This window comes from Manis pentadactyla, chromosome 14, assembly GCF_030020395.1.
Source record: "Manis pentadactyla isolate mManPen7 chromosome 14, mManPen7.hap1, whole genome shotgun sequence".
Taxonomy (NCBI): Eukaryota; Metazoa; Chordata; class Mammalia; order Pholidota; family Manidae; genus Manis; species Manis pentadactyla.
This window is the reverse complement of record NC_080032.1, coordinates 31,149,683-31,267,268: the sequence shown is the minus strand read 5'-3', so window position 1 is coordinate 31,267,268 and position 117,586 is coordinate 31,149,683. Positions and strand designations below refer to the sequence as shown.

General features: G+C 47.4%; 1 protein-coding gene across 3 annotated transcripts; it reads right to left on the bottom strand.

The window, feature by feature from the left end:
- Positions 1-25,685: 25,685 nt before the first annotated feature.
- SCN10A (sodium voltage-gated channel alpha subunit 10) lies at positions 25,686-109,952 on the bottom strand. 3 transcript variants are annotated; one of them, XM_036921660.2, is made up of 27 exons: positions 109,686-109,952; positions 108,156-108,274; positions 105,182-105,262; positions 85,077-85,205; positions 84,464-84,555; positions 82,243-82,438; positions 81,760-81,849; positions 78,709-78,850; positions 78,384-78,578; positions 77,547-77,717; positions 74,183-74,473; positions 72,533-72,644; positions 65,314-65,552; positions 62,596-62,769; positions 53,246-53,605; positions 51,361-51,807; positions 49,878-50,018; positions 48,188-48,308; positions 47,087-47,241; positions 44,093-44,266; positions 40,029-40,151; positions 38,537-38,821; positions 37,755-37,808; positions 36,791-36,928; positions 34,792-34,896; positions 29,610-29,880; positions 25,686-26,946 (listed from the first exon to the last, which is right to left on the bottom strand). In XM_036921660.2, the coding sequence occupies exons 1-27, from the start codon at positions 109,950-109,952 to the stop codon at positions 25,742-25,744; spliced, it is 5,877 nt and encodes a 1,958-aa protein (XP_036777555.2). In that variant the 3' UTR covers positions 25,686-25,741. The 3 variants fall into 3 exon arrangements, with proteins under 3 accessions (XP_036777555.2, XP_036777556.2, XP_036777557.2); XM_036921661.2 differs by having other exon boundaries at positions 49,878-50,015; XM_036921662.2 differs by lacking the exon at positions 74,183-74,473.
- Between the last annotated feature and the right edge of the window lie 7,634 nt (positions 109,953-117,586).

Here is a 117,586-nt window from a genome sequence, read left to right as displayed (position 1 = left end):
GGTCACCCCATTAAACCACACAACCTATGCCTTCACACATGGAGACACAAGCTGACACAAAGACAGAAAGACACTATCTGTCAGACACAGACAGACCCGAAGGCTGACACACACAATCTCTCACACACCCAGGAAGCATGCCCAGGAACATGCCTCCTTGTTTAAGCAAAACAGGCCACCAGATTTTCCCCACAGGACAGGGGCATAATCGTAAGGGACAGTATGCTTTACCCTGTGTGGTGGCCACTGCCCAGAGCAGGCTTGGGAGCACACACACACAGGCACACACAGACTTGGTCTTCTTTCCCACCAGTTTTTTACTTTCCTGACACATTTTTAAGTCTCCTAGAAGGAAGAATTGTTCTTAGAGGGCAAAACGGGTGCTAGGGTTGCCAGAAGGTGCCAAAGTGCTGGGTTGGGGAGCTCAGAGGCCGTGACCTGCCCTGCCATTGGGACCTTGAAGTCACCAGGGGCATCATCCCTCTGGGGCGGATGTGGGCTCCAGGGGTCACTGGGTGTCTTCCATGTATACTGAGGAGCTCCCGGTACCGGCAGAAGGGGCCTGGAGAGCCAGCCTGGGTGGCGCAATCAGTGAGAAAGCGGGTCCACAAGAAAGCTCAGGGCACAGGACCCTTCCTTGCCCCTGGTCAGGCTGTTGACCATGGCCGGTTTCCAGCCCCCTATGCTCCTCAGGTGGGCCAGCACCTCCCACTAGTGGCCAGAGCAGGGAGTGCAGGCAGTGTCACCTCTCCAGCCCTGGTGTGACCACCTTCCCTGAGCTCAAGCCTCCTAGGAGAGGCAGCAGAATGGGGTCCTCCCCAAAGCTTTCCACCACCAGCTTCTGGGCCCCCAAATGGAGATCCAAACTTGCAGACGGAAACGGGGCCACGCAGAAGACTGAGTCAGAATGCGGGCTGCTGGGGGCGGGCACTACAGAGCCCCCTGCTTTAGCTGTATACTTCAGCACATCTCTCAGAGGTGGGGTTTTCACGCCCTCCTTAGCTCTGGGCACTTGAATGTTGCCAGCTGGAGAGGTGAGCTAAGCCCCATGAATCTGCATGTGCCCCAGATTTAGATGAGGGGAGATGAGACCCTGGGGAGGAGAAACAAGAACTGTGTCCTGTGGAGATTCAGCTAAGGTGTCTGGTAGTCTAAGTGGGCAGGAAAGGACAATGGGCCTGAGATGGGGTACCTCCCACAATGAGCCCTGGCCAAGATCTTGGCGCCCCCTTCTCTAACCCAGACTCCATCTAATTAAAGTGGGAAGTTGTAGCCAGCAGTCAGAGAATAACCAAAGGGTTTCAAAGCCAGTGTTTCCTTTATTGCACCCTGGCCCACCTCAGGTTCAAAGCTGGTTGAGCATGCTGCTGTTGTGAGTGGGCTGGACTCCTCTCCTGCATTGCTCCTTCCTTTTATTTTCCCTTTGCAACCACCACCTCGCTGCCCCACATGGGCTCTCTCTCTACCAGAAAAAGCAGGCCTTTAAATGAGTACATGTGGTTGTAAAATTCGTAGCATCATTTGTGCCTTAGAGGACACAAGTGTGTTTTCTGTTTTTACTGCCCAAGGCTCTTCTCTTTGTATTTTACTTCTATTGAACTATAACCAACATATGAAGAAGTCCACAAACCCTACATGTGCAGCTCAAGGGTAGCCACTGGTTGGAAACGTCCATACAGCCAGCATGCAGATCAGGAAGTCAAACATTCCCAGTACCCCAAAGTTCCCTTCATGCCCTTTTCTTGTTGCTACCACATCTGCCCCAGTGTAGATGATGATACTTGTATACCCACAATCAATTCCCCACATCAGTTTGGGCTAGCGTTGATATTTATTTAAACAGAATCACGTAGCACAAACTCTGGTGTCTGGCTCCCTTTGATCAGCTTTAGGTTTGCAAGGTTCATGCATCTTGCTGTTTGCAGTGACCGTTGGTTTGTTCTCTTTGCTGTATGGAATTCCACTGGGTTTGTTTCTTCGTTCTACTGCTGCTGGGGGTTTGATAGTTCCTTGTTTGGGTTATCATGAATCGCACTGCACAGACATTCTGGCACATGAATTTTGGCGAACATGTACATTTCTGTCAGGTACGTACCAGGAGTAGACTTGCTGGGATATGGGAGAGAGTGTTTTCACTTTCAGCACACACTGCCAAAATGGTTTTCCAAAGTGGTTCTACCATATGCACTCCATCAGCAGTGAAGGTATGAGAATTCTGGTTTGTCTGCACCCTCCATACTTGGTATTTTTATCTTTACATTTTAGCCACTTGAGTGGGTGTGCAGAGGTTCACATTGTGGTTTTAACTGGCATTTCCCTGGTGATTAATGAAACTGAGCACTTTTTCATGGTTTATTGGCCATATGTGTGCATGTGCTTTCCATTCATATAAATGGGTATTATTCTAAGTTCATTCTTTTACTTATGTTTCCCCTATAATACTCTGCTTTTGAAAAAGCTCTCTCGGGGTGTGGTGTGGGCAGTGAGTTCTTTGCCCCTGATAGTTGCAGATTTCTATGTTAGTCACACTTCATCCATTCATTCCCCTAGAGGTGGATGGTAGGTAGGATTGAAGATGGCAAGTGGATGGAAGAGTAGTAACTGGTTTGTGCTTCTGTTTTCTTCACTTTGCTAATGCTGGAGGTGGGGGCAGGGAAGATGCAAGCTGTCTCAGGCTCAGACCCTGTAAACACACAGGACTAGGCATCCCAGGAGGTGGAGTTGCAAGGCCCTGGAGAAAAGCTCACACAAAGGCCAGTAGCCCCAGAGATACCTGTCCCTGCCTTCCCAGCCAGAGGCTGGTACTCTGCCATCGGACTTTGAGAGGGGTGCCTGGCAGGAGTAAGGGCTGAGAATAAGGGGATCTAGTGAGACCCCTAGTTCCCTACCTCTGGTAGGTGCCAGAACTCTAGCAAAGGCCTCAGGAATTCTCCACTGAGAAAATGACCAGTCTAAGAGAAAGAGCTCTGATCCTGGGCACACATCCAGCCATCCCACTGGGAAGCCCACCTGCTGGGGGCTCCCCTCGCTTCACATTCCTTGCCACCCTCTTTGTCTCTCCGGTGAAGGCTATACAAGCTAAAGATTTGCCTCTCCAGTTTTCCCTGTACCCAGGGCTGCCGCGTGACTTGATAATGGTTGCGAGTCATCAGCAAAGCTTTGCCGGGGGAAGGGGCGGCCGTTTCTGGGAAAGCACTGGCTTTCCTGGTAAAAGAGGACAGGAGCAGCTAGCTGAGTGAGCACTCTCCCCTCTTCCCCTCGTCCTGCCTTGAACGAGGGCACGGTGCTCAGGGCTGGCCAAGTCATCTCTCAGCGGTGAAGGTGAGGCTAGGAGATGTGTAGACAGTGGCTTGGATGACCGTGGACCACAGAGCCCATACCTTTGTCCTCTCACTCTGAACAACTGAGACTGGATTCTCTGTTGTTTGCAGCCAGATTGCGTTGGGCAGGGAGGGGTCTGGAAGCTCACGTGCTCGCAGTACAAACTGTGTACCCAGGCCTGAGCCCTGATGGTCAGAGTTTGGGTAGGGTGTCCCTAGCTTTTGTTTACAACCCCCACCCAACCAGTGCAGAGCCCTGAGTTCAGCCCTCCCCACTCTGCTAAGTCAGTTACTGCTCACACTTTCAAATAGTTGTGGTCACATCTGCTATGATCCTTCTTCCCTGCTTTTTTGTCCTTATAAGGTTTATCCTTTTAAAATTATTTTGCTGTCATTTCAGTGAAATTTCAAAAGATATCTTCAATCCACTCTGTTCTCCATTTCAGTTTCTACCTCAGGTAGTTTTAACAAATAATCAGACTTTACTCTTGTGGATTGTCAGTGTTCTGCTCAGAAGAGACTTTGCTTTATTTTGAATGCTTGAGCAGTTGAGACCCTCTGTCTCAGGAGGGGCAGAGAAAAAGGGAAATGTATTCCTGGTCAAGAGCAAGGGCATGACCTGCTTCCAAAGGGATGGCAACCGGAACCGCCTTTATGCCTAGATGGTGAGCAGGCTAAAGCTCTTATTTGAGGGGCCCTCTCTGGTGTGGGGTGTGTGTGTGTGTGTGTGTGTGTGTGTGTGTGTGTGTGTGTGTGTGTGTGTGTGTGTGTGTGTGTGTGTGTGTGTGTGTGTGTGTGTGTGTGTGTGTGTGTGTGTGTGTGTGTGTGCGCGCGCGCACGCCTCAGTCCTTATCAGCTCCCTCCCCTCTGCTGGCTTCCACCGGTGTGAGGAGCTGCCCATTCCTCAGACACTCGACTGCCATCTGCTGGAGAGTTGGGAGAAAATGGACGTAAATCTGATGATCAGGGATGCGCGTCGTGCCCTAAGATGGTGTGAATCACGCTGTACGTGGTAGCAGGCCCCCTGCCTCCACCAATCCCGTGTCCTCCCTATAGAATGCTGCCCACCGTCCATCAGCTCTGGCATCCTTGTGAACTACAGAGCTGGCTTAGAGGGTTGGACACTTAGGTGGGATTTATCAGTGTTGCCCGCGTGGCCTTGGAGCAAATACCTACCCCTCTCTGGATTTTCCTGTAGTCATATGTAAAATGTGGGGGCGCTATACCCCCTGGTGAGTTGTTTGAGAGGGTCAAATGAAATAACATCTGGAATGCGTTTGAGAAACGGAATAAATATTTTACAGACTGAACTTGACTTTCGTACTAAAACCTATTCACCCTATGCCTTCAGTTAGGCTCCCTAGAAACAGATTCAAGAGATGGAGGCTGGCCTGCACGGGGCTTTGGGGGTGCCCTTGGCAGCAGTGTCTGTAAGGGCGTGAGGGAAGAGGGCTGGGCAGGGAGAAGCGGGTCCCAGTGCAGTTGTAACAAAGGCCTCCGCCAAGCCCACAGGAAGCTCTGGAGTTGGACGACCCTTGGAGTTGTGCCAGACTGAGGGCAGACCAGCATGAGCAAGACTTTCCCCCTGTACCTCCACATCTCCAAACCCTGGGCAAAGCAGCTCCCCCGAGGCACGGGCAATGCTCAGAAAGGGCACACTGTGAGCTTCAGCAGCCACACGCCTGGCAGCTGGAGGGACAACAGCACCATGAGCTTAAGAGGGGCTCTGGGCAGCTTGTCGCAGTGTCCCCGCCCCTTCATTGTGTGTGCGGAGAGTGTATTGTTCTTGGCACATGTGACATGGCAGGCATAAGAAAAGAGCCCACTGATGGGTTCGGAAGACTGCCTGGGTATTGCAGAGGAAGAAGCTCAGACTGCCGTGGCTGGGGAAGGAGACGGGGGTCTCCTGGTTTGATCCTTTCTGCTCAGCTGGCCTTTCTGACAGCTTTGCCTGTACAAAGGGTATTTCCTACAATCACCCCAAGTCCACAGAGGGCAACCTACTTCCCCATGCTCCATCACATTCCATGTGGGCATGTGTTCACCCTCAGTCCTGCCACCTTCAGAACAGTGACACGGTTGCCCTGTGTCCCTGTTCACACCAGTCACACGCCCACACACTCACACATTCCTGAAGGAAGTACCACTTCTGTTCAAAAAGGGTAAAAATGCCTTCTTTTTTATTTAAAAATGTTGTATTTATATTTTAGTTTGCATTCAGGCAAATTCATCCTTCTGGGGTGCAGTTCTATGAGCTTTGACGACTGGGGAGTCATGTAACAACTGCCCCATCAAGACACAGAGCACCTCCACAAACAGTCCCCTCCATCATGCCGCCCCTTCGTGGTCAAACCCACGCCTCCCTCCCGCCCAACCCGTTCCCTTCCTTTAATCTTGCCCTCCCTGCAGTGTCACATAAATGGACTTATATGGTATAGGTGACCTTATGGGGCTGGCTTCCATCACCCAGAGCACATCTGAGACTCACCCACATTATGTTTATCAATAACAATGCTCCTTGGGATATAAAAATAAAACCCTGGTGGAAACCCAGTACTCAAGCACAAGGTCCACCTGGAGGGTCCCCCAGCTCCGAGTGTGGCTCACCAGCTAGCTCTGTATAACCACCAGCATCCTGCCACCAACTTTCCCTACTTCTGCCTCTGACCCACTTGCCCATCACAGCAGGCAGCCCACCCAGAACGTGGAATTCTCACCACATCACAGTTCACACCAGTGCAGTGCTGGAGTGGAGGAAGGGGGTCAGTATGAGAGATTCAGAGGCTGCAGACCAGAGTCCAGGCACCTGGTGTACTTTTTTGGGGCTGGGGGCTGGGGGGTGGGGATGGGGGATGGCCAGTGTGTCACATAGTTTGTAACCCTGTGACTGTCTTCAGCTGTGACATGCTCTTCCCAGGTCTCTTTGGTCCCCACCCTTCCTTGCTATGAACATTACCTGTGTGGCTCTGCATGCATTTGAGTTTTTCTGTCCTGGATGAGGGCCAAGCAGCCTTGGCAGGACTCTGGAGCACCAAGTGTGGTCATGTGACCTTGGACCAGAAGTAAGTGGGTGCCGTTGGGAGGGCTGGGAATTCCACGTTCTGGGCAGGCTGCCTGCTGTGATGGGCAAGTGGGTCAGAGGCAGAAGTAGGGAAAGTTGGTGGCAGGATGCTGGTGGTTATACAGAGCTAGCTGGTGAGCCACACTCGGAGCTGGGGGACCCTCCAGGTGGACCTTGTGCTTGAGTACTGGGTTTCCACCAGGGTTTTATTTTTATATCCCAAGGAGCATTGTTATTGATAAACATAATGTGGGTGAGTCTCAGATGTGCTCTGGGTGATGGAAGCCAGCCCCATAAGGTCACCTATACCATATAAGTCCATTTATGTGACACTGCAGGGAGGGCAAGATTAAAGGAAGGGAACGGGTTGGGCGGGAGGGAGGCGTGGGTTTGACCACGAAGGGGCGGCATGATGGAGGGGACTGTTTGTGGAGGTGCTCTGTGTCTTGATGGGGCAGTTGTAACATGACTCCCCAGTCGTCAAAGCTCATAGAACTGCACCCCAGAAGGATGAATTTGCCTGAATGCAAACTAAAATATAAATACAACATTTTTAAATAAAAAAGAAGGCATTTTTACCCTTTTTGAACAGAAGTGGTACTTCCTTCAGGAATGTGTGAGTGTGTGGGCATGTGAGTGGCAGAGAAGAAGCAGGTATATGTGGTTCTTGAAGAGACGGTGGTCAGAGCTGCTGTTCTGAGCCCCAAAGCCTGGACCAGGCCCTGGACTTCAGGTGTTCAGTCTCCTCTGCTCTGTACACGAACTTGGCCGAGAGGCTCTGGTTGCCCAGAAACAGTGGTCGTGGACTTTGAAACGAAAGACTGTTTTTTGAAAGGGTTTCTTTATGGTTCTGTTCTGTTTGTTTTGTTCAGTTTTTTTTTTTTTTGTCAGACATTTCCTCCCCATTTGGTTAGAGAAGGGGGAAGCAGCCAGGGGACGGCTCCCAGCCCACATCAGGGGAACCGCTGAGTCTCCTCAGCTCCTGCCCTCCCCAGCATCCATGCCCCCCCCAAAATAAAAGCATCAGGGATGCAGAAAGGAAGGTGGGGTCAGCAGATCTAGTCACCTCAAGCCCTAGTGCTGTGCAGACTCCTCTGGGCCTCAGTTTCCCCATTTCTAATAGAAAAGCCTTGGACCAAGAAGTCTTGCTCTATCACTCAGCAGGAAATTCGCGGTAGAGCAGGCAGGAAGCCCACACTCCACAGGCACCGAGGGGGACTGCCCAGCTCCACGTCCCTCTTCTGGGCCCCCAAACACTGATACAAGTCCTGGGTGGTCCCGGCTGGCAAGCCGCCGACCCTGCACTGCCTGCATTCTCCCAAGAGAAGCAGATGAGCAAGAGTGCCAGGCCCCACAGGAGAGTTCGGAAGACTTTGTGGGGAAATTGCTTTTCTCCACAGAAGCCAATGCTTCAGGCTGGAAAACGTTCAGAACTGGCAGCAACTGACCAAAGCTGCCTCTTTCTGCGAGTGCATCAGCCTCTGAAGAGGTCAGAGGCAGGGGCTAGAGTGCAGGCTCCTGCGGGGACGCTGGAGCAGGGGAGTGGCCTCCCATTCCCCGGCTCCAGCATCGGCCCCTCCCTGCGCTCATGGTGGACACAGGTCCCAGACAGGGAGGGACAGGACATGGTAGTGGCTGTTGTTGGGGCCCTGTGGCAGGGTATGGGGACCCGGCACGCAGAGTGTGCGCTGCAGGAGTGTGGAGCAGCTCTGGACTCTTCCACTGAGAGGGGCAGCCCCCTACTTTCTGAGACCAGGAACCCTGTGGGCCATGACAGTCCTCACCTCCCAGGGCATGGGCTGCAGCTTGCGCCAACACCAGGGCCGCTCTTATTAGTGGGTCTTGTGGGGGGAAGATAAGTGTGGGCACTGGCCTGGCTGTCATTCTTTCAAAAGTCCCTACTGAATAGCTGTCACCCGCCCAGGTCCAGACTCAGCTGTCATCCCCTCGTCTGTCAGCCCAGGCCCTTCCCAGGCAGGTAAACACAGTTAGGTGCCTTTTCCTGGGCTGTCAGTCCCCTGGGAGGGGACAGCAGGGAGCCACCTGCTACTGCCTCCCGGCTCACAGGTCTGGCCCGCAGCTGTTGGGCCACTAAGTAGCAAACAGAGGTTTGGGTGCTTCTGATACAGCCAGTGATGTGGGGGCCATCCATCTGCCGAGATGGGCACAGCAGGAAGGCACTCAGCCCCCATGGCAACCCCCTTCTAGGGCTGCTTTCTGTACCCAAACCAGACACTTAGTGACTGGATCCCCCAGATTCTTTGTGGGTAGAGCTCTGGGTCCGAATTCAAACTTCACCAGTTAGGGGTGTTAGCTAAAGAAGTGAATGGCAGAAACCATCTTCCTAGCATTTTTCCTTTTACCACTTAAAGCATGGATGAGGCTTTTCTATGCCGTATTCCAGTGACCTGACAGATTATGGGCATAAAGGGGGCAATAGGCAGCTGCTGCAGCAGCTCCCTGATTGGCACAGGTTAAAATGGCTGTAAATCTTTGTGGAACCCGTCAAGAGATAGGGTACATTTCATGTCCTCTGAAATACAGGCCACCCTGTGACTTGCTCTGACAGACAGGATTTAGCAGAAGTGGCACTGTGTAACATCTGAGGCTGCACCTTTAGAGGGATGCCTCTCCTGCCTTCCCTTTTGGGAACATTCTCTTGCAGGCCCGACACCACGAAAAGCCTGAGCACCGTGCTGTGAAGAAGCCCAAGACTACCAGCTGGAGATACAGTCCACACAAAATAGCATGGAGATGCCACATGTGAGTGGAGCCTTGGACCTTGCACCCCATCCCAACCACCTGCTGAATGGAGCTGGGTGCATGACCCAGGCCAGTGGCACATGAACCAAAGAACCACCCAGCTAAGCCCTGACAAGATTCCTGATCTGCACAATTAAGAGCCTGTTAAATGGAAATTGTTTAAAGTCCATTAAGTTTTGGGGTAGGTTATTACATACTGATTGACAACCAAAACACTGAGCCTTGCATCACAAACTGTGATTTCTCTTTTTTAAATTGAGATGCAATTTATAGAGAGTAAAACTTACAGAGTACAATTTGATAAGTCTTGAGGGATGTAGACATCCATGAAAGTAGTCCACAATCAAGATGCTGAACATATCCTCTCCCTTCAAAAGCTTCTTTGTGTCCCTCTGCAATCCTTCCTTCTTGTCCCTCCCTACACCACCCCACCCACCATCACCAGGGAGCCACTGATCTGTTGCTTTTTGCCACTACACATTAGTTTGCCTTTTTCTAGGGTTTTATAAAAATGGGGTCATGCCATACTCTTTTTTGGTCTGGCTCCTTTCAGCATAATTATTTTGAGTTTCATCTGTGTTGTTGTGTGCATCAATAGTTGATTCATTTTTATTGCTGAGTAGTGGTCCGCTCCATGGTTGCACCACAGTTTCTTTATCCATCGACCTGTTGATGGACATTTGGTTTGTTTCTAGTCTTTATCTTTCATGAATAAAGCTTCTATGAACATTTGGTGTCCAAAACTTTGTATGAACATATGCTTTCTTTTCTCTTGGGTAAATGTCTAGGAGTGAAATGGCTGGGTCATATGGTTGATGTATACTTAACTTTTTAAGAAATTGTCAAGCTGTTATTCAAAGTTGCATCATTTTACATTCCCAGCAGTAGTATATATTATAGTTCTACTTCCTCTACATCCCCCCAATACTTGGTCTGGTTAACCTTTACAAATTTTAGCTCAGTGTGTAATGGTATATCATTGTAGTTTTAATTTCATTTCCTTCATAACTAATGATGTTGAGTATCTTTTTGCATGCTTATTTTCTTTCCTTATATTTTCCTTGGTGAATGTTCAAACCTTTTGCCCATTTTTTAAATTAGGTTGTTACTTCCTTATTATTGAGTTTTGAGAGTTCTTTGTATATTCTGGACCCAAGTCCTTTATCCGATTTGTGGTTTGCAGATGTTTTCTTCTGGTCTGTGGCTCGTCTTTTCATTTTCTTAATGGAGCCTTCTTCAGAACAAGAGCTTTAAATTTCAATGATATATATTTAACTTTTTAAAAATATTTTGATGGATATTGCTTTTTGTATTCTATCTAAGAAATCTTGGCCTAGTCTAAGGTAAAAAATATTTTCTCTAATATTTTCTTCCAGGGTTTACATTTAGGTATATGGTCCATTTTGAGTTAATCTTTACATATGATGCAAGATATGGATTGAGGTGGTGGTGTGTTTTTTTTGCATAGGATGTCCAATTGTTTCTCACCATTTGTTGAGAAGACCATTCTCTCTCCATTGAGTTGCCTTTGTCAAAAATAAATTCACTCTACATGTGTAGGTCTCTTTTTCAACTCTCCATTCCGCTTCATTAACCTGCATGTGTCTCTATCATCAACACTGCTCTCTGGATTATTAAAGAATGACACTAAATAAATCAGGTAATGAGAGTTCTCCAGCTTTTCTCTTTTTTTAAAGCATTGTCTTGGCTATTCTAGTTTTTTTGCCTCTTCATATACAGTTTAGAATCAGCTTGTCATTTTCTATAAAAAATTATGCTGGGATTTTGATTGAGAATGTATTGAGTCTACAGATAAATTTGGGGGAGAATTAGCACCTTACCAATATTGAGTCTTGTCATCCATGAACTTCCCAATTCAGTTAATGAATATGAACATTTATGCATATCTTTTTTGACTTCTTACATTGTGTTTTTGTAGTTTTCAACATATATCTCCTGTACATATTTTGTTATATTTGTACTAAGTATTTAATGTTGGTGCTATCGATTTTTTTGTAAAAATTTCAGCTTGTATTTCACTTTGGAGAGAATATCTCAACATGTTCCAGATCTGTTGGAAACGTCACTGAGGTTACATGCCCTTGCATTTTAGTGGAGTTTGTCTGCCATCCTCTGATTCACATCTGTCCTACTAAGGCAACTAAAGAACTTGCTACTTCCAGCTCATCTGATCCAATCAGCATAACAAGAACAAAGTGCTCCTAACAGTGTGCTGTTATATAGAATGTCAGTATGAAGCAAAATCTGCAGACTATATAATTGCAGAGAACAAGCCAGTTTACACAGCTCTGTGGCAAAAATATGCAGGCGTGTTGTTAGCCAAGTCAGGTAAAAGCAAGCTGCTTCTGGTGATCTTTGCAAATTGATATGGAGGAAAAAGCATTTGCAAGGTCAGTAACTGCATACAGGTGCCAGGGGCTATGTCCCTTTGTTCCAGTAAAGATACTACATCTGCCACAGCAGCTGCAATTAGAGTCACTACCTGATGAGGTTTACAATAATCCACCCAGATCCTGCCTCCCATACAGGCTGAAACTAGTGAGTTAGATGGGATGTGAGAGAGGTGATCACCTTGCATCTTGAAAGTCTTTGTTGGTGGCATTAATCTTTGAAATTCCCCCACGGGTGTGATATTGCTTTGGTTTACCCGCCTGATAAAGCGAACAGGTTCAAGGGTCTCCACTTGGCCCTTCCCACAATACTAGCCCTTATACCATGTGTCCAAGAGCCCATGTGGGGCTGCTTCGATTGCCAAGTATGCCATTCCAAATGTCAGAGGGAGGTCAGATACTAAAGAGGTTTTGTAGGCTTTGGAGGCTAGACAGTTGTTTCCTCCTCTCCCTCCTTCTTCTCAACCATTTAAAGAGGTAGAAACCATTCTTCTCTTGCAGGATATACAAAAAAAGAAATAAAGGCAAAAGGCTATAAGCCATAGTTTACCAACCTCTGGCCTAGACCAGTGCTGTCTAATAAAACTTTTGGTGATAATGGAAATTGAAATTTAAACAGCCATATATGGCTAGTAGGCCATATTGGCCTACACAGATCTAGACCCAGTAACCAGAAGGTGGGTCAGTGGGCCTACTGGGTCTACTCTGATTTGAATTTGGGCCATAGTTCCATCTACCACCTGATCCTCATATGCCCCCACTTTGGTGAACCACAGTGGCATTTGTGTCCCCAGAAATTAGTGTCAATTCAGAGTCAGTGTTTTGTAATTTTGGAAAGGTCTGGGTGTTTCCCTTTCCCATGCACTGTCACTATGGTAAATGGCTGTAGGTCCCTTTGGGGGAAGATGATGGAAGACTCACAGTAGGTACTAGGGAAGTTCTGCAGTATCACTTTTCAAGAAGATTTGTACCCCTTTCAAACAAGAGGATCTCAGGCTATGAACTGGGTTTGAAAACTGAATGAGAGGGCGTGACTCTTAATTGAAGTGTCTCAAGTTACGTGTCTTTCCTTTTAAATAGATTAGATACATTTTAGTAGGCTTCCCATCTATTTCATTCTAGGGCACTGTGATCAATTAGCCATCTTCAAAGATAACTGTTGTCCTTCACTATCCATTCTCCTGTTTTCAGAGTAATAGAATTTGTAGTTGGGCACAGGGCCACTGTATCAGTCAAGGTCCTGGTAGGTGACAGAAACCATACTAGTTGCTCACACAAGGAATATACAATGTAAAGTTGTAATCTAGTAGGAAGTGGTTAACCACTAAAACGGGTAAAGAGAACTCTAATGGATCCAGAAGTAGCACATGTGACAAACAGCCACCAAAGGACAGAGGGACAGTGGACAAAATAAACATTACAAGGAGCACCCCACCCCCAAGGCTGTTTGATGATGGTGTTGCTGCCACAGGAACACACAACCTACTGGTCATGGGGAAATCTGCCAGAGAGTGTGGGCTGCAGCTACAGCTAGTCTTCATAATTGGGGCGCTGTTGGTGGAAGTGTGTGTAGGCCAGGCCTGGTCTGTGGAAGCAACTCTCCATGTGTGCCACTGTCTGAGTGTGCAGCCAGAGCTGGTCTCCCATTATGAATAGTTATAATGAGAAACAGAGGGAATGTATTCTTGTTAGACTTTAGTCATGTGGCAACAACTAGCTGTGAGGTGGGCAGTGAGAGAACAATGTGGGCAACTTCCAATCATGTCATTGAAAGAGAGAATGTGCCCTCTCCTTTCCCACTTCCTGCTGGCTGGATTGTGGATGTGACAGTGGGAGTCAGAGCAGCCCTCTCAGACCATGAGGTGAAAGCTTAGTGGTGAAGATGTCAGAGCAACATGATAGAAGGAGCCTTGGTTCCTGATGATTCCAGAGCCGCCTTTCCAGTCCTGGACTTCTCATCTGGACTTTCATGGGACTGAGCAACCAGCCTCTAACTAAGCCTCTATTGGTTCTGCTACAGTGGCCAAGGCTGTATCCTGACCAACATAGACCTAAACCTTATATACCAAAGAACAAAATTACAGGTGAACTAAAGACCAAAATTGAAAAACAAGGCCATGAAAATTTAAACCTCCAGAATAATAATGGAAGAATATCTTTATATTCTCCATTGTATAAGGAATGATTCCTTAGGAAAATCATAAAAAGGAAAAAGATTGACAAATATGACTATATTTAGACTAAAATTGTTTTTTCACAAAAATCATCAAAAATAAAGAAATAGTAAGCAATATGGTGAGACATGATTCTTTGCAAGTGACTCCAACAATTGTGTATCAATGGTCAAAACAAGGCACTAAGGTCTGTGCTATTACTGTCTGCATGTTGCCAAACAGGTGAGGGAGCACAGAGAGGTCAGGTAATTTGCCTGAGGTCACAGCCCTAGTAAATAGTAGGAGTGAGCCATCATGAAGCAGAGGCCACATACTACACTATGCTGCCCTTGATTGATTTCTAAATAAACTAGAAAGAGGGAAGATAGGCTGGGAGAAGACATTTGTAATGTATAAAGCAGATAATGGATTTTTATCTGGAATATGTAAGGAGCTCATAAATTAAAGAGAAAGACAATGCAATAGGCAAGTGGACAAAAAAAAAATACAAGCAGGCAGTTATAGAAGGGGAAATCCAGATTCCAAATGGTGGAAATTTTTTTAAAAAGGGATCATATTTACCTGTCTTCCAGAAAATAGAAGTGGAGAGAACACTTCCCAACTTGTTTTATGAAGCCAGTATGACTCTGATACCCAAACCATTGACTGTACAAAAAAGGAAAAAAAGACCAATATCTCTTATGAGCTTAGACACAAAATTCCTCAACAAAATAGCAATAGATTTAACACAACAATGTGTAAACATTTTTATACACCCTAACTAAGTGTGAATTATTCCAGGTATTCAAGGCTGGTTGGAAAATAATTTCAATCTCTGAAAACCAATTAATCTGATCACCACTAACAGGCTAAGAAAGAAAAATGATACATCAACAGATGCAGAAGAGAGTTTTACAGTGAAGGTGTGCAGGGAAATGGGGGAGGTTTTACCAGACGTGTAGGATGCAGGGACAAGGTGGCAAAAGAGAGACCAGGACATCAAAATGGGTAAGAAGAGAATAGGAGTGATGGAGTCAAAGGATGGAAGACCTACAGTATTTGGAGAATTATTTGAGTGGAGGTAATAAGGTAAGTGACAAGGTTCAGGACACAACTACCCAAGGGGAAGTGAGCATAAGGTGGAGAGTATGATCATTGGATCTGAGAAACCAGTTTGACTCCTTATTTCCTGGTGTGTAGGAGAGAGCCTTTGTTGCTCATTGACTTCTTTTATGGGGTGGACAGTAAAGGGGGAACCAGGGAGTTTCTCCCACAGTCCTCTACTGCTCTGTGTGGCACAAGCCAAGCTACCCATTAACTGAGGCCACTGAGCATAATGCTGGGTGCCAGATAAAGGTGCCACGGCAACTTCTGGGTGAAGTCTCAATGTGGACAGTCTTGTCACAAACTGCGGAATGTCAAAGTAGCCCAATAACCTGGTGGAAAGGGTGCTGAGGGGGTTGTGGACCTGTCAAGAATCTTGTCAGTTACAAGATGTAGGAAGAAGGGGAACTCCAGCTTGTAAGTAACCTTTCACTCATCCTAGAACAGTTTTGAAAGGGAGGCAAGGCTCCACTAGGTCCCTAGGCGGTGGCCACCAAAACCAAGTCTCCAACAGTGCCTTGAGTGGCTGGGAGACGCCTCACCTGCCTCATCAATCAGAAGCAGGTGGGTGACTGGTGGAGAGCTAGGAGGGGGACATGAAAATAGTGGGAGTGGAGACAAGGATATTTCAGAGGTGGTTCCAGGAGACAGAAGTCAAGAAGCAGGTAGAGTTAGGTAGGGAAGGGAGAAGCAAGAAAGCTGGTCAGTGCTGTGGGCAACTGGGTAAGGGCAGGGGGTAAGTTGAGCTGAGAGTCTCCTTGGAGACAAACGCTAAGGAGGCATGCACTCTCAGGTTTGTGAAAAACTGACCCTACAACAAGGGCTCAGACTTCCTAGGGATTTTCTGAGACCCTTGACTCAGAATCGTCCCTCTAAGGCTTGGAGGGCTAGGGTATTTATTTAACTCCCAACTCTTGTCCTCATTGGTTGAAGGTCATCCTCAAGGATGTTACCATCTCCCCTTCCTTCTGCACTTCTGGCCTGTGTGGAGAAAATCCCAGTGGCTTTGGAGGAAGCCTCAAGACAGAAAAACTGCACAGCTAGGTTTGAAGTCAGAGAAGGCAAGGAACGTGGTGTGTGGTACCAACGGTACTGCGACGGGGTCAAAATAGTTTGACCCAAGCGTGACCTTCCAGAGTGGGTTTTGGAGGCACCACCCACTGCCCTGACTGTGAGTCAACAGGCTGTGCATGCCCTGGGCTGGACCCTGCGTGCAGTCAGGTGCTGCTTTGCACGCAAAGCAATTTAGTCACCCACCACCTCTGTACTCAGTGCAGGAGGGGCTGTGCATGTGTGAGGCCCCCCAGGCCGTGTGACAGGGTGGGTTCTCTAAGCTTCTCCCCTGTCAACTTTCCACTTTCTTCAGACAGAGCATCTTTATCTCCTCCTTGGTGGATGTGAAGGCACAGGAGTCTTTATTCTCACTGTACAGACAAGAGAAGCTGTTCACGCAAGTTGTGCCATGTGAATGGCAGAAGGCCTGGAATCCAACTGGAACCTTCTTCCTGCTCATCCAGTGCTTGGCCCTGAGCCCTGCACTGCTTACCCGATGACTGGGTGTTTCTGTGCGGATCATTTGCAGACATCTTCAGTGACCCGTCAGTTCAGAGGCTCCCCATTCGAGCTACGAAAAGCGTCATCACTCAGCAGGCACACACACATGCCTTTATATTGCTTTATAATATGATTAAATCTGTAAGCAGGAGCAGCCACATTTCTAATAATAATTAACTTAGTTCTGGTCAGGAAAAAAATGAGTCCTCTTCATGCACACCCTTTAGAATTTATCTCCGCACAATAAGTCATATCAACCAAGTCTGTTATTGTCAGTTCTCTTGTCAGAGCCGGTGTTTTAATGAGTCAACAGTTGACATGAACTTTCTCGGTCCAGCTGTGATGCCCATAGGCAGATCCTGTCTTTCTCTGCCTGAACTCACTTGGAGGATGATTCATCTGGGGCTCCTGAAGAGAATACATTTCAAATGCTTGTCCACCACAGGGACTGGACTGTAGGAGTGATTTTCCAGGGACAGAGTGTATTGCTAATGTTTGGGTCCTGCTGAGCATTATTTTAAGAAGAAGGACGTTGAACTTTTACCAGAGATGAAGACAAGAGCTATCACTCTAGTCCTGTGTTGTCAAGGTCCCATCTGAGCAGACTTAGTGACTGTAATAAATTGATTTGGAAGATTCAAAATCCATAGTTCAGTTCCCCATTTGGCCTCCTACGCTCTCTGCACCTAACTTTGGCTTCAACATAATTCATCACTGTGGCCAGAGGGACCTTCGTGAGACAAAAGCCCAACCCCTAACTTGATGCTGCCCAGCCACTTCTTCCTTCGGGTCACAGTGCCTCAACTTTTCCAGGGTGTGAGGTGGGAAGAGGTAGTTGACTGTAGTCTTGTTGGAGCTATCAGTCAAAATGTCCTTCCATTCCCTCTCTGGAACTGGGCCAATCAGGTGCTTTCTTCTTGGGATTTGAATCCCAACTGGACACCTTCAGGAAAAAAGGCTGGAACTAATTGGTCCTGGCCCCTGACTGTCTATCAGTGCCCACTGCCCAGAAACCTACCAGCCTTGACTGCTGTCCTTACTGGTTGTTGGGCATTTACTTCATTCTGGGCTTCCCCATAGCCTTCCAGCGATTTCATTTTACATGGAATTGGTGTCTGTTGCTTGCAACAAAATAACTCTGACATAGAATTGATACCTGGAGATCCGCATTACTGCTGACAGACCTTCAAGTGTGGCATTGGCCAAGCTGGGATGGGATGGGACACTGAGACTCTGCCATCCCCAGATCTGAACCCGGAAATTCCTGTTATACTTTTAGCTGTGGCCTGTTGTAGCTGGAGACTCAGACCACCTGCCCCTTGTAGAAGAAGTTTAAGGGCCTTGGTAGAAAATCTCTGGGATTTGGAAAGGTGTGGGCTCCTTCTTGCAGCTTAGTGAAGGCATACAAAGAAAAACAAGCTACCTAAAGTGGCCCATATGAAAGCAGAGAGGAAGGTCTTTTCTGTCTATGGCCAGAAACCCACGATCTTACAGTCTTATACCTTAGAGAATGAAAAAAAGAAACTTCTGTCCCAAGCTAATATTGGTGGAGAAAGGTTGGGGAGGTTGGGGTGGGGGTTGACTCAAGTCAGCTTTGCACACCTCTTCCAAGTTCTGCCTTCAGAGTCAGCACACTGGTAGCTTGACATGGGCCATGGTGGGAGCTTTATACCAAATAAATAAGAAAACACTACAAATCAGGGTGTTTTTTTTTCCTCCTGAAGAGCTCATTATTAAGGGTTTACCAGCATACCACTGATTGGAAACACAGAGATGGAGGTAACAGTGGGAGCTGGGAGAAGCTCTCCCCACTTACCCCAAGGATCCTGTCCCTGCACTCCCCGTGGGGTAAAGGAAACATGACTCCAGTTTGAAGAGCTGTCTAGGGGGATACAGACTGGGACAGGGGCCTGAGCTGCTCCTCAACTCCCAACAATGTCTGTGTGCCTTGGCTGGCTGAGGCCAGGATGCAGGCCGTCCAGCCAGGGCTGGGGTGGTGAGGGCAGGATGTGTACTAAAAGGCAGTAATAGCCAGCCCCAGGCCTACAGTGAAGGTATGGTCCCTCAGTCTATGGGTACGACCCAACAGGACCTCCGGAGCTGGTAAATGAAAGAGGTAGAAATCATAGAAGCGTTTTAAGGGAGTTGTATTGCCAGAGAAACTTCAGTCTAGGCAAATGATGGCTCATGACTGTTCAAACCTGAAGACAACTTCCAGGGCCCACTGATGCCAACAGGAAGTGCAATAAGCTGTCCATTCCTCAGAAAGAATCTCTCCCCCATGCTCCTGCTCGTGAGGGAGGGGGACGGTGGATGAGGAATTCTCCCGGAAGCCAGACCACCAAATCCCTCTGCTGTCAGGGCAAGGAGTACATACTTGGGGGTGTACTGGAGATTGCTACTTCTGGATTGGTTTCTCCTGTTCTAAACAGGGGTTCTTATTGAAGCTAATATGCTCCTCCTACATTATTGTGTATCAGATGGCTAACCTTTGGGTACTGTGCCATGAGGAGGCAGCTCCGGACTGATCAAGCAGAAAGCATTTCATACATCTGACAAATATTGTGAATTTACTTTGACCCTGTTCCAGGTCCGGGGGACTTGTCTGTGAGTAAAGTAGGTAGAGGTCTTGCCCTCACAGAGTTTATGTCATAGATGGGAAAACAGACAGCGAGCAAGTACAGATATGACATCTCAGAGGGTGATGAGTTCTGTGGATGTGGCTGGTGATTGGACAGGTTGGTCAGGGAAGAACTGAAGAATGTGCACTGGGGCAAGAGCGTGCCTGGTGTGTTTAGGGAACAGCCGGAGGGACAATGTGGCTGAAGCAAAGAAAGCAGGTGGCGATGAGGTCAGAGAGGACTGAGGACTGGATTGTGTAAAAGCATTATAATGACAGCTACCCCAAGTTCATAGGAGCTATGGATGGATTTTGAGCTCTGGAAGCTCTTTGAGGAGAATGGATGTTAGGGACAAGAATAGAAATGGAGGACCAGTTGGAAAGCTATTGAAGCAATACTTGTGAAAGATGATGGTTATTTGGGTAAAGCTGATAGTAGTTAAGGTGGTAAGAAGTGGTCAAACTCTGGATGTATTCTGAGTAGAGTTGACAGAATTTGTGGGTCTGCTATTCACATATTCTTGACTTGCAGCTGGATGCAACAATTGGACAAGGCTCTGGATGTTTTCTTTGGAAAGAGGGGAATGTGGTTTTATGTGGATTGCTACATTGTGTTAGGAAGGTATCTGAGATTGCACAGGAACGTGTGTTGGTATTTGGGGTAGATAGGTAAGGGGTAGACTGTGTGGGTGCCCATTGTTTTAGCCTGTTCACCACCCAGTCCGTCTTCTTATGATAACAGGACTTTTCTACTTGGGAACTGTGCTCAGTTCAGCTTGTGGCTCCCAGGGAGCACATGACCCAGGAATGGCTACAATGTTTGCTTAGGGAAAGGGAATATGGTATATGATCTGGGCCAATGGCATGCCTTTCTGGGCACTTTTGATGGAATCACTGAGAAAGAGCCAAGTTTCCCTTCAGATCACAGATATGAAGGACTTACAGAGTAATCTTGCCACCACATGGAGAGAGCTGCTTGAGAATGGAGTCAGTGCAGAGGAAAGCCGAACCAGGAGGCAGAGAGGTGATATCCTGATGGCATCATTTAGGCTTCCGAATCCAGCTAAGTTTGATCCAGCTGCATCTCCAGGCTTTCTGTTTAGTAGACAAAAATATTTTCTTTCCTTTTCCCCATAGATTAACTTGGGTTGGATTTCTATCATTTGCAACCTGGGCTGAGATTTAGTCAGTATTCACTTTGTGTTCACAGGTACAACAAAATATTTCTGTTCTGATGGGTAAATAGCTGCTACCTCAAGTGCTTCCCCTCCCCTGCCCCAGCTCTCCTGGTCCCGCCTTTGGGACCTCCTGCTAGACCTCCCCATGATCCAACACCTGGAGGGTTAGTACTAGTATAGCAGGTGCCCCCCAAACTCCAGAAGTTTGTGGTAGCCATACAGTCAGTCCTGGTGTATGCCCTGTGCCAGGCAGGTTATTAACATTTTAACATCACCCATGATACCATCCAAGAGAATTGAGAGGGACCCAAAGCTTGTCCCCTTTGAGATGTCCTGCCTACACCCTACTCCTCTGCCAAGCTCGCTTCACAAAAGTGTGGGTCCATTTCCTCAAACTCTTCGCCGGCTTACATGTGTCCTTTGTCTTCTGCAGGTGCTGTTCGTTTTCTATTACCCACTGGCGAACCTCTCCTGCTCCTCTTATAACTCAGCTCTGATAATCCAAGTCCAAGCTAGAAATGCCTGGATTCAGAAGTTCAGACAGTGACTACTTCTGTGAAGGGGATGGAGAATCTAATCTGAGCCACAAAAAAAGTTCTAATTGTGGGATATAACACACGCAGAAAAGCGCATTAGACATGTTTGTGTAGTTATAAAGGCAACGCTACTACTGAGTAATTAGAACACTGCCAAAGATCCAGCCACAAACACTGCCTCCTGCTGTCCTGCTGGTGGTAACCTCTACCCCAACTTTTATGGGACCTCGTGTGTCTCTGAGCAGTGTAAAATTAAAAAACATTTAATTTTATGTGTTTTGGGACTTTATACAATCCTATAGTATGGAGAGTCTTGCATCTGGCTTCTTTCATTCAATATGATCCCTCTAAGAATCATCTGTAGACTTGTATAAGGCTGTATCTCATCCATTCTCATTACTGCATCAATTTATGCTTAAAAAAATACACCATAATTTATTAATTTATTCTACTGCTGATGGACATTAGGTTGTTTCTCACTGGGCTCCATTATGGACAGTGTTGTAGGAAATCTTCTTGTCCATGTCTCCCTGAGCATGGATGGGTACATGGGTTTCTCTAGGTTTCATACCCAAGAAAAGAAAACCTGAGTCGTGGGTATATGCGTTTTCAACTTTCCTTGTAAAGTTAAACTCTCCTCCAAAATTGTGCCAATTTAGACTCCTCAGCAGTGTAGTTACCATTGCTCTACATCTTTGCCAACACTTGATATTTATTAAACTCTAAATATCTAAAGCTTTGCAGATCTCATAGATGTGTAGAGGTATTTCACTGTAGTTTTAATTTGCATTTCCCAGATTGCTAATTAGGCTGTGCACCCTTTCAGGTGTCTACTGGTTACCGGTTTCTTCTTTCGGGAAGTGTCTCTGCAGATCACTTGCCACTTTTTTGTCCTGTGTTTGTCCACTTTGTATTGATTTGTAGAAGTTAGTAAAAATCTCTGAATATTAGACTTTTGTTGGATGTAAGTGCTTTAAATATCTTCGTCCACTCCATAGGTTGTCTTTTCATCCTTTACGTGTTTGAACAGACAGACGTTCTACATTTTAATGTAGTCAAATTTGTAAGTATTTCTTTATTCCATGGTCATATAGACATGTTCCTCTATTACCTTCTAAAAGCTTTACAGATTTGCCTTTCCCATGTAGGTACACCTGAAACTGATTTTTAAGTACATTTTTAGGTAGAGGTCCAATTTTTGTTTCTCTCTTACAAGGACACAATTATCCTAGCACCGTCTATAGGAAGATAATCTTTCCTCACTGCTATGCAATGACATCTTTGTCATATGTTAAGTGTCCATATATGATTTTCTGTTTCCTTTTGGTATTGATTCTCAGCTAAGTCATATGATGGTCTGAAAACATGCCATGTTCTTTGAATCCCTTGGAAACTTTTTGAATCTTATTCTGTGGTCATTAGAATTAATGGACTATTTTTGTAAATGTTCCCTAAGTTCTCGAAAAGAACATGTATTTTGCAGCTGTTTGATTAATATTTACCTGGTATCTCTTTCTCTCCTTCCATTTTTACCCTTTTGGTAAACTTAGGTTTTAGATGTGTCTCTGTATAACATCATATATTTGAATTTGCTTTATTCTGCCTAACAATCTTTGTTTGTTTTTTGGAGTATTTAGTCTATTTACATTTAATGTATTATTGATATATTTGTGTTCAAATATACTACATTACTTTGTCTTTTCTACATATTCTGTATTTCTTTTTTATCCCCTTTCTTAACTTACTTTTTTGATTATCTAATTATTTCTTAGAATATTCCCCCTGTCCTCTTTTGGAAATTATGTACTCTGTTTCTGGTGGGTTAATGACAATTCTTGTAATTAAGTCATGCATTCTTAACTTGCCAAAGTACATTAAAAATAAAAACTTTTACTTTCTTCACAGGTAAAAACAAAATTTTAGAGCCCTTACCCTATTTACATCCTTCCAACTTACATATTATTGCTGTTGGATATTCATCTAGCATTTCTACTGTTTTCAATGGCAGGTGTGATTCAAATAACCTAGCTTGTCACTACTGAAAATTTTGGAATTGCTTTCTTTTTCTTTAACCTTCATCCAGTGTTTAGCTCCAGGATGAAGCTGTCTTCTTGATTTTCCATCACATCACTAGCACTTGGGAAACTGACACCATTTTTGTCTTAAGGCAATTACTTTAGCACACCAAGGCTCAGTCTACATCTTCCCATCTGTGCTGGTTGAATGTCCCTGAAAGTTCTTGGCCATCTATGTCTGTGTGTTACACCGTTTAATGGATAAAAAGTCAGGGTAGTGTTTATGGTGGAGGTATATGTTAAAGAACTTGCAGGTTTCAGGTATTTACACCATCAACACCAGTGTTCTGTCTCTTCTCTCCCTTTGGTGCTAAGGTACACTCACATATTCTGGGCCATAGAGTCCACTGCCACCTCCTGTGGGTGAGGTTGAGAAGGCAGCTCTGGCTCTCCATCTGACATGGACCACTCAGATTTGTGCCTCTACAAGTCTAGTTCCTGCCTTGTAATTGGACCATCAGGTGGACTTTGGAACTAGATCTAGTGAAATTTTCAAGGGCTCACCGAGCGTTGTATTGGAGACATTTCTGAAAACGCTGTGTAATACAAGATGCATATAATACATCGCTTTTCCAATGGTTCCCATTATAATTTGGGAAATGCATCTGTGTGGGGAAAGATGTGGGATATGTTAGCTTCCTGGGGCTGCTGCAAAAAAATACCACAAACTGGGTGGCTTAAAGTAACAGAAATTCATTTTCTAACAGTTCTGCAGGCCAGAGTTATGACATCAGTGCTGGTGGTCACCAGCAGTCCTTGGCTTGAAGCTGCACTAGTCCAGTTTCTGCTCTGCCTTCACACAGCTGTCTTCGATCTCTCTCTCTTTCTCTCTCCCTGTGTGTCTCTTTTTTTGCTCATATTTTAAAGACAACAGACATTGAATTAGGGCCCACTTTAATCCAATATGATTACATCTTAATTTGATCACATCTGCAAAGACCCTATATCCAAATAAGGTCACACCCACAGGTACCACAGGTTAGGACCTCAACCTATCTTTTGAGGGGAGCCAATTCAGCTCACAACCTGGGGCAAAAAAAAAAATGTAACAAGAGTATCTTTGAGAAAAATATCACCTCCTTAATAAAACTAGTCTGACAGTTGGGTACATTGAATTTGTCCACACGTAAAATTAAACCAGCCCCTGAGCTCTCTGTTCACCCAGCTGTTGTGTAAATGCTTTGGGGTAGCATCCTCTCAGGTGGCATTTCATCAGCTGCATGAGATTTAGATGCTTCAGAAGTGGCAGTCAACGTGTGTACTCCTGATTCATCGGTACTAGGGAAGAAAAGCCTTTTTTGCTAACCTCATCTTTTAGATACAAACCAGACATCTGGAGGACATCTGACATGTACCGATACACAGAGACTGTGCCTTCAGTTATCCCATCGCTGTCTTGTTAACCTCCATCTGTGGGTGCTGGCAAACCCCACCAAACAGCTGGAAAGCCTCTTTGGCCTATGATGGGCTAACAGTGACAGAGAAAGGAGAACATGGCCCCAGGAAGTCTGCATCCATGAGACACATGAGGTGGACCAGCCTCTAGGCGTTGTAATTATATAAATGGTAAATCTCAGGAAGTGATTGAATATATGCCAGTGAATTGACCTGATTCTTGTCACTGAGGCCAGGAATGTTCCAAGATCCAATAGAAGATCATGGCTGTCCTTCAGATCCTGTTTTACGATGACACACGAATTTTTTGCTTTCCTTCATCTAAAGACCTGCCACATGCCTTTGGCCTGAATATTGTCCTCTGACAACCTTTACTCCCTTCACTACAAAAATCCAATGACTATTTTAGGGCTCAACTCCCATTATCTTTTGTGCTTAGAGCACTTCCTGTCATGTAGTAGATACTTAATGACATTTGTAGAATAAATTAAAGAAAATACTGACCGTACCTTTTATCTCCAAGATTATCTTTCTCAAAATGTTTGTTTTGTTTTCTTTTCTTTGGATCATGAAGACCTGGCCCAGGGGAATATGACAGCCTTCCTCCTTGGAGTCTGACTGTGAGATGTGATCAGGCCCTGGAATGTATCGGAGGCTGCCTCTTAAGCTACACAGCAGAAAGATCTGCCCATTGCAGCTTCAGAAGAGAGTGTCTTTCTCATCTGAATTGGGACAGGGCACCACTGGGTTCTACAAGAGATGTAAGGGCTAGAGAGAGTGTCCATTCTGTCCCCCACCTCCCACCAGTTTTACAAGTGGGAAAAACGAGGTTCAGAGGGGAAAGAGATTGGCCCAGGTCAGCTGTGCAATCAGTGAAGGATTTAGGATTCGAATGAGCTCCCAGGACAGGGCTTCTTCCTGCCCCACTCAGCCTCGGGCTCCAACTGCAAAAATGTCAGGAACCCTGAAAGTGAAGAAGTGACTTATGACACATGTCAGTATCAGATAATTTAAAAGATATAACATTGGTCTTGATATATCTTTAAAAATATTAATTTTAATGGATATCTCAAAGGCTTTTCATGACACAGATCACAGGTATTTCCCTGGGCCAGAGCAATTGTCTGGCAGCTCTCAACATGCAGTCATGCAAAATCCTAAATAATATTGCCAATCTCTATGTGGCATTTCACAGAGGGCTACCTTGGACCTTCAGCACTTGCCCTATATCTTTGGAAGTTCTGGTCCTGAGGAGTCTGTCTCAATAAATGTAAGCGCTGGTCACAATCAAGGACCATGGACATTTTCTGGGAAATAAAGGAGCCTATCACCTGATACTGGAACTCTAAAGGGAAGTCCTGGTGGAGATGCTCTTGACTCCTGGCTCCTGTTGGTATGTGGGGGCTTCTCCAAAGGTGGGCACCAACTACATTCCCTGCCCAGTTCTGACACTGTGACCAAGCATGGGTATGCATTGATGCGGTGGTAGCTGGGTGCCACCTATAGTGGGAAAGAGTTATCACAGAGCAGGAGGTCACATCAGAACTGGTGTGTGCATGCTGGCATGTCCCCTAGGGCCCAGGGGCAGTTGCTTCCTTTCTGGTAGCTTCATCTTCATTCTGCATTGGGTTACATATACTCATGTTGACTTGATCACTAAGGCCTCTAGTGACACTGTCATAGGATGGTGGGAAAGATGTGACAGAGGCAGTTTCGGGTTTGTCTGGGAGCACATCTGCCATGAATGCAACAAAGTCTTCATCTGGCTGTGACACAGCCTCCTCCTCAGCCCTGGGCACAGCTGGGGGGTTGGCGATTGTCTCGGAGCGGTGCAGCACATAGTTCCGATAGGCCTTCTGGATGACAGTGGCTGAAATGTCTTCTTGCTTCCACCGGAGGGTGGTTGCTATTGGTTCATAAGATGCTTTTGAAAGATTGGTTGCCATAAACTTCTCTTCAATATTCGCCTTCAGAGAATCCAACTCCCCAGATTCTCCCAGAACATTCTTGGTGAAGGCAAAAAGGATGTCCAGACAGTGGATCTTATCTCCAGGGACCAAGGGCAGGTCCATCTGGATTAATATATTCTGATTGGGTTTTGGGATTCTCAGGGGGCCAGAGAGGGTGTCAGCAAAGTCTGGGAGGGCAGAAAAGGCAATGAACTGGGTGGCCTCCGGGTCGAACTTCTCCCAGGTCTCGTAGAACATGTCGAAGTCGTCCTCACTCAGGGGCTCGGTGCTCTCCTCTGTGGCCACGCTGAAGTTCTCCAGAATCACTGCGATGTACATGTTGACCACGATGAGGAAGGAGATGATGATGTAGGTGGTGAAGAAGAGGATGCCCACAGCCGGGCTCCCACAGTCCCCACGGGAGCCGTTGCTGTTGGGCAGGTTGGGGTCGCAGTAGGGTGGCCCGGTGTTGAGGATGGGGCTGAGGAGACCATCCCAGCCCGCCGAAGTGGTGATCTGGAAGAGGCACAGCATGCTGTTGGCGAAGGTCTGGAAGTTGAACATGTCGTCGATGCCAGCTTCCCACTTGACGTAAGCGAAGCTGGCCATGCCAAAGATGGAGTAGATGAACATGACCAGGAAGAGCAGCAAGCCAATGTTGAAGAGGGCCGGCAGGGACATCATGAGGGCGAAGAGCAGCGTGCGGATCCCCTTAGCCCCTCGGATCAGCCGGAGGATGCGGCCGATGCGGGCCAGGCGGATGACTCGGAAGAGCGTTGGGGAGAAGAACTTTTCAAGTGATGTAAGAATTGCGGAAAACACCAGGCCTTAAAGGGGGGAAATGGTCTAATTAGTACTTGTAGCCATGCACCCTGACAAAGCTGGCTGAGCTCACACTCCCCGATCTCTGCTCTGTAGAGACCTCTGCATGAGCATGTGTATTCAGGGGCACTGGGTGCTCTGAGCCTGGCACACAGCTGGCACATTTTAAGGGCTCAGGAAGTATTCACCGCATAAATCCCTTCTCTCACAAGTCTGACCCTGCCTACCTTGTCCTTATCTTTCCCTCCACCCAGAATATCTTCTTCCTTAATGTCGTTGGCTGAAACTCTATCTCTGCAGCCTAGTTCAGCTGGGAGTGATTGCACCATAGTCCACATGCACACAGACCCCGTTCTTCCCAAGAATTCAGGCTGCGGGTTGTGTCTTCCCCTCCCCCAGTCCTGTGCTGTGTGAAGGCCAGGACCCCCTACGATTCATCCCCCTGTCCCCTACTGGGAAGACTGACTCAGTTCCTGACACATGGTCCTGTGGATAATTGTACAGAGCCTGATATTAATTATAATGGGGCCTGAGGAGTTGGGCAACTTGCTGACAGCTACAGCAGAATGCCTTTGAATGGCCAGCTGTCTGCAGAATGGCTTTTATTTGTTTCTTCCACTTCCTGCTGTGTCTGAGCTCCATGCTAGGGCCGGAGATGGGCTTTATAGGGTCAGTTATGGCTTCCCACCCCAACTACGAACCAAGGTGGAAAGAGGAAGAATGAATGTCTATGTGATAACTAACTTGAAGATTTGTGAAGCTTGATCTTGGGGACCTGTGGGATCCCTTTGGGACTGCCAGAGATTGGGCAAGGTCCTTGGGTCAGACGGGATTCAGAGCCTCTCAGGACAAATGGCGAGGGGTGTGGTGGCCAGTCTCCCTCCCTGCTGGGGTTTCCTTGACCCTCTTCCCCTGCTTGCCTGTGGTCATCTGAAGGTGAGTGTTCGCAGTATTGTGTAGGAAAGAGGAAGGAAGTGGGAAGAGACTTGGGAAAGAAATATAATTTTGGATTTTAAAATCTTTATGAAAGCCCCTCTTTTAAAGTCTGGTTTAACTGGGACATTTTTCATAGTATGAGGTACTTATGCATCTATACAGTCTACTAAGATTCAGTCAGCCAACTGGTCTACTTCCTCTTCATGGTGGAATCAGTCTTCAGACTTGTAATGATTACTCGGTACATGTCTTGCTGGTGGGAAGGAGGACGGGTGGGGGAAACAGAAGGACGGCTAGGCAGGTCCTTCCACTTGCCTCCCGGCTGTCTCTGCAAGTGCTCTCTGCCCTGTGGTTGGTGTTCCTGTGGGTCATGGGAATTGTGGTTAAAGTGTCCCCATCACACATGGAAAACTTTGAGTGTGTTTCATTTCTACAGTACTGATATGGGAAGTCACATCAGCAAGCTCCTTTCCCTAATCTAAAATTCAATGGTCTTTAGAGTCTCTCACTTGAGAAAGGCAAACGAGCAAACAAAACAGACCTCTCACAAAAAACAGCAGCAATAGGAAAATGAAACAAAGCAAAAGCAGAAATAAATTTAAAATCCCCCCGCCCCACCCCGCAAACAAATAAACACAACCCAAGGCTGTTTCAGCACCAGAGCAGGGAGATTGATTAAATGCTGCCAAGTTGTATTTAGATGCTATTAGCTCTTGACGGTAGATCAATGGAAAATTAAATCTATAGCTAAGCCTTGACCTGAAAAGCATGCAGGCCATGACATAACAGATCGAGATGTATTTATAATGGAAAGTAAAGCTGGTGTGCTGGGATTTGGACTTTATAAGGCCTAACTTCAGCTAACCCACAGAAGGCCAGAGAGAGTCTCTTGGTTGTTGGTGGGAGGCAGCTAGTTTATTAGAAGAATATGAACAAGGTCTAAATTTGGCTCCGCCCATTGCAAATGGTGTGACCTTGCATAACTTTCTTAATCTCTGAGGCTCAATTTTGAATGTATAAAATGAGGTTTTAAATGTATAAAGTGTATAACACTCCTTTGCAGGGCTGCTGGGAAGATCTGTGGAGCTCGGCCCAGTGCTCAGAGCTCTGCGAGCACTCAGGTGTGGCGGCTCCATTCCCCGCTTGAGCCTCTGATGGTCAGTGTTCTCTGAACACCACTGACCCTGAACACTGGGCCTGCCATTCCCAACACCCAGACTAGGCCATAATAGCATCAATCTCCTGGCTTTCCTACCCCTCCTATTCCCTAAGTGGACAGTCACATAGAGATTTAATTCCACCCTTGACTCAAGAGTGTCCTTTGAGCACTCTCCTCCCAGTCTTGCCTCCCTCTCTGGCAACCGCCTCCCTTTCCAGAAAGTATTCATGACTCATCTCACATCACAGCCCTCACTCTTTGCTTTGAAGAACGGAAAGATAAGGCCCACTGGAAACTCTGCCATCTTATGCTCTTGGGAGGAGTTCAGCCCCCAAAGTTCTTTCTGGCAATGGGCTGTGCACATAGTAGGGGCCTGGAACACTCCATGACAGCATTTCACTGAAAGGCCCACAGGCATTTTAAATCTGCTCTTGGTGGCCAGCAAATACTAGGCTCCTCTAACATATAACATGTGTCAACAAAGTTTCTTGGTTGCCCCCTTGGTTTTGAAGGAGCAGCCAAAGCGCCCCGAGCAGAGGCCGGGCTTCCCCGCCACGCGCGACGCTCACTTACTCCCGATGGAGAGGGCCACCACGATGAAGTCAAACACGTTCCAGCCGCTGGTGAAGTAGTAATGCCGCAGGGCGAACATCTTCATGACACACTCGCCCGTGAAGACAGCCACAAAGAACTGGTTGATTGCGCTGAGGATTCTTGCCTTCTCTTCGCCCTGCTCGTCCGTCTCCACCATCATGGTGACCATGTTGAGGCAGATGAGGACCGTGATGCTGATGTCAAAAGCCCGTCTGGTCACAATGTCAAACACGAAGCCCTGGTACTTGTTCTGAGAAAACAACAGATGGTCCCTCAGGGCTTTAAATTGAGGCATCTGGAGAGGCTGTGTTCTCCACAGATGGCTTTTTAAAGTTGGTTTGTTTTGTCTCCCTCACACTCCACATCCAAGTAGAACCCCTGTCCTGCCCTTATTCCTCCCACAATCTTTCTCTGCTCTGATTCTACATTGTTGCCGCAGCTCGAGACCCCATGGCCTTTCCGGGCTCCTCAAAGTCACCCGGGGGTTTGTCCTTGGCCACACCCTTCCCTCCATGCACAGAGCCCTGCCAGCCTTGAGTGATCCGGCTTTCTCGAGCCCACTTCCTCTGGGCAGTTCCCCTTAACCACATCACACAACATTGCTCCACCTCCCTTTTGGGTTCCCACAGCCCCTACAGCTCTAGCATTTCACCTACGTCCCTCTTCTTCTCTACTAGACAATGAGCGATTTGAGGATGGGGCTGTGTCTTACTTTGTGTTCCTGAAGGCCATGTGCACAACAAGAGTTCAAGAAGTGCAAATTTACTGACTTGAGGGTAAAGTCAAGTGCAGTGCAACTTATTCCTGAAAGTGTCTCTCCATGCCTGGGCTGTGCAGGTGGCCAAGCAGATGTGGGTGCAGTGCATGGGGTCAGGTCTTGGTCGTTGGCATTCTTGGAGGGAGCAGAATTGCCTGGACAACCAAGAGATTGTTTCTACTTGGATATTTTCATGGTGTTTTGACAAGTCCCTAGCAAGCCCTCCAGTCTTGCCCATGGTGTTAACCTCTTACTGGTCTGGCGTCCTTTATCTCCACCCCACTGTCTCTCCTCACCTTCTCCCACACTCTTCTCTCGAGCTCTGTGGAGCTTACCTGCCTGGGTCTATAAACATCTCCTCCTATGCAATGGCTACTCTTTCTCCTGGACCCTGCATACCCTGGGTTAGTGGGCAGCTGTGAGGCCTTCTCATTCCCTACTGTCACCTCCAGTCCTTTTCACCTCCTGTGTCTTGCAAAACCATTCCTCCTTTGAAGCTTGTGTCATCCAGTTAAGCCCACCTTCAGCCCTTCATCACTGCTGCCACTTACCAATATCCTAGTCCCTCTGCTTCATTACTGATGAGTGAGGTTCTCAACCACACTTGGCTACTCTTGGCTATTATCTCTCAGTGCCTTACAAAATTCCTAATGACCTAATTTTTCTTAACTTAAAGAAAAATCCTGAACTCGCATCTCCCTCCAGCTACCACCTTACGTCTGTCCCTACTTCCACAGGTAAATTTTCTGAGTTGTGTGCAATCACTGTTTCCCACTTAGCCCTCAACTGTCTCCAACATAGCCTTTGTCCCCATCCTGCCTCTGAAGTGGTTCTTGTTAAGATCACTAATGACCTCCAAGGTGCTAAACCCAAGGGCATGTGTTGGCATTGCTTGCCACCCTTCCCCTGGGCCTCTCCTGTCTTGGCTCCCATCAGTTCCACTTCCCTGATTCTCCTGCCTTTCTGGCTGCTCTTTTTTTGAGTCTTCTCTACTCAGCCTACAGCTGTTAGAATTCCTCAAGCCTCAGTCCCAGATACCTGTGCTTTTCCCCCAACCCAGTCTTTCTAGGCACCCTCACCAGCCTGTGAATTGACAGCTGTGGGATTTTGCTAACTATTTTCCTGTGTCACTGGACTGTGACCTGTGTTCAGGCATGAACTGCAATCTGGCTCACTACTCCATCCCCAGTGTCTCCATAGTGCCTGGCATGCAGCAGATGCTCAATTAATTGGTGAATGAATGGATGGCAGAATGGACAGCTCTGAATCACCCACACCTCAAATAAGGTAATAAGGCCACTCTCCTAGGCCTGATTACATTTAATTGTGTAGAGCAGTGCTTACTCAGTGTGACCACATGCAGGGCTCGCATGAGTGGTTGTGAAGAAGAGAGGAACCTGTCAAGAGTCTTGCCAGGGAGCTCCCAGGAATTGCAAGCAGGCAGAGGGGAGTGGGGCTGTGCAGAGGCCGGCTCCTGCTTTCTGCTTCATGGTGAGGATGGGTAGCTATGCTGTGGGGTTAGACAAAGAATCAGACCCAAGTGGGCCTGGCTCCGGGCAGAACTGCTGGCTTGGAGGGGATTGCTGGGCCACTAAGAGTTTCCACTGTATCACTGAAAGTGGTGGAAAAAAAAGAGGTCCATTCTTGGCCACATGACTTATAATTAAACAGTGGCAATATTACTAAGTTCTGGGCATGGAGTTTGCCCTGGGTATTCAGATGCTGGGGAGGGGAGCAGATTGATGGCGGCTCTTGGCTTAGCCTGCAGGCAGGCATCACTCCTTTGTAGCCCTCAGTGTCCTCAGGTGATAAAGTTGGTGGCTGATGATGTGGTATTCCAGAGCCATAATATTACGTGCCTATGAAGTAAAGTATGTGAAACCTGCTATTAGTGATTTTTCTATAGCAGGGGATGTTATAGAATAAAATTTCCCAGTCTGTGGAAGCCTTAGTCTATGCATGGGCATAAGACGTGGAATGTGGGCTTCACCAGCAGTGAGGAGCAGTAAGCATGGGGAGTGCTGGAGGGTCCCCTGTCATGCAGGATGGCCCTCCATGAAATGGCACCTATGCACCTTCGGGCAGAACTGCTGTGCTGACGCTCAGCTTATCTGTTGGGTTCAACCTGTTGGGACTCCTAAGGGGGGAAGCTGGGCATTCCTATGCCGAGAATCTGGTGCAAAGGAAGCTGGACCCAGCAAGGGGAGTCTTAGGTGGGAGTGGGAATTTCTCTTTTTGCATGGGTTTCTTTCTTGGCTCTGGACTTTCTGGAAGGCAAAGAAGCAGGCCTGTCCCTTGCCAAGATGTTGCCTTCCATGTGGATGCTGGCTGAGAGCTAGGATGGGCGGTGGCTTATAGGCCCTGGAGGACAGCCATATCCAGTTGCCATTTGGGCCCTGCTCTTCTAGCTTCCCTTTTAGCACCCCAAACCTCTTGTTTAAATGTTCCAGCCTTGCCTCAGCTAGGAAAGAATGTGTTCTATGCTTGGACCAGAATATTAAAGAGAGAGCCATGTTCCCCCACTAAGGCTACCATAGTGCTGGTAGTTAATTAGTAATATACCCCTGTCCCATCCAAAGGGGTGGTGAGTCTCAGGAACACAGCTGGGCTGTGAGGTCTCACATCCTTATCCATGCAGAGGACTTCCCCAGTGCCAGCCTTGGAGGGTCTTGGTTGTGGCTTAATTAAGAGAAATGGTGGTTTTAGTGTAGGTCTTCTTGCCCAGCCATTGACTTTTACTCCTACTGTGTGCCTGGAATTCCCACATTAGGTTCCTAGCTTTGTATTAAGATAGAGTCCTCTCCAGGGTCCCTTTTGACAGGCAGTTCGCCCTGTTCCAGAGAAATTGTCTTCCTTGAGAGGAGGAAGCTCTGGGGGCCTGTGGGGTTGGCTGAGGAGAGGGGCGAAGCTGAGTGGTTATGGAGAGAGCAAACAGCATGCTGGGAAAGGCACCAAAATCTGTCATGATTGTGCCAAGAGTTGCCTAGCACCGAACAACTTGGTGTCTGGTTCAAATGTGGATTCAACATCCATCCAGCCACTAGTAAAGGCCACAGAGACTCAGCAGGTTGGTCCTCAGAGAGGAAGAGCTTCCTTTTCCTATAGCTCCTGACTTGACTCTGATTGGCTGGCTCAGCGGCTCACCTACAGCTTTTAGTCTTGAGTCTATTTCTGCGCCGTGGGCTGGTTGACAGAGGGACACTCCCTGAGGCTTAAGGACTTTTTCTCAGACTCACTTGACTTCAGTTATCTTGATATTATGGGCAGTTTGGAAGGAAACCTCTGTCCCTCCAGAAGTCTGGACATCCTTCACTCCCCATTGTAATGCTTTTGATCAGAACTGAGACTAGTAATACATTTATGATCACCATTTCCACATAAAGTTCATCACAGGTCATAACATTTTTTTTTATCCTGTAAATGGTTTCAAGACTCTGTGCTCATGAAGTTTTTAGTAACTTACACAAACCCCATGACTTGATTTAGAAATCCTAATGCCTTGGCCAACAGAACCTATGTTTACTTCTTCTTGAGAAAGGTTGTTTCTTTGTTGAAGGTCCTCTTTGTGTGGGGAACTCTACCTGTAGTCTTGCCATGATGCTTCATCTCAACCACAGACAGGTCATGTACAGGGATGCAGTCTGAAGTGGCTCAGCTGTCCGTTTCCAAAAGAGCTATGCTCCTGCTTGCAAACCTGCTCATCCACTCCCAGGAGGGACCAACCTGGGACTGATGTTTTCCATTTCCCAGCAGAGGGCTGAGAAGAACGTAGGTGATATCATGTACTGTTCGGTTGCTGCATTTAACGGGGGGGGATAAAAGGGCATGTCTCTTGGGGCCTTTGTGAATAAAGGAATCAAAGTGGAGCATGGCTCTAGAAGCATGGCATTCTCAGTTTGGGGCAAGAGAGTGGCAATTTTAGGTTCTTATTATGCTATCTGATCATGACCATGACTGGGCCCAGGGTCCCAGAGGGGTCAGGTCTGGGCTGTTTCCTCTCTACCTGTGGGCATGGGGTGGAATGCAGGGTGAGGGTGGAGATCCATTAAAGCCCGATCATGATGCACAGCCACACAGATGTTTCATCTCAGGGCTCTAACCACCTTACTGTCATTTAGCCCAGTGTGCCCACAGTCCTGGGCTTGAGCCCTCACCCTGCTGGGGAACTCAGCAGCTCCCTAAACATGTCTTTCTGGAGTGCGTGTAGGAAACACGGTCACTCCAAAGACCAGAGCTGCTTCTTCTAGACTTCTTATTCCCTGGGCTGGGAACTTTCATTACCTCATCCCCAAACCCAGCCTAGATGCCCTCCTCCACAGAGCACTGGCCGGACCCCACCCAGCACAGGACAGGCTGGCAGCATGGATTTCCAGACATGCTGGGCTAGAGGAAGTGCTGGCTCACCAGGGGCCGCGGGATGGGCTTCTGCGGCTTCTTGGAGCCCAGCTTCTTCATGGCGTTGTAGTACTTTTTCTGCTCTTCTGTCATGAAGATATCCTGGCCCCCTAAGTGCAGAGGGACAATATATGCACCACCATCATTAAAGTGACAGCAAACCCCAGGGATGTGGAAATCAGAGAATCTCAGCCCTCTCCCCTCTCTGCAGAGCAACATGCCAAGGCCGGGAGCAAGAAGTGTCCTGCACACCTGTGACACAGGAGGGACTGAGCCCAGCTCTGACTCCCAGCCTGGTCTCAGGAACAAAGCCTGTTTCTCTGCCTCAGGAACCGGGAGATGCTGCCTGACAGCGGGCAGGGAGGGTGTGAGAGCAGAACCCAAGGAGAAGATATGTATCAGTTCAATTCTGGGCTTTGAATCCAGCCCACTTGTTCCAGGCCAAATTTATTAGGCTTCTAGAATCCCTGATTCTGCCAGGAGCAAGAGCTTCCCTCAGAGCTCTCTGGAGCAAAGCCCTGGACCCAGCACCCACACTCCACTCAGCAGAGGAAGAGCTAAGGGCAGTCACTGCCTTACGTGAGGTCTGCAGAGGACTGTGACTGCCTCCCTAAATGCCTTGACAGTTGGACCACCCTTTGCTGCTCTGCTCAGTGCCAGGACCCCACTGAGGGAACGTTCCTCTCTGAGCCTTGGGCTGTCTTTAAGGACCTTCTGGATCACCTTCTCTCAAGTCCTCACATCTTGCTTCCTGACATAAGGGGAAAGCCTCACATTTCATTAGCATGCGTGTGTGAATCTGTCACTGCCAATGCTGGGGAAATAGGGTGAGATCTGTGGGCTTTGATAGGAGATTTCAGGACATTTGTGGACATAGAGGGCTTCCTGGGAGAAACATCTTGTGGGGATGGAGGCAGGGGCAGAAGGCTGGCAGGCAGTAAGTGGGGTCACACTGTAAAGTCTGGCCAAGGGGGGGCAGCAGAGACAGCTTCTTGCCCCTGCATGATCACTGGCTTATCTCACTGTCACTTAACACGGCAGCTCCCTATCTAGGCCTCAGTGTCCCCATCTGTAAAATGGGAGAAGGGATTGCTTAGATGGTTTCAAAGTCCTCTAGGGCACCTGTGACGCTGCTCAGCACTTCACAGGTGTCTCTGTCGGGCAGAGAAGGGCTGCCCACTTCTCACACCCAGGGCTCTGGCCAACAGTTTCCTGCTGGTGGGACACCTGTGCCATTGGACACATACCCTAAGTGGTAATAGTAACACTGTTGTTCCAGGGCTTACTGTGTGCCCCACCTAAACCAGGGGCTTCCTCTGCAGGGTTTTACCTGCCTCTCATCAGAATCTGGGAGTAGGATTATCAGCCCCACTGAATGGATGAGAAAACTGAGGCTCAGAGAGGTTTAGCAAATGGCCAGCATGAGCCATCCAGCAGGTGGTTGAGTGGGGAATGCGAGCCCAGACTCCTATGATGCCAAAACCACGCTGTGCTCTCACTGCCATGTTATGGCTTACCCATATGACTCCTTTTCTCCCAGGGCTCAAACGGGGTCCTATCTACCTCCAAAAGTCAGCCCTGTGGAGGCAAGGGTCTTTCCCCCATCCCAAGGAAGGCTGGGGTTCTGTCAACACTGGGGCTCTGGCCCTTCTGGAGGGTCCTGACTCAGGGCTTGGGGTCAGGGCCCCACACAGAGGCAGCAAGTGGTGGAGACCTTTATTTTCCTGCTGATTTTTCTCAAGGGTCACCTGGGGCACAGCCAAAACACCGGGCTCCAGCTGGAAACACCACATAGCTATGGGTGGGGGTGGGAGCCCAGGCAGGGCTCCGGACCCCAGATGGGAGGGAGGGCTGCCGTCAGGGGGCAAAGGTCCGTGTTGATGTTAAAGGCCAAAACTGGGCTCCGGGTCAGGCCTGAGGGCTGCAAGGAGTGCTGGCTGTGGTCATGAGGCCGGGATGGAAAGTCTAAGATTCATCACTGTTGCAGGAACACCTGAGCCCCACTTATCTTTCTTTTCTGTTGATTGAAGTTGTCAATTATGACCCCGACGAAGAGATTGAGTGTGAAGAAGCCGCCGAAAATGATGAAGATGACAAAGTACAAGTACATGTACAAGTTCTCCTCCCACTTGGGCTGCAAGTTCACCTGTGAAGGCAAGGTGACCAGGGGGTGTCTCTGTGTGCGTTCACCCCAGAGGGATCCCGAGACAAGGCCCTGGGAGCAGGTGGTTTATTTGGGAGGTGATCCCAGGAAGCAGGAATGAGGGTCGGTGGGGAGGCCAGGATGGGGTGCCGCGAGGCAGGCCATCACTGTGGGCTGCTGGAGCTCCATCCACTGGACCCTGTAACGAGCCATGTGGCACCTCAGAACTGTTCCTCCAGGGGACTGTGAGGTGGTGCATTGATCTACAGGCTCCCAGAAGTGATCTATGAGGGCTGCCCTGGGGACCTTCACCCCCCACCATTGGGAGGGGCTGCCAGCAGGCTGGGGGGCATAGAGGAGAGTCAAACGCTAGAGAGACAATCGGAGAGCAGTTCCTACAGACTCAGAGGTGGGCTGAGGGCATGGCGGCAAGGGCATTGGCAGTGTGTCCACCATGGGAGGCACCCATCTGCCCCACTTGGCTGCCAGGGTGGCACCTGAATTGCCCTGTCCTGCCATCGGATGCTCCTTTGTCCTAGCTCCCATCCTGCCTGCCTCTGCCCAGGGTGCCCTCCCACAGGTCTGAGGATATCTGATTTTTCCTCACTGATGAGCAGAGGAATTGGTTAAAAAGCCTGGGGAGTGTGCGTGGAAGAGGGATGGGTGAGGCTGGCTTAAATGTCCAGCAGAGGCCCAGCTGGGTGCTGCTCCAGGGAGGGACATGCCAGGAAGCTGGGCGAATGACCTTTCTGGGGCCAAGGCCACACAGCCACTTCAGGTGGCCTGGCAGATCTCAGGTGAAGGCAGCAGGCCCAGTGGGCAGACTCACATCTCGGGAATCCACCGCCGCATACATGATGTCCATCCAGCCTTTAAAGGTTGCCTGGAAAGAAGCAGAGGCCACTCGGTGTCTGCCCTCTGCCTACTCTGGGCTCTGTACTGATTCACTTATTTGTCTGCTTTTCCCACAGACCCTGGGCCCCCTGAAGCCAGTTCTCAGTATTCCTCAGGGCTGAACACAGTGCCTGGTATTCCACGGCTACTCAAGGACTATTGGATGAACATATGGTGGAATGCAGGGCTTGGGTAACTGTGTGTGACAATTGTACAAGCAACTGCATCAACAGTTGAATGAATGGAGGATGAATGAATAAGTGGATGACAAAAGGGATGAATGAATGAGTGAATAAAGTGTCAAAGTGCTTGATGTCATGTCACCAGCATTGTTGATCATTACAGTGGCTCTGGAACATGGTCCTTACCCTCTAGGAGGTGATTAGGTGATTTACAGCAGAAGACTGAACATGTGGCTAAACCGTGTCTATTCTAGACAAGCAGAGAATTCTAAGTCATCATCTGACACATCCCTGTAGCTGGCCCACCCTTTGCTCTGCTCCGCTGGTCCACACTTGTCTCCTTGCACCGCTGTGAGAACACACCCACCAGAAGGCCCCCCAGCTTCATGCCGTAGTCTACAGGAATAGGGAATGTCTGCAGCTCACATTGAGTGCTACCCCTTGCAAAGTGTCTACATAGTGTCTTCTGGGAGACTCCAGATCATCCAAATTGTCAAGCAGCCCAAGGAAGAGACACGCTGATCTCAGGACTCACCACCTGCAGAAGTGCGAGGTAACCCATTGCAACGTTGTCAAAGTTGACCTTCACGTTGACCCAGAAGAAGCTGCCAGTGTAGTTTTGATTTTCGCACTCAGTCTTGTTATTCACAACAGATGAAGGCAAAAGAGAAAATCCTCCCTCGGTGTGGTTGATGCACCTCCCAAACCTCCCCGCGAAGAGGTTCACACCCATGATGCTGAAGATGAGCCAGAAGATGAGGCAGACGAGGAGGACGTTCATGATGGACGGGATGGCGCCCACCAGGGCGTCCACCACCACCTGGGGGGACACAAAGGCACCTGGGACCCCTCCAACGCCCACCCTCCTTGATGGATTCCTCTTTTTCCTATACTCTCTCTGGCTGCTTCTTGAGCCAGCGGCCTTCAGAAGCCCCCAGAAAAGTGGGTTAACTGGTGCACTAATCCAGTCTTGGGAGGCGAGACACTGGGCAGCAGAAGAGGAGTTTAGACCTTTTCCCTGAATTTCATTCAGGGCAGGTCTGAGTGTCTTTCTTCAGAGTGAGGAGATGATGAGTTCACAAGTGCACACATGCTCATGCAGGGGTGGGAGTGTGTGTTGTGCATGCAGACCTCTAGAGCGTGGCTTTGTTCTCTTTAAATACCACCCACAAGATACAGCTTAAAGTATGCTTGGGTCAATAATCAGCCGAAACCTAAATCCATATGCACTATTCATGACCTTGCTTTTTCTGTAAGTCAGCAACTCAGAGATAAAATAAATCTCAAACTATTTCCATTGTAAGCTCCTAGCGTTTGTAAAGGAACAGGTTAATTTTTAAAGTCCGCTTTGTGTTTGCAGATTTGACGTCTTTTTTGAGTCACTGGTGGGAGAAAGCCAAGACTCACTTTCTGTACCAGGAGACTTTTGTAATTATGAGGAAGGGGGTTAGCAGTCCCTTTTCTCTCATAATTCAAGAGCTGGGCTTGAGAGCACTCCATCCTGAGGAAGACAGCAAGGACAGGTGGAGGCTGTAGTGGTGGATGCAGAAAGGGAGGGATGAAAGAGAAAAGTGGGCAGGACCCCATGGCAGTGTGAGGTCAGAGACAGACGTGTTCTGGGTGGGGGGCTGGGGGCTGAGCTGATGCTGTCACTGCACCTAAGTGGAGGGTCCGAGGAGAGGCTCCCTTATCATGGAAGGATGAAGAACTTGGGAAGTTCAGAGGTTTTGACAGTAAGAACAGAGACAGGGTGGGGAGATGGAGCTAAGATTTGTGTGAAGCCTGAAGCAGGACCACCGCATGAGAGCAGGACAGAGCGAGGTCTGAGTCCTGGTGGACATGAGGTTTGAGGGGAGCCGGGAGCGGGCTCACAGAGGGACCTGAAGGAGAACTGGAAGGGTCAGGGCACGGCAGCATGCTAAGTCCCAGCAGGGAGTGGGGAGCAGGGACCCACCTGTAGGGTGGCCTGGAGGACACACAGGGAGGGGACAAGGCTGCAGACAGAGCAGTTTGCAGACAGGTCTCACCCGCATGCCTTCAAATCGAGACAGAGCCCGCAGTGGCCGCAGGGCGCGGAGGGTCCGAAGGGCTTTGATGGACGCCACATCAGAATACTGCAGGGTCTTCGCTATGAGGCTTGTCAGCGAGATCTGAGTGCAGGCAGACAGCAAGAGTGTCCTGTGGGCTCCAAAAAGGCTGTCCTGGTGGGAGGAGACAGGAAATCCCTCCCACTCCCTCCTCTGTCTAAGCCACTGTCCTGGCTCCCACCTTTCTCTGGACTCCAGTGGGGGGTCGAGAGAGTCCAATACCTTGTCTTTTGTTACAATGTCTTTCATTAACTATCTGAGCCTGTGGGCTAGATAAACTCAGTCTCCCACATTGCCTGCCCCTAGAATGCAGGCAGTCCAGCTCCCACTGTATTAAATCAACCATCCCTTTCCCCTGTAGGGGCACCAGTCAAAATTTCAAATGACCTTCAGAGATGTGGAGAGAAGATGACCTTTGTAAAAAAGTGCTTGGAGGATTATCAATGGAGACCCAATAGCATCTGCTCAGAAAAGGGGGGTGGAAGAGCCCCAGTCTGGGTGAGAGCTGTCTAGTTCCCTTCTGACCCCTATTTTTGTGACCTTGGGTTAGTCCAGGTCATTCTTCCACCCTTTATAAAATGTGGAAGTCAGGCTAAGAGGACTCTGAGGTCCGAGGCTCTGCAGTTCTTGGGGAAGAGCGCTTGGCTGGGTCCGTGAGATCAGTCCTGACGGATGGCTGAGACGTGATGACAGCATCATGAGCCTCTGTTGTCTGCCACTATTTCACTTTTTAAACTGTTGAACTAAGGACTGGAAAGGCCACAAACAGACAAGGAAAAATGGTCACACACCCCCAGAAAATTTGAAGGTGCCAGGAAGATACCAGACGCACGGTCTTGCATCCTGGGAGACCCCAGAAGCACCATGCCTGGTGGGCTGAATTCTGGCTTAGCTTGTCCTGGCAGCTAGGTGGGGATAGCATGTACACCAACTTCAGAAAGGGTGGGCTTACATTTGGGGGCTACAGCCTCAAACTATGCCTGTTCTCTGAATGGGGAGCCCCTTCCTTCATCCATGTTGGCTCCAGACATCAGCAGGTGGCACCCGGTGGCCTGGCTGACTGAGGCAGGGAGGTTGGGACCAGTTATGTGCTGGACTCTGCCCAGTCTTGCTGGACCCCTGGGCAGGTTGCCTCATGTACTAGCTCTGCACTTGGGGCAAGCAGAGCTGGGCCCCTCCACCAAAGGCCTCCCACCCAAGCCCACCTCCACTTGCCCTCCTCAGGCCATTGGCCTCTCAACTGGTCTCTAGGCCCCAATACTGCATCCATCCCACCCATTCTCCACTACAAATTCGATGGTGATCACATCCCTTACTCCCAACCTTCACTGGGGCTTTATCACCCTCAGGATAAGTTCTCCTTTGCCTGTATTATATGGCAACAGCCTACTTTTCTAGTCGTATTCTACCGTTACACTCTACCCAAATCAAATCACTCCCTAATGTACCTGTGTCTATGCCTTTGCTCAGGGTCATCCTTTAATTACAATTGCACCCCCCAGTCCTTCTTGTACCTCATTGTTCTTGTTCATCTTAAGCCCTAATGCCACCTCCTGTGTGAAGCCTTCCCAACCACCCTGCCAACAGAGTGGAAGCAGGCTCAGGTCTCTGTGCCCCTCAGACTCTAGTTATTTCCAGCAATGATTACCACATCCTTTCTTATAGTATATGTATTTCTGTCTGTGTGTCTTATTTTCTGGAAGATTAAAGTTTAAACTCCAAATATAGGGAGTTTTATTTCTTGGCTTCTTAGGGAGAAATGTTTCTTATTTCTCAACAATCCTATGCTCAGTAGTTATTGATAAACATGTGATAAATTGAATAAAGGTAGAAGCATGTTGGGATGAATGAATGGAAAGAAAGAAGAAAAAACATTTGGATGGAAGGTCGAAGGATGTTGGACAGAAGAATGGACTAAAGGATACAGATGGATGGGATAGAGAGTTGAAAGGAAAGATGAAAGGGAGCAAGCAAAGGAAGGATAAAATATTGATGCATAGAATAGTGGACAGATGGGATGGACAGATGAACAGATGGGGTATAATGGCTTTCTGGGTAAAATGACTAATGGATGGATGGATGGATGGATGGATGGATGGATGGATGGATGATGGGTGGATGGTTGGATTGGTGGATGGATGGAGGGGTGGATGACTGGTTGCTTGGATGGATTATGGATGGATGGATGGATGGAGGGATAGACAGTTGGATTGGTGGATATATGGATGGGAGGTTGAATGGATGGAGAGATGATGGGTGGGTGGGTGAATGGATGAATGGATTATGGGTGGATGAATGGGGAGTGGATGGATGGATGGGTTGCTGGATGGATGGAAGGCAAAGGGATGAATGGACAGAAGGGTAAAGGGAAAGAAGGATAGATGGATGGGTTAAAGGGAGAATAGAAAGATGGAAGAATGAGTGGGCAGAAGAAGGCTTAGATGGAATGCATGTGAATGAGTGAATAGATTAGATGACTAGACACTTAGAAAGATGACTCAAAAGACAGAGAAAGAGAAAGGCAAAGAAATGAGTGATGGATGGATGGAAGGGAGGTTAGGAAAAACAAACGGGTGGAGGGACAAGTGTGAGAATGGAGGAAGACAGGGAGGGAGATGACTTTGGAGAGGCCAGTGGAAGGAGAAAAGATGAGTGGATGCTTGGAAGGAGAGCAAAATGAAGGGTGGAGGGCTGGTATGGATGGAGGAAGGATGCATGGAAGGAGGAGGGAGGGTCAGAAGGAAGGATTAGCTGGAGGATGGATGGCGTGAGCAGGTGGCCACCTAAGGAGATCAGAGCTGAAACTAGTGAGACCTGCCAGGTAGCAGTGAGTGTGCCCCTACAGGAGTGGGTAGTCAGAATAAAACATTCTCCTTTCATCTATGGATAATTACTTCATAGACACAAAAGGATCACCTGACTCACATTTCAGGGCTCACAGCCAATCCCTGTGGCACACCCTGATGCTGCCCATACACTGGTGTTGGGAGAGAGAGCCGAGTGCATAGGGGACTGAACAGGATGCCCCGCGCTGGGCACCGAGCTTCCCAGATTTGGGAGGCAGCCTCACGCACAGACACATATCCTGCCACCTCTGATGTGCAGGCCTGAGTGCTGGGCTGCTGGAATATGGGAGGCAAAGGCAAGCTCAGCACATGACACCTGCCACCCTGATCCACCCCTGCATGTAGGGACCCTTGGTTGCATGGTCATGAGTCCAGGAGGCAGCCATCCTGCTAAGCCAAGAGGGCCAAGGCCTGGACAGAGAGGGCAGATGGTGGTGGTTAGGAAGAGGGACAGATCCTGGCTTGGGGGCCAGGAAGGCTCTCAGGAGGTCTGCTGAGGAATCACAGGTCCAATGTGGGGAGGCACTGGTTGAATCCCCTGGTGACTGGGCCAGTGCGGGTCTGGACACGTGTACTCCGGGTTGTCACCTCCCCAGCCCATTTCGTGCCCCTGGGGAGAAGCTAGTGGTTCTCACACTGGACATGCCCGGGAGCTTTTACAAGGTACCGATGCCTGGACTCCCCCCAGGACCAGGCGGACCCGAGTCTCTGGAATAGTAGCGTTTGCTCATTGCATTCTAAAGAGCTCCCCAGGTGATTGTAAAGTGAGGACCACGGAGTCAGCAGCGGGCAGAGTCTCTGTGCTGCCCTCGGCCAGAAGCCCCATCAGGGAATCAAGGCCATAAGACCCTGAGAGCTTCGGTGTCAGCTTGCTTTGGGTGTGAAGTACAGGGGGCAGTAAGGGGTCTTTCGGATGGAAGCCTAGAAGCCGCAGGCGCACCTGAGGGTCCACTGGACCAGAATCACGGACCATGTGGCCTTCCTGTCACATCCCATTCACATGTGCAGGGCTATCTCAGATTCTCAGACCCTTGTTGAGTGCTCGAGATGCTTCTTTGCAGTCGCCCTTGAGGCCAGGCCTCCAAGCTTCCTTTCTCTAGGGGCAGCCAGCAGTCAGAGGTGACCCCAAGCCCCACGTGTGCCCACCGAGCCACTCACGTTCACGATGAGGAAGTCCAGCCAGCACCAGGCGTTGGTGAAGTAATTTGTGAAGCCGTAGGCCACCCACTTGAGCAGCATCTCCAGCACGAAGATGAACGTGAACACCCTGTCGGTGTACTCGAGCAAGGCCTGCACCGTGGGCTTCTGGTCAAGGTAGTAGTCTTCGAAGGCCTGGGAAGAGGAAGAGACGGCCGGTGCCTGGACCCATGGCCTGGGGGCCCAGGGGCAGGGAGGGGCCCAGCAGCTCTGCCTCGGTCCTGGGTGAGCTCGAGTGGCCAGCCCGCCCGTATGGTTTTGTGTTTTTTGTTCTGGGGAGGTAAGGTTGGGTGGCGCAGGAGCTTGTGGGGTTCCAAGCAGGACGACCTTGGAGCCAGGGGGACACACAGCCCTGCTTGTACTTTGCAGGGGAGCTGAAAGCAAGTGGGGAAGGAAACTTTCTCCAATAGGGTTTGGAAGTGAACCAGAGGGATCTAACAGAGACTTGGTTTAACAATAAAAGCATCAAAGTATGTTCACAAAAGCGGAAGTAAGAATCAGCAGAGGACTCTGACAGGAATGGTCCTTCTCACCGGTAATCAAGGAAATTCAAATGGAAAGAAGATGCCATTTCCTGTTATCAGATGGTGAAGATGAAAATGATGGGTGGGGGTGCCCAGGGTTGCTGAGGCTGTGGGGGGTGCTGCTTTTGTCCTTGGTTGGGTGGGGGGAGGGAAAACCAGTTCAGGCTTTCTGGAAGCCAAGGTGGTGATATGATCAAAGGTTTTAGGAACCCAGCAATTGTGCTTTTGAAAATATATCCCCAAGACACTAGATGCTCTGGGTGCCCCACCCAGACCATGTTGAAGGGGCCAGCATGCCTGTGCTGGGCTGCTGGGGTGTTCGCCCATCCACGAGCCTCCTGGGGCTGCAGGGGACTGCCTCGCCTGCAGATGTTGGTGTGCTGCTCAGAGGCAGCCTGCCGCCCAGACTGCCTGTCCCAGGGCCCTCTGCCTCAGGATGGGGCCACTCTGTGAGCCCTTTAGGCTTTAGAGATCCCATGGGGTCCAGCTGTGGGGATGTCCTTTCCCAGTGCCTTCCCATTCTGTCCTGCCTCTCATGAGACTGGCAGGGCAAGCACCCTGCTTCCCTTCTGCTTCCAGCCTGAGGAGGGGAGATGAGCCAGACTCCACAGAGAACACAGAGGGAGGGCAGCGGCCACCACAAGTAAACACAGGGATTGCTTTAGCGAATTAGGGCACATTCCTGTGATAAGATGCCCTGCCACCCTTCATGAGGTAGGAGGAGCGTGCTTGCTGAGGGGCTGCAGAATGCGTAGTGTGGCTGCAGCACTGTAATATTTATGTATTATACGCTTAAGGAAGGTGGGAAGAACACACGCCAAAATGTTTCAAAGCGAGATTCTCTTTGAGTGATAAGAAAATGCATAATGTTTTTTTCTTTGCATTTCCCATAATTTCCAAATCTTTTTTTTTTGCACTTTGTCAGATGAAAACTCATTTTATCTTTTAAAAGTATGCAGAGTAAAAGCGTGAGGAAGGCTAAACATGGTGCCTGCCTGTTCAATCCCTTGGGGAAGGAGAGGGAGGTGAGGGGCCAGCAGCTGGTGCAGGATCTAAGCTCCCTGTCGGGAGGAGGGGCGGGCAGAGGGGAGAAGTCCACCGGGGAGACCCAAGCCAGAGAGGCGAGCAGGAAGCACCGGGTCACAGCCAATGTGGGCACTGTTCTTGTCAAGCAGGACAGGAGGGAGGGAAGGCTGGGGATGGAGAAAGCAGGGCCCAGCCCCCAACTCCCTGTGCAGGGGCCTCTGCACCCAGCCCTGCTCTGGCACTGCTGCCCCAGGTGGACAGTCACCACCCTGAGTCGGCAATGGGCACCTTCAGACTCCTCTCACCAAGCCACTGGCCAGCCCCGCTCCCTGATGCTCTCCTCACCCTCGGCTGGGTGCCACTGCTGGCTGAGTTTTCCTCCCCTCCCACTGATCTTGCCTTCTCACCTGCCTCTGCTCCTCATCAAGGCTGGGGCCGCACCCTGAGCACCGTGGGCACACCCCCACCCAGGAAATCTGGCATTCAAGTGGGTGCCCAGATAGTGCACTGTTTTCTGGGAGTAAAATGACACATGAGCAGGGCAGGTGAAAACACTTGGAGCCATGAGTCAGGAGGGTGGGGCTCTAGCCCTCCCGTAACGGGTTAGCTGGGAGCCTGGGCAAGGCCTGTCGTGTGCTCGGGCTGTGACTTCCTCATCCATAAACTGCACACAGCTGGGATGCTTGGTCCCCTGGGAACATGGATTGAGAGCATGTGGCAAGCCTGAGATGTGGTACAGAGGGCAGTGTCCTTCCTGGCCCCACAAAGCCAGCACAGGACAGAAGGGTCTCCTGGCTCAGGATCTCTGCGCAAGGCAAGGCCTTGTTATTCAAGCTGTGTTCTCTTGACTGACAACATCAGGATCACTGGGGAGCCTGCTGGAAAGGCGAGTTCTGCTGAACCAAAACCTGTACTTTGACAAGCTCCCTACATGAATACATTTTGAGAAGTGCCTGTAACGACTGCTGAGTTTGAGCAAGCAATAGTATTTGCAAGCAGCTTGATATGGTGAGGAAGGATGGACCTCGGTACTAGGCCTTCAGAGAAGACCAGTATGCTTGAGAGGCCAGCAGGTGGAAAGTGATGGGGCTTTGGGATCAGAGGGCAAAGTCTGATTTACTGACACACTGGGTAGCCTTGGACAAATCCCTGAATGCCCTTTGAGTGTCATCTGCAGAGTGGATGCATGCAGCTACTGTTTGGAATGCTTGCAGCCGGGCTCTGCAGGCCACAACAGGGACCTCAGGGGCCACTGTGCCTGCTGCCAAGAGGAGCTGCCGAGCTGCCGCTCTCCTCCCCACACAGATGGGGACCTTCTGCTGGGGCCCAGGGCAATGTGCTGCTGCAGCCCCAGCCCGTGGGCTTGGGAGACCCCCGTGGCGACCGTGGGCACCGGGGCCCCTACCAGAGACCCGCTGCTGAGCAGGATCATGAAGATGATGAAGCTCTCGAACCAGCTGTGCTCCACGATGCGGTGGCAGGTCTTGCGCAGCTGCCAGCCCACGGCCCACGGAAACTCGGTGGTGGTCACTGTGCAGCAGGGACAGTGGCGGATGCAGCCTGTGGGGAGTGTGGCTGAAGTGACTGATGTCCCCCTGGGAAAGGGGCAGCATTTCTGCTGCAGTCTTGCAGGGAAGGCCCCCTACTAGGAAGGAGGCCTCTCCTGGGGGGTGAGGGGAGCTGGCTCCTCTCGGCACCCTGGCCTCCACTGTTCCTCTCACCTCCCCAGCCATCTTCCATCCGACATGATGCCCATGGCTACCCTGAGGCCCACCCATCTCTGGAAGCCTTACAAGCCACAGGGTCCCAGCCTGGTGGTGTCTGAGGGGCTGAGCCCAGAATCTGTGCTCAACTGAGGGGCCACCCCATGGCTGGGAGGAGCCCGGGTCCAGCCCAGCTGGGTCACATGGAACTAGAAACTCAATGTAAGTGTTTTGTGTTTGCCTTTTAAAAAACTTTTACTTTTCTGTCACTAAGGCCAGAATTAGTTTCATAGTGCAAACTGTATGTATAACCATTTATTGCCCAAATATCTATTGAGGGTATAAGGTGCCTCTCCATCCAAACTTTGAGGACAAACAAGAATAAGAGGCAGCCTCTGCCTTTAAGGGTTACACAAAAGACTGAGGGACACAGACTCATCCTGGCCCCACTCTGGGTCCTTTGTGTCCCCAGCTAAGAGGGTTTATGGTAGTGACCACCTTTTCCCTTTTCAACCTCAGATGAGCTGGTTTATAATCCAGGGTGGTATTTTCTGGGCCATGAGTCAGGCGCCATGTCCGTTTGCTGTCTGGGGGACGTAAGGTGCAGGTCCCGCTGCTGTGAGTGGTGGCATCTGTGTGATGCTGGTCCCATGAGCCTGGAGTGAGGCCTTGGGGGGGCCCTGTTTATCTGTCTCCTGTGGGCCCCAGGCCAGGACCCTGGACACAGAGGCCCCTGGGCACTTGCTGAACTGGATCCTGTCCTTAAGTAACATCCTCGGGAGGGGGGCCATGCTGTCCTTTACCTGCTGTGAAGCAGTCATCCGGTACTTCGAGGTCATCCACCAGCTCAGAGAGCTTCCTCAGGGCCTCAGGATCCAGGCAGTCCACCGTGCTGCCTTCTGAGGAGCTTGTGCTGTCCACTCCCTGCAGGGCAGGGGCCCAGGCAGTGAGCTCAGCTCTCCAAGGGGCCTAGCGAGTCCCCCTATGGTGAGATGCAGGGCTGCACGCCCCATGGCAGCCCAGCGGAGGCCCAGCGATGCCCTCTTCAGAGTCCCAGAGGATCAGCCATGTGAGGCTTTAAACCTCTGGGCCCCTGATGGAGTGCTGGCGACGGCCTGAGACACTGTAATTACACCCATAAAAGCTCTCAGCGCTCACTGGACTTGAATATTTCATCACGGAGCAACGCTGGGTGGGGGCTGCCGTCCTCCTGGCAGCTCCAGACTTATAATGTCTCCAGATGGATTCAATTAGGAATTGAGGCTGCTCTCTTATTAGTAAACCTGATAGCTTGGCTAATGGACCAGAATGGTGGGTGGGTCCCCATCTGTCACTCCTGGGCCCCGCCCTGGCCAGGGTCATGGACAAACCCAAAACAAAACCCAAAACAAAGCAAACAGCCTGCAGCTGCGTCCCAAAAACATCCAGTAGAGAAAACTAGCCCACGGAGTCCTAGGAATGCTCAGCTGGAAACTGTCCACGTGCAGAAGGTGGCCTCCCTCACCCAGCTGGAACCAAGAGCTGGTGCTCACCGGGGGCCCCCAAATCCCATCTCAGCACGCCCTCTTATCTCCCCCTGCTGTGGTCGGCCTTGCCCAGGGGCACACAGCCAGCAGCTGACATTCCTCCAGCTGAAGGGCTTGATAACTTTGGGCACGAATGATGCCGATGCCACCCTTATCTTTGCCCAGCCCAGAGCTCAGCCCTTAGTGGCTAGGTGTCAGGTTAAATTCCTGAATTTAATACAGTGCTATTAAAGACGCTAAATCTTTATAGACGCTTCTCCTCCTGTAGCCTGTTTTCTTTAAAGATTTGTCATGAAAGCACCGAGTTTATTTTTACCCCCATGAGACATTCCTGAACCCCGATTTTTCTTCCTGCTCAGTCTGTGGAAGGCTGTCAGGGACTCTCACTGTAGACGGCCTCTCCAGAGAGCCCGGCTGTTTCTGGATGGAGAGGATGGTGTGGACAAAAGAGAGCGGGGGCGGAAGTCACAGGGAAGACTTCCTCACTCACAAGCAGCTCTGATTTTTATCTGCTGGCTCAGAAAGATCCTTCAGTTTCTCTGAGCACTGCCTTTTGTATCCTTTTCTCTTGGCTGTCATTTTCTGGGCACTTATTCCATTTCAGGCAGGAGCTAAACACTTGACAAGCAGCATCTCATTTAAGCCTCAAAAGAACCCCACCAAGTAGGCATTACCACTCAGTGTCATAGATGAAGACACCAAGCTCAGAGAAGTGGAGCGACTGGGCCTCTGTCCCCGCCTGTAGAACCTACTCTTCCTGCTGAAATCATGCCCATTAGCCCAGAATTTGTGTAGGGGGGAGTTCAAACAACCCCAGGATGAGACAGGAGATTATGCAGTCAGCTGCCGTCTGGAGTCACCCCCTGATTCTCCAACCCCATGGCAGGCCCCCACCCTCTGGCCCCACTAGCCCAGTGGCTGGTGTCTGGGAGGCTGTTCATCCTCTCCAGGAAGCTCACATACCTACCTCTGCAGGGGCCTCGGCAGCAGCCTGGTCTTTCCACTCCTCACTCAGGTATGGAGCCAGATCCTGGGAGGATGTTCCAGAGCCTGGGCTTCTGGGTGCCAGGGGGTCCTGGTGCCCCCTGACATGCTGCAGCTGCTCCTGCTAGTGAGAGAGGGTCCCAGCTGGGTAACTGTGTCCACCCTCGGCTGACCACCTCTAAATTTGAAGAGATCTTGCACCTTGTAGTCTGTCAGAGTGGAGGACCTAATATATGCCACTAACATGTATACATACCCTGTGGGAAGTAAGCACAGAGACTCTACAGACAGGTAGATCTGTTTAACTCTTGGTTTCATTACTTACAAGCTGTGTGACCTAAGGCAAGTTAGTTAACCTCTCTGGTCTTCAGTTTTCCCATCTGTAAAATTGAGAAGGCAAGATCTGTTTCATTTAGTTCTTTTGATGACTATGTATATTAGTGTTTGTAAAACACTTTGCTCAAAGTGCTTGGCTCAGTAGATGTTAGCCATGACTTTTATTACTTGTCCAGAGGTAGAGTGACAGTGCACTTGGCCATCTGGAATCCCACAGGAATCCCAAAGTAACTGAAAATGCCTCTGAGTGGAGACAGCCATCACAGAGTTCATGTCCTTTACTCTGGGGATGGTGTTGCCCTGCCCTCGGCTGTCACCCAGACAAAGGCATGTAAAATATGGTAGCTGATAACAGCAGCTGCTGGAACACCAGAGAAATGGCAACTGCAGGAGAAGAAGGCTCTGGAAGGGCTACAGACTCAAAGCACAACTGTCTGAGGACACTTAGTGGCCTGGCCAAAGCCCTGACTTCCCCAGTCCTGCAGGCGTCCCAGTCTGCCACACTGGGCACAAGTGCATGCCCCCAGTCACTGAAGGCTAATGAGTGCTGATGCGTCAACTTAAGAAGGGGGGCCGTGCAATATGTATTACCAAAAGGCTTCGATGTGCTTCAAATGCTGTAATGCCAAAAGGAATAAGCGTCCTTTCCCTGTGTCATCCCTTGTTTTGAAAAGCTGGACAAGTGAGTCACACAGTGATCAGGACTCCCCAGGCTCCTGGGGGCCAGCAGGCAGCCTTGCTCGTGGATGGCTCTCTGATCCTGGAGGAACGTCATTAACATCTCAGGCACAAAGCCCAGGCTGGGTGGAGCGAACGGGGCAGCTATGTGACAGACAATCCCGAGCACCTCTAAGTGGTGGCCTGAGCCCAGGCATGGCCCCATTCCCCGCTTGCCTGGGGGAATTCTGCCTTTTTCTTCTGGGCCCTGCTCCAACGCCACCTCCTCCAGAAAGCTTAGCCTGGCTTGTGCTTCCCTACATCAAGGGCTCCTATGCCCGGCTTGCCCAGGGCTCTTCAAGGTTGTGCCAGCCCTGATGTTGGAAAACCTTGTTGTCATAATTTCCCTCAGCCCAGCCCAGCAGCCTGAGGTCCCTCCCTGCTTCCTGTGGCTGTTGCATGGGAACGCTCACCTGTCCTGGGGGGATGCTTTCCTGACTGGAGCTCCCAGCCTCCTCTTCCCCATCATCCTCCTGGGCATCAAGGTCAGGCTCACCCTCGGCAATGGGCACAGAGACCCATATGTTTGGGTTGGTGATGAAGTCACTGTTGTCACTGGTAGCGTCCCTGGGAACTGGGGGCCTTTTGGGGCTGCCCCCAGCTGTGCTGGCAGCACCAGTGTTCTCAGCTTTGGAGCTGGACAATGGGAGTTTCACCACCAGCTGGGGCTCTGCCTTGGGCCATGGCAGCAGGCGGGGCCAGCCAATGGTGCTTTGAAGGGCCTTCCGCCGGCAACGACCAAGCGCCCGGATCCGAGCCAGGGCCACATGCAGGTTGTGCATCTCCCCATCATCCTCTGGGGCTGTGAGGCTGTCAGCGCTGAAAGAGTTCAGCAGCAGAGCGATGAACAGGTTGAGCACCTGCGGAGGGGCGGGAGGGAAGGCCACTCAGCTCCACGCTGAAACCCTCCCTGGCCCACTGGGAGGCAGCTAGCGGGCAGGCCAGCCACACCTGGGCCCCTTGCCACCCACCCAGGGGGCCTTCCCCTGTGGGGGAGTGGGCTTTCAGAGAGCAACTGAGGGGAGACTTGGGAGTGCCCCAGGTGACATGCCTCATGTGGACAAGGCACACTGTCTACCAAAGGAGGGTTACCTCTGCTGAGCCAAGGACACTTAGGGACAACAGAGGAGCAGGCACAGACCTGCTCTGGGACCACCCTCATCTGCCCAAGCCCTGGGTTCCACTCCCCACTCTGAAATCCTGGGCATATCTCACAGCCCCCCACTTTGCATTCTTCCCCTGTGAGCAGGGAGTCGGGGCTCCCTCCCTTTGACCCTAGAGATATGAGTGCTCAGAGAGGTGGGCTTCCTGCCTGAGGGCCAGAGGCCCCTGTGGCTCTGCAGGGATGGTGAGCTCTGCCAGCAAGAAAGAAAGGACTTTTGGCTATCCCCTACCCAGGAATAAGGGCAGGGGGCACCCTGGGCTTGGGGACCTGGATGGGAAAGACTTTGAAGAATCTGGATTTGTTGTCTCATCTCCTCTCTTGGTTTAGCATCCTCTTGTCCATAAAATTCTTATGGGAAAAGAACCCAAGTTGGTTGATTCCAGGGCCACAAGAAAGGGGCCCCTGAAAGTCCACATTCCCCTACAGCTAGCCAGGTCTGGGAAAGCAGCATGCCCAGATCTACAGTGGGCGAGGGAAGGGTGCTGGGCCAGGTGGCAGGGAGGTCTCCAGAGGGGTCCCCCCAACCTGGGAGAGGATTTTGTTTTTGTCACTGTGTGTTGGATGTTGCCCACGACCTAGCCCCCTTCTTGTCTTGTCCCATTGTGCCCACCCCACTGCTCACAGTTGGGACCTGTGGCTTGGAGAGAGCATCAGCTTGTACTGCCCCGAAGAGAAGTATCTTCTGAGACCCCTCAACTCCAGAGTGGGGAAGGAAGTTTTTCCTTCAACAGCTTAGAGCTAACATTTATGAGTTTCTGCCAGGGCCCAGACACTGACTAGGCAATTTGCATACATCTCGTCTCCCATACCTTAATTCTCCCAGTAAGGCCATGAGTAAGCACTATTTTCTTGTTTTAAGGAAATGAAAGCTCAGAAAGATTGTTTTGCGCTCAGATCACCCAGCCTCACTAGTGGTAGATTTTCCTTCTCTTTAGCATGTGCCCATCCCAGCAAGCCAGGCTGCCTCCCAAGGGACTGTCCTGGTGTCTCCCATGTGACTGTGGGGAGTTTGAAGACTTTCCAGTCAGGGAGCTGCCATGTGGACATGAAATGTGCCAAGTCCTTGCTTTTTAGGGTAACCTGGAAGTGTCTGCCCTGCCCATGAGACGGTTCCTCAGGGGTTCAGCCCTCACCACCAGGTTCCCCAGCACCAGCACGGTCAGGAAGAGGATGAGGCATATGGACTTCTGGCCGACCTCCATGCAGGCCCACATGTTCTCAATCCACTCCCCGCAGAGGATCCGGAAGACAATGAGGAAGGAGTGAAAGAAGTCTATCATGTGCCAGCGCGGCCACTCCTCTCCGGGTGCGGAGATGTTGCGCCGGAAGTCGCGGTAGTTATCCCCAAGGATCTGCTTGCCAACCAGCGCAAAGACGAAGACGATGATGGCCAGGATGATGGTGAGGTTCCCCAGCGCCCCCACTGAGTTTCCGATGATCTTGATGAGCGTGTTCAAGGTTGGCCAGGACTTGGCCAGCTTGAAGACCCTCAGCTGCAGAGGGACAGAGACGGTTAGGTCCTGGCTGCATAGTCATCACCTTTCATCTCAGTCTCGGCCAGAAACAGAGAGCGAGGGCCCGGGAAAAGCACAGGCAGCTCAGGGCATTAACTCAGGAGCTCCTGGGGAGCTGCATTCAGAGGCCTTTCTTCCTATGTCAGTTATACAAAAACGCGACCAGCCTTCTACGGTACCCACGTACCAATGTGCGTCACTGACTGCGGCAAAGTCAGGAGCCTTATGCTGGGATGGCAGTCCTGTCACATGTATGTTGTTCTGTAGCCTCAGGCTTCCTGTGTGGGGGCCTGGCCTACGAGTGAAGTGGGTATGGGAGTGGGTATGGAGCAGCAACACTGAGCAAGAGCAGCTGCTTCTGACCCGAAGAGAGGTCAGCCTCCTGCAGGTAGGGTATGACCCACCTCATTCAGGAGGCACTGGCCAGCTATCTCTTAGGGCATTTCTCATCTTGGGGCTGTGGACAACATCTGTGGCTCCCATACCAGCTCTGAAATGGCAAGTATTTATGATTTAATGGGCCCAGAATTCATGTTCATTTAATTGACCAACCAAACTACTCATCGTAATGGACATCGGCCACGCATGTGCATGGCACTGGGCTAGCCTTGAGGGATGTGGGAGGAGGTAGGTGGGCTCCTGCCCTGGTGGAACTAATGATTTAGTTACAGACACAGGCAGGACACCAAGTCTTCATTGTAAACCCAAACATGCTAAGTCCCCCAAGAGAGCAGAGGTGCCATGCATAAAAAAAACATTAAAAAATCTCCAACTTGTTAGAAAAAGACTTCTGGACTCAGCTATCAGGGGTGTCATGGAGCACCTATTATGAGCCAGGCTGTGCCTTTGGTGCTAGGATGCAGAAGGGCAGCAGCAGTTTTATCACCGCACAGCAGCGAGCAGTCCCAAGGGAGGGGGCTTAATGCTCTTATACAGGAAGTGCCATATCCACTTCTCTATGTGAGGAGGGTTCACCTGCGACCTAATCTGGAGTCATTCTCCTTATACTAGAAGAAAGCTTAAAACACCTGTTCTGTGTACTGGACATAGAGGCAGCTAGCAAGTAAAAGCTGAGTGCTAGCCACTAGATGGGGTCCTCTAGTGGAGGGTATTTGGCGCATGCAGTTTCTTTAGCAGCATGACTGATAAAAGTTGCCATTCTCACAGTAAACTCTGGGCAAGTGCAAAGGTAGACGCTAGAGAACGGCCCAGTGGGAATGGGGCCACCCACTGCACCACAGAGACTTGAGCGGCATGACTGGGGATGGTAAGAGACAAACAGGACACAGAGGCATGCTCAGGGCCATCTGAGCAAAAGCGCCAGGTGTTGACTCTTGCCTCAATAGCATCTGGCCACCTGTTTCCACTGGTCCCTCAGTTAATTGGGGTGAGGGGTGGAGAGTTCAGAAATTAGTGTAAGCATCTCTTTAGATAGCACTTTCTTGTCCATAATTCAGCTTAGGCTAAGCAGTAAGCAAATTGTGTCTAATTCTCATTATCTTGCATGAAGCAAGTCCTCTATTATGAAGCAAGAAAACAGAATCCCTCTACTTACTGTTCCAGAGATAGCTGGTCTGGGGTCCCCTCCTATAAGCTGGCCAGCAAGCATAGATTTACAGAGCACCTGATGCTGGGCTACCAGATAGAGCCTGCGTGGTCCAAGACAGCAGCTCCTCCCGGGCCATGCTCCCTGTGACCCCTGCCTCCACCCCATCCAATTGCTTGCTGTAGTCTTTGCCAGCTTAGCATTACATCAAAAGAATTTCTCCATATTACCATGTAATATTTACAACTATTCCTTCACATTTAATTAGCTTTTCTCTAGTTAATCTCATAATCAACATAAGAACTTCCATTTAAGAGAGAAAAAGACTGGAAAGAAATAAACTAAGTTGGTAAATGGTTGTATCTGTATAGGAATATATCCAAATATTTCTACTCTTAGAGTTAAACTTTTCTATATTTTTCACTTACTGTAATGAGGATGCTTCACTTTTAGAATAGAGGGAAAGGTAAATCTAATATCTGCCCAAGTGGGGAGGTCACCACTTAGTGATGAAATTGGCTTTACACTTATGAAAAATATCACAAGACAGGGTAATATGGTAGACTATGCTGGGTCCCCCTTAGGTTTCCCTTTCCCTCAGAATATTACTAAAATTGCTGGGCAATAAAATCTTAAGTGTACTGATGATCTGTCAACAAAGTAATTAGAATCTCTAGCCAAAAAATTAAATAAGTATGATAGTTCAGAAATATAAATGGATTACTGAAGTCAACATTTTCTCAAAAGACATTTGCAAAACTGGAAGAATCTGAGCATAGGTTTTCATGGTCTCATCAGGCATGGGGAGCATGAAACACATCCAGAGCCTGCTGAAGGTAGAGAGTCTAACAGGAATTTCTCTCCCAAGTAAGACTAGATTCCAAAGAGCTATATCATATAGAAAAAACAGAACCCAGGAAAATGCAAGGAAAATTAAATGTCTGGTGCCAGATACCAGGTAGAGGGGAAAATTGACACTGAGAATTTAGAGCCCCAAAGTGGTGTTTATGCAGGATTTTAGATGGAATTCACAATCTCTAGGTAGTTCAAGTGAGAATTTAATTTAGAGCAACCTTACAAGGGGCCCTGCAGAAGTAAATGCAAATGTTCTCTGACAGCCTGCATCCCAGTCTCGAGGCATTCCACACCAGAGTATCTAAGAGTTCCAGTAACAGACAATCAAAACCAGAAATAAGGAGGCATCATGAGTGACTGAGATCCAAGAGAAACCACATATGTGGAATGGCCATTCAGTTTCTTCAGGTGATAAAATTATTAGCCAGAGATGATAGCATAATTAAATATGCTATGCTTAAAGAAATAAAATACAAACTTGAAGGTATGTGCAGAGAATAAGAAATTCCAAGTAATCAAAAGTTTTTAAAATTAACTAAATGGAACTTACAGAAATGAAAAATATAACATACAACATTAGAACCCTATGGAAGAGTTTCACATCAGATTTGATACAGCTAAAGAGAGAGTTAATGAATTGAAGATATATCAGAGGAAATTATCCAGAATGCAGCTGAGAAAGACATACAATGGAAAAATATCTAAATGATGTAGAGATACGGGTACAAAGTCTATGAACAAAGTCCAGAAATAGAAGAAACAGAATGAAGCAGAGGCTGTATTTGTTTAGATGATGTCTTGGAACTTCCCAGAACTGAAGAAAATCACAAATCTACAGATCCAAGAAGCCACTGAGTCCTAATGATTATAAATAAAAAGAAAACCATACTAAGACACATAATAATGAAATTATAGAACAAAGACAGTGATTTCAAAGCATCCAGAAGGAATGGAGCAACTGTTAAATTGAAAGCCTGACTGCTCATCAGCAACAACAGAGGCCAGACAACAAGGAAATGGATATAAAAGGACTTAGAAAATATGGATCTGTGTTGCAGTAGCAAAACTACTGTCTGAAATACTTCTGGGGCAGATCAGGATCCTCATGAGCCAGCAACCAGAGGGGAAGAGCTTATGAAACAGAGCCTTAGTACTGTGCATCAGGTGTGAGTGGTTACACTTACGAAGATGTTACAACAAAGAGATGAGCTCAGAGAATATTTGTCTGATTAATAAGAAATAGAAGGAAATAGAATCCAGAAGTTTAGAACCTTGAAGATTTAGGAAAGTACACTGCTTAGATCCCCCAAAATAAGCAATGGGATTAAGTCTTAAGTGTTGAAGAATGGTTAAATTTTTCAATGAAATGAAGCACATCTTAGCAAAGATTATATTAATGGTGTAGCTACCATTTGAGAAACAACAGTTGAAAAAGGCATGGGGATAAGAAAGAGAAAGCAGAATCGAGAATTTTGTCAGAGAAAGCACTGTAGATGTGTAGGTCACTGAGGTATGAAGCCAACTAAGTTCTGAAGGGATTGTGTTGCACAGAAGCCATGAGTCCTGAACTGAAAAGCCTTTGAGTGTTTAAAGCTTAAAACAAGCTTGGCCATCTTTCCACAATAAACTTCAAAGCATTAAAATCACACAGGATACATTCTCTGATTATTATACAACTGAGCTAGAACTCAACAGCATACAGATAACTAGGAATACCACATATGTTTCAAAATTAAGAACCACGCTTCTAATTAACCTTTGAATCAAAGAATAAATCAAATTTGAAATCAGGAAATATTTAGAACCAAACAATAAGGAAAAATCCTACTTTTAAAGCAGTTCTTAGAAGGAAATTGAAGTCTTAAATTAATGTGTTGGAAAAGAAAATAGGCTGAAAATTCCATCTTAAGAAGTTAGAAAGGAATAAAATATATAGAATAGAGGATATAATTAAGATAAGATGTGGGATTAACTGAAATAAAAAACACCAATGTAGTAGAGGGGACCAACTGGCTAAAAGTTGGTTCTTTGAAAAGGCTAATAAGTTGACGATCTCTGGGAAGACTAATGAAAATGATGACAGAGAGCACACATCACTATTTTGAAAGAAAGAGAAGTGTAACATAAGCACAGGGGATGTGGACCCTTCAAAGACAATGGTAGAGTGTACACAACTTTATGTCAATCAACTTGAATATTTAGACAAGAAGGAAACATTTTTAGAGAAATACCTTACCAAAACCAATTTGAGAACTAGAAAACCTAACCCATTCTGTAGCTGGTAAGAAAATTAAATCGGTAATGAAAGATCTTGACCTCCAGATGGCTTCATTAGCAAATTCTACCAAGCCTGTAAGGGATGAGTAATACCCAAAGATTGGGTGTAGAAGAGAAAAGTTTCTCATCTCTTTTTATGGAAACATGCATAACCTTGGACACTAAAGGACATCTAGTCCTGGCAAAAATGATGCAAGTGAGGAAAACTGTAGGCCAGATATTACCCATGTCAATATGGATGCAAAAATTTTAAGCAAAATATTAGCAAACTGAATCTTCCAGTGTATAAAAAAGTCTATCACGATCAAGTGGGTTTACCCCAGGAAGGCAAAGTCGATTTAACACTAGAAAATTGATTAATATAGTTCACTTTAACAGGTTAAAGGAGAAAATCACGCGATTATCTTAATACATGTAGAACAATTGTCTGATAAAATTAAACACCCATTCATGGTAAATATTAACATAAGAGAACTTCCTAAACTGATGGGGTTTTTTTTTATCTTAGAAAAACAAAAAACAAACCTATAATGACCATCTGACTTGGTAAAATACTGAAAGCATTGAGATGAGGAAAACAGCAAGAATGTCTTCTGTGTGTACTTCATTTCAAGTGTCTGCTGGACATCCTTAGCAGTGCAATAAGGAAATTAAAAGAACGAAATGGCATGAAGATTAGAAAAGAAGACACAGAATTCATAATTTGTGTATGATAGGATTGTGCTCAAAACTTTCAAAGATCGTAAAGAAAAATCATTAGAATTAGTAGAAGATTTTGGATACAAAAATATTAAAGAGCAAAATGCTAGCAAGAAAACAAAAACCAAAAAGGCAGAAAAGGACATTTAAAAAGTTTTGTTTAGAATAGCATAATGAACTAGGGAATATCTAGGAATAAATCTAACAAAAGATATGGAGAAAATTAAAAAACTTTTGAAAGATTGCTATAAATGGAGAGAATGCTATTTTATAGGTCAGATGACTACATAATGTAAAGGTCACATTTCTCCCTAAATTGATCTATAATATTGCAGTCTGAATGGAAAAAAAAACAACAGCTTTATATGTGTGTGGGTATGTAACTTAGCAAGTTGATTCGGAAATGGATATTCTTGAAGACATGAAAACAAGGTGGTGTCTTGCTGTACAGACCCAGACGTATACAAGGCAAATGCAGGAATTAAGACGTGTGGTGTTGGCTCAGCGACAGACTGATGGATTGATGGAGCAAGGCTGCAAAGGATGGGAAGAGAAGCCAGGTGAAGCCTTTTGAGAAGTAGGAAAAAGCAAGACTGAAGACACAGAATTCTCATTTCTTCTTCCTTTCTTCTTTCAGCAGGTGTTTGTTGAGTTCCTGCTATGTGCTGGACCTTAGGCCAGGTCCTTGGGATAGAATGGTAAACAAGAAAACTCTGGTACTTGTCTCATGGAATACCAGGATGATTGTAAACTGTGACAGGCAGGTGAATTTGATGAGAGACTCCAATGTTAGAGAATGTGGTTGGAAAAGATCTCTCCGAGGAGGTGGTGTGTGAGCTAAGCCAGGAAAAACGAGAATGAACGTGCAGAGTAGGGACCAGGGGAAAAACATTCCAGGCAGAGGGAATGCATGTGCAAAGTTCCAGAGGCAGGAAAGAGAAAGGAGGCCTCCCTGGAGCCAAGTGGGCAGGAGGAGATTGTTGGGAGAGGCAGGCAGGCCCTGAGTATGCAGAACTGTGTAGACCATGGCAGAGGCTCTGGATTTTATTCTTGGAGCAATGGGAAACCACTCAAGAGGTCCTCGTAAAAAATGCACAGCCTGGATGTAAGATAACATCTTACATCTTACAACAGAAAGGTGTGTATGTGCGTGGGGTACCACAGTGTGGATGCTTGCTCCCCAAGTGTTTGAGCATGGGTATCTGTCTTACATGGGGGTTTCATGTGGTGTCTTACATTGACCGTTAGCTTAGGTGCCTGCCTCTTCTAGATACTTAGGGAAATCTGTCCTTCTGAAAGCGTGATTTAATTCTGATCTCATGTTTTGGATTGTGGATAAAGAACCCTTCAGGCTCACTCTGCCTTCTCCTCCACAGACTGATGAGAGGCAGATGTCATCATCAGTGGTACATGGCACAAACGTGTCCCAGGACACACTTTGGTCTTTAGAGTGTCTTTTTTTAACAAAACTGGATTAGGATCCAATATTGGAGATTTTCACATAGCAATCTGGATTTCTGGGTTCTCATGAAAAATTGGATACTAGGACAATCATGGGTAGAGCCACCTCCTTGGTCTAAGTCACACTGATGGCTGTCTAAATGCCCCTCCCTGGATTTGAGCTCTATGTTGGGTCTGTCTGGCAAGACTGGGACAAATGTCCAGGGCCACATCTCTTCCTTGGCCAGCTTTATTTCATCTCCAGCCTGTCCCTCTAGGTGTCTGAGCTTGCCACCCTGATGCGGGCACACTGCGTCCAGCTCAGTGCTGTTTCACTGGCTCCCACGGTCAGACCCCAAGCAGGCTTCCTGGCCTAGAAGTGGGCTTGGTGAGATGGTGGGGCACTTTCTCCTCTCTCATCACCTCTCTCCAAAGCTGGACTCTGGGCCCCAGTGGGCTGAGAGAATACTGAGCAAGGGGCCAACGTTAACAAGCCACGCCATCTCCTCAGGCCCTGCCTACTCCCTGGAGCCAGCAAGGTGCCACGTGTTCTCCAGATGGGGCCTTGGGAGATGCTAGTGACCCCAGACTCCCTTCTGGAAATTTGACAAATGTGACAGATGTGGCTTTTGTGAGAGTGAGTGGTCCATGGGCAATGGGGCACCAGCCACTTGAATGGGGGAACTCCTCCCATGGAGCATGTCCTGGAGCTGAGTTTCCAGAGGAGCTGGGCTGTGAGGCTAGCAGGAGGCAGTTTTTGAGGGGCAAGAGACATTGGGGCTATGACTGGGGGCACTAGACTCTCAGGTGGGAGGAGCTGGGGCTCTGGAGCAGGCAACCTGGCTTGGAGATGGGGGTCTGTGCTCTCTTGGCACTGGGAGATGTTGGGTCTCAGTTTTTCCTCATTGATCCAATGGAATGTTAGAAACAACTGTCTCTCGGGGTTGTTTAAGCATAAAATGAGGTGTGTTATGTTAAGGGGTTAGCATGGTGCCTGACACACTGGTAATGCTCAAGAAACAGTAGCCAATCTGAACAGATATTTTTCTGAAGACATACAGATGCCAACAGGCACATGAAAAGATGCTCCACTTTTGGGAAATGCAAATAAAAACCTCACACCAGTAAGAATGGCCATTATCTAAAAGACAAGAAATTACAAGCATTTGTGAAGATGTGGAAAAAAGGGAACCCTCCTATATTGTTGGTGGGAATGTAAATGGGTGCAGCCACTATGGAAAGCAATATGGAGGTTCCTCAAAAAAACTAAAAAATAGAAATACCATATGAGTCAACAATTTTGGGAATTTATCTAAAGAAAACAAAATCACTAATCTGAAAAGATACATGCACCCCTACAGTTATCACAGCATTGTTTACAATAACCAAGATGCGGAAGCAACCTTGGTACCCATCAAAAGATGAGTGGGTAAAGAAGATGTGGTACATATACACAATGGAATATTATTCAGCCATTAAAAGAATGAAATCCTGCCATTTGTAACAACATGGATGGACCTAGAAGGCATATGCTAAGTGAAATAAGTCAGACAGAGAAAGACAAATACCATATGATTTCACTTACATGTAGAATCTAAAACTGAAACAAACAAATGAACAAATAAACAAAACAGAAATAAACTCATAGACACAGAGAAAAGACAAGAGGTTTTCATAGGGGAGGGGTGGGGGGATGGGTAAGACAGGTGAGGGGGAGAAAAAAATTAGTGAGGAGGTCTGGCATCTCTATCTGGGTGAAGGTTGCATGAGTATACATACATGTCAAAATTCACAGAGCTGTACAGTAAGAGTCATGCATTTTATTGTATGTGCCCCAGTATAAAAAATTTAAGAATGTATAAAAACAGTAGCTGTTATGATTATTGTTGGCATGGTTATTTGATAAGAGAGCAGGAGGATGCTGGGAAGTCCCCTCTTGGTGCTGATGAGCAGACCCAAGCCTGGAGAGGAGAAGGCCTCCACCGTTAGGAGAAGGGGAAAGCACCAAGTCCAGCTCCAGAGCCCATGCCCTGTCCTTCCCCAGGGACAGGAGAGGAAGAGGCAGCTGGCTGGCAGGGCCCCGAAGGACGGCGTGAGCCCAGAGGCTGGCTGCCTGGGTGGGGGTCTCTCCAAGTCAACAGGAATGCCTTACCAAGCGGAAGGTCCGCAGCACCGAGAGGCTTCCCTTCTTGGCCGCGCCCAGCTCTATCAGGCTCACGGTGACGATGATGCAGTCGAAGATATTCCACCTTTTCTGGAAGTAATAGTAGGGGTCAAAGGCAATGATTTTGAAGACCATTTCAGCAGTGAAAAACATGGTGAAGACCTGCAGACAGAAACGAGATCTAGTTCAGCGGGGGGCCGTGGGACCAGGGGCAGTGAAATGCCTGGTTTACTAAATAGCAAATACGTTTGCCTTGTTTGTACTCATTTTCTAAACTATCAGCGGGCTCCTTTCTGTGTTACTGGGGTTGGGAGCACTCAATGCGGCCGCAGAGGGAAACCTCCCGACCAGCGCTCGGCGGATGCGCATCACAGCCCCGCTTCCACGTGAGAGGTGGTAGATGGAGTAAGTGCGTAACCACTGGGATAGTAATTATTGTATGATCATGTAGACAAGAAGTCAACCCAGTTCAGTACTTTAAAAGCATGGATTGGGGGACAACGCAGACCCAGATAAAATCCCACCTCAGTCACTTCCTAGCTATGTAAACTTGGACAAGGAAGCATCTTCCCCACCTCAATTTGCTCATAAGGGGCATAAAATGAGATAATGTGCATACGGTTTTTAGCGAAGGCCCTGGCAGATAGCAATTCAGTAGTAAATAACAGCGATTAGTAAGAATGATAGTAATACACCATGTGCAGGATTCTTTCAGCTCTGAGAGTCTTTGTCTTTACAGGATAGAGTGCTGACGCTGAGAGAGGTCAGGACCCGGTTCAGGTGATGCACCAGCAGCGCAGGCGGACAGGTGGGAGGGAAGCCAAGGCCAGGGTCAGTGCCTTTCTCTCATTTGCTCTCAGCAAAGCCTTGGCCAGCCTGGGAAACGGGTGACTGATCCCCTTCACAGAGAAGGGAAGACTGAGAGCTTAAGCAACTTGCCTGATGCCATGGGCTGGCCCTGGCTCTGCCTTCACCAGCTGTGCCCCCGGGAGGGGTTGTAACCTCTGAGCCTTGGGGCTCTCTGTGGTGACCACCCTGCAGGCTGCGATGCGGCCTGACCTGCTGTAGGCACCGAACAACGCCTGCCTGTCCCTTTCCTTTGAGAAATGGCACTGTGCTCTATCACAGCAGCAAAGGCCTTTTGTCTTTGTGCCTCAAGTTCCCCAACAGTGAGAGGAGGGCGTGAGTCAGGGGGTTTCTTCCATATGGCCCGCTGTGGCCTGTGCCGACACCTTAGAAATAACCTCCCCCTTCTATTTCCATTTCCCCGTTTCATACCAACTTTAAATCAAAAGGGACCTCTGCCTAGGTGGCCCCCAAGAGTAAGGCATGCTGGTTCCACAGTGTTCCAGAACCTACTGGAATCCTTTTCATGTCCCTGGATTCTGGGGAGGGAGGAGATTTCTAGAGAAGAGTAGTTGCATTTCCTCTGGGACCCTCCTTCTCCCCAAGTCTGCAGGCTACACAGTTAGAGACGCTGGACGGCTCTGGCAGACATGGCAGACCACTCTAGTGGGGCCCTTTCTGGGGTGGGCATGCAGGAGGGACCCTAACCTCCCTAGCTCCCATTGTCATGTGTGCGCCCCCTGCCCTTTGCTCTCAGGGACCTTCTCATACATTCACACATGCACACATGCAGATTCACGTGTCATGCGGACAGGTCCTGTGAGGAGGTTCAGCTCAGGAGCCCAGACGGGTGAGCTCTGGAGCCTGGGTTCAAGTCTTGAAGCTGCCACTTACTCAGTTCTATGACTTTGGGCAAAGTATTTAACCTCCTTCCTGTGCCTCATTTTTTCCTTCTGTGAAGGGGATGATAACAGTGCCTACTATATTGGGTTGTCCTGGAAACAAGCCAAGATAGTCTCCGAGAAGCGTCTGAGGCCAGGCTGGCATGCAGTGTTGCAGCATTCACATGAAGTTGGCTATCACTGCTCGGGAGGGCACAGGCTGAGGACAGGCACTCTCCCTCTGAGTCAGATACTTTACTCAGCAGGCAGTGAAACCCAGTAAGGATTTTGTCTTGTTAAAAGCAAGAATACTAACCAGTAATGGAGGAAAACATTAAGTAGCATCATGTCTTCCCCAGATACAGTAGAAAAGTTCTGGCTCCCGAGGCTTCTGTCACAGCAGCGGCCATGCCTCGGTGTTCCCTCCCTCTCGCTGCAGCGCTCCCCTCCCGGCTCTTCCTGCCCTTAGATGACAGCATTGGGAAACTACAGCTACTGTGTTTTGTGGTCATAAAACAGAGTGCACCAGGAAACTGCGGGGCTGGCAGCTTTATTCTTCTAATGAAGCTGGAACGAAGCTTGCCAGTCCATAGTTTGTTCTTAGATAGAAAAGTGACATTTATCCTCATTTCAAGGTAGAGGCAGCTGAGATCCAGAGAATTCAAGTGGCTGCCTTAACTTCTGCAAGGGAGCAGCCAGCTGCCCCCAGGCCAGGGCTCTCAGTCCACTCCCTGGGCTCCTTTGTCCCAAAGCAGCTGTCACCAGCTCGGCCTGGTCTGGGCCTTGACTTCTGGCACTCAGAGTCCAGAAGTGCTCCTATCTACTAGTGACCATACTGCAGCGACTGAGCACTCACTGCCACCCTGCCCAAAGCCCTCTGTGACAGCCCAGCCGGCAGCCAGCGAACTCACAGTGTTGCCTACCTGGAGCACGGCTAAGCCCCCCGTGACAGCCCAGCCGTGGCTGCCAGCACACTCACGATGTTGCCTATCTGAAGCATGGTTTCAAAGGCGAGGCTCATGCCGTGGTGCTCCATGGCCATGAAGATGGTGTTCACCACGATGCACAGGGTGATAGTGAGCTCCGAAAAGGGGTCTGTCACAGCCTTAAAGAGGAGTGTCTTGAGTTTTATCCATGTGGGGCAGCACTCCCAGATCAGATACTTCTGTGCCAACCTGGTGAAGCAGGGTGGGCACCTCTGCTCAGACTCCTCGAGTTCTGCATCACAGGTGGGGCAAGAGAGCTGTTAGGCATGCACCCATCACCTCAGACCCCCATCCCTGGCCATCCACTGGTAACTACCACTCTGGCCTCCACTTCAGCAGTGCCCTCTGGTGACCATTTCCCATTTTTTGAGCCCCTTGTGACAGCAACTGCCATCCAGTCTCTGTCCCCATTTGGTCCTCCAAACCATGGAACCTATGCTTATTAACTGCCCATAGCTTACATCATGTCCTTCTCAAGTACCCAGCTTAGATTTCATGTCCACCCTCTGTGTGGTCCCTTGCAGATACCCTCAGTTCCCTGCCCCCCTTTTCCTCTGTCGTTTGGCAAAACCCCAACCCTGAATAACCCAACCTGCAGCCGCTCTGTGTCAGCACACAACCCCCTGCTGCAGAACCTGGTTGGTGGAATGCACAGCTGAGCTACCTGGTGCCCCTGGGCAGCCACAGTCCCTGCTCCTCACTCCAGAAGTCCTGCCACGTTTCTCTGTTGCCATCCACTCCCTCGGTCTTCAGACAGCCCAGCCTACAACCCCCAGCCCTCACTGTCAGGAATGAGCTCCTTTGCTTTCCCTCAGATATAGCCATGCTCACAAAAACACTTCCTTTTCTTTGCACCCTGGACTAGTGTAGCCAAGGAATTTGTGGCCTGGTAGCTCCTGGTCCCCCGCCCAGTGCATTGCCTCACCCCTCTCCTCCCTCCTGGGCGCTGGTCCCACCTGCATGTGAACCTGCTGTGCTGACCTCTCCACTCTGGAAGGTCTCCCAACACCCCGTGCTGTCCTTCATCTACTCTCTCCTTAGCAAACACCCCTCTCCACTTCCTCATGTCCTGTTTCCTCCTCAAGCCGGGAACCTGGCTTTTACCTTTCAAATCCAACCCCCTTTCCAGTCCTTACCTTGCTCTGTCTCCCACCGCATGCACAGGGTTTCTATTGCTCTCCTGGAAACCCTTCACCTACCTGGCTTCTCCCAGGTCACTGACTGCTCCTTTGTGCTTCTGCTTCCTGTCTTGCGCTAAGGGTTGGGGAACCCAGGCACTGAGTGCTGGGTCTCTATCTCTCCCTCTATATCTTATTGAGCCCCATGGCGTTCAAGCACCATCTCTATGCTGATTCCCCCCTAGTTATGTGCCCTGTTTCTGATCTCTTCTTTAAGCATCATGCTCATCTCTACCTGCTTCTATTAAATGTCTGCTTGAATGTGCAACTGGGGCCACCGCACAGAAGGCATTGCACCACTGGAGGTCTACCTATGAAGCCCACTGCAGAACGCGCAACCTGCGCATGCGGCACAGAGAAATGATGCCCACTGTTTATAATAATTTTTAAAAGGGAAACAACTGGTAAAGTACATTATGAAAAAGGAGGTGGCAGATTTATTTATGGAGATATAAAACTTGATTTATATATGTGATGTGTGTGTGCTTATATATGCATAGACTACTGTGTGAAGGGTACAAGAGAAATGGGGTTTGGGGAGTGCACTGAAAGACTTGGGGACAGGGAATATTGTCTGTGGGATGGAGACACAGTTTTCAGCATATACACAGTTGTAATATTTGAAATTTTTAACTATATGCATTTTTTAAGAGAAATGAGTTTAGAGAAATAAATGTATGCTCTCAAATTTTGCTGTTTCTTTTTTTCACAGGTAATTAAAAAGTTCATATGTAAGCAGACTAACCAGTTTTGTTCTTTGCGTTTTCTTGCCTTCATACTTTTCTCACTGCAAGATTTGAAAAAGACCTATCAGTGTCTTCCTCTACTTTTGTAGTTTCAAGGTTTTCACTCAAAATTTTGGTGCATCTGGAGTTTATTTTGAATAAGGAGTAAGACAGTGATCCACTTATTTTTTCCAATCTCTGGTTATTTATAGCAACACTATTTAAGGTCTAATAACTCATTTTCCAAAGGATTTGAAATTTCATTTGGTCATAAGTTGTGGCCTTATTTGTCTATATATTTTTGTACACACGTCCATTTCTCTTCTGTAAGCCAGACTACTTATTTTCACTATCACACCATTTCCATGACTTACTGGGGATTTATAAACTTTAAAACATTTGGTCAAAAAAAGCAAGAAGATAACTAAGAGAAATAACCATAGCTCATATCACAGACCAAATGCTGATTTTACTAACATATAAGAACTCTCAAAAATCAATGAGGAAAAGACTAACCCAGTAGAAAAAAATGATCAGTTTCTGAAAAGAAAATTCAAATGGTTTGTAAATATTTGAAAAAATGGCCAAAAATACACAAAATAGAAGAAATGCAGAATAAAATTGTACTAAGATAGTATTTTCACTAATCAAATTTGCAAAGATAAAACAGTTTGATAATCGTGTTCAGGAGAGTGTGACTTGAAAGGCAGTGTCATCCATCAGGCTGATGAAAGTTAGCACATCTATGGAGAGCATCCATCATCTTTCAAAATTAAAAACGCATGTCTCCTTTGACAAAGAAATTTCACTTCAATTCCCAAGCAAATTCCCATCAAGAGGGGAATGGCTAAAAAAATTATGGTCCATCCATATCATGTAATACCAACAGTTACTAGAAATCATAAGGGTCTTACCTAGAATGATTTTCAAAATATAGTAATTGAACAACTTGTGGAACAGAATGGTGTATGTTATATGCTATAAGTTGCAAAGAAGAAAAAAGATTATACATTTTTGATTGCACATACATAGAATATTTTTGGGAGGAAACACAAAAACGACTGGTTTGCATATTGTTTCTAGGGAGGGGAACTGAGTGGACAGAGGGATATGTCCCTTTTTTCATATGTCCTTTTGTATCTTTTAAAATCTGTCTAATGTATTGCTTACTTAAACAAAAATGTTCTACATAAAAATGTGATATAGAGATTCTATTTAAAATAATGGAGTAAAGAATGTGCTGCTCTTTCTGCTTCCAGAAATCATCAAAGGCATCAATCAAGGCTACTGAGAAATACAAATGCAAACTCTTGGAAATGATTTTTAGATTTGACACCAAAAGTAAAAGCCACAAAAGCAAAAGTAAGCAAGTGGGATGACATCAAAAAAGAGTTTCTGCACAGCAATGGAAACCATTAACAAAATGAAAAGGCAGCCCACTGAATGGAACAAAATTTTTACAGATCATATATTTGATAAGGGCTTAGTATCCAAAATATATAAACTCATGTAACTCAATAGCATAAACAAAAACAAAAACAAAAAAAACAACAAATAATCTGATTTTTAAAATGGACAGAGGACCTGAACAGACATTATTTTCAGAGATGACATGCAGGTGGCCAGCAGGTACATGAAAATATGCTCCACATCACTAATCATCAGGGAAATGCAAATCAAACCATGATGAGACACAACCTCACCCCTGGTAGAATGGCTATTATCAGAAGACAAGAGGTGCCAAGTGTTGGCGAGGATGTGGAGAAAGGGAATCCTTGTGCACTGCTGGTGGGAATGTGAACCAGTAGAGCCACTATGGAAAACAGCACGGAGGTTCCCCCCAAAATTAAAAAACAGAGCTACCATATGACATAGCCATCCTACTTCTGGGTATTTATCCAAAGGAAATGAAATCAGGATCTCAAAGAAACACCTGCACCCCTACAGTCACTGCCACATTTTCCGTCCTCCCCACTGCCCGGGCCCTGAGTCCAGCTCTGCCACCTCCCACCCGGCTTCCACCTCCCTGGTCTCCCTGCCAACACTCTCCCCACTTAATTCTGTTCTCTATACAAATTCAGAAAGAGCAAAGGCAGCTTCCCAGCCTCCAATCCTTCAAAGGCACCTCACTGCTTTTAGGATGATGTCCAGATTCCTTCCGTGCTGCCAGAATTTCTGCAGGCAGGCCCAGCCCGCTCGGCCTTGTTTGGGGCCCTTCTCCTCCTCACGCTCTTCTGCTTCAGGACCCCTGTCCTTTCTGCCACTAGTTCCTTAGCCCCAGGATTGACTTACCATATTTCCCTCAGCACCCTGCACTCTCAGCACTCTAAGGCCCTCAGCATCGGGTAAGGACTTGCCCGTGTGCTTCTCCCTGGCTCAGCATGAGGGCGGAGGCTGGTTGTGTCCACTGTGGTCCTCCGGCTTCAGGTCTCCTGTTCGCACTGCTGTCAAGTCTTAGCTTGCACACCCAGCACAGGGGTTCCCACGCCCTGAGCAGGGAACTGCCAAGTTCTCCCTCAGGCACAGTCACTCTCAGAGAGGCGGCCTTTGGAAATCCTATCACGACTGACAGCATCAGCACCCCTTGTGCGCTCCATGGCATAGTGGGTATAATGTCCACCTGGACTCTACCACACATCTTCTGCCCCACACTCAGAAACTCTGACCTTCTCCCTAACCTGAGGTTGTCTTTACCAAATTCTCTAAAGAATGTCAATGTTTCTCCTGCCTTTCCCTCCTGGAGGGATAGTCTGTCCTGCTTCAAGATATCTCACTGCTCTTTAGTGTCCACCCGTTCAGGTCATCATGACTAGCAGCAGCCGAAATATCCCCCTTGTGCATCACATTCATTCACCATTCATTGGACAACAGTTTGTTGAGTGCCTACTATATGCCATGCGCTGCTCTTCAGCTGTGAGCAATAGACATACCTCTGCCCTCATGGTGTTTGCACCTGGAGAGTGAGAGCAATGGAGTGCCGCCCGTGGATCTAAATGACACGTGTAGGCTGCCTCATCTAATCCTCACAAAACATTGCAAGCACATTTTCACCATCTACAGCAGAGAAAACTGAGGCACATAGCAGTTCATGGAGCTCTAAGGGTGTCCTGCTTACCCTACGTGGAAGAGCCAGCAGCCCAGGCAATTTGGGGGTCCGGGTCCTAGGTTACTGACCTCTCACTTCTCATCTATCCCAAGGCCTCCTTTGTTCTTACCTCAGTTGGGAGGTGTTTAGGACATTCGTGTTGTTCATCCCTGTCTCCTGCCTGCAGAATGCATTGGAGACCAGAATCTGAATGAGAACCTGGGGGTCGGGGTAGAGGCCAGGTTCTCATTCAGATTCCGGTCTCTGTAAAGAGAATGGCTTTCTGCAACTACCTTAGGTAAAATAGACCCTTCTGCAGCCCCCTATTCACCGTCTCCTTCCCTGCTTAATTTTTTCACTTACTTTTTATCACTACCTAGGTATCTATTTGTGTTTATCTGTATACACCGGGGCCCAGGCTATAGATTCCATGAGTGCAGGCTTCTGTCTGGATCCCTAGCACCTGGGACAATGCCAGACACAGAGTGGGTGCTCAACAAATGTTTGTCAACCAGTGAATACATGAAAAAAGGAGAGAACCAGGAAGCCTGATAGTTCTGGGGAATAAATGAAAAAACAAGATTTAATATTTACTGTCTGAGGGCTGATAGAACAAAAAAATCCAAGCAACCCACTTGGCCAGAAAAATCATGGGTGTAGCACATGGTGGAATTCTACAGACCATGCGAAATGCTAGGCCATGCAGACACTATTACAATGAGAGTGATTATTAAATAATTACCAATGAGGAAAAACAGTATAAGAGAATAGATACACATTGTTGTTACTGGAATGTGCACCTTTCTCAAAACACAAACTCAGGTATGTAAGGAATGCGACTTCAGGGTTTTTTTCTCCCCCATAATTGAGTTCAGTTTACTCCCAGCCCCCAGCCTGGGGGCTTTGTTTTGGTTAATTCTGTGTCTGCTACTCCTTCATTGTCTGAAGCTGTGTCTGAGGTCTGGGGGCTCAGGGCTGGCTGGCGGAGGGTTGGGCTGGCCCTTAGCCACTGCAGGGTATATTGCACAAGTCATCACGGTGTCTGTCTGATCTTTGGGGGGCGAGCCATGGGGACATGGAACCCTCTTTGCCCTCCAGGTTCCCTCTCTGGCCCTGAAGGGTCTCCTCCTTCAGTGTTGGTGAGCTCACCCTCCAGCTCGTCCCCTGGCGAGCCAGGGCTTCAGGGCATGCTCTGAGGCTGCCTCACACCTCTACCCTGTGCCAGCCTGTCCTACTCAACAGTTTCTGTGCCATGCCGGGTAGGTGTGTCTCTTCCTAAGGCCTGCCACCTCAGGCTTCACCTATAAAGTAAGTCACAGATTGGCTTTGTTTTTAAATCCATGAGCCCTTTTTGTTCCTATTGCCCACCACATCCTGCCCCCCAGTTAGGGTTCAGCCCAGGGCTGGGAGGAGAGCACACGGGGCCTTCTCAGGAACACACCAACATCCAAGCTCCCTCCTCCGTCTTCCAGCCCAGGACATTTGAAATCTGCCCAGGGACTGTAAGTAACTGGAAATGACCAACACCATGTTTTCCATACCCCGAGGCAAACTAAAGGCTGGATAAGAAGACAGGCCTTACATGGGGGCGAGGAGGATGCAGCCATGCTCTGTGGGAGCTTGAATGTCAGTGGCCAGGACCTAAGCCATTCTCTTCCTCCACTCTTGGCCTGGTGTAAGCAACTGGGACTTAGAGGCATCCGTCAGGTGACTGAGTGGCCTCCCACTTGACTGATGGAACCCTGAGTTAACAGGCTTTAAATTGGCTGATTAATTTACTTACATTGTCTTCCAATGCTCAGCATAATGAGGGCTTGAGACAGAAATTAGATTGTAACTATAAAAGTTACAGCCATGAAAAAGGTCAGAATAATTTTGCCGTGCTTAAAAATTGAAGACCGCAAAGTTTCTTGTATACCCAAGTGGTAACTTAAAATTCTCTGGTGCCTGCCTGATCCCATTTAAGATCTAGTTTTGTGAATACAGATGAAGCAGATGTTAATTTGAACAAGAGGTGAACTAGGGCATTTTGTTCATTGGATTCGACTGTTTTTGAAAAATTATCCACATAAAAAACCACATTGATAAAGGGTATGGGACCAAGGGCATGAAAACGGGGAGCAGTCAGGCCCCCAGGAGACAGAGATGGATGCCTTTTGACCCCTCTGCCAGTCACATGGGACTCACCGCAGCCAGAGGGCACATTCCAATGAGCAGGACTCACCCTCGAGGACAGAAGTCATGATGCTGACAACACTCATTGCCCTTTGGGCGCGGAAAGGTTCATTCAAGTATTCTGCCGATAAGAAAGCCGCCTTCTGTCCTGCATCCGCCTGCTGGGACACAAACAGTCAGGACGCTGCCTTAGTTGAAGTCCTCAGGGACAAATGGCCTGCTCAGCCTCCGACAGAGCTGGAGCACAGCCAGGGCCTGGGTTTGTAGCTAACAGAGTGACTTGAGTTCACCCAAAGCTCTGCAAGCTCCTGCCCCAGGGCAGGTACCTGGGCACCAGGGTGGGCACGGGCTGCCTCCAGGACCTGGAAGTGTCTACCATAGGTGGGTTGGAGCTGCAGGAGCAGTGGGCCAGGTAGTCATGAGACCCCCTCTGGGCTGTGCACAGGATGTGTACAGAGTCCCCACTCCACTGTAGGCTCTCTTGACCTCCCTTCCATCGGGCCAATATCCCTCCTTGACCTACCACCCAGTTACGATTCCATGGTCTCTCTCTCTGAAAAATATTTGTATGTCTTGATCATCCATTTGTAAATTGCCTTACAATCCTTTGGACCCTTCCCTCTGGGCCGTCCCTGAAAGCTCTGTCTGGGTTCTGTGCTAGGCCCCCACTTCTAGTCATGCCTGCCCTGCAAGTGGGAGGCCCCAGGCCCACCACATCTGACTGAGCGCTGCACAAGCCATCCAGAGTCCAGACTCAATAAGAATTTATTGAGCACCTGTCACAGGTGATACTCAGAGGTACAGAGTAAGAGCTTAGTGCAAATAAAGATAGTTTAGAATGTTCCAAGCATGAGGACTCAACCTGGAGCCTAGCAGCTGCTGTTATTATCTGCCAGACATGTACATGTCAATGTGGGCACCTTATGGTTCCATCGGACCCTCCAGCTATCTGGAAACCTCCTTATAAGGGGGGACATGGAGGCTTGAAGAATTTAAGGGACTTGCTAAAAGTTACTCAGTTGGTAAGTAGCCCAGCTGTGGTGGAAACGCAGGTCCAAGTGACACAGGAGGGCTTCGAGAGTTCACCTTGACTAGCCAAATAATTTAGCTAAAATGAACACCACCACAGGGGGCGCTTGTGTTAAAGCCGAGCTCCCAGCCCAGTGAGGGGCCCGGGCCTGCCACTGCAGTCTGTGATGGTTCCAGGAAGAGTGCTGGCCAGTTAGTCATGTTGCCTAACTTGTGTGTTTTGGTGAGTTACTGCTTCTCTGAGAAAAGCAGGGGGACTTTGTTCTGTTAAGATCTTCCCAGGGCACCCTCAGGGTTTCTCTGGGTCCCCATTAGCTCAGAACAGTTTTCACAGAGCTACAGGCAGGAAGACGAGAACTTTCCATTTTTCTCATACTCATCCAGGAAGCACACAAGCCTAAAGCAGTGATAGTGAGTGGGCACAGAGAAATGCTGAAAAAAAAATACGGGATCCCCTGAAAAATAATCTGTGTCGCTGTGTTGCAGAGAAAACAAGAAGACCCATATGAGCACAGGAAAACCCAATCTCTCTCTCTGGGTCTCACCTGCCCTGTCTGTAAGATGGGTGTAGCTGGCAGGCGTTGGCAGAGCGCTGTCTGAAGGGCCCTCCAGGGGCACACTCAGGGCTGTGGAGGCAGCCCAAGAGAGTCAGGAGCATTCTCAAACTCACCGAGACATCAGCGACTCCAGGGCCAAGCTCACCGGTGGGCAATGCGGGCTGTCCTTCTCCGTGCACTGAGCCAGGGGTGGAGGGCTGGGGTAGTGGGCTCCCAGGGAGGGGGCCTTGCTGGTCAGCGCCTCCACCCAGCAGCAGGGAGCCCCGATGGCTTCCACTGTCTCCAAGAAAGACTTCATCATCTGTGGCCCCCTCAGGGAGTGAGATGTCTTGACCAGGGGCCCGGAAACGGAACACACTGCCATGGCTAGCCCGGCGTCTCCCAGAGGCACTGCCTAGGAAAGACTGGGCCTGGCCAAAGGAGCAGGGAAGGAGGTGGGCTGGAAGTTCATCCTGTAGGCAGACCTGGACCTCAACACCTTCCCCCACGCACTCCCAATTTCCCTGCCGTATTCTCATGACCGCCCAGTTGAAAATTAAAGACACAGACCTAAGGGGTATTCTAGGTGAACATGGGGAGAGAATGGGGAAAGATAATATTCTTACTACAGCCTGGGAGAAGACCAGGAGAGATGAGTGATTACTGGTGCTTAAGATCAGCAAATAGGTCACCATGGCCAACGACATATCAGAGGACAGCCTTGTCACCGGGGTGGGTCAGCTGCTTACCAGCCTTTGGCCGTAGGGCTGGACAAAGCTGTCTTAAGTTCTTGCTCCACATGCAAGTTGTGACCTAAGAGGTGAGCGCGTGCCAGCCCTGGAACAAGCGTGCTCACGGCTGCCGGGTGAGTGAGTGCGCTCATTGTCAGAAAATTAGGTTCTGCAATTTAGCAGATCGGCCCCTCCAGGCAGAGAGTGTGTGGAGCAAAGGAGACAGGAGCTCTGTAATGTAGTGAGCTTCCAGGGTCCCCTGAGGCTGACTTTGAACAGTCAACAATGGGGAGATTAGGGGAGAGCTGCAGCTTAATTTCCTGGAAGGATAATGCCATTCCTCCAAATCAATAACCATTTCCCATCAGACTCTTCCTCTGAGGGGACCATGTGGCTTCCAGCTGCAGAGGGGAAGGGCTGATTTATAGGCCAGAGCCCCGGGGAGTTAGCGTGCGGGCTGGGCCAGTTCCCACGGCCACCATGGGAACCTGGCCATAGCAGGTGGTCAGTTCTGTCTCAGGTCAGATAAAGTACTTCTGAAAACATTGGCTTCTTACCAAACTCTAAGCACGCTGCTGAACCCCCCTCCTTTAATCCCTCTTATTATTGAACTACCAACATTGGGACATCTTGTCCATCAAGAGTCCCCCTCACTTACCCCCTACCTTACAGAGCCACAGTTTCCTTTGGTGGTGATTGGAAGCCCAGTCCTACCCAGCAAGCATCATTGCTATTCTGCTATTGTAAACAGAGCACTCTGCCTAGAACATATGTCTGAGGACCATGGAGTTCACAAAAATCCACAAATCCTTTCCACTTTTGAAGCAAAGCAGTAGAGCTAGCAAATCCATGTTAAAGACTGGACAACTGAGTTATTTGCACTTGTGTGCTAAGTAAACCAGTGAAGAAACTAAGGAGAAAATTTGGGTCCCATTTTGGACAGGCAGTGCCTCCCTGGCTACCTACCAATTAATGTTTCAGACTTACCCTATTTGACAAATGGTGGGCAATGACCTGTGAATCTAAGTATTAGACTTCCCTTAAAGTGCATCATCCTAGAGGGCCACTGGGTTCCCATGGGTTCCCTGAAACCCCTGCTGTGTCTCTCCTAAACTCTCCTCGCTGCTGGCTGGAAAAGGGTTTTGTATAAAAACTGCCCATGGTCTATTCACCACACAGACGGACCTGGGCAGACAGGAGGAGGTGCCTTCTTAAAGGGACTGAGCTCAATCAGTCAGCACTGAAGAAGTGCCCAAAGAGGGCTCCCTTCCTTCTGCCTGGAATGTACACCTCCCCAAATCCTCCCAGCCCTCAATTGCTGGAGGAACCCCACCCACCCATGTACTAGTCACTTCAGTTTTCAGTTTTTCCCTCCTCCATGAAGCTTTTCCTGATATACTCCATAGGAGTGGAGGTTTCCTCTTCTATTCCCAAAGCACTGTGTCTGTGTCCTGAATAAAGTATTTAACACATAGATGTTTTTTGTCTGCCTCCCCCAACCAAATGGGAGTCCTCGGGAAGCAGGCCACGGTTCAGCCATCTCCTGTACCAGGCACCTAGTACTGCTGAATTAACCCACACTGCACCTCCTTTTTCCCTTTGAAGGTGAGCCTCACTGGAGAGACAAACACACACGTGCCGGATAGTTACTGGCCATGCAGGGGCTACCTGTGTGGGGCTACTGCAAGTGGGGAAGTAAAGCCTGATTTACAGTGACATAACATTTCTGCGGAAGCTGTGAGTCATCCTGCTCTGTGACGGTCAGAGCCTCGTCAAACCCCCTCTGAAATGTCTTCTGAACTGGGCCCGGAGTACACCAGGTGATGCTCAAAAGAGGCAGAACAAGGAAGGGGAGGCCACAGACCCTGAGAAATGCTCCAGCATGGTGTCCCTGGGGCCAGTGCACTGTGAGCATGCATGCCATAAGTGCACACACAAGCCTGGGTTATAGAGATGGGATTTACAAAGCACCCTTCAGATGAGCACAGAGCACGAGCCTGAGGGAAAGTGGGGGTGGGGAGGCCTGATGGATGGCCGGGCTGGTGCCCTGTCCCGCACGATGAGTGTGGGAATCGCTGCTCCACAAAGGGGCTATGACCTCTTTGGCCTGTGGAAAGGGCATATTTGGGGTACACAGGACTCCCAGGGGAGAGGGAGGTGGTGGTAGAAAGCTCAGGGTGTTCAGGGAGTCTTGGAGTGGCAGGGAGAAGGTCAGGGTGGCAGGCAGAGCTGCCACAGCGTTTGAGGTCATCCCCCCCTGGGCGTGTCACGATGGGCCCGCAACAGGGAGAGCTGCCGAGGCGGACGGTCAGAAAGAAGCTTGTGGATGCCAGCAGCAAAGGCAAGGCTCCCCACCTGCTCCAGAACCTCAGATTTGAGGTCAGAGGGAAGCCGACCCCTGATGGCCACAGGTGCACAGACACCTCAGCGGTTCCCATGCGGGCTCGACCTTCCCTACAAACCTGGCTCTGCCTCCAGTGCTCCTGAGTCCTGGGGAGTGCCTTTGAACTCCTCTCTCCTTCCACCCTGAGTCCTAGTCTTGTTGAGCCTCCCATGAAATCTGCCCCTTGACCATTCATAAGGTCCCTGTCCTAGTTCAGGCCACCATGGCAGGGGGTGGGTTGGGAGAGAGCCTGGATTGCTAAAACACCCTCTGAATCTCTATGCCCCAGTTATCTCCCTGCTACATGCCTCTTCCCACCCCAACCCACTGTGCATGGCAGCTGCAAAGGTGGGCAGTCTTTAGGGTACAGACCTGAGCCCTTACCTTTGTGTGCTGGGTGTAAGGGTCAGATTGGGGTGACCTGTTGTTGTCTATGGAGCCCTCTGACACCCTTGGCTTCGTTCTGTGCTTTTGCTCGCTGGCATTTTTGGAGCCTAAAGGTGACCCATTGTGGGAGTGGAGAGAGGCCGTGTCAATCCCCAGGGCTGCCAGCACCTGAGGAGAGAGCACAGCCACTGAGGCAAAGGTATCTGGTTGAGCTTAGCATAAATGTGTCCCCCAGACATGGGGTGTCATGGTGATGGCCCCTGAAACAGAAGACGTCGGGATTAGGAGCTGGGGGACTGAAACATGGCAGGAAGAGTGACGTCTGGGTCACGTCTCCCAGGCTCACCCTGCAGTAGACTCTGCCCACATTCCTTTCACCAGATCAGGAGGCTCCTCTCCAGCTGCGTGAGCGGTAGGTGCTCAGGACCATAGCTGCAGCATTCTGCAGAGATTTCCTGACTGTACGATTGGCTGGGGCAGCGGAGGGGCCCAGAGGCTGGCCCTCTTGCCTCAACGCAGGGCTAACTCTGGAACAGTCACACCCTAGAGTGCCCCTGGCCATCGGACGTCAGGTAGTCCAGCTGAGGCCACTTTCCCATTTAATTCTTCCCTCCCATCCTGCATCCCTCACCCCTCCTGAGGGCACCCCTTAACAAACTGCTTGCACGAGGGCTTCACTTAGGTTCTCCTTGATAAAACCTGACCTAGGATGGTCTCAGATACTCTCCCTGCAGTTCCCTAGGATGACAGCCTTGGTCTAAGAGGCTGGTCCAGACCTCCATCAAGAACACACAGCCTGCAACAGACCTCACCAAGCTCCCACCCTTCACAGACCTCCTGCTCCTTCCGGATCATCTCGAGGGTCTCCAGGAACTTCTCCTTGGCTTCAATTTCATCAATGGTTGCCTGGTTCTGCTCCTCATAGGCCATGGTGACCACAGCCAAGATCAAGTTGACCAGGTAGAAAGACCCCAGGAATATGACAAGCACGAAGAAGATCATGTACATTTTCCCAGAAGCCCTCAGGGTCTGCAGATTCAAGAGAAAGAAGAAAGATCTGTACCCCTGACCTCATCAGGCTCCTGTGGGAAAAATGGAGCCATGCAGCTGACCCCCCAGGCTCCAACCCAAGTCCATGTGGAGACATGCAGATCGACACCTGCTGGTAGAGGCGTTCCCAGGAATCCTGTGTCATGAGGCGGAACAGGGAGAGGAAAGCCCAAGCGAAGGAGTCAAAGCTGGTGTAGTTAAAATCCGGGTTGTCAGATGTTTTAAGGCACAAATAACCGGTAGGGCAGCGGCTGCAGCAAGAACACAGAAGGTCATCAATTGCACTGTCCCCTGCTTTTGGGGGGCCCCTTCCTTCCCTGCAGCATTGGGAGTCAAAGAATGGAAGACTTCCTCTTTGCTGGATGACCTTCGACTGTCCCTTTAGGTTTCAGCTTCTCTTGCCATTAAATGTGGATAATAATACTTCCACTTCTGAGTTTCATGCAGAGGGGAGTGGCCTGGGGAGGGCCAGACGACTGCCCAGACGTGGCGTCCCAAGCTCTTTGCATGTTCACATGAGGGGAAGAGATTCAGGGTGAATAAAACCTGAGCCAGCTGCATCCCCTGCAGAACTGTCTATCAGAGGACAGCTCACATGAGCCAGGCTCACCGACCAATTTTACAGAACGATGAGAACCTTTCCCTTTCTTGAGCACTTACTGGGTGCATCTTTCTCTCCTAAGAGTTTCACAAACACCATGATTCAATCATCTCAACAACCCCTTTTTACAGATGTGGAAGGTGGGGTTCTGAGAGAGGAAGTCCCTTGCCTAAAACCACACAGATACCAAGATATTTATTTAGAAGGTGAAATATAACTGTCCAGTAGCCTGTGAAGACTGAGTTTTGCAGGAAGGCCAAATGGAAGGTGACTGCTTGGTGGCGTTTGGGGTGGGGAGGGCTGGGCTCCTCTCTCATGTAAGCAGGTAAGCTGATGTTGAGATAAGCTCACGGCGGCATGCGGGTTGCTCTCACCCACCCAACCCAGAAGGACAGCCCGGTTGAGGACATGGTAATGCTGAGTTCAGAATTCTATGATTCCAGGATTCCTCCAGTAACACCAACCCCTGGGCATCTCCTTATTCCAGACACCCACCAAATGAACAATCCAGGGACCCATACAACTGAGGACGGTGTTGGCAATTTGATTACATTCACTCCCAATTCTTTCTCTGGAGATCTGTGAGTTCCCAGACTCTGTCGACCAGCACTTAACGATCGCCTCTTCCTTTTCTCCACATGCTTGCCAACACCCGTTCAGTTTGTTCTCCCAGGGAATCAACCCATTCCCTGTAGGTTTGCTGGTTAACTGAGGGCAGCCTTGTTTCTATGTCTTCCACAGAACCTGCTGTAGCTGCACATCAGCACCAAACTGCTCGAAGGATTGCATGATCCCTCTGTGCAAAGTCTCTTGCATAGTGCCTTCAGCATAGAAAATGTCCTATGTAATGCAAATTTTAAAATTCCTGCTGTTTTTAACCTGAAGCTACAAAGGGATGGGTTGGAATAATATGTGTGAAAGAATGTTGAGAATTATTAAAAAAAAAAAAAAAAAAGAGAGGCCAAGGAGCCTGTGTTGATCAGCTTGCCTATTGGCCTCGCCCCTCAGCTCCTTCTGTGATGGTTTTCCTACGAGCTGATTAAGGCAGAGCTCCATGCAGGTCCCACCCAGATCCACTTGGGCCATATGGGGTTTAGCCTTTCAGGGAGAGGGGTCATGTGAGCTCAGGGTTCCCGACCCGCAGCCATGGAGACTTTCTGATCTGTTGCCTGAACTCTCTCTGCTCACTCCTGCTCCAGTGGCCAAAGCAGCAGACAGACTGAAGGGTCCCCTATCCCTTTGCTTTGTGTCACTTTCTGTTCTATCACATGGAATGGCCTCCACCCAAACCATGTCTTTTTCACCCAGCCTGGAGACATCGTCCTGACCCTCAGTCCTTACCTCCACTGCCTCCAGGAAGCCTTCCCTGACCTCCTGCCCTGCCCCTCCACCTCACGGCATTTCTTCAGCCATGGAGCCATGGAGCTTCCTCAACGAAACTGGTAGGAATGTAGCAGCTTTATGTGTATGCATCAGAGCTCACCGACTGGCCGCTTGCAGGCTGAATCGGGCTTGCAGGAATATTTTGTTTGGCTCACAATATGTAGATTTTGTTTTTTGGCATTGGTAGCCAATGTTTATAGTTGGGAGATTTCACATAAAAATATATTTCCTGTCTCTGTTTTAAAAGTTGGAAGAGCTGAAAGCAGTGGACCCACATTTCCACCTGGCAACCAAAAGCCAGACTGAGCAGTGGCTGCCCTCTTTAGACGGGCCATGAACTCACATGGCCATGGTTCCTGCCCAGCCTACTCCTCTCATTTGTTGTTATGTGCCTGGCTCCTTGCAAGAATTCAAAATCACAAAGTCTGATGCACGTGTTTCCTTCTCTGTTCTGTGAGATAATGAAGCCCTGTGTTGGAGTTGTGATGATTCAATGTAGAGCATTTGACACAAAACACACTTATGTTAGTTCCTTCCTGGGTAGCTTGTTTGCAAGAACAGCCCCAGTCATTCCCATCCCTGTGTTCACACTCCTTTGTGGTATGAAGTTGCAGCTCTCCCACCAAGCGATGGAATCTATTTCCCAGTCCGCTTGGAACCTTTTCTGTGACTCGTTTGCTCAATAGAATAATGACACTGTGCCAGTCCTAATTCTCAAGGAACCTTGTACACCAGCATTCTTTGTCTTGGAACCCTGCCCCTTCTGCGAGAACAAGACCAGGCTGGGGGAGGACAGACCATGTGGAGGAGAGAGGCTGCCCCACGGAGGCCATCCCAGCTTGGCTGGCCCCCAGCCAACGCATCCACTGTGGCTGTGCCAGTGGGCACAGTCAATGCCAGAACACTTGGCTGATCTCAGCCCGATGTGCTGACGTGCTGAATGCTGCACTAGGTAAATGGCTGGTGTTGTAAGCCACACAATCTTGGGGTTCTTTGTTACAGGGCAAAAGCTAACTCATAGATGCCGTCCTCATGATCCTGGAGTGTCAGAGACCATGACTTACTCATTTCTACATCTTTCTCGGGACCTGCAACCCAGTCTCTGCCCAGAAAGTGATGATGGCAAGGAGGAAGGACTACAGGGCACTGGTGCTCTGTCCGGGGCGGGGCACTCACCCTGCATCAGATCCATTGCCACACAGTAAGGGATCAGCAGTGCCATTCTTCTTGAAGTAGAAATCTGAAAAAGAGAGGAAGACATGAAGCCTTGTGCTTGGTGCTGAACCCTCCAGCTCAAGCCCTGTGCAGTGAAGGCAACAGCGCCTCAGCCTTCTGCCCGAGCAAAGTGGGCCCTCGGCTACACGAACCCAGTGGGTGCACTGGGACACTTGCGAGGGGAAAAGTCCCATGAGGGAAGCTGAGCAGTGGATGTAGGTCCAAGCCTCCCCCAGGAGAAGCAGGAAGACTTGTTCTTGGATTTATAGTTCATTTCCTTGTAAAAGGGACATCGGGCCCCAGAAAACAGGAGACCTGGAAATAAGTCACAACTCAAGAGAAGCGTTTCAGCAGGAAAGAGGAATCAGTATCTGTCTACACAGGTGTGCAGGGATTTCACACCCCTCGCCAGCCAGACCTTCATCTAGATGGCAGGGATTCCACTTGTCTTTTCTGTAAGAGGAGGAATTGGCTGTCTCGTTGAGAGCTATGCAATTCTTGACACATTTGTTCTTGAGGTTGCCCTTGAAGAGCTGCAGGCCCACCAAGGCAAAGACACTCAGGCAGAAGATGGTGAGGATGGTCACATCTGCCAGCTTCCGCACGGAGTGGATCAGAGCCCCCACAATGACCTTCAGTCCTGCGGAAAGACGACAGTGAGAAGTCCATGTGGACAAATGCCACACAGAGCATGCACATGCCCACACACCTGCACCTTAGGGTGCCACCCCCTCAATACAGACAGTGTGAGGCAGTTTACAAACTCTCAGGCAGCTCCAAGCCTAGTCCCTCATGGGAACCTCATGGTCAGCAGAGAGGGAGGTGGGCAGGTGAGATTACTGTCCCCGTGTATAGATGAGGCACCTGAGACCCGGCGATGTGTTTCTCATCGTGCTGCGGCTGATCAATTCCTGACAGTAAAAGTTCAATTTAAACAGTAATCATCCGGTACCTGCTCCATTCCAGGCACCGCACAGCTGCCTTTCTGTGCTCACCCCAGCTCTGCAAAGTCGCTGGAGGCTGAGGTCACATGAACCTCACTGTGTGTGAGAATGAGAAGTTGGGGCAGGAGATGCTCAGGAGAGAGAAGGAGATGGAGAGAGAGAGAGACAGAGACATGAAGGAAGATGAACAAAGCAACAGGGAGAGACACACCATGAGCGACACTGGAGTCATGAGACAGAGACAGGGAATCTGAGAGGCGGGGACTCAGAGCCGAGTTCAGTGGCATCACAGCTGGAACCCTGCGTGTTTAAGGAGGCGGTTTGTTGCTGGGGCACATGAAACCACCTTAGGAGAGCAGAAGGAGCTCTGACTGGGGAAGCAGTCTGGGATCCATCCAGTCTTGTCACCTGGAGCACCAGCTGAACATCAGAACCCACTGAGCACCACCCGTGCAGTCCCTGGCTGGGGCTGAGCAGGGGCTAAGGTGTGGGCCTGCGCTGGGGTTGCCGGGCAGCTGAGGGGCAGTGCCACAGCATTATCTGGCAGGTGGGCACACCTGGGAGCAGCTCCTAGCTGAGTTTGAGGGATGGTGGGATGGGGGGGAGTGTGGTGAAGTCAGGAAAGACCAGAGCACCTCCTGGAGGAGACCAAACCTTGGCTGGGCCCTGAGGGCTGAGTCTGAGTTGAGAGAGGAAAGGAGCAGGGCTGTCCTGGCAGAAGGAGCAGCTTGGCCTGGGAGAGGCTGAGAGATGAGCAAAGGCATGGGGTCCTTGGGGACTCACGGAAAGATCCTGGAGCACCATGCAGGGCAGGTAGAGGAGAGAGACAAGGCAGGAGACAGAGCCTGGGCAAGCCAGGTCTTGTGAGCAAGACTCAGGAGCTTCCTAGCTAAGTAGGTGAGGGCGACAGCAAGTGGTGGGGCTGAGCACCTATTGGTAATGCTGTCCCATGGAGAAGCTTGTCCAGTGCAAGGGGCAATGTTCCAACCTGCCATGCAGAGCCAGATGGAGAACAGCAGACAGGGCTTCTGCTCCACACACAGGCTGGTGTTCTCCAGGTGAGGGAATGGATTCTCAGGGGTGGAGTGGGGGGATGATCCTTCAGCCACGGGGATGACGCCTGGAGTCCTGCCTTGGTGCTAGCTGGCCTCTGCCTCACCATCCCCCCACCAACCTAGGGCTGGATGAGGATGTCACTGGGCTACTGGCGGCAACAGAGATCTTGGAGGCCCAATAAAATGAAGCTGACAGACCACTCTTGTTTCAGAATTCTCCATATCAGGGATCACCCAACTCTTTTCTCCTCTGTGGGATCTGTGGATCCTGCCCTCCTGTATTCACCTCAGTTCTACGGAAGGTGAAGATGCTCCTAGAGCCCAGGGCCTTCTCCCTCCTCCTTACTCCCAAGTTGACACCTTTGGTTTAAGGTTAAATGAGAATCTGTCTGGAGGCTTGCCTGAACCCCACCACATGGCCCCATTGTCATTCAGTGATAGCAGGGCCGTAAGCAGGGGCCTAGGAACCCCAGCATAGTGTTCCAGGCAACACTTGGCCTCTTACTAATGATGAGGACTCGGGATGGGTTTCTACTCTCTGGGCCTCAGTTTGTCCTTAAATGGGGACAATAGCCCACACACTCAACTCTACAGGGCTCTTGAGAAAACCACAGGAGGATATTAAGCTGTGTGAAGTGAAGTGATGTACTGGTTAAAGCAGCTCACCCGGGATCACAGAAACAGTCTTTAGAGCTCTCAGAACACGGAACGTCCGCAGGCCCGAGATCCCTCGGAGATCTATTGCTTCACCAATGTACCTGGAGGACCAGAAGTTGGTCAGCATCCCTGCCAGGAGAGGGTCCTGGGGATGCAGGCACGTGAATAAGGACAATCTGGTGGCACGTCCACCTGTAGATGGACACTAACTCTGGCTTAATGATGACCGTATCTTTCAGAGTGGCCCCTCTGAGAAGGCGCTCTGTGATCTAGAGGGTTCCGTGTACTACATGTATGGATGGATATTCAAGCATGTGGGCTTGGCCCACCAGTCTGCTGGTTCCTCAGGGAAAGACCTTCATGTCAGGCAGACAAGGTGGAGTCTTGTCTGATCCCCCCAGACAGGCCCGTTATCAGGTCAGATTTGAGGTCTCTGGCTTCTCCTTGAGGGTGTGAGACTAACTTCAGAAAGTGCTCCCTGGGAAAGAAAAACCCAGGCCATGCAATTCCAAGTGAGGGAGATGACGGAGCCAAGGGATGACCCCCAGAGTGAGCCTGGACACACGCGGGAGCCCCCCCTCACCTTTGGACACACGGTGCAACAATTTGGAGAAATACTCACGCCAGGGTGATGACGCTAAAATCCAGCCAGTTCCAAGGATCTCGCAGGTAAGTGAACTCATTTAGACAGAATCCTCTTGCCAGTATCTTTATCAAGGCTTCAAAGGTGTAAATGACAGTGAAGACGTACCTGGGAGGGGAGTGGGGAAGAGCACTCACCGTGCGGGGGAGACAGCACAGAGGGAAGGGCGGGGAAGGGCTCCAGAGGGAGCCACAGAGGTCACCAGAGGGCGGGAAGGGAAGGGGCAGCAAGGAGACCAGACACAGACCGCGGAGCTCAGAGCGGCTGCCAAGCGCAAGGGGTGAGGAGGCACCACGAGCCCCTGACACGCCCCATGGCATCTACAGCAGGGAGGCAGAGCGCAAGAGCAGGTGAAGAACCTCGCCAGGTTCAGAACAAGGTCCTTCTGTCCCCAAGGCTCCCAGAGTCCCTGCCCTGAGGGAAGCTGGAGGCTCCTCCTCAACCTGGTGATGGCTCGAGGGGGAAGGACAGGCCCTGCTTCAGCCCTCCTCTCCCAGCCTCTCTACCCAACCTGTCTTTTCTCACACCGTGCCTGCGTTTCTGGGATCTCAGTCCAAGAGCTACTCGAGGCAGGAAACTACGCGTCATGGAAGAGAAGCGTGCCTAAATCCATAAACATTTTCTCAGGACGATGAAGCCTGGTAAGGAAATCGTCTCAAAACAGCCCTTTTTTTTCTGCTGGGCACTTTGTGTTTGGATTTGACAAGACAGATCTGGAGCTGAGGTTGAGAGTAGGGTTGTGTTTTCCCCAATCACCTATCTACTGCAGTAGCTTTCAAACTCTAGCTTCTGAACCACCTCGGGGGCTTGTTCAAACCCAGATTTTCAGACTCTATCCCCAGAGTTTCTGATTCCACAGACTTGAGTAAGGCCCAAGAATTTGCATTGCTGACATGTTTCCAGCTAATGCTAATGCGCTGGCGGGGAGCACTATGCTTTGAGACACTGACCCAAGAAATGCAAGTACACATGAAAATCATATATAACTTTAGAAACATTAAATTGTTTAAAATTATGAAATTATAAACATAAACACTGATATTAAATATGGGAAGACATTTGATTAAATATGACAGACTGAACATATACAGTTTCCCCCATCATTTCTGAAATCCTTCTTAAATGATAGTACAAGGCTTATTTTAAAAAGCATAAGCTCATCAGGACAAACATAGTGGAGAACACAATAACACATTCTGGAAACTAGAGAGCAGATAAATGAGTGGTAACGGACAGAGCAGAGCCAAGAAAGCTGAAACCAGAGCTGGGGCGGGGAGTCCCCTGAAGCAAGCTAACCCACACTGCAGAGCTGCTCAGGACCTAGAGATGCTAAAGGCCTCTGAGGAAAGCAGGGTTTGGGGAGAGGTGGCAAGTGAGACAGAAAGAACAGATTGTAGGTCCTTACAAGAAGAAGTTGGGCTTTTTAGATCCCAGTCCACACCCCCTATTCAGTAAGGGACTTCCTCCTCTGCTCTAGAATAAACTGGATGTTCATTCTCTCAAGAACTGAGCGAAAGGAGAGAATTGCATACTGAAACAGGAGAATAAAGGAGGAATGTACATACCAAAAAGCAGACAACCCTCCCACCCCCTACTTCTGCCTCTTAGTACATTTCTAGAAGCCTGGCAGTCAGATTAATAGCCCAAGAAGTTGCTTTACTTTTAATGTGGACAGCTTGTCAATGGGCATCAGGAATTTGAAGGATGCTTCCAGCACAAGACTAAATTAACCAAATAGAAAGGAAAGAAAAGGAAAAGAGACAATGCAGGGAACAAAAGAAAAGTTAGGAAAAAAAATGTCGTTAGTATTTTTAGAGAGTTAAGAGATGACACTGTTCTAAATACATAAAACAAGACAGAAGGCTATAAACAAGCATATTCAAAGAGCAAAACAGAACTTATAAAAACAAAAGCTATGACAGTGAAATTAAAACATTAATAGGAGTAGAAGAAATAAAATGGAAGAAATCCCACAGAAAATGGAACAAAAAGAAAAATGGGTAAGATGTGATTAAAAAGTATGAAAATTAGAGAATCAGACCAGTGGATACAATGTCTGACTAATAAGAGATCTAGAAGGAAATTGAGACAGAAATAGAAAATTACCAAAGAAATATTTCAAAAAAATTTCTCCAAACTGAAGGATCTAAGTATTCAGTTAAAAGCACACTTAAGTGTTCAGGAAAACAAATGCAAAAATCTCATATCAAGGCAGAACATCACAAAATTTGAGAACATTGTGAACATTATAAAGAAAAGAACTTAACCTTTCTGACTGAGTGAAAATCACAGGTCACATGCAAAGGACTGAGAATCAAAATATCAGATTGCTCAACAGTAACCTTGGAGGTTATAAAACAATGGGACAACACTTTCAAAATTTGGGGGGAAAATAATTTTTAATTGTAGAATTTTCTCCCCAGCTGAACTGTTAAGATAAGGGTAAAATAAAGACAATTATAGATTTACAAAGTCTCAGAAAATTTACTCCCCCTCTACCCTTCTTAGAAAGTTACTAAAGGATATGCTCCACCAAAACAAGGAAGAAACCAATAAAGAGGAAGATCTGGGAGCTGGTGAGAGACAAATGGAATCCAAATGAACTGGGAGAAGGAAAAATCTCAGGAAAAGACCTGTGCATAAGGCCAGGAAGACTGAGGCAGGAGGTGGAGGACTTCAGGAGTGATTCCCACCCTACCCCCAGAAAAATGAAAACTGATGGATAATTTAATGTGTTTGAATAAGTTGAACCTCCGGAGAAGAGTTTGGGAACAAAGTAATGATAAGTATATAGAAAACTGAGCAAATGAAGCAATGAAATCCTTATTAACTCCAGAGGAAACAAAAACATTTGTATAAAAAAGAAATGTAATAAAAATACACCACCTGACACAACTGTGAATACTCTATGCTTAGCAGCACTATTTTATAATCACATATGTAGTCAGATGATGCACACATTATCTGATTATATACCCCAAAGCTATGATATAATGGCAAGATGAGTGCAGAGGAAATGAGTATGGATATGTGGACCTAATTCCTTTTTTCATTCATAGAAAGTGAACAGATAACATCTATAATGGAAAAAAAAATAGTAGTATGACTATAATATTAGAGACAGGGAGGCACAGAAGAAAGATAATAAGGCTGAGTGTGGCTGCCTTTGGAAATACGGGATTAGGGTGAGGAGAAGAGGAACAAGAAACTGCTGTTTTTGTTAGAATATTTATAGAACTCTGTGAGCTTCTTATCCACAAGCCTGTATATCTTAAATAAAAGTAAAAATCAAATAAAAAGTGAATAGCAGATGGTAACTACACTAGGTAGTGAGCACTTAGGAATGTTTGTAATTGTCAAATCACTGTTGTACGGCTGAAACCAATATAAATAATATTGTATGCCAACTATATTATAGTAAAAAAGTAAAAGAAACAAAGTAAAATAAGAAAATTTTAATGGAAAATAGAGTGACTAGCAATAATGTGTTTTCATTTCTGTGAGAGCAGAGGCAGTATTTGAAATCCTTCCCAGGGAAATCTGTAGCTGGCTGGGTAGCTGCTTGCTGTCAGCTTCCATATCTTATTGGTTCCTCCCACTCTTTATATTTTCTAAATTAGAAAATCTTAAGTCAGAATTACAGGTTGTGGGGAAGGCTTGCTGGATATTTCTGGCTTCTGAAATCAAACACAGACCCAGATTATGCAGGGGGTTCTCTCCAGGCTGTTTTCAGTGTTTCCCCAGAGTGGCCCACCTGGGAGACGGCCGCTGGTAGTCACGTTTTCTCTCTGGTGGCATTTGGCTCAGAAGGTGTTTCTCCACGTTCAGTTGCAGCACTTGGATGTGATTTTTAATATGTAAGACATATCTGGAGTGTTTTTCCTGATGAAAGAAGATGACTGGGGATTGGGAAAAAGTCGAGCTCTCAGCCATTGAGCCATGGGCACCACTGGTCACCTGTAAGAAATCCTGATGTCTAGTGTCCAGGGGCTGGAGGCCGCGGACCCCCACTGTTTCCCGTGAAGAATGTATGAAGCATGTTTCGAAGCAACGTTTTTCATTTGTGCAGTGATCCCTTTCTTGCTAATCATGAGGCTGGAGCTTCTTCAATACCAATTCAACCTACCTTTGTTCAGTGTGGTCAAATACACACAACCAAAAATTTACGACTTTAACCATTTTCAGTATTCAATTCAGTGGCATTAAGTACAACACAAATTTGTGCCACCATCACCATCATCCATCTCCAGAACTTTTTCATCCTCCTAAACAGAAACTGGATTCAATACACACCACTCCCCACTATTCCCTGGAGACCTCTATTCTACTTTCTACCTCCACAAATTTGCCTGTTCTAGGTCCTCAAATAAGTGGAACCATATAGTATTTGTCCTTTTGTGTTTGGTGAATTTTACTTAGCCTAACATTTAAAAGGTCCATCCATGTTGGAGCAGATGTCAGAATCTCACTCATTTTTGAGGCTGAATAATATTCCATTGTATGTATGGACCGCATTTGGTTTAATCATTCATCTGTTGATGGACAGTTGGATTGTTTATACCTTTGGCTACTGTGAATAGTGCTGCTATGAACAGGGGTTTACAAGCTACAGGGCTTTGTCAGTCTGTTTCATAGCTTACAAACTAAGCTTTAAGTCAGAAGTCTCTTCTTTTAAAATTAGCTTCATGATAAATAGGACAAAAAGTCATTGTTTCTCACTTTAGGGTGAATATATACTGACAATTGACTTATTAATAGAGTTAATTCAACTCTAAAGTTAAATGTCTGCTCATTTACACACATAACAGTCATTGATTTTAAATGCCAATCACATTATGAGAAATCCAATAGTTCTGATAAAAGAATTCTACCAGTTGTTTCCTGCTTTCTTTACAACAATATTTGCCATTGATTTGGAATCTGGTTTTGTATTTTACCAGCAAGACCGTAAATGTACTTGTTTTTGCTATGAGGACAAATGATGATTTTATACTATTCTTCTTTTCAACCTTTAACATCAGATTTTGACAGCTTTATACTAGAAAGCCTGATTTTGTTTTTGTACTAGCAACAGTCAATTGGCTTAACACTGAGGTTGATAAGCCTTATTGGAAAATATGGACGTTTTCATAGCTTTATATTATTATTTGATCAAAATGTGAACAGATAATAAACTGGGTACTGGGACAAAAGGGTCATTGATCCAATAAAATTTCAGTTTCATTTTTCATTGTCATGCTCCCTGTTTTCTATTTTTTTTAATCTGCCTTTGAGAGATTACCCCCATCCATTGTCCACTTGTCTCATGACATACAGATTCAAGCTTTATATTTATGACAGAGCCCACTTATATTTGTGACCTTATTTCACATTGTACGATTTCCTGTTCTCTTTTCATCATTGTTTTATTACTGAAAGCCACTTTTGAAATAATGGCTCATTTTTTGAATTGTGATATTATGCCATGCAACAGTTACAATGACAAATTCAAGTTTAACAAATGTAAACAATAACTGTCAGAGGACAATAAAGTACATTAATTAAGATAAATTACCATGATTAACTGCAGGTTAACCCATAACAACTGAGTCAGTCCTTGAAGCACATAGACTGCTTTTGAGAACATAAAAAAGAAATTCTATAAAAATTATGATTAATCTTACATTTCAGATGTCTAAATTATCTGTGTATAAAATGATTGCATTTGCTTTTCCTTCTGAACCTGTCCAGTGAGCTAGAGACTACTGAGATCCTTAGATCACTTTTGAGAAACATGGTAGGGGAGGGAGAGAGCTGAACTACTCTGCAAAACAGATTGAGAAGAATTGGAGTTCACAGAAGGAAAACACCAAAGCAGACAGATGGCAAAACCATCCAAAGGAATAGTTTGCAAGAAGATCATAGGTCAGTCTCACTTACCAACACAGATCAAATGAAATACTGGCAAATGGAATCCAGCAATGATGAAGCTGAAACCATTAAAAATTGACTGGCCGATTTATTAATGTGACTTACTGTATTAACAGATTAAAGACTACAATAATCTTAATAAAATATAAATATTGATAAAAACCAACACCCATTAATAATGAACCTCTAAGCAAACCAGAAGTGGAAAGAAATCTCCATAACTTGACAAAGGGTAATAAGAACTCCATAGTCATCATGATAATCGTGAAACATTAGAAGCATACTCTTTAACATCAAGAGCAAAAGAAATGTGCTCACTATTGTAGCTTTAATTCAGCATTGTGCTGAGGCCCTGGCCCATTTAATAAGGGAGGAAAAATAAACAAGTAGTATATGAATCATAAAGGGAGAAAAATGTTCATCATTATTTGCAGATGATGTAATTGTTTAAATAGAAAACCCAAGAGAATCCACAGAGAAGGGCTGTGAATTGTTAAGTTCAGCAAGGCTGCTGGATGCAAAACCAATATACAGAAATTAATAACATTAATATGTCTTAGCAATCAAAATGAAAAAATATTCAGAAGGACAATCAAAATGATAATGTACCTAGGGATAAGAAATGTCAGAACTTTACATGAGGTATTATAAAATGTTATGAAAGAATATAAAAGAAGGCTATAGAAACTGAGAGATATGCCATGCTGATGTGTGGGAATGCTTGATGCTATAAATGTGGCTATTCTTCCTATGGTCATAAATCAATTAAATGCATTTACAAAGTTTCAACAGAGTTGTAAGAGAAAAGCTTGAAAATATGACCCTTAAATTTATGTGGACAAGTAAAAAACCGGAAGGAAGCAAGACAATAGTCAGAAGACAAATAATGAGAGTTGCTATGATCAACCTGGTCAAACCTTCTTATAAAGTGTTTAGATCAGTGTGGTGTTGACTCAGAGAGTTAACAAGTAAATTACTGGAAGAAACAGACTTGGATATGCATGGGACTCTGGTGCATGACAGAGGGAATCACTCTGAAAATGATGATCTATTAAAACTGGTATTGGTATAAGCTATATAGGAAAATATTAGAGGCCTACCTCATGCCATGCACACCCACAAGTCAAGGAGAATGCAATAGCTAAATGTAGAAAGAGGTAGTATAACTTTCAGAAGAAAATGCGAGAGAATACCTTTGTGGAATATTATATGCAGTAAAAACCAAATGAAATAAGCCTACCTGTATCCATTTAGACAAATCGCAAAAACACAGTGATTTAAAAAAGCATCAGGTAAAGCATGCAGACAATATGGTATCATTCATATAAATCTTAAAAGACACACACTTTCTGCACACAGGGCCAGGCATCCACTGCCCCATTTGCCATAGATTTGGCTTCATTTCACCTGTTCTCTTCAGGCAAGAAAACATTTAACTTTCCACTGTGTTCTTCCCTACGTCCAAATCGAGGCTTTGTGTTTTTGTCAAATGTTTGTCCAGATTCTCGGTTTGGGTAGGGATGGCATCCAAGGGCCATCCCAGGGCCCCTTCAGTGATTCCCTGTGAACTCAGGGAATGGGGCTGGTGGAAAGCTCTGCTCTGGTCACTGCTGACACTTTTTGCACCTCCTGCATTTTTCATCTTCTCCTGGGACCCGATCTGACATATCCTTCCCCACTATAGCCCCAGTGAATCTCCAGTTTCTTTCCAAGAGCAAGAAGCATTTTAAAAATGGGAAAAACGTATATATAAAATCTTCCCACAAGAGACAAGTAGGCAGGCAGCTGGGGTCAGGGACTCACCTTTATCAGCAAGTAACAGTGCAAAGCTCACATTCAGGGAGATACAATGGCAGGGAGGGCAGATGAGGGGTGGGAAGTGCTTGTGTCCAAAACACTGTATCTAGAACATGGCAATAAGTTTGGCTGCTGACTCCTCAATGGTTATGATTTACTTTTACTCAGAAACTCACAGCATGATCTTGGTAGCCTCAGTCTATCCCAAGGACATTTACTCTTTCTTTTGGGCTTCTAGCAACATAGTAAACAACCAATGACTGTTATCAGTTTGCATTTCAAAAATAGAATCTGGAATCTGATCATTTTCATGAGGCCAAGGATGCTGGATACTATCCAATACCTGCCACACACATTTCCGAACCAGGACCAGACAGGCGGGTTTTTATCTTTTATATTTTTTCAAACTGCGTTTATAAAGAAAACTTTGTCAACAGTTTAGTTAATAGAAAATTTTAGAAAGAATGGATTTTCTAATTAGTGGGGACAGCAATTGGTACAACTTGGGAAAACAATTTGGCAATATCACAAAAATTAAAATTGTATGTCACTTGGACCCAGAAATTCTACTTGTAGGAGTTAATTCCTCACATTTACCCAAGTTCTGTGTGCAAAGATACGTGTACAAGATATTTGCCAAAGAATTGTGATGGCAAATATGAGGATTATGTTGATTGGGATCAACATAAATGTCTATCAATAGGAAATAGTTAAAATAAATTTTGCTTCATCCATGTAAATAAGATCAATTCAGTCAATTTCTACAAAACATCTGCTGCTGGGATTTTTTAATTGGGATTTCTATAGATTAATTCAGGCAGCACTGAAATTTTAATTTCAGTGTGTCTCCTAATCCAATAGTGTAAGATATCCTTAAATTTATTTAGATGCTTTAAAATTTCTTTCAATAACGTTTTGTCTCCACTCCTAGGAATTTACCCAAAGAATACAAGTTCTCAGAATCAAAGGGACATATGTACCCCTATGTTTATCGCAGCACTATTTACAATAGCCAAGATATGGAAGCAACCTAAGTGTCTATCAGTAGATGAATGGAAAAAGAAGATGTGGTACATATACACAATGGAATACTATTCAGCCATAAGAAAGAAACAAATCCTACCATTTGCAACAACATGGATGCAGTTGGAAGATATTATGCTCAGTGAAATAAGCCAGGTGGAGAAAGACAAGTGCCAAATGATTTTCCTCATTTGTGGAGTATAACAACAAAGCAAAACCAAAGGAACAAAACAGCAGCAGACTCACAGACTCCAAGAAGGGACTAGCGGTTACCAAAGGGGAGGGGTGGGGGAGGGCGGGTGGGGAGGGAGGGGGAAGGGGATTGAGGGTATTATGTTTAGTACACATGGTGTGGGGGGTCACGGGGAAGAGTGTGTAGCACAGAGAAGGCACATAGTGGATCTGTGGCATCTTACTACACTGATGGACAGTGACTGCAATGGGATATGGGTGGGGACTTGATAATATGGATGAATGTAGTAACCACATTGTTTTTCATGAGAAACATTCATAAGAGTGTATATCAATAATACCTTAATAAAATAAATAAATAAATTAATTAACACATTTACCAATTCACAAGAATGACCGAACAGTATATATACCTAGTTTATTAAATGTGTATAGCAAATCTAAATCACCAAAGTGACATCTTTCACACCTTCCTGTGGCATTCCAGAGAAAGTGTATAAAAATATAATTGAATCACTATAACATCTTTCTATTTTGATACATAGTAATTACACTAGAGGGGGTGAGGATTTAATAATATGGGTAACTGTTGAACCACAGTGTTGTTCACTTGAAACCAATATGAGACTGTATATTAATGATACTTCCATTAAAAATATATATATATATAAAAAAATATTCCCACAAAATTCCAGACATAGATGACTTCACTGGTGAATTCTACCAAACACTTACAAAATTAATACCAATCCTTCACACACTTGCCAAAATAGAAGGGCTGAATATTTCCCACGTCATTCTATCAGCCAGTGTTACCCTGATACCAAACAAAAAAGGATGTCAAAAGAAAAGAAAACCACAGACCAACATCCCTTAGAAATACGGACTAAAAAATCCTTAATAAAGTACTAGCAAACTAAATTCAACAACTGTGAAATGGTGACTGATGCAGAATGGGGGAAAGGTTGTTGAATGGGAGAGTTCAGGGAAGACCAGTTTATAAATTTCCTACAGCTGGCATAACAGATTAGCACATACTTTCTGGCTTAAAACAGAAATTTATTCTCTTTCAGTTCTGGATACCACAGGTTTAAAATCAAGATGTTAGAAGGGCCACACCCCCGGCTGAGGCTGTAGGGAAGAATCCATTTGCATTAGTCAGGGTTCTCTAGAGAAACAGCAATAGGATGGAGAATGGAGATATATTTATATGTAATTTATTTATTTATAGAGATTTATTATCAGGAATTCGCTCATGCAGTATTGGAAGCTATTAAGTCAAGATCTGCAAGATGGGTCAGTAAGCTGGAGACCCAGGGGAGCCAGTGGTGTAGTCACAGTTTCAGTGTGAAGGTCTGAGAACCGGGACACTGATAATGTAGTACAGTCCAGGTCTGAAGGCTGGGAAGGCTTAAAACCCAGGAAGAACAAATGTTTGGAAAAAAAATAAATAAATAATGTTTTCTCATTTTTCAGTATAAAGGTCTTGTGCATATATTTTATAATAGCTTTTAGATTTGTTAGTTCCACTGTTTTTCTATTTTTTAAATTCCTTGTGTTTTTATTTTAAGTTAATTCTTCTTTCCTGCTTTCCTTTATTGTTCTTTTTTTAGTTGCATGTTAGGTACTTAAATAATTCTTTTCACTTTTTTACTGAAATACTCTGTACCCCAATGTTGTGGATTAATCTCTGAGCATGTCTTCAACTACATCCTATAGGATCTGATTAAAGTGTTTTAATTTTTTCTTCCCTAGAAATCAGACATTTTCAGCTGGTAGTTTGTTTCATCTAAGAGCTCTTTTAAGAGAGGTTTTTAAAATGACCAAATACAAAGGCTCTCTTTTTTCCCCCTGGTTTTGTTATTGTTTTATTGTAATGTGAGCAAAGAATGTTTTTCTTTTATTAGTCCTATTTTTTGGAGCTTATTGAGGCTTTCTTGTGGTAATATCTGGTCAGTTTGCGTGGTTATTTGAAAAGGCAGTATATTCTCTATTTTTCAGGGAACATAGTTTGATAGTTTGATAGATTCAGATCTGTCTTATTAATTACATTACTCAGGTCATCTATATTTTTACATACTTTTGTGTGTGTGTGATTCTGAGGTTAGAAGTTTTAATTTTAGTTCTGGTGGTTGCCTTTATATGCATAAATTTTAATTATAGTTAATTATACTCTGCCCTCCGCCTTCTTTCCTCTTTGCATTATGTCGGCGTTTTCAGGGCCTCTGGGCTTTCAGAGGTTAAATGTCTTCGTCCTCATTCTTGCCCCCTCTGTGGGCACTGTGGGTTAAGGAGACCCGAGCTGCTGAGTCATTTGTCGGCCCTCCCCCGCCTTCCGTCTGTGAGATAATTTTGACACCTATCATCCTCCGCCTTCCTTTCTCCTTCTCTTTGTTCTTGTATGTTTACACTGCTTTTATCCCCACGCTGTCATTTTAATCTGGCATTTTGTGAGGTTTGGGGTAAAATGCATGCCTGCCATCTCCCATATTTAACCAGAATCCCCAAATAACTTTTGAGAGAAAATGCTTCGCATTGAAAGTTCAAAGTAAGGACAGATTTTACATGCTGTATGATCTCGGTATATACAGAGAGAGACAGAGACAGAGAGACAGAGAAAGAGAAGGACATTAAATACTAAATATACCAAAACATTGATTTCTCTGCCTAGTTACTAACATCTGATTTATATTTTTCCAGTATTCTGCATTTTATACAATGGTCATTTTTAAAAAATTGTCTTGTTTTTAAGCTTTTTATTATGATATGTAACATGAATAATAAAAACCCACATGAGGCATAAATTAGGTGTAAAATGAAGGCCTGTGTAGTGGTCAGCTTGGGCTGTCATAACAAATACCACAGGTTGAGTGGTTGAGCAACAAAATTTGCTTCTCACTGTCCTAGAAGCTGGGAATTGGAGATGCAGGGCCCCCTTCCCAGCTTGCTACCCACACTGTCTGCTGTGCCCACATGGTGCGGGAGCCCCGCTGTCCATTCACCAGCTCTGTGGGGATGTGGCTTTGTGGTCCCACTTACCCCACATCACTTCCCCGAGGCCTGCTTCTCCAGTAAGCACATGGGGGTGCAGGGCTTCACCGTATGAATCCAGTCCCCAGCAGCTGTGTGACATCTACCCACGTCACAAAATGGAACATTATGAGGACCCCACACATCCCTTCCCAGTTACATCCTCCCTCCTCTGCCCGAGGGGTTTTATTTCTATCTTTACCATCTAACTGTTCACCCGGAAACAAGAGTTTGGTTTTGCTTGTTTTTGAGTTTTGTGTGAATGACAAAATGGAATCATACTTGGGTCATCTTTCGAGTCTGTTTTTTGTTGTTTATGCTCAATACAATATTATTGAGACTTGTCCTTGTTGGGTGGAGCCATACTTTATTCATTTTCATTGCTGTAATTATCTCATTTAAGACTATAACAGAGATATTTAATGTATTAAACAATTTAAGGACATTTGGGTTATTTCCAAGATTTGGCTTTTATGCGCCCTGTTCATAAACTTCCTTGCTGCTATATCCTGCTGCCCATAAGGGCCTATTTCCCTTGAGTGCGTGTACCTACAAGTACAACTGGGGTCATGTGTATGGGTCTTCACCTTTACTTGGTAATTAATACCCACTGCTTTCCAAAGAGGTCATACACATTTACACTCCCCCCAGCAGTGTATGAGCTCCTGTTACTCCTTATTTTTCTTAATATTTGGTATTATCACACTTTAAAATTTCCCTCATTGGATGGCTATATGATAATCTCTCAGTGTGATTTTAATTCACATTTCCTTGATTAAGAAAAAGGTTAAGACAAACAGAAATAGACTCAGGGACACAGAGAAGAGACCCGTGTTTGCCATGGGGGAAGGGATGGGGGGATGGGTGAACTAGCTGAAGGAGTGAAGGGCCCCCACCCATAAGATGGCGAACCTCCTGCTTCTCTTCCGGGTCCTCGGTTCCCGCCGGCGCCACCTGAAGCCCAATCACCCCTCGCCCCCCTAATCCCAGCACCTAGCCAATAGCCACCAGCCCCGTAGAAGTGACACCACAATCACCCCATGCCCCTTCCTATATAACCCAGCACCTTTCCCTAATAAAGCGGAATTCTCCGGTGAATTGCTGCTGTGTGTCGCTCCCTTCCTTTCACTGGTGCCGAAACCCGGGAGACGGGACACCCCAACTGGGCCCCGTCTTCCCCCGACACCAGTAGCAGCTTGCCCTCGTCCTCTTTTTCCGGTGCTGGCTCCTCACACTCACCACTCTTCTCTGGCCTTTGGGTAAGTTTTCTCCAGGAGCGGGCCGCTCTTCCCCGACCAGGAGGGAACTCTCCCCGCCTCAGGCCTTCACGGCTGCGGCGGACCCCCAGGCCCCTCCTCCAACAGCCATAAACGAGGTGACTCCTTTGCGGATGAGAACGCTCCCTTCCCCCCCCCCCTCTTTCCATTCCTTCCGCCGAAAACTCCTAGTACTAGGTACCTCGTGACTCCGGCACTCTGCCTTCTTAGAGAAGTCTGGGTGACGACCACACTTCCTAAGAAACCGACTCGTATACAAGTTTCCGCAGACCCCCAAGGATCATCGGGGACGCCCTTTGTCTCCTTGCGCTCTGCTCCCAGTCCGAGGGTCTCCGTTCGTCTTCCCCTGTTTGTCTCCTTCTCTGTCCTTTAGCCATGGGAGCCTCCTCATCCCTCCCTGGAAGTTCACCTCTTGAATGCCTGCTCAAGCATCTAGCCACCCTCTCCCTGACGCCTGATATAAAACCAAAACTTCTCCGTAAATACTGCTCCCAAGATTGGCCGACATACCCCCTAGACAATCACAACCAATGACCCGCAGGGGGAGCTCTTGATCCTAACATCACTCGCGATCTCTTTACCTACAGCCAGCGCCTGAAAAAATGGAAGGAGATTCCCTTTACCGAAGCTTTCCGCCTCCCCAACCCCCCGCCTCCCCCCAAGTTCTCCTAGCCTGCAAGCCGTCTCCCCCACAAAAGACTCCCGTTCACTCCCTTCCCCCTCCTCTCCTACAACAGCCCCTCCGCCTTCCTCCACCACCATCTCCTCCCCCACCTCACCCCCCTGCAGATCAAGCCTGAGCCTTTCAGCCCCCCTCTAACTAAGTCCCAGGAGCCTCCTCCATCTTTGCCCCCATCACCTGTTTCTCCCCCACAGACTGAGCCAGAACCCTTCAGTCCCCCACCGCAGTGGGTCTCCGCTCTTGAGATATCTTCGCCTGCTGCTTAATAGCAGGTCTGAAAAAGGCAGCTCGTAAAGTAGTCAATTTTCAAAAGCTCCAGGACATAATTCAAAGGAGGGAGGAGACACCCTCTGAGTTCTTAGACAGACTCACTCAAGCCCTATTACAGTTACCAGCCTGGACCCAGAAACGCCTGACGGGAGACATGTCCTTATGACATACTTCCTGGCTCAAAGCTACCCCGACATTAAAGCTAAACTCAAAAAGTTAGAACAGGGCCCCGCTACCCCACAGACTGAGATCCTAACAGTGGCCTTTAAAGTCTTCCATAACCGGGAGGAGGAGAAAAAAACGCCGTAAACAAAAGGCTGATCAGGCCAATTTCCAAATGTTGGCCCAGCTGATAAAACCACAACCTGGTGCCCCTTTACAAACAAGCCCCCTTCAAGAGCTTGTTTCAAGTGCAGAAAAGAGGGACATTGGTCAAGGGCGTGCCCCTCCCCCAGATCTCCTACCACCCCATGTCCCAGATGCCACAAAAAGGGCCACTGGGGGTCTGATTGCCCAGCCACCCGAAGGGGAGGCTGGACGAACAACCCCCATCCTAAGCCCGCCGTAGTGGGGCTGGCAGAAGAAGATTGACGGGGCCCGGGGGCTTCTCGCCCGACCATTTCCATCACCAAACAGGAGCCCAGGGTTACTTTAATAGTAGACAGTCGCCCCATCTCCTTCCTCCTAGATACAGGAGCCACCTTCTCAGTCTTGTGAGAATACTGGGGCCCACCACGCCTGCCATTACTCCTATAGTCGGGGTAGGAGGTAAACAGATTTTCCCATTAAAACCCACCCCCTTTTATGCACAATCCAAGACAATCCCATACCTTTCTCCCACTCCTTCCTGGTTATGCCCCAGTGTTCCATCCCTTTACTAGGACGGGACATCCTTTCTCTCCTCCATGTTTCCATAACTATATCCACTCCCACAGCCCCCAGTACTCCATTTCTGGTGGCCCTCATAGCCGACGACCCCCCTCTACCCAATGAAAGCTCCAGTTCTGCCCTCATACACCCTGTAAATCCCAAAGTTTGGGACATTACAAGCCCCTCCATGGCTCTATGTCCTCCTGCCTCTATCAAATTACGTGACCCCTCTCAGTATATCTGTCAGGCCCAATGCCCCCTAACCACTTCAGCCCTCATAGGCCTCCAACCCATCATTCAAGATCTTTTAAACAAAAATTACCTCAGACCCACTCACTCCCCATTTAATACCCCCATATTAGCTGTTAAAAAAACCAACGGATCTTTCCGCCTTGTCCAAGACCTTCGCCTCGTCAAATGGCCATTGTCCCTATCCATCCCTTAGTCCCAAATCCATACACCCTTTTATCGCAGATCCCTGCCTCGGTCTCCCACTTCTCAGTCCTAGATCTCAAGGACGCATTTTTTTTTTCTATCCCTCTGGGCCCCTCCTCCCAAGATTTTTTACAGAAAACGGCTCCTCTCTGACCTGCCCGTTCCCAAAACCAAGACAGAAATCCTTTCCTTTCTAGGCCTGGCTGGGTATTTTAGAGCGTGGATCCCTAACTTCTCCCTGTTGGCAAGACCCCTATACGACCTCAGCAAGGGCCCCCCTGAAGAACCATTATCCTCCTCACCCCAACACTCCTTCATTAAGCTCCGTCGAGCCCTTGTGGAAGCCCCAGCTCTCCATCTTCCTGATTTGTCGAAGCCCTTCTCACTATACATGAGAGGTCCAGTCAAGCTCTAGGAGTCCTAGGCCAACATTATGGCCCATCCTTTGCCCCAGTAGCTTATCTTTCTAAGCAATTAGACCCCACAGTTCAGGGATGGGTCCCCTGCCTACGGGCATTAGCCGCTGGACAGCTCTTGCAGAAGGAAGCTCATAAAATGACATTCGGGGCGCCCCTTACCATTCTGTCCCCACATCACCTAAAGGATCTCTTAACCTACAAAAGTTTACAGACTCTCCCTCCCTCCAGACTCCTGACCTTACTGTCCTCTTTCCTCCAAAATCCCGTTCACCCCCTTTGCCATCCATACCCGAATCATGACTTTTTCCTCCTTTACTGCTCCCTCGCTCTCTCTCGCTTTTTTTCCTCATTCCTATTGTCTTCCCCGCCACCCCAGCCTCCTTTGTATGGCGATTCAAAGACAGACAGACTTACACACAGCATCAAACAAAAATTACTGCCCTCATTGCCACATCAGACTGCCCTCTGAAAGGCTGCTCCGAGCCTTTATGCCTCCACTTTCCTCCCTCCACCGAAGTGCTCACTAGCAGCTACCTTTATTCTCCCTACCTCTGCTTCCTCTATGACCAAAGACAAGCCTGTTGCAGGCGATGGCCAGACACCTATGGGGATGTCCCTACTGGTCTTGCACCATTCACTACATGGGTAACTCCCGGTACCCACAGTATTACTCCTCCAACCCATTCTCTTCAATACTAACAAACCCCTTCCTCACCTGGCTGTGGCCCATTGCAGGCCCTATAATAATCACTCTCCTCGCCTGTCTCTTCTTGCCTTGCAAAGTTTATCAAATTCCAAGTCGGTAAAATCTCTAATCAAACTTTCAACCAGCTTTTACTCAGGAACTACCAGCTTTTAGCCACAGAAGATCCCTCACCCTCACGTAACCTCCTCACCACACGCTGAGATGGACCCCTCTCCCCGCTGGAAACTGTTCCTGGAAACAATGGCTGCAGACGCCTGGCTTCTGGCACCCGTATCCTCTTGGCACCATTAGAATCAACAAGTCCTCGACCTATAGTTACAGGGAACCTTCACTGATTTCCAACCTGAAGAAGTCCACATCTACTCGTCCTTACTGTGGGGAGTCCTATCAACCCTTTCCTCCCGGTCCTCAAGCCCTCACTCCCTTCTCCGCCCCCGTTCAGCAGGAAGCAGTCAGAGAGAAAGCAACGTCCACAACCCCATAGAGGAGAAAGGGGGGAATGAGGGCCCCCACCCATAAGATGGCGAACCTCCTGCTTCTCTTCCGGGTCCTCGGTTCCCGCTGGCGCCACCTGAAGCCCAATCACCCCTCGCCCCCCTAATCCCAGCACCTAGCTAATAGCCACCAGCCCCGTAGAAGTGACACCTCAATCAGCTCATGCCCCTTCCTATATAACCCAGCACCTTTCCCTAATAAAGCGGAATTCTCCGGTGAATTGCTGCTGTGTGTCGCTCCTTTCCTTTCAAGGAGAAGAGAATTAGTGAGGTTGGATGTCTTGATCTGGGTGATGGTTACACGGGTGTATGCACATGTTGAAATTCATTGAGCTGCCAGAGAAATAAGTCGCGCAGAGACAGACAAATACCAAATGATTTCACTTATTTGTGGAGTATAAAAACAAGCAAAACAGAAGGAACAAAAAAAAGCAGTAGACTCATAACACTGAGCGGGGACTAGTGGTTACCAAAGGGGAAGGGTTGGGGAGGGTGGGTGGGGAGGAAGAAAGGGATTAAGGTGCACTATAATTCACAGTCACAACATAGGTAGGTCACTGGGATGGTAGTACAGCACAGAGAATACAATTAATGACTCTAACATCTTACGACGTTAACAGACAGTGACTGCGATGGAGGGGGTGAGGGCTTAAGAATATGGGTGAATGTTGGATCAGTGTTTTGTGTATGTGAAGCCATCATAAGATTGTATATAAAAAATCCTTTAATAAAATTAATTTTTTAAAAAGGAAATTCACTGAGCTATAAACAGATTTGTGCTTTTTATTGTATGTGTCTCATGAAAAAAAAGGTTAAGAATATTTGCATGTGTTTATTGACCATTTGGATTTCTACTTTTGTGAAACATATATGTAAATTTTTTGCTTATTTTAACATTGGTTGTTCTGACATATTTCCAATGGATTTGCAGGGGCTCATTATTCTGGAATATTCACTTTTTAGGTATATGGTTGCAAATATCTTCCATTCAGTGGGCTGCTTTTTCACCACATTATTTTCTGATGAGCAGAAATTTGTAATTTTAGTATACTAAAACGTGTCTTTTTTTCCCCTCCAAGGTCCATACTGCTTGTGTGATATGTAATAAATCTTTCCCTCACCTGAGGTCATAGTGATAAGCTCCTTTGCTTTGTTTTGTTTTTCCTTCTAAAAGCTCTGCCTTTGTCTTTCACAAAGAAATTCGGACTTTACTCCACCTCGAACTGATTACCGTTGTGAAGTTGAATGGCCGGTGCAATGGCTCTGTTAGGGTTCCTCGCCCTTCAGCACCACTGAGACTGCCCTGTCCCCACAGCTCCCCAATCCCACCTTTTGTCAGGCTCACTGTCCGACGTGCACTGGCCTATTGAAGGGCCAGCTGGTCGACCGACCTTGGCCAGAGCCTCGCTTTCCCACTGCTCAGGGCTCACAGTCAGTCCTGACAACCAGCAGGGCAGTTCCTCAGCTCCCACCTTGTTTTCCGTCCTCAGAAGTCTCTTGGCTATAATTTACTCTTCGCATTTTCACATCAATCTTATAGCCAGTCAATCAAGTTATACCAAAAAAAAAAAAAAAAGCCTCATTGTGATCTCGAGTCCAGGAATATGATATATCTCTCCATTTCTTGGGTTTTCTCTCATATTACTCAATATGTTCTCTACTTTACTCTGTAGAGCTCTTACTCATGTTTTGGTGATCTTGTTTCAAGATACTCATTATTTTTAAATGTCAGTGTAAATGTTATTTTTAAAAGCTATTTTATTTTCTGGTTGTTGCTAGTGTATAGATATACAATTGACTCATGTAGATTAATTTGTACCCACTATCTTGATATATTCTCTTATTAATTCTAATCATTTAACTCTAGATTATATTGTCTATCTTGTGCTCACAATCACATTATCTGTAAATCACAGCATCGTTGGTCCTTCTTTTATTTTTATTTCTTCTTGCCCTGCCACACTAGCTAGCATCTCCTTTACAAAGTTCAATAGAGCTGATGAAACAGACATCTTTGCTTTTTTTCCTTCCTCTGATCTCAAAGACAAAGCTTGCCATGCTTCACAATTAAGTATGATGTTTGCTACTTTCTTTAAAGTGGTTACCCTTTATCAGAGTACAGCAATTCCCTTCTTTTCCTATTTTTCCAAGAGTTTTTAATCATACATCAAACTTTATCAAATGATTTTTCAGCATCAATTAAGTCAACCACATGATTTTTTCTTCTTTATTAATAGAAATAGAACATATTTCCTACTGTTGCATGTATTAATGTTATAGTCAGCAAAAAATAGAAATAAAAAAGTTGGAAAAGGAGAAAGCACTACAGAGCTCCTGTTATACCAAAGGTACGTCAGGCTTCAGCTGGGCTGGGGCACGTCTCCCAGATGGGTAGGTGCAGGCTGTGTTTGGAAAGACCTCACATTCTGAAACTACAGAGCTTCTACCTTCTAACCCAGAGAGGTGGAATAATCTCGGGTCACCTTGAGGCATGGGAGCCATGATCACTTAAGCAGCTTCATTCATGAGTGATTCTGTGGTTATGTTCCAGAACTATTTGTTCTTAGTGCTGTCTCAATTTTGCCCATGCCTCCCTTTCAGAGACACCAAGCCTAAACTTCGTTCATGCTGCACACAGCAGGTGAATGTGTGTGGGGGGTGCTAGCTGCCCAGGCCACCCAGACCAATGAAATCAGAGCCTCTGGGACTAAGACTCAGGCGCCAATATTTTTAAATCTCCCTAGGGATGCCCATGCACAGCCAAGGTTGAGAACCACTCATCTATCACTCTTTGGAGCTGCATACCATAAGCATATTTATGAAACAAAGTCCACAGAGAAGTCTCTAACCATTCCGAAGTCAGACAGTGGGATTCTGCATTCCCCAAACAAGACCTGGCAGGAAAACTAACAGGGAAGACTGCCAAGTGAAGGAAGAGGGACAAACGGGAGGGCATGAGAGCGAAGCAGGCCTACTCACTCGATCCTGTCCGGAAGTTCCGTCTGTGTCATGCAGGCGCAGTTGGCCAGAATAGTGACGGTGATGAATAGACTGAACCACCTGAGAGGCCTGTGTTAAGGAAAAGCGGGGAGTGGCCCTGCTCCTGATGTTGTCTGTGATCACCTTGATGCCAAATGACTCAATTCCGAACTCTTCACTTGGATCAGCTTCAGGGTCTTGTACATAGTAACGCTAATTTCCTGACATGCCCAGGCTGAGAGTTTTATCCACATCATTTCTCATGTGACTAAGCTACAGGTGGGCTTTATCATCTACATTTTGGATCTAAGAAGACAGACTGGCAGAGCTTAAATGATGTGTTCAAGGTCACACAGCTAGCCGATCATGGCGCCAAGGGGTGGACTCAGAGAGCCTATGACAGAATTCCGAGCAAGGTGGAAGGACACAGAATCCCTTTCCCAAAAAGTCCTTGGGCCCTCAAGTTTTCATCTCACCACATTAAGAGCCTGACCACTCATCCAGAAAATGTCTCCTTTTTCCTAAGACAAAGAGAATTCTCCTAGGAACTTAGAGTAAGGAGAGGCTCCATGCCTACCCAGGAGGTGGTTCAGCAGGGTGTTTTTCCGACTTGCCTGCTCCTGGGTCCCTCCCGCTGGGACAGTGGGGGAAAAGCTCTGGGATGGGAAATGCTGGCTCAGCAGAAATTCCAAGCGGGGTCAGGCTGTTGTGGAGAACCCTGGATAGCCAGGGAGGAGAAATCTTAGATCAGGGGCTGCACAAAAGTGGGTGGGGAAGGAGACCCCGCCTGAAAAGGAGGGTGAATGGAGGGAGTAAATAATGGGAATACTGGGAGAAGAATAGAGAGATTTCTGCCACTAGACAGTTTTCTCAGGACTAGTCGGGTTCTCAGCAATCACTTCCTCAGGAGAGACAAAACCTGAAGATGGGCTTGACCCACAGACACTGAACCACCCGTCTTCCATAATTTCAATGTGAGCAGAAGCATTTCAATCTATTTTAGTTTTCTGTTTTCTGTGAATGCCTCTAATGTGCCCTGCTTTACAGTTACTTAGGAACACATCTATTTCAAAAAGGGAAATTCTACTAATTAAACTACATTGTCCTGTTGACTTGCAATTATGTTAAGAAATGTGTTCACCTGGGGGAAAAATGTTAACCCAAGGATTAAATTAAAGCCATATCTCTGACTACACAAACCTTTAAAAGCAATATGATATATATGACATCGCTCATGAAAACAGAGTGAATTTGATTCAAATTATAATTTTGGTGAAATATCAGTAATAGGACACTGAGAATTCCATACACTGAAGAGTATCTTTTGGGGCTGCAGTTACCAAGTTCATGAGATTTAAATATATAAATGCAAACTTTTGTGGGAAAGAGACCCTCCACAGCTCCACAGCTTTTCTGTCCGGCTATGACTGCACTCAGCAATTATTTACTTGTCAGATTTCATGATTAAAAGGACATTCATTGGTCACTTGGTTCTTCAGAGGGATTTTATTTCTAATTAGTTGTTTCTTACTTTTCTGGATATAATTCAGCCAGGATGCATGGAGAGGGGTTCATATATTTACTATTTTTCTCTATTTGTAATTCTAATGTAAGTGTATATATATATGTATTTAAAAACACCCAAGTACAGGTGACATACTGAGAGAATAAATCACCTTAATTCACTCCCATTAACAGCCTGCTTCTGTTTTGTTCTAGGCAGGAGGCAGGCTGGACCTGCCACTAGCTGTGTGTTTGACCTTGAACAGTTTACTTAATGCCTCTGCGTGTCAGTTTCATCATCTGTAAAATGGGAGTGCTGATCCGTTCTTCAAGGGTTTCTGTACCTATACAGTGTTGACCCTTAGGAGATGGTTAGTAAATGGGAGCCTACTACTATCATCAAACACCCTTCTAAAGAATCAGGGAATCCAAGATTGAATCAGGGAAATACAATTCCCACCGGTTGGCCATAAAGATAAAACACGTGAAGGGAAAATACAATGCAACTGCGTCGAGCACTGTGGTCCCACGTGCAGCAGACCGTGTGCCAGGTCACCAGCTCTGAGTGCTGCCAGCCTGGAGTGGCAGAGAGGTTCTTTTATGGAGCCTCTTAAGGCGAGGCTGGCTGACATCTGTGAGGCAGCTGAGGCAAGGCTGTTCTTGCAAATCAAACCCGGGGAAGCCAGGGCTGAATTTGTCACTAGGAATTCCCAATTTGGACAGTCAAGGGGGAAGATCCTTGGAAACCAAGCCAAAGTCTCTTTTTGTCCTAGTTGGCTTGCCTTGAAAAAACAAATAAAAACTGAAGGCAGAATCTGATGCTACTTAAGCAAATGTAATACAGACTTTTGACCAATGTATTTCTAGTCATTGCTACAGTCCTCGATGTCTGTTGACGTTTCTAACCTGCTGGTAGTTTTGAGTGACTTGTGGTGTTGGCAGTGCCCCGGGACCAACATGGTCCTATCGAGACAACCTCCACTCTGCCCCTATGGTTCTGTCTTCTTGCCCCTGGGAGGTGCTGCTCTTGTGCCCCTAAGCAGCCTCTTCAGCATGGCAGGGACACAGAGTAACACACCATGCCTGTCCCATCTGCCCAAAAAAGCCGGCGGTCCCCTTGCTGGAGATGAGCTTGTGGGAAGAGCAGCCCACCAATGAGAAGGATGTGCCGGGGTGCCTGAACCAAGCTCCCCTCACAAAGAAGACATTGTAAAGTTGAGCACCCACAGATGTGTTCAAACTAGTCGAGGTGAGCCCCTCCACCCCCAGGCCATAAGCATCTCCTCTGTCCCAGGACTGCTTTTACATGTTTGGACACATTAAAGGCACAAACATTTTTTTCAACTTAATGGTCTCATTTTTTCAGGGTTCTGCTGCAGGAAGGCTCTATTGCTAACTCTGAAGAAGGTAGTGGACACAGCAGGCAGAGCCTGATTCTAACGTGTAGAAGAAGCAACCGTATGAAGGATATGAGTGGACAGACACTTTGATGGCTGTTCTTCTGATCAGGTTGAAAGGGCTGAATAAACACAGGGCCCGAGTGGCACTGAACCGGGAAATGGTCCTCCGTTTGTTCAGGACCATAAATGTCTAAAATAAAACAAAACAGAAGGCGGGCCTCCAGTGAGAAACATGTCACTTCACACAACCATGTTTTTGAGCATGAATGGTATCAGGGCGAGAAGGCCTCTGGGAACACATGTCAGTGAGAGTCAAACGGAGGGGCAGAGAGTCAGGGATGTCGTGCTAAAGGCCAGGCCCACACCCTCCTAGCGAGGCCCCCGGACTGTGGCTGACCGTGCGCCCCAGAGAGAGTGCCTGACGAGCAGGCAGGTGACCCAGGGCTGCTACGGCGCACCGTGCCCTGGCAGCAGGAGGATGGGGTGCTGGTTGCATTTAACTTCTCTCCTGACTAGTGGGCCAGCCCTGGTCCTGGGATGTTCCTTCTGTTCTCCACCTCTGAGGTCTCACCTTTTAGGCCCTCTACAGGTTCCCAGATCTGAGTGTTCGGATGGATGAGGGTGCTTAGCAGGCGAGAGGAGAGACTAAAACATTCCAGGGCCTTTTCGTTTTCTCTACAAACCATCTTAGAGATGGCTGATCCAGTCCTGTGCCTCCCAGGTCCCCAAAAATGGACACGCCATTTCCTCAGCTGTGTAGAACCTCCAAGATACAACATAACCAGGGTGACTGTCATGAAACAGCTCTTGTTTAAACCAGTAGTCCTCAGCCTTTTCAATTTCAGGACACTTTTATACTCTCAAAAATTACAGAGGACCCCAGAGAGTTTTTGTTAAAGTTTATAATTTTTGTTTATACCATATGTGTGTGTATTTATACATGTGTATATATGCACATGTGTGTATATGTGTGTGCGTATACACATATGTGTGTGTATACATGTAATACTATAAATTAAAAGTGTAGGATATTTTAAAACATAGGTGTGAGTAAGCATACATCCATGGCTGTTAGGCTAATGATGGCATCTGCCACCAATTGCTTCTATGTCCACTACTGTGTGTTCACAAGAGTGTGAAAAAGACAAATGACACCTAAGTATTATAAAATAGTATACCTCCCGAACCCACTGAAAGGGTTTTGGGAGACTGGGGCATTCTGAGATCACACCTTGGGTTTAAACTACTGGTTTAAACCAACCTGGTTTCTGCCCTTTCCCTGCTTCCCCCTTACCCCAGCCTCTAGATCTCTGCTCCCCTCTTGCGAGGAAAGCCACCCCCTCTGGAGACCCTAAGCCAGAACTCTCCAAGGGAATAGCCAGCTTCCTTCGAAAACTCAACAGCAGTATCCCTGCTTTTGAGGATTTGGGTTTAATTAACCTCTACCGTAAATACCAGAAAGATCCAAAGAGAGCATCAGAGAGGTGGTCAGAACTATCTTTTGTTAACTGATCTAGCTGACAAGCACATCACTCAGGGTGCAGGAGGACTCCCTGGGCTGGGAGAGGCAGAGGCTTCCTCTCCCAACCAGCAGCCCTTACCCGGTGCGTGCTGTAGAAGGGGTCCAGATCCTCCAGGGGCTCCCCGACCAGCTCTGCAGGGAGTTCACCGTAGAACTTGGCCAGCTGGTTGCAAGCTTTCAAATCTAACTGGGGCCGCGGCTTCTCTTTGTGGTCCTTCTGCTCCTTGTGCTTATCTTTGGCTTTCTTGGCTGCCCGCCTGGCAGCAATTCGCTTTTCAATCTCCACCAGGGACTCTGGAGTGAATCGACGGAAGTTGGTTTCCAGGGACCCAAAGGGAAATTCCATCTTCTCATTCTTCGGGAAGAATGTATACTCTTATGAGAGTGGACATACCACGGAGAGGTAACAGCCTGCCCACCAGCCCTCTCCCTCCCAGCCCTCCCAGCCCTCCCAGCTTGCTTGCTAGAACAGCCCCCCACAACCTCTCCAGTTCCTTCCTTAACTCACACTGAGCTCCCTGCAGGACCCACTGCCCCTGCAGTGCTTCAGGGGAGGCCGTTTATTATATCCAGCACCTCAGGGTCATGTCTGTGTTCTCCATGAGGTGAGTCATCACTCCTTTGTCATTGTGTGATGCACCATCACTGCCACCATCACTGTCACCACCACTCCTATCACCATCACCACTGCATACCACCATCAGCACCACCAGAAGTAGCCGTACTGCCCTCTCTCCTTGTTTCAGTGTCCACTGAGCCACAGGCACTCTTTTGTGGTCACCAAAGACTTTGGTTCATGATCTACTATACCTTGAATCTCACCCTACTTTCTGATCACAACCTTTTATTTATTGACATTTTTACCATTTCTTCTCCTCTCTGAGTTCCATTTGGACCCCCAGGCTACTTCCCCTGCCTTTGTCTGTGGCTGGACACTTCCCTCCATATCCAGATCAGATCCAGTGACCCACCATTAGACCACCCCCTTGTCCTTACCCCCAGTGCCAAGCCTGGGTCAATCTAGGGGAGTCTAATTCAGGTTTCTCTGAATCTAAACGCTGAGGGGGTGATGGGGAACATCAGTGCTGCTTGGGACTTGTATAGTTACCCTAGGCAGCAGTTGCTCCTAGTCTGATACATCAAATACTGCTCCTCTGTTCTGACTGTCCCCTACTTCCCCTACAGTAAGACAGTAACCATGTTCCTTACCTCATAAAGGAAGCAGAACGCCCTGAACTCCAGGTCCCCAAACCTCCGGCTTACCTGCACCTAGACTCCCCCTTCTCCCTTCCTCCTTTCACAACCGCATGTCATCCCTCCTTCTGCCTGGGGCTGGTCTTTTCCCTCTGCTTTGGATCTTATCCCATCATCACCTCATCTCTCTCTCTTTACTTGTCTTCTGGTTCCTTCCTATGAGCATTGAGAGGTTCTCAAGTCTCTCTTTAAAACCTTACTTAATACACAGCCCACCCAGATCGTCCCTCTTTTCAGAACTCCCATTCTCTGCTGAGCTTCATGAAGGACTTGTTTCCACTCACTGTCTCCAGTCACTCTGCAGTTCTAGAAACTCCACTTGTGTCCACTATGTCACTAACACACCTTGTGCGAGGACACCAGAGACCTCCTTGCAGCTAACTGCAGGGGAGCCTTCTAAGTCCTGATGGTCCTGTTAGACCACTTCCTCCTTCAAGCAGTCTCTCCCCAGCCGCTGGGAAGCTGGATGTGTTCTCTTGGTTTCCCTAACTCTCCATCTGCTCCTGCTCAGTCTCCCTGTCCTCACTTTCTCCTCTGTGTGACTGAATCTTGGAGCTCTATGCTATGCTTTTTACATTTTTGAATAATGGCAGTAGTAATAACATAACAGTGCTGATGACAGCTAGCGTTCACAGGGATTCCACGATGCTCAGACTCTGGATTAAGCAATATGAGTGTAGAGCCACATTAAATGTCACTGTATCCTATGAGGGACTCTCTCATATATAAATGAGAAATCAGAGTGATAACATTAACTTTCCCAAGATCACAGTACTAACATGTGGCAGGACAGGTACCCAGTCCCAGGTGTGTGTGATACAGTCTCCTGAGAACATCTCATTCATTCCCATGTCCAATCCTTATCTGCATGCAGATGACTCCTAGGTCCATCTCCAGCTCTCATTATGTCCTTGGGGCTCAGACCCTAATTTGGCATCTCCACTGGAATGTCTTGTGGGCAATCAGGCTCAGGATTGTTTTGCTGAAGGGTAAGGATACTGAGGTTTTGTCTATTTGTCCTACCCTTCCACGGTCGAGGGTCACTCTAGGAAGTTTCTATCAGTAACCAAAGAATTTGTAGAATTTAAAGCAGTAACCAAAGAAAGCCTTAGGCAGAGAGAGATTCAGGAGGCCAACATGTAAGGGAAGTGTCTGCAGGTGACTTCTGGGCCCCTGGGAGGTAGAGGCAAGGTACAGAGGCTGACTGCTACATTCCTGGGCTGCTGTTCAGCTGCTTGCAGCCCTAATCGGGAATCCTTATTTCTGGACCATTTGAATGTAGTGGAGCAAGTATGTTGTTTGTAAGGTGGCCATATGGGACCTAGGTGTTTCAGAATTAGTCCAGATTGCTCTCATCTACTTATACACAATGAAAATTATCATTTTCATGCAGGTAACTCTAAAAATATGGACCTTTCTTCTGAGCTCCAGACCTATTCATGCTTTTGGACAAAGATCCTCTTGAATGTTTCACAGACCCCGCAAAATCGTTGTCTGTCATGACCCCTCCATATCCTCTCCACCCCAACTTCTCCTTTTCCCATGTTCCCTACTTCAGTGAATCTAAGATGAAACCTAGGGGTCCTCCTTTTTGTCCTTCCCCCTCAAGTTTTCCTCCCTTATACCAGCCGACATTGTTTTAGACTCCAGAGATACAGCAGTAAATCTGCTATGGGTCCATCACCTTTGGGAGCTTAAATGTATTGCTGGGTCTCAGCCAACTTCTCTGGCCAGATCCCCCGACAGACACTTTCCAGAGGAGAAAGACTGAAGTTACGATAACAACATGAGCAGTCTGGAGTCACACTTGAAACATAAACCTAAATTTATATCCCCAGCCTAGGCCTTTCACCTGTATTCTAAATTGCTACATTCAGCTGTCCACTCATCACATCTCACCTGGATGTCTGAGGTATACAAAGCCTGACTCTTGATTTCTTTACCCCACATGGGCTCCTCCCTTAGTCAGCCTCACTCAGTAAATTAGAACTTCCTCCTTCTTGTGGCTCAGACCCTAAGCCTTGAAACTTCAGAATTGCCCATTACTTTTGTTTTCAAATCTCACATTGGGTCCCTCAGAAAATTCTAATGACCTTGCTCTTGAAGCATAGCCATCCACCTCTTATCACAGCCACAGCTTCCGCCACCGTTCAAACCTCTATCACCCATCTCCACTGCTACACCCACAGCCCAGTTCCCTTCATTTCTTGGTTGGCCCTCTGTTACATCTTCTCAACATGTCCCGCTGCTAGCATTCTCTCAAATGCTTCTTGAAGCAATAAGAGTGATGCTTTAAAAGCATGCCCTGAAATGTGTTCTCTGAGCTTATTCATCTCATTTTCTCCTTTGCTCATTGGAACCCAATTCTATAGAGCACATTGCTATCTCTTGGATATACCAAGCACTCAAGGTTTTTGGACACATCAAGCACTCAAGGTTTTGGACTATTCTGCCTAGTCTTCTCTTCCCATTTATAACCAAAAGGCTTACTCAGATATCACCTGACTAGGGAAGCCTCTCCGACCATCCTTTTTAAAACAACAGCCCTTGGCCACTCTATCACTTTACCTCTCTTCATTTCTTCTCATAGCACTTTACTATGTGTTAATATGTTAATACACATTAACTAGCATTAATACTTTTATTTATTATCTCTCTTCTTCAACTAGAAATTTTGCCTCCTTAAAGTAGATTTTGTCCATTTGTTTAACTATTGAAACTTTAACACTGAGAACAGTGCTTGGCACATACTAGATGATCAACAAACATTTGTGGAGTAAATAATGAATAAACTCAAGAGACCATGGATGAATATGGATCAGATATTACAGAACATTGCTGGGACTTTCCATCTGCCAGCAGGATTAAGTTTGGGGAAAACAGGGAAGAGAACACCCAAATTCCTAAACTGTGATACCAGGGTGGGTAGAAATGGACCATTTCCCATGTTATTGGAAAAAGAGGGCTTTCTGTTCAATAACAGTTTAAGGCTTAGGATTACTAAAATTCACCATTATTTGAATAAAATTTGTTCTCCGTGGCGGGAGGAAAACATGAGGGCTAGACCCTGGAGGACTGCAGAAGAAGAAAGGCAGTGAACATTACAGGATCAGCATTAAAGAAGCAGGAGGAAGATGAGTTTTAAGAAATGTTGGGTCTTTTCCTAGACATGGAACTGGCTTTAGTCATGGGGACCACGGAGTGGAAAGAATGTGACTAGATTAATTGAGTTGCTGAAAGAGGGTGGTTGGGATATGGATGTAAGTGAAAACACAATAAACTCATTATGGGGGTAACAAAGAGCAGGACTGTGATAACGAGCTGCTTCAGGTCCTGCCACCATGGTTGGCTGCCATGTGGAACAGCAAGCGTGTCATCTGAGAACGTGGTTGGACTTTTTGTGGCACTGGATTAAGAGTGTAGCCGAGTTGATCCTGAGAAATAACAAAGCCATTGCCAAATCTGAGTGAAACTGTTGTGCATGGTGCCAAGAGCTTGGCAAAACTGTCTAGTTCATGCAGTGAGCAACCAGGCTAGCTTTAGTTCTGGAAATATCACTGGGCTTTCCATGCCAATGAACACATGGAATCGAGTGTCCCTGTTTGGGGGGATGTGGCTAGACTAGTCAAGGCTTAGAGAAATTCCTCAGATGTCAGCATTTCATATAGTCAGTGATACTGCCATGTGTCTGCCTGAGCTGTCCATTGCCCTGAAAATTTTAATCACTAGGCATGTGATTGGAGCAACCGGGCACTGGACATGTGAGTAGGCTCTCCAGGGAAGAGATGGGATTTAAGTATCTATGACACTAGAAAAGTGTAATAAGCTTTTTTTGATTATGAAAGTGAGACCACATGACCCTGCCCAACAGTCAGAGATTGAGCCTTGGCTATCTGAGCTACCAGAAAAATATCTCTGAGCCATCTTTGAAGTTGAATAGCCCTGAGTGGTACCTGGTGCTAAAGGGATATGGGGCTATGGGACTCCTTGCTGAACATAATTTATCTCCAAAAAATTCAGAGGTAATAGCTACCTGATCTGTCGTCCAGGGATGGAGTACAACACAGTTAGTGTGGAAGAACACATGTGCTGCCCATGGTTCTGAAAGAGAAAGGCCATGGCTAGTGTGTGAGCTGTCTGTGGTGCTGAACACAAACCGTGGGCTGGGTGAGATGTGGGTGGGGATGGTTTTCTGTGTGGCCTGGAGAGGAACCCATCTGCTTGTAGTGCTGAAGGAGTGTGCCAGGCTGAAGTGCTGAGAATAACAGGGTTTCTTTGGGGGCAGAAATGGAGGAAGGTGTGATGCAAGGAAGAAAGAAAAACTGATTTGAGGAAGAAAGGGCCTAAAAGGCATTTAATCAAAACTCAACCCAACAGAATGGAGATGCAAATAAAGTTGAAAAGGAGGAAAATATTCCTTTATCAGGGATCTTTGTCTCCCTACTATTGCTCCAACCCACTGAAAATGAGATCAGAAAGAAGGAGAAGCTTTTTGGCATTAAGGAAGAAAACAAGTTCTTCATCACATGGTCTGGGACCCAGAAACTCAGAATGATGGGTTGAGTCAGCTCTAGAGATTTTGAGTTATAATTATTCAAAAACCCAGATAGGTAGTATGGTTTTGTCGAAATAGCACTGGGCTCAGAGATGGGAAGTTTGAGTTTTGACATTAACTAGGTTTTTTGAAATCTCTGACTCTCATTTCTATGGTTTATAAACTGGAGATGATAGCATCTGTCTTATGAATACGACAATGTTGTTGGGACAATCAAATAATGTATGTGAAAGCATTTTGTAAGCTAAGTGCTGTACAAATGCACAACATGGACTTTAATAATTCCCATTACACATGCAATTTATGAACCAACAGTCACTTAGTCTATTTCAATTCCACGCCACTAGCTCTCAGCAAACAAACTGAATAAACATGTCAGATCACTCACAATTAAACACAATATAAAGAACTCATAATGTTTCCACTTTATTTCTCCATCCCCCACCTTTAGTGTGTGAATACTTTTGAACATGGTTCAGCTGCCCCAAACAGAAGTGTTTACTTATGAGGCAATACAAATAACCATAGACTCAAGAATCTGAGGGGGATTCACACTGTGGATAAGAATTATTTAAAACATACAGGTTCTGCTTTCTTTCTCCTATACCCAACACACTCCCCCAACAGAATTTCTGTCCTATTCAGTAAGACCCTACCAGAATATATCATTAACAGACCTTCAGAATTCTTGGGAGAAGGACACTGGGAAGCACTGGGAATTCTTATAATTTTTTAAACTATGGCTTAACATCCCCAGGAATATTCAAGTAAGGCAAGCATTTTGTAAGGATAAAGTATAAACTTGAATCAACAGAATATTCAGGTTACATCGTAGACAATGTTTAGCCATTGATAAGGACAGTACAATTGGGCAGTCAACTTCATAACTGATTAAGGTTTCCTAGGGATGCTGGAGTCCCCTAGCATCAGATTTAACTAGATGGCATAGTATCAGAAAGGACATGTATGACAAATACCTTTTATAATACATGTCATTACTCCTCAACACACTTTCTTGTGTCTCCCCTGGCCCCCTTCACTAAAGCTTTTACTAAATTTTAAGTGACCTCCAGGTGCCAAATCCAAACAGACTTTTAGACCTTTACTTACTAGACTTCTAAGCAGGGTTTGACACAATTTACCATTCTATTTTTCTTGAAATCCTCTCCTTTTGTCTGAGACTTCCTTGAAAGCTTCTTTTTCTCTCTGGCCATTAAATATTGAGCTTCTCTGGGTTCTGTCCTAGCCCTCTTCTTCATCCTGCTTCGTGGAAATTTAATTTTCTCCCATGGTTTTAACTTCCACTCAAACCTCTCTTCTGTGTCAGACCTGACTACCTGCCTGGGTTTTCTTTTTATAAGCCCTCCATCTAAATTGGCTCCTTCCCTGTCCCCTATCTTGTTAAATGGCACCATGAAGCATATAGTTGCTTACACCATAAACCCACAAGCTCTCTCTCCTCACTCTGCACATGTGCTCCAACCGCTAAGCCATAGCCATCTCTTATCTGGCCTCTGTGTTTGCTTATTAACTGGTCTCTCTGCATACTCTGTTTGCCTATACACAGAGCAACCAACATCATATTTTAAAAATGTACATATGATCATATCATTCCTCTGATTATACCATTCAAGGCTTCCCCAGCCCTTTAGACAGTGTCTAAATTCACGCACAGAGCCCATGAGTCCTGGCATGATCTGGTCCCTGCCCATCACCTCCTTCCACATTGTTCTTTCCCTTGCTTTCCTCCCAGGCATTACCCTCGTCTTCTTTCCCTTCCCCAATCCATCCATTTCCTTTCTGCTTCGGTAGCTTCATGCATGTGCTTTTCTCCCCCCTCAATAACAATTTTGCCATCCCTTTCCCCTGACTGGCTTCTATTTTCCCTTCATTTTAGTTTAAATATCCCTTCTTCAGAGCAGCCTTTCCTGGTCAGACTAGTTTGTTGCTATTCATTTGCACATCAGCACTGTACTCACATGGTGACCATTTATTTATTGCAGTAATTATTTTTCAGTGCCTGCTGCTGTGCTAGAAAGTAAGCTCCTTAAATACCAGGGGCCATGTCCATTTCCCCCTGCTGTCCCCTTGGCAACTGGATAATGTGACACATGTGTTTGGTAAGTATGTGTTGAGTAAAGGAATAAAGAACAATGATGGCTTTCTCAGGG

What these genes read in the sequence shown, in the direction of transcription:
- SCN10A (XM_036921660.2), bottom strand. Translation starts at nt 109,952, where the DNA reads ATGGAATTTCCCTTTGGGTCCCTGGAAACCAACTTCCGTCGATTCACT. An exon ending in GAACTTCCGGACAGGATCGA is followed by an intron (nt 85,206 to 105,181) that starts GTGAGTAGGCCT and finishes CTCCCCTCCCAG; the next exon opens with GTACGTCTTCACTGTCATTT. An exon ending in CTGCCGAGGCCCCTGCAGAG is followed by an intron (nt 48,309 to 49,877) that starts GTAGGTATGTGA and finishes CCTGCCCTGCAG; the next exon opens with GGAGTGGACAGCACAAGCTC.